Raw genomic sequence first — 132,251 nt, forward strand, 5'->3', positions numbered from 1 at the left:
TGACTGAGCAGACATTTCAGCCCTAGCCCATGGCTTTCTTCACTGCTCTTCTTACAAACAGCACTCATCCCTTTTATAGACACGATTACAAATCACCAGCTGAGCTTAATCAAGAGGGAACCATAGGAAGTACAGTCCAATTTCAGAGAACATAGTGTGAAATATTACAGAAAAACATAATACAAAAAAAACAATAAAAATTACAAAACACAACTGAGATAAATGTTGACTAAATTTGAGTGACTGACTGACCAAATTTTATATACAAAAGTGATTTCAGAGTAATGTGAACAGTGAACATTAAGGTGTCTTTTTCGATGACTATTCAAAGTGTATTTATAAAACAACTTTAAGAGGATATTGAAATCAAGATGACTCAAGATGCAAATCAGTTACATCTGTCGTGTTTTATGATTACTGAATAAAGTTAAAGGCTCATCATTCAGTAATAAGCAGTGTTGTCTTTGAAATGGAATAACTTTAGTTTATTCATGTGACGATCTAGTGATGTATTTATGGCCATTTTGATATGCATAAAATGTTGAATGGAAACATAAAGACACCAATAACATTTCTAAAAAATGTGTATTAAAAATGTAGCTCAGCATGGATACATTTTATTATTCAATAACAATAAACGCACACGATAAAACTATGATAGAAGAATATTACCAAATAAATTCCGTAAAAAGAAAAGACAAAAAATATTATAATTTAGAACAAAAAAAACGACAACTAATTTTATTTTGGTCTCATGCAACAAATTTTTCATGAACAAACATTATTATAATGACCAAAAAAGGGTGTACGCTGAAGCCTTTGCTCATTTTGCCTATTCTAATACATTAGTTCTTGCCCTATTTAAGCATGTACATTCTCTGTAGTTTATGCTGATTTTCTTTTCATTCAAACAGCTGTTGCTTGCAAACATCAAGTTTGTCAGCACTCTACACCTAAGTTTAGTAATGTATTATATTTAGTAAAAGATTATTAATATTTAGCCCTACTATTTTATGTCAATTTCCTTGACGTTCCTTGAACTTATCAAAAAATTCTGACATGCATGTAGAGGACATCAAGCGTCAAGCATTAAATATTTACCCCACAGAAAAAAAAAAAAAAAAAAAAAGCATCTCTTCAATAGTTATCTTCATACTTGCAAATGTGAAAAAACATTTTTTTTTTTTGTATGACTTTCCACACTAGTTTTGCAATTAAGAGTAAAAATAGTATCCATGCTTAAATCGTTGGCTTAACATGTGTACACTGGCTGCTAGGCAACCATTCATTCGCACAACTAAAGAAGACCAAGTTATTACTTTAGGTAATTAATACCGATGGGTCAGGTACATTCAGTGATAATGTTATCATTACGCCCTCTGCAGCAACTGAACAAAACAGCCAAAAAAGCCCATTCAAGGTGCTAAATGTGGCAGCTTACATCAAACACTTATGAAAACATCAAAGTAGCTTTTATAGTCAAAGCAACTAGTTGTTGCTTCAAACATACACAGAGGGCCTATAAATTAGAGAGTCATTTATGTCATCCGTATCCACCAAACACAATTACTTACGCTCGCTGTAAGTTGGGTCCTCTTGTAACACAGAAATTAAAGAAGAGCATAAAGACCTGCTCCAGTGCCCGTCAGAGACCCAGGTGGAATATAACCGGCTGCGGTGTGATTATTAAAATGAGAATCTAATGATTTGCCTCTGCCAAGGTCAGACGAGGCTTAATTAGGAAAAATGCAATCAGCGACACCGTGCCTTGTTCTAAAGGCAGTTTGGGCCAGTGCCCGCTTCAGCTCTGAGACACAGTCTTTAATAAAGGGTACAGTTGGCCATCTTGTGTTTCTGGTTGAAATCAAGCCATGATGGGACGATTCCTGGGTTGAAATGAGCAGAAGGTCAAGCACGATACAAATAAAGAGGGAAAAATCACAAAAAAATTACACTAAGACTAACCTCTTTGTCATTTTAAACCACTATGACTTTCTTCCATGGAACACAAAAGATGTACCTAGTATGGAGGAATGTTCACTCTGCTTTCTCCCATGAAAGCATATATTACACATTGCCTATAAAAACTGCATATATAAAGCTACAGTCACAGTCTCCTGAAGCCAGTATCTTGTTACACAAAGCTAGTTTCAGAGTAGCCAAACAAATCCAACCTTAAAAAATATATATATATCATAATAAAAGTACAAAACAAATGTGTGGCATCTGCAGTCAATCACACGAAACAGCGTCAGTTCAGTTCACTTCTCACAAGAGAGTTGGCACAATTCACTTCTCTGCTGAAAAATATCATGATTTGAAACACAAGGCAAGAAAAAACAGCGGCTGCCACCAAAGTTTGAGAAGACTGAATGAAAAAAGTTTGAGAAGCTGAACTAAAATATCTATAATACAGCAAATAAATCAACTATATTTATTTTATTTAAATAGGCTCACAGAAAGGCTTAAGGGACAATGCGCAAGTTTAAGCGTGTGCAATGCATAATGCATAGTGTAATGCATTCAGGATTAAAAGATGGGCACAGTTTCGTCACTAAAATGTTTTCACAGTGAAGGTTTTTACTTTGGGAGGCAAAGAGAGAGATACAGGGGGAGGGACTTTGTGTCACGATAGTTATGTCATATTTTTCTGTTTTTTTTGTTCTTTTTTGCAGTTGTGTGGTGGCATTCAATTTTTAGCGTCTGTGGTTTTTGTTTATCCTGTGACCAAATGTTTACTGAATCACCACGGACCATATTTCAGAGCTACTGCGAGGAGGGTAATATTTTGGACGAATTCATTCTGTTCCTTGCAAAAAAGCCATCAAAAGGAACTCAAAAGACTTGAATTACAGTCGGACCATTTGTACTAAAATTAAATACTATTGCACTTATATGTGTGTTTTTTGTCGTGTGTAGATTTAGACTAGATGGTGTAAAGCTCCCTCACGTGGGGTAATAACCACGAAAAATATGACATTTTAAAGGGAATCTAGGGAATCAAGACAGGTTGTTTTGGAAGCAGCTTTACAGTTAATAAACAAGAAAATTACACTATTACTATTATTTTTACAAGTGTGAACTGAAAAGAAGTTTAGCTGAGGAAGCAGACTCTAAAAAAGATATTAGTGTCATTATTCAGCGCAGTCCGTTCAGCCCATACACAAAATGTTATATATGTACCTGTATTTCGTTGCCATTTATGAACCATATTGTCATTTTAAGTAAAAAATTACATAGAAAGCTACTAGAAACTGGAACAATCTGTATACTAGCAAATATAAATCCTAACCCATACAAATATTTATGTTTCGGTATGTGTAATAAATTTTTGAAAATGTCATGTACGTGTTGAGACATATAAACCCATATTAAATCATCATTATAGATATTATAAATATTATATACCTATACAAATCTTACTATAGGGATAAGGATAGTTTTAACTTATGTAGCCAAAACTTGAATAATATAACTGAAAATTTAAGTCTTTTGAATCCCTCCGCCCATGTTCTATTGAAGCTGGCCGTGGCAAGATTCTCATTGGGGGGGTGTTTTTGTTTTTTTTGGTTTTTTTCCCCCCATTGGGTGTCGGTTTGCATACCTTAAGACCACAATTTTGATCACATAAAGCAAGCGTTAAAAACTAATAGTCAAAGGCATGGCTGTCTCATTGTGCTTGGCCTTGAAAGCGTAAGATTTTCTGCTCAGCCACGCCCCATTTTCTACCTTAGGTTATCAGAAGGTGCGGTGGTCTGCTTTTCTCTTGTCGCGAAAAAATGCTCGCAGCTGTCAGCGCATCACTCTTGAGCTAGCCTGACTTGCCTGAGTGGCTGTCGGGCGCTTTGTCGAGGGCTGTCACTTTTTCGTTTCGTGCGTGTAGCACCGCCCTGTCGCTCTCTTTGTTCTTCGCGAGCTGTCTGCCACTGCGGGCTGGGGAGACGGGGCCGTTCACTTCCTGCTCATGCTGGACAGGCAGAGCATCCCCAGAGCAGTCCTAGCTCTCCCCACCATATCACATATCACCCCATTAGGTGTTCTTTTAGAGATCTAGCTCGTATCCACCAGTGGAACAATTCTATACTAGCATATATCTACATAAAACCCAATTTTTTATAATTGTTATTGTAATACATTTTGAAAATGTCATGTACGTGTTGCTACATATAAAACCATATTAAATCATCGTATAGATTATTATAAATATTATAAGACCCTATACAAATCTTAACTAGAGGGGAATAAGGAATATTTTTAAACTTATTGTAGCCAACAGTCGCATAAGATAACTGAATTTAATCTTTTAAACTACTCCCCCTCTCCCTCTCTCCCATTGTTCTATTTTTAAGCTGGCGAGCCCGTGGCTAAGATTGTTCTGCAACGTCTTGTTTTTTCATGTCCTGTTTTTGCATACCATATCCACATTTTTAATCACAAAGAGCCAATAGTAAAACTAATACTCCCAGGCCATGGCTGTCCTCTTTGGCTTGGCCTTGAAAGCGTACGATTTCTGTACATTATTCTACCTTGGGTATCATAAAGGTTTTGCTGGGTTTTTTTCTTATTGGGTGGTGGGGAAAACTGCTTTGCAGTGGTCCACCAGAATCACTCTTGAGCTACGCCTGACCTGACTGAGTGTTGAGGTTTTTTTTGTTTTGTCCCTGTACCCAAACCGTTTGCTGGGATTGAGCGGCCTTGCCACTGCTGCATGGGGGGAGGTCCTAATTCACTTTCCCTGCTCATGCGGGCTGGAAACAGTCCGAGCCCATCCCCCATAGCAGCCTAGCTATTCCCCCATACACATATCCCCTCCCATAGAAGTTGGTTCTTTTTGAGCGATACAGCAGTTTTTAAGCAATATTCAAACAATTTTGTTGCTTTTGAGAGAGAAGCCTCCGGTATGTTATTGTCGATGGTGGATGTCCAAAATCTGCACGTAACAGAAATTTGGTTCACGGCATGAGAAATTTTGATAGCTGGTGGGCCCATTAAAAATGCAATAAAAAAGTCATTTAACAACTTCTTAATATAGGTAATACACGACAATATCATTATATATAATATTATATATATATAGCTATTATAATACTTTTTTTTGTAGCTCCTGTGTGTGGTGATGTGTGTGTGTGGGTGGTGTGTGTGTGTTGGGTTTGGTTGGTATGTGTGTGTTAAATTTTTCTTAGAGCCATGACATGATATAGCCTTGGGATTCGAGTCCATAATCTGGTGGTGATGTTTGTTTTGGGCGCTTGCCAAGAGAAATGGAATTGAGGGACCCACTGATAAAAATCTGGCCAGGAGATTGCCTTATCTTTAGAAGAGTATGGTAGCCGATTGGTTGTGATTACTGGTGGTAAGAAATCTGAAAAATGATAACCTTTTCTGAGTGGTAGACATATTAGAAGGGTCAGTCCATATTTGTGTTTACATAGTTTCTACTAAGATGTGGGGGCTTTAGAATAAATGTATCCTGAATGTAACCCTATAATATCCTTTCCTGTGCATATGGCGATCAGCAAATTGGGACAGAGATAGTAGTTAGATGGTGTAGATCATCAAAAATGAAAGCAATTAAATGTCCCATTTTTTTAGGCATACACTCATTTTTTTGAGTATTTTACTTAAGTATTTGTCATTTAGTTTGCGGGGTGTTCCTTGAATCCTCTGAAACTTGCTTGTAATTTTGTTTCGAGATCATAAGCCAAGAATGACAGGCTCTCTAACATATAGTGTTTTCCTAATAGCTCAGACTTGGCGGCTGGCAACCCCAAAGTTAATGATTTCAATTCCTAGGCAGTCGCTACAACCAACAATGTTGTTCTGTGCGCTTTACAACATTGCCATTCTTATAATCGCACAACATCTCATAAAAAAACGGTACAAAAGCTTGTCCGCAATGGGACATGTACTTTTTCAAAAGGTGCAAAAAGATGTATCCTTTTAGGTACTAATAATTCAAAACTTTAAGTGACAGCCACACCCCTTAAAGATTTTAAATAAGGTAGAAAGGCATTAGGGCTACCTGTTTAGAACAGGTATATACCCACAAGTGAAACATTTGGCACCTTTTTTTGTGCATAACGTTTTAAAATTGTCCCCATAATTTCATATTTGCATTCATAATGTTCAGTAATACATAGTTTACAACATTAATTCCTTGGACATTATTTTTCTGTATTTGTTAATGCATTTGGACGCCCTCTCTACAGCATTAAAACTAAATGCACCTTTTGTGTAACGAACGTACAGTCTCACTAGCTATAGTTTAACCATAAAAACTGTCAAAATGAGATGAAATTAAAAGTGTGTAAATACAGAAATTCCGGAATTCCGAAAACATCGGTCCCGGCTTTCCCCCTTTCCGCAGACTCGGGCGCAGAGCAGTGGAAGAGCTGGAGGAGAGGCTTGATAAATGCCATGCTGGAGCAAAAGGGGCTCGGGTAGGGGTCTTATGCATCATTTATACACGGTTCACACTTGCTTCAGTGGGGAATTTGGAAGTTTGGTATTAAAATCAAAACTTCTGAAAATGTGAGAACCATATTATCGCCTCTGCTCCCCTCGAACCAGCACCAACCAGTTAAATGCAGTATTTTAGCTTTTTTCTCTCTCTCTCTCTCCGTTTTCACGCCTCAGTAAATTGTTTGACAGGCTCGTGCCCAATGCAAGCACACAGCATCCCCTGACAGAACACCCAGCGGTTTTGGCCAAGGCTCCATCCAAAATCTAATGGTGAAGGTATGAGGGAGGAACTGTGTGTGTGAATGCGGGGCTGTGCATGGGTACAGCACCTGCCTCGAATGATATAATGTAGATGGGGCAGTCAGCAATGCCGTCTATAGTCTCTGCGAGAACGCGGACGTACTGAGAATCGCACGCACCCACACAGACCCTTTTCTGCTCATTTAACCGCGACTTCGAGTATGGAAAACCGGGTCTGGGTCGCGAAATCATCTCACGTGAAAAATGTTAGGAAAGCCGGAGATCCCCCTCCGATTCGGCCTCATCATCCGCACCACCTCCACAGCAAAACAGTCGCAGGCATCACTCACTCATCAGCGCCACAAGCACCAGCAGCGAGCAGTTCCCCACCACCACCACAAAAACATCAACCCCGACACCCGTGCGCGGAGATTCGGGGAATCGACAGCATGGAGGGAAAAACGCAAAACTCTCTCTGGAGACGCAAGGTCGATCGCCCATCAGCGTTTGCTGAAACGACAAGCGACGAGGAGGATCGCGTCGTCTAAAACAGGGTGGGGAGGATTTCGGATGGGCAGCAGTACGAACGCGCACTCACAACTTTGGACCAACGAGCAACAATAACAACAGCAAACAGCGGCGGCGGCGGCGGCGGCAGCAGCGGTCCCAAAGCGGGAACAGCTCCGTTTTCTGAGTTTAATCATTATTACGGGAATGGGAATGGAGGGCCTTGCTTTGATCAACATGGCGGACAACAAAAGCCCTAGGACGGCTTTAAATGCATCAAGCACTGGGTAACATGGATCAAGTGCAAAACCTCCACACGAAGGGTACCATAATAATCCGTACAACCACTACCCGCCCCAACTACCTGGCGGGGTACGTTGGCGCTGGGTAACGGGTATGATGAGCCCGTCCCCGCGGCAGGGGAAACATGAGCAGGCCCAGGCAACCAACTCGCTACTGCTGCGCTGGCTAGTCATGCCAAGGCTGCTATGGCCGTCTAACTACCCAGCTCCCGGTTGCCAGTGTTGGGGGCTTCAGAGGTTTCCCTGGACAAAACCAACAGCACCCTTCTGGAGCTACACCCCACCTAAACCCAGCTCCTGTGACATCTCGAGTCCGATGATGCGCGGGATATGGCAGCGGTTATCAAGACTACAGCAACCCGCCGCGCAGCAGCAGCAGCAGTCCGGGAGGGGTTTTGGGCAAAGACTTGAGCTCCCCGTACAGCCCCGCCGCCAGCCACGGCTGGGGAGCACAGCAAAGAAGCCACCGGCCATGAGTCCTGGGAATAACGGGAACAGCAGAGCTCAGGTGAACGGGTACGCGCGCGGGGTGTGTGTGTCAAGTTTCGCATGCAGGTTTAGCCGTGGCCTGATGCTAACTCGTAACAACTAGCTTACAGCGTCCAGCTTTTATTAATATTGAATGCAAAATGATCTATATGAATGGGCAGATAGCGTGCAGAGTTTGTTTTCTTCTATCGTAGTTGAGGTTATTCCGGGGTTGGGCTTGTGTGTGGACTGACAGGCCAGCAGAACATGTCAAGTTCTGTCCAAGGTGACTGTGCTAACGGTGTTAGCACGAGATAGCATGCGCTGAGACTTCATTCCTGCTTTAAAAAAAGGCGCCGATACGGCGAGCTGATATGTTGGGCTTCATATATCTGTATACCCCGTATAATAATACAGCATTATAACCAAGAAGCCATTGTCATGTTACTGAATAAATCATCGGCCGTTGTTTGGATAAAGCGCTCGTTCGGTGCCAATCAAAAACTTATGGAACGTTCGAGCATTGCGCTGTTTGCTGAATAAAATTCGCTGCTTGTGCGTTTCGTCCCAGAGATCAAATGAAACAAAACGATTATGTGCTTTGATTCTAATTCCCAAATAAAATTTCGTTTTTTCGTTTTCAATGACTGGTCACCACTGTCCGTCCGAAACGAAGGGCTAGAGCTAGACGCTGTTTTCAGTAACGCTAACTGATTAGCATTGTTAGCAGTGTTAGCGCCATTGCGCCCGTCTGGGTTCATCCATGCAGTAATTAAAAAGGTTTTCACATTCACTGGTTTTATCTTAAAAAAATTATCCGTTATGGTTGTATTAAACACAAAATATTAAAAGAAATTATAGGATGAGATGGTGACGAAAGCTGGATCCCAAAACCTAGGAAGCTCACTTTTTTTATTGTGAGATTGTAAGGACCAAAATATCTGACTAGGTAGGTGACACCCGAAATGCTGTCTAGGTAGGCTGTGCTTTGGGTTTTTGAGACTGTCAAATACACAAAATTGCTTTCTAGGCTGGAAGCCCACTGGGTTTTTAAGAATATAATACCAGAAATAAATCCCGTCTTGGCTTGGCAATTCTTGGTTGGTCCGTTTTGAGACTATAATGTTGAAAAATACTGTCTAGGTAGGCAGCACACTTGGTTTTAAGACACAACCTTGGATTTCACAGTCCTGCTGGCCAAAGTTACAGTTTTTTTTAAGTTGATCTTAGTGATAAATTTGACTTTGCTGCTAATGTTTTTTATGCAGGTCCAGGGGGGAAGCTGATGAATCTATTGGAATAGTTTAGTATATATTAATATTTCAAGCCATCTAAATGCTGTAGGGTTTGTCTTTGTTAAACAATAAACGCTGATAATTTAACAATTTGGTGTGTAACATAATTTGACAGTTTTTTTAGTTAGTTTTTTGTTTTTATAACCAGTATGTGCTCAATTACGTGTATGGTCTATTTTGAGTTCTAAATCTGCATTTGTAGACAAAAACCAGTGGTAAAATACAACTGCTTTTCTTTTTCCCTCATATAGCTTATAATAAGTACGACGCAAAAGCTGCCTGCTTTCAGTCAGTTCTCCATTTCTGCATCTATGCAATTCAGATGCTTTTTTTGGCTCTGGCCCTTCTCGGTACAGATGAGCAGTTCTGACCTTCACACATGCAGATTAGCCATGCTTTCATAGTGGCACATGAAGAACATTAGTGCTGGATTGCCCAGGGGCGATCCCGAGGCCTGCCCACAGGCGACATGACTGGAAGAGATGCCAAGACACCCTGATAGCCCCTCACATCTTCCATTCAATCTTGACAAATTTTTTTGTACGATGCTTTGAAGAGCATCTTGGATCTGCCTTAGTTTATTAATGATTTATGAAGTCTGTTAATAATGTTTAAAATACATTTGGCTGTTTTGCCTTCAAATTATTCAGAGAATAAAAGCTCAGTGTGTCCTCTCATCACTCTTGTGATGTCCTAATCGCATAAACTCAAGCAATGCAGCCACATTCCTCCATGCCTACCCCTGCACGCTTGATAGATTTTTTATTTATTAATTTTTTTTTGCTACTGATTGGAATTTGTTCGATTATTTTAAAGGAATTTGAATTAAATTGTTATAACCCCCTTCTGTTTGTTGTAAATTATACAATATTATAACATTATAATAATAATTTATAAATATGTTGCACCAGAAATTTTAAAAAATGGAGCCGCACATATAGGCCGAATAAACATTTAGAGATGCCTTCGCTGAAGAATAATTATTGGAATAAAATTGCAACCTGGTTGAATTACGTCAATGAGTTTGTGTTATGTGTGACAGGATTTTAATTCTTTAGACATACATGAAGATGATGTTGACATTTATTGCTCATTTGCATTTTTAGAGAAAGGGCATTATGAGAATAACTTGAGTAGTTAATGGCTTATCGTCAGCATGAAGCCCATTTAAAAAGCACACTTTCCCCAGGCCTCCAAGTGTGCGTTTCCTGTTCTGCCACTCTGGCTCCACGCAAAATGTAATTAGTGACAAATTCAACAAACTCACCTTTGTGTCATTTTATTTAAACTATTGGTGTGTACTTATTTCCAAAACTGAATTTTGTCTATTTACTGCCTCTGATTCATTTTACGCATGGTTCCTTAACTATTTTATAATTTAAACTACCTTGTAAAGGTTTAAGGATGGTAGGGTTTCGGAAAGAAGTATTTTTCTGCATTTATTACAGTAACAACAGTAATACTGTGAAACTCTATTTTGTGAATATAGTCACTCTGCTGCACATTATGCTAGCAAAGTCATTTAGCTGTTACTATTTTCACAGCATAGCATGACCTCACGTACCTAATTGGTGATTTAATGATGGAATTGATCAGGGTTCATCAACGAGGAGTGTTAGGAATAAATTAGAGGTGGAAATGGTGTATGCATGATTATAAAAAAACCGTAGACTCGTCATTGATGGCTTCAACTTCTCTTGCATCTTGAGTAAAAAATGACCCTGGAAGCTTCCAACAGTGTTCCGCTACAGATTCTTCAGGCATACCTTAATGGTACACAAAATTCTAAACTACAGCAACTCAATTTTGACAATATAGTTGTCTAGGTCAGAGAAAATGTGTGTCTGTGTGTGTGACAGCAGAGCACTCTGGCATGACTGCTGACGCTTAAAATGTTCATTTATAGTGGCCTCCCAGGCTTTCTCAAATTGGTCACATTTTCTGTAAGTGCTGCTTCAATTGGCCTGAATTTGGCATTGACATGAGAAGATTAGCTTGGATGGTTCTCAGTCTTTCTGGCAAAGATGATACACTTGAGAGAGAAAACCTGACCCCCACCCACCCCCTCCTCCCATATCAGTCGATGGCACGTTGCCCTCAATCTCTCCGTTTACCGAACCGCTCAACCTTATGATTGCGATTTGTATTCCAGTCTGCTCGGGCATAATAGTCATATAAATGTGTTCACGCAGACTACGGTACGTTGGAAATCAATGCTATCGCTGTTCTTTATTTTAACGAGCTGATACTCCTCTCTACAGGTGGCACCTATGGACCCTATGGCCATGAAGCGTTCTCAGATGTATGGGATGGGCAACAGTCCCTACTCTCAGGCAGGTGGAACTTATCCAGGACAGCCACCTATGGATCACCCGCTCCTCACCGATACCCAATAGGAATGCAGGGGCGTGGCCAAGTGGGCATGGGAGGGATGCAGTACCCTCAGCAACAGGTAGAACTAATGATTTTCGGTGTCTGTGTCACATGCAGCTTTGATTTCCATGTGAAAATCTTTGCAGATAGCATCATGAAAGGTGAGTTTACAAGGTTGATAGCTATCAGGAAAGTGGCATATTTTTGGTTTTTGGCCAGGCAACACCCTCGTAATGTCATGTGATTGATGAATTTCAGTCCGTAGAGCTCCATGCATTGGGAAATGTTGACACAAATTATGTGAAAAGAGTCTTTGTTATCATTTTAATGCACAGTAAATCACTTACAACCAGGCTTTGCCAAAGATTTCACAGAATTCAAAAACATCTACACTTCTGATGTGCCCCTTGGATGTTCGGTTATAAAAGACCCCATGAAATTGCTTGATGGGCGCAGTTTTTGTCTTGTGTTGACAGATTTTTCTATTGAAAACAGGAAGTTGGGGGGTGACTTTAGTTTACATCACATTTGACTTCAGTTTATGTCACATTCTTGAACCTATGATTTACTATTTCTACTCAGAGGCATTTAGTATTAGTGGGAGGGATATTCTTATAGATAGCAACAGCCAGGTTCTGGGAGTAGAAATTCCATAAATTTTCTACATAAGGGAATTGATTTTACTTATAAACCTTTAAAGACAGACCTATGAGCTACAGGTGTTTAATTAATTGAAAATGCTTTTGTTGAAGCCATCAATTTGCGTCACTGCAACCTATTTTTTAGTAAACATGTTTAATACTGGAATTCCTGGTGAAAAAGCCATCATTTTCAAAGAAATCTTCACCAATCAGAGACTCAGAGAATCAAAAACAAAAGAACTGTTTAGAGCCTGCTTACTGTGAATGACGTGATAGTCTGTTTCCCTTTGCTCTCAAACCATTAAAAAAATACAAAATACTCTCAAAAATACTTACATTTGTATGCATATTTTGCAAAAAAACCCCATAAAAAAACAAATGTAAAATATGTTGCTTCTTAATTCAATAGACATCTTTTAAAAGTTTTATATTATATGTCCTTTTTAAATTCAGTTGTCATTTGCAGTGCTTCATGGGATTGTATTGTATTGTTAAGTACACACAGCCTTGCACCTTATACTGAATTTCAAAGATTTTGCGTCAAATCAAAGTTGCTAATGTTGTGATGTAATGTTGTTTGGGTCATGACTTATAACTCTTTAACAAAAAAATCCCAATTAAAAAAATGTATAAGAAAATACTTCTGGATCAAGGGCTGCTGAAAAAGTGGACTCTATTCTACACAGACTGAACAAAAAATGTATATTCATGAGTACAAAATTAGTTTTCAGCTTTCATATTATGTTTTGATATCATGGGAGCTTTAAAAAAAAATCTGAATTTGCTATCTGATACCTAAAAGTGTTATACTCCCAGCTTCATTTAACACATCTCAACACTAGGGATGTAACGATTCACTCAACTCACGATTCGATTCACTATTTTGATTTCATGATTTGATTCGATTCACAATTTCTCAAACTATAAATTAAATTTTTTACAAAATGAGATTTAAGACAAACTATAAATTAAATGTGTCCTTTTATTATTGCTTGGACATAATGCTGCACGTTGCTTTGTGAAACTGAAATATAACTATAATAATATACTAATATAGCACTTGCATGTTATTGCTCTTTTGTTGGTTTTGATTGCTTCTTTTGTCCTCATTTGTAAGTCGCTTTGGATAAAAGCGTCTGCTAAATAGCAAAATTAAAATATAATGTAAATAACAAAACTAAAACTGAAAACAATTTAAAACAAAAATAAGGCTTTGTCTGTGCTCTTTCTATTTAAAATGAGAGGCAACCACTGCATGAAACCGAAACAGCAGACGAGCTGAATGAGATGCAAATTCACTCTCGGCCAGCAGGTGGCGCCTAAAGTGTTTCCTTGGTTTCTGCTGTAAACAAAGCAGCGCTGTACTTATGAACTTTAATATGCATTATAAAGAGGCAAGATGAAAATAAAAAATACCATCTAAACTTTTCTAAAGTTCCACTCAGACATACATTCATATAAACTCCTACTCCTAATTGAATCGCGATTTGTTTAACATCTCAATCGATTTGAATCGTCACATATTGGAATCGATTTTCAACCAGCTCGCGGTTAATCGTTACATCCCAACTCCACACATTTAAATCCATTTTTGCAGAATTCCACACATTTTCCTCACAATTGGCATGGAAAATGCTTGCGTGGACCTAATTATGTTGCTTGTCTGATGGAAGTACTTTACTTCTTACCATGCCCAGAATGTTTTTACCCATCCCAGCTGGCTGCCACATGGGGGACTATCCTGCCACGATATCTATTTTTTTAAGCACAGCTACCTTAGACTATCAGAATTAGCAACACTGACTCATAGCTCTCAAACAGAGATAGCAGCGGTGCTCTTCATGCTGTTGAGTCCACAGGAAACTGAAGTGTCCCAAAGGCCGGCGGTCTGAACAGTGACAGCCCGAGGGGGAAGAAGGAATGACTCCTTTGTTGCCTGTCAGCATGGAGCGACACTACTCCCAGTGTACCAGAGATGTTGACAGTCTAATGTGCCGCGTGTCTGTCAGAACAGCTTGGGCAGGCAGTCTGCTTGGGCTGGTCCGTCCTATTCGGGGTACAGCCTGCCCGCCCTACTAAAATGAGACTCGAAAGCTGGACTGAGTTAAGTTCAGTGCCACTACCTCTGAAATGACTTTTCTGCTGCTGCTGGGTGGGACAAAAGAAAATCAAACCAGTAGTACTGTAAACCAAACATGTTTCACTTTCTAAACACATTACCTTAGTTAAATTCACCGCGAATGCTGTTTAATGCTGTCTTTAATATAACCTACACTGTTATTGTATAATGTCCTTAAATTACCAGTACATTTTCCTTCAACCATGAAACGCAATACGTGATTCAAAAGAAAAGTGTTACACTACTGAAAAATCAATATGGAGAATTCCTTTATATTTAACACGGTATATTGGGCTGAGTGTAGCTTCTTTTGATGAATTGTGAAGGCTTAGGCTAGAAATGTACTTAACGTAATTGCAGATGTGAACGTTTGGCCATCCGCTGGATCTGTAGAGAGATGCCAAAAGAATTCATTTTTAAGATTGCAGTCTGATACAAATGTACTGAGATAAAAGGACTAGGAACCTCAAAGTAAATCAAAGACAACACATATTTATTGCGTTGTCTACACTGGCTTCATTCATAAATATATAGCACAACCAACGTTGTCCGCTTCATGAACAAAAGGCTCTTTAGAAGTGATTATTTTAATAATTTGGTTGGAATGACTTGCAAACAATTTTAATCAGTTTACTGTTGTTTGTGTGTGTGTGTTTGTGCAGTCATTTCAATAGAATCCACACAATCTGGAATTTTTGTAAGGGCAGGAGATTTTTCTGAGCAAATTTCACAAGAAGTTGGTCACACATATTCTTGTTAATATAATTTAATTGGATAAAAAAAGTGCTATGATTTACATAGCTAGTTGTTAAAATGTCAGCAGTTTAAGTACTGCGCTATCTGAGCAACTGCCATTGAGTTAAATGGGAACGCTAACAGATAGACTTCTCCAGCTATTGTAGACCCTCCTGTTCTGACACATTTTAGAAAACAGCGACGCGTGAAATCGAGTCTGCGTGGCTGGAAGTGTTGGGTTCACAAACTCAAGTGTGTTTTGGAGCTTAGAAACACAAACACAAACTGCTATTTCAGCTATCAGCCACTTTCTTTTCATTACCTCCAGATCCATTACACTGATCTTTGGTCAGCTATACTGACACAAGTTCAGCAGGATGGCAGTCGTGTGCAGTTTCCTCCTGTGATTGCCCCTGGGAAGGGACGTGACCTTTTTAGAACGAAAGATCAGAATCAGCAATCTCATCCTGGCACGGTGGAATGTAGGAGAGGCACTAATCAAGAAAGGGTGACATCACCGAATGCGGCCAGCACATAATGAGATCATTACAGGAGAGAGTTTTGGGGTAATCTCTAACCCGAAGGGGTGTGCGGTACATTTGTGCAGCTGTTAGTTGTCGCCGTTCTTGACCGAGAGGGACTCTGTAATGACCTTAGACGACCAGAGGATTTTTTTTTTTTACAAGCCTACCTGAAATTGGATGTTTCATTTGGTCTGATACCAAGGGAATCCTGCTGTGTTATTTCTATTGATCTTCTGGCTACTTCTGTCTTGGTCACATAACATTTTTATACAAAAATAGAAAAAAGACAAAAGCTTAAAACCCAGAGGAAGATGAAGACACAATGTTAAATATAAATAATTATTTTAGCGATTTCCAGCAAAATTCAAAACTGTTATGAGTACCATATTTATCTCATGTGAGTGTACACCAAAAGCACTATTTATTTCTTACAGTAAAGCTTTTTTAAATGAGCACTACTGAAGGCACTTTTAAATGTGAATTTCTTCTCCACTAGCGGCATTAAACAAATTTGTCCCTGTATTTTACCTCAGTACTTGTTCTTTGATGGCATTAGGTGTGTTTAATGAGCGTGTGCGAGCTCAGGTGGATGTGGAACAGGTGTGTAGCTGGGGGCTGCAGGTCCTGACAGGTGTTTTGAAGGTTCTGTAAGAGGACAGGTCCTTTCACAACACATTCAGCAGAAGACATCAAACCCCTCGAGGCATTGCCGCTGACCATCTGACCGCCACTCACCTGCCCTGCTGTCTACGTTTCTGACAAGCACAGTACATGGCAGAGAAATGGATTAAATGTGCTGTTTGGGATTGGACACAATCTGTTTGTGGGACTTTGGAGCCATTGTTTGTCCTGTTAAATCGCTTTTTGTTATTTCAGTGATGGAAAGAAATGCACGGCAGTTACCCTTTTACGTTCCCCTCAAATGCTCTATCTATCTATCTATCTATCTATCTATCTATCTATCTATCTATCTATCTATCTATCTATCTATCTATCTATCTATCCATTATGTAAATCTATAAAATATGTGTGTGTGTGTGTGTGTATGTATATATATATATATATATATATATATATATATATATATATATATATATGTTATATGTGATGGCAGTAGAATTTTCAGCAGCTCCTGTCTTTATGGCACACTGATCAGAAATCATACTAATATGCTGATATTCTGATTTGGTGAGAACATTTGTTATTATCCTATTTAAAAAAATAGTAATAATTTGAAATATTATTATGATAAAAAAAAATACAAAAAATTATTGTTTTATATGTTGGGAATGGTTGTGTTGCTTTTTTTTAGTGTAAACCGTAATAATTTTTTTTCAGGATTCTTTGAATAAAATAAAGAGCCTTTATCTGAAATAAAAATCTTTCATAACATAAATGTTGTAGGGTCTAGGGGTCGATCAATATGTGTTTTTTAAGGCCGATGCTGATATAGATTATTACAGATCAAGTAGACCGATAACCGATATTTTGAACTGACATATGAATGGTTTAAAAATTAAAATTAATGTCAAAATTAAGAATTACAAGGGCTCTGACAAAGACTTCTTTTAAATGCTTTTAAATTATTTTATCGGCAAATCGGTTTTGAAAATGACAGACACTGAGAACCATAAAAAAAAAGCTTTTTTTATAATTTATATAAAAAAAAAAAAAAAAATCTTACCAAAAACCTTTGAATGACAGAGCATCTCGGTTTCCACCAAAATATTATGCACAACTGTTTTCAACGTGTATTTCAATTAGATATATTAAAATAGAAAACACTTCCTTTAAATTTTAATAATATTGATTATGATTCATTATTACGATATTACGATACAGTACAATATTACTGTTTTTACTGTATTTTTTATCAAATAAATGCAGCCTTGGTGAGCATAAGAAACTTCTGACCAGTAGGGAGTAAATGTGTGTGTGTGTATGTGTATATCTTATATATGCATATCCTATATATATATATATTATAGGATATATATATATATATATATATATGTATATATATAGTTTTTTGATATAGTTTTCTGTTTATTGGCCACTGACAGTGGAGAGAGAGAGATGAAGCAACAGGAAAGAGAAAGGGGAATAGGATCGGGAAAGGACCTCAAGCCGGGACTCAAACTCGGGTCACCCGAGGCATTGCTGCCCACGAGGTTATGGTTTCGACTCACTTTCTAATGGAAAACTGATTGAGGAAATTATTTTTTGCGGTGTAGATTAAGGTTTGTCCTTGCTTGACTTACGTTTCCTCATTAAAGAAGCTCAGAGAACACAGCTCTCAATACAAATTCCCATCTGAGCCTCGTGAGTGTATGTGCACGTACCGTCGCTGACATACTTCTGCATGTATTAGAGAGATGAGCGGAAAAACACACCATCATGGCTCGTGGATTTGTTTTCTGTTTGGTATGAATGACAAATGAGAATTACAGCGGATGAAGGGAGCGGGTGACGGGGGGCTCAGATGGGAGGACAGCGTGCCAATGGCAGCTGTTGCCTTGAAAAGCTCTTACATAAGAGCGTCACAATAACAGCTTGTCGTGAATCAAAGGAGGGGCAACAGTTGTGGATTACTAAAGCACGAACACACCCACGGGGACCCTCGGTGTACAGATGTCTCCCATCAGAAATACAGTTGTCAGTCCAGTTTGGAGTGCTAAATATTACTGTGTTCAAGAGACTGACAAGAAGTGACTCTCAGCTAGGTCTGTTGGTTATTTCTTTGACTAGTTGATTAATTAGAAAAATCCAAAAATGTATTGTTTAAAACATTCAACCCCCCACCCCCCGTTTTGAATGGTGATATTAATATTAATCAGCACAACTGTTTCCAACATTGAAAATTCACATTATTATTGTTTTTCTATTTTTGATCAAATAAATGCAGCCTTGACGAGCATAAGAGACTTCTTTAAAAAAAAAAAATAATAATAATTTGTACTGATCCCAAACTTTTGAACAGTAGTGTACACATTCACTCATCTGAACATAGCAGACACAGACTACCAAATTTGTTGTCGATTATTTTAATGATCATTTATTATCAATTAGTAGTTGCAGTCCTTTGCTCAACCTGGATGCACAACTAAATTTTGAGAACATGTTTGCAATGCTGTGGACAGATAGTTGTCTGTTGCCTGATGTAAACACTTAACGGGATATTTTTTGTTGTTGTTGTCAATCACTCTCAAGGTGAAAAATGAGAGAAAACAGCAGTATAGTGTGGTCGGAAAAGCATGACATTGTGATTTTTTTTATTTGAAGATGTATTGTGACATATATAGTGACTTGATTAACTATATTTGGAAATAATTAGGTATACTCTTTATAAGAACAAGATTTAAACATCTTTAAGTAACCAAAAGGTGTTAGATATTTTTCTTCTCCAGTTAAAAAAATAAAATAAAACTTTCCACTTGAGTTTTTTTTTATAGGCCACATTTCCACTGTTTTTGACCAGTTCAGACAGACTATAAAATAATGGATTTTTTAATGTCATCATTATTAAATAAAATGCAATAATACTATTATTGTAAAATTAAAAAGAGTAGCCTATTTTATTTAATGCTTAAATTTGTATTTATAGTATGACTGTTAAATTAGAATACTAGTATTTACATTTTAATTTCTTAATTTTCAAACATTAAACTATCCAGCTTCAATGTTGGGATTTATAAACAAATAAATATGTATGAACTGCGGGTCTTAAAGGGGTGGTTGATTAGGATTTTACTTTTTGAACTTTAGTTAGTGTGAAATGTTGCTGTTAGAGCTTAAACAACGTCTCCAAAGTTACAGCACTCAGAGTTCAATGCAAAGGGAGAGATTTTCTTTTAAAAAAATCGCTGTTTAAGGACTACAAAAAACTGCTGGTGTGGACTACAACAAGCTTCTTCCTGGGTTTGTGACATCACTAATCCCGGTGTTCACATAAATCCCACCCCCGGGAACACGTACTACCCGTAATGGTAAGGGGGCGTGATGGTTTCTGGACAACTTGCACTAGGCAGTTAGCAAATCACAAACACACTGAGCCAGCTAACCAATCAGAGCCCATTACATATTTCTGAGGGAGGGGCTTCATAGAACCAGGAACTCTAGAGAATGGAAACAGCGGTGTAGAATAAAGGTAAAATATGTGAAAATAATGTGCTTTTTTTTAAAAACGAAGCATGAACATTTTACACTGCACCCCATAAACACAATCAAGCTTTCGAAAAAAAAGGTGATCAAGCACCCCTTCAAAGTGAAACGCGTCACTGCCTTAGTCTTTTACATGTGTGCAGATGATATGGTTTTTCAGTGTCTCAAATAATGAGTGTTTAGAAACGTCTGTGTTGATTGATTTCTGTGAATCAGTTCAAACTGTTATTGGTCACTGAATTGACTGAAAAAAATTCTGATTCATCCCAGGTGGTGTTCATGGAATTCCTTGAGATGCTTTGATTTATTTTTAAACTAGAATTATACTCTATTTGATTTTTTTTAAGTATTAAACACTTCAATTCAAATTGGCTTCCAATGGCTTTCTTGTCAAAATGATGGTTCCTCAGGGGAAAAATAACATTTTAGACATTCAGCACTATATTGAATATCATCAAAAGGCACAAAAGTATTGTGTTTTTTAAGCTACATTGTCCAGCCCTACTGTCCACACGGGTGTAATGCGATCCGCTCCTGTCCTGTATGTAGTACAGGGACATTTGGGAGTCACACCTGCTGATAAATATGGTTGTCAGTCCCAAACACCGCCTGTTCCAGCACTGGGAGAAGCTTTTATTCCTGACTTGAGACGTCCCGCCCAGGACAGAGGAGTTTCAGATGGGATTAGCATTGTAAAGTAGTCAGTTAATGTTCCAGGGCAGATCACCATTTAAAATACTTCACAGATTCATAATAATCTTCCTCCCTGCCATGACATGCCACATGAAAGCTTTTGAGAATGTTTTGTCTGTGAGTGTGGTGCTAAGTCTCATGTCTTTGTCCTTGTCTTGTCCAGCAGATGCCGGCTCAGTACGGGCCACAGGGAATGGGCAGCTACTGTCAGCAGGGTCAGCCCCCATATTTCAGTCCTCCACAGCAGCAGTCTGCGGCCCCCTCTCAAAAACCCCCCTACATGCAGCAGCGCGCTCCACCCACAACAGGTAAACATGTAGCTGCTAAATGAATACTAAAGGCTACTAAAGAGTCCTTATCTTCATCTGAAGACCCTCAAAAGGATTTCCGTTAATATGTTTTGAAATTACGTTCACATTGTGATGAAAAAACTTGCAAAAATACTCTCTGACCAATGAGATATCAGCTTTTGAGACATGTGTGGTGCAACATATTCCTGACATATGCTGAGCTTTGGATATTATTAGTAGAATGTTCGGAACATTTTTTACAAAAAAATATAAAAAATAATAATACACACACAAACACACACATATATATATATATATGTATATTTCTATCTATCTATCTATCTATCTATCTATCTATCTATCTATCTATCTATCTATCTATCTATCTATCTACAGACATTTTTGCATAAAAGAAAGTTAAACTTATCTTTTTAGGACCATTAAGTTGTTTTTGCATTTTGGCATTATTTTCATGACAATTCATTTTCAGAGCCCCAAATACTTATTACTGTAATGAAAAAAAAAAAAAAAACTTCCACTTTTTTTTTTTTTATGAATACTAACATAGGGGCAGTACAACCCTTACTACTATATATAAATAAAAATTTAAATATGTTTTTGTAATGCATAATGAGGATGCATTTTTTCAGCATTGCAACAAAAATGAGATTTTTCTGCGTTAAAGTAATAAAAAATTAAGTGCAATTTATATTTCCTCAAGAATACAGCAATTAGCTCCACCCCTTTTACTCTCTCACATGGATGAGTATCTTGAGAAACACAGCTTTTCTCAGGTCTTTTTTCTATTGTATACGGCTTGTTCTTAACAGGCTGCTGCACACACACTCAGATAGTTTGGAGAAAGCAGTAATAAGAAACTGGCCTTGAGTGGATGTCTCAGGGGTGTGTGTGTAATATCAGTGAGGACGGCACTGCCATGCGCCTCATATTGCTATCATACTCTCTGTTTATTCCCTGGACCTTAAAGGCATTATTTTCATTTTGTCCTTTATATGACACTGAGGCTGATTGAGAAAAACGGTTTCATTTTCTTCCTCTGTGCCGTTGCTTCCAGTGTCTCTGACAGAAGAGATAGTGGGGAGGAGAAACACTGCAGCAACTGGGAGATACAGTGGGCTCTGAATGTCTGAGAGAACACTGAGAAAGTTTTAGAATTTTCATTTTAAAGAAAAAAAAGTTACTTAACTTGAAGACGAAATAAATAGTATTCTGTGCTCATCAAATAAGAAGATTTGTGACACTGATCATGTGAACTGAGGATGTTCATGCTGCTGTCATTGAAGCAAAAAAGGGAAAAACCCAAATACTAAGACATTCATGTTTGGAGTTTAACATTTTACTCAAATTGTTACACTGAAAACATAATTTGTATTCAATTGGAAAAGCATGCAAGACAGATGCTTTTTCACTAGCCGTCTCAGACTTTTGGAGTCGCTGTATTTTCAGGGCTTTTTCTTCAGGCAGAACTTTGAACTCCAAAGTGTTAAGAACTTGGCCGTGTCCCAATTTGCATACTGATAGTACAAGCTGTTATCCACTGATGATGGGGAAAGCACATTCTTTTTAAAGCTGTGGTCACATTTACCATTGCTCATCGAAATTTTGCAGGCGAAAGAAAGCAGAACTGGGCTTGACAAAATACGATGACTGGAATACGAGAGTAGAGACCATATATGAATTATAAACATCCCAAGCTATTCTGCCAGCTAGCAAATGAACCAACTCCATACCTGCTTTCCAAACAGATATTTTATTGATCATTTTACAATATCAGAGGGTAAATGTTATTTAAAAACTGGCAGGATAGATGCCACCAGAATATACAAATTCTGTCTTCCATCATAAAATTGTGTCTACATTTAACTGACACAGACCCAGATACGTTTTAAATTAATTTTGATTTAATTCATTTTTTAATTGACTTTTAGTTTCATTTATTTAAAAACAGTGGGGAGACATGTCACTTGGTATTTGGGGGCAGTATTAGGATGCTTCCATCCTGGAGTTTATGCCAGGGAATTCTGCCAGTCCATTGATTTTAATGGGGTGTTGCAAGGGCATGCAGGAAAAAACGCAAAGGTTTGCAAAAGTAACGCTCCATCATGCGGCCAGAAGTTGAGCAAACTTTTTGCTGCAGTGCACTTGTAGACATCTGGGGCCGGTTTGCACCAGCTGTGCATACAACTTAGTTTTTATTTGACATAAAGGCGCAGTAAGTTGCAACTTACACAGACGTTACACATTTTTGTGTCGTACCATTGAAGTGTACATATAAACTAAATATTTACAGAAGCCTCTGACCAGGAGTAATGGTTGGAATAAAATGGCAGACAGAGTTGCATCAAAAAGCACCTGATAAACTTCAGTTATTTAGACATATATGACAATGCTGATATTTACACTTGTTTTACATTTTAAGAGAGAGAATGATCAATATTGTATTTTATTATGTGAATAATACTTTGTTGCCGACTTAAACTCGACACCTCTGTGTGCATTGGTCGAGTTGTGCATGTCAAATAAAATTCATTTATTATGTTGTATATATCAGCATATTTTTCTTGATCTTATTTACATTTAAAAATATCTGTTATGTTTTCATGATTAAGTAACAGCGTTTCAATAGAAACATATTTTTACATTTAGTTAAAGGTGCTGTATGTAAGATTTTGACTCTACTAAAGCATAAAAATACCATAATATGTTTGCAGATATTTAAGAAACATGCCAAGTTAACATATTTGTTTATCTGAAAAACAATGCTACAGTCAGTTATTCTCCTTTGAAAATGTGCGTTCTGGCCCGGAATGTCATTCTCTGTTTTGGTTTGTGAAACTCGCCCACTGCCAGTTTACCCAATTGTAATTCGGCACCCCGGGTTGCCAGATGGTGGAAAACACAGTGTATATAATTTCATTCATCGTCAAGTGCGCTTGTTACTGTTTGTGTAGTCAATCTGGCAACCTGCGTGTGCCTCAAGTCTGAGGAGAAGGGTAAAAAAAAACCTTCTCCAATATTTTGATTTGGACTGCAATACCTAGTTCAACCACTCGGTGTCAATCCTACATACAGCACCCTTAAAGGTGCCATGTGTCATGTCTGGCAAAAAAAATCAAGTCATACTCCACATTCCATCCTAGATGGGGGCAGTATGCCTCAATAAAGTGAATTGGTCTACTCTAGAGTAACAAACGAGAAACGGCATAGTCTCTATGCTCCGCCCCTACCTTCACAACAACCCTAGAGCCATAGCCAAAGCCTAAGAGGACGTTTTGCCTCCAGAGCGATGGAAAGCAGTGCTGATGTTTACTCTGTTTCGGCTCCTTTTCTTATCGGATTTGATTTGTGATTCCGAGTGCGGTTGTTTCCCTGTGGCGGGTGGTGGTGGTAGGTGTCTCTTGCCAAGGGCTTCAGCCATCCTTCCCCTCTCTTCCCTGAACTGAAATGAAGTAGTGGGCTGTACTTTCCACACGATTGACATCAGGTTCAAGTACGCCCACAAGCCGTGCGAGTTATTCGTGTATTGCAGGTTGGCTGGTGGTTATGTTGCCCGCATACCGCCTCCCATGGCCGAAACTGGTATTACGACACCTGTCGGGCCGTGGCTAGTAATGCTAATGCTAATTAAGGTTGATATCTCTGCAGCACTATAACTTGACATTTTTTTAATGACATCATCGCCCTTATTCCTTCTCATTCTTTTGATGCGTGTAGGTCATTTTTTGGATATTTTTACCTCAATTTTTACACATGACACCTTTAAGTGAGGCAAAAGAAGTTAGAATTAAGGATAAACACAACTTTTTGCTCACAAACTCTGTATTTGAAAGCTGCTATTGGATCATTCAGGGTTAACATCATATTATGCGACTACACACTTTATAGAGACCTACTATCTGCTTTAAGAACAAATGGTGCATGAAAGTTACCAAACAGCTACTAGCCAATTCAAGAACAAACTTATGAATGGCTATAACTGTACCCTGTTGACCAATGAGGATTTCATACAGACGAGTCCAGTCATGGTTTTAGAAATGTAATTCAGCATATTCCCACTTGATTTCAGACTGGCCCAGCTTTTTCTAATGGTTAAACACTTTCCTCTTCTCTGTAAATGTCTTTAACTCAAAAGGCATGCACAAATGTAGAATTCAGAAATCCAGAGGAAACCTTCTGGGCAAGTTTGCACACATTTTTCAACATAATGTTATGTGTGACACATATTTTTTCATCTCACGTACTACTTAGGATGTAGTATGTGAATTAGGACGTGGCGTTCTATTCTGCAAATGATGGTTCATTGCTGAAACGCCTGAAGGCTGTTTAATGTTAGCTGATAAACAAGGTCTCTTCATCATCCCCAGTGTCACCATCCTCAGTCTGGTTGAAATCAGCCGTTAAATCAAAGTGCTGGCTTTCATTAGAGCTTCACACAGTGGTCTCTTAGTGACCCCAGCCTGACGTTCTCCTCCGCTTGGCTTATATCGTCAATTAGCACCATGTGCTGGCCATGAAAGGTACATCTAGCTGACCCAGTCTCACAGCATCTGCTGACCATACCATTTATGAAGTCAGGTTTCAAAGCGAGTTCTTGTTTCGCATGTGAGGAAAAGACAACATGAAAACAGCGTTCACAATTACTGGTAGACCAGATTGGGATTTGAATTGATAACTGTTAGCTGACTATGATATTACGGGGTAATTTTATTGTTCTCTTCCCACATGACCTTGGTGGCAATCAGCATTAAAAAAAGTCATTTCTGGGAGAGAGAAAGCCATTACGTTTTAATGAAAGATAATGAAAATTACCCTTTTTTCTTTACAGTAACATACACTGATGAATCAGGCACAATAAGACCAGGGAGCAGGCACGTTTCTTAACAAAGTAAATACTGTCAATTTTGGTTTCATGTTGTCTTTAAAGAGACGATATGTCCCTCATGCGACGGCTAAGCATCGAAACTGCGCAGAGATGATGCAATTTCAGACAAGCCATTACAATAGAGCATTAATCACACTGAAGGGATGTTTTTTCATTTTATCTTTAGCTTTTATCCGTAGCTCAAAGAAGGATCCGTTAATCATTGTGCTGAAACTGTGGAGCCACAAGGGACTCCAAAAACCATAAAGAGATGGATTTGATGTTTTCATGGACATGTTGAGTTTTATGAGTCTCAGGTGCATTTGTCTTTGTAAAGCGACGTTTTCATCTAGACACACCCTGTGTAAACACGTCTCGTTCAACACAGACCCTCGGGTTAAAGAAAACTAAGTGGGGAGTCCTCCATCTCCCACAAAAGAAAAAAACACTAATAAACATTATACTTTACTCTTCTTCTTTTTTTTTTTTTTTAGTTAATTATGAATATTGGCATAACTGAAAGGATATTGTTAGGAAAAGCACACAACAGAGTGATTATTTTCATAATTGCTAGAGTTAAAATGTTATTTTGTTAATATGTTATTTTATTATATGCAAATGCACCCTTCCTGTACAAAAATAGTAAGCATGAAATAAAGTAAGCATGATAATACTCTATATTTTGTAAACGTGTGTTATAGGTCTTACTGTGAGCAATTTACCCATATGTGTTTAATTTAGTAATATAATTTATTTGTGTTTAATCAAAATGTTGTAACTCGATCTTCCAGTGAAAATCACAGATTTCTCTCTGGTGACGTAGGCTGGGTTTCTCCAGTCATTTGGTCTGCTTAAAGGGATACTCCATCCCAAAATTAAAATTATGTCATTATTCACTTACCCCCATGTTGTTCCAAACCTGTAAAAGCTTAGTTCGTCTTCGGAACACAATTTAAGATATTTTGGATGAAAACCGGGAAGCTTTTGACTGTCCCATAGACTGCCAAATAAATAACAGTGTCAAGGTCCAGGAAAGTATGAAAAGCATCATCAGAATAGTCCATCTGACATCAGTGATTCAACCGTAACGTTATAAAGTGACGAGAATACTTTTTGTACATGAAGAAAACAAAAATAATGAATTTACAGAAGAGCGTACGCCATCTGCATACAGCTCAGAATTACCAAAATGGCGCTACGCTGATTTGGTGAGACAGGAGAGGAATTGTTGAATAAATTCATTATTTTTGTTTTTCTCGTCGTATTCTCATCGCTTAATAACGTTATGTCGAATCACTGATGGCAGATGGAGTATTCTGATGATGCTTTTCAAACTTTCCAACCGATAAACAATAGGGATCGACCGATATGCGTTTTTCAGGGCCGATGCCGATACCGATTATTACAGATCAAGGAGACCGATAACCGATATTTTGAACCGATATGTGTCTTGTGTAAAAATGAAATTAATGTCAAAATTAAGAATAAAAGGCCTCTGACAAAGACTCTCTTTAAATTATTTTAACACATCTTTAATTCTGAGAACTGTTCATAATAACAACATTAATATTAATAATAACAACAAACATAAAAAAGTGCTGGGAGCATCCATCAGCAGCATTCTGTAAACTAAGTAAAACTTGCATCCATTAGCAGCATCCTATAAACAAAGTAAAACTTAAAGCAAATTTTAAACAGCAACAAAATGAACAATAATTGGAAAATAAATGTATCTCTCTCTCTCTCTCTCTATATCTATATATATATATATATTATATATATATATGTGTGGGTGTGTGTGTGTTATATTTAGCATTTTATTTGCAACCCAGAATTGCATTAAAATCACACACAACCCATACTGTAATAGCGTTTTTTTTTTTATTTTGATGTGTAAAATGTTTGTTTGACTGTTTATCACGGCGATACAAAACTAGGAAGTATACAGGACAGCGTCATCCAGAAACGTGCAATGTGAGATTATTGACAATTTACGGTTATTAGCATAGGGTTATAAGCAGGGTGCCATTTGTGAAATAAACAAAGGGGGGGATGCTTTTGAAAAATTTTATGAAATGTTTTTTAATACGGACGGAAATTGTATTTAGTGTGATCTCAGTTTAATAAAACATTGTAAGCCTACGTTAGGCCTATTAATTGTAATGATTTATGTCCACGGTTTATTCAAAACAACAAATTAAATCGAGAAAGTGAGCAAAGAACACAACGGAGCTTTTTGAAACTCCGAATCAGTTAAACCATTGCGTCGCAAAATGATTCACTGTTTCGATGCGCCTCAATCGGATCGCGTATCGCGAATCATTTGATTCAGATCTGGACGTCAGAGCGGGTTTGCAAGATGTTTTTTATCCCCACCGGGGATAAAAGTTATTCAGCAGAGGCAGGGATGCATAGACCAGAAGGGGGGAAATCCCCCCATCCCTCCCGGCAAATCGCACCCTGGTTATTAGTCAAATGAGAGAGAGCCCGGCCGCGGAGATAACTAAATCAGGAATAGGGAGCTCGCGTCGCGTCAGGGCGTCAGAGCTCGCGCTTGTTGCCCTTTCTGCTCTTCAAAATTGCATAATGGTAATTCTGAATCTGTATGATAAATTATTTTGCAATCATGTTAGAATAAAGCAACATTTCTCCAAATATGCGCAATTTATTTGACTAAGAGCCCTAACGGAACGGACGCTGTTCAGTGAAGCTATGTGAACAACACAAAAAAAACCGCAGCAGACGTGAGTGAATTCATTCGTGTTGATAATCTATTCACAATACAACGTTAAGTTGGCCGAATGGTGAGAGAAGTAGGTTTTAGTTTCACTATCTCAGCACTGATGTGATGATCCGTTAAAGCATATCACTGCAATGACGGACATTGACAGGGAATTCACAGTATAATAACTGAACAGGGCTTGTCATCATAAATCGATTATATTTAGGTGTTTTGCAACTTCAGTGTAGTGATTTATTGAAACTTTTACTGCATTCTTACCTTCGAGAGATAACTTATTGATGTGTGATGATGATCACTGAAGCAGCTCCTGTGCTTTGTGAGAGCGGAAAATTTTCCAGCCGCGCCAGCCGTATTGATTGGCCAGGCTCGTGACTCCCAACAAATCAGACGGACGATGGGCTGGACTTAGTCTAGGCCACAGAGCGGTGCGCTCTGACTGAGGTGGCTGGATCAGTGCCAGATCGCGCATTCAAAATAAAATGGTTTTATCGGCAAATCGGTTTTGAAAATGGCCGATGCCGATAACAATAAAAATGCTTAATATCGGCGCCGATAATCGGCCACGCCGATAATCGGTCGACCCCTAATTGACACTGTTATTTATTTGGCAGTCTATGGGACAGTCACAAGCCTCCCGGTTTTCATCCAAAATATCTTAAGTTGTGTTCTGAAGACGAACAAAGCTTTTACGGGTTTGGAATGACATGGGGGTAAGTGATTAATGACAAAATTTTAATGTTTGGGTGGAGTAACCCTTTAGAAAGCAAAACAAACTTGCTTTCACCATGCAGAACACAGTGTCTTCTCGACCTGATGTAACACACTAACTAGCGGAAGTGTTTGTGGACAGGTCAGAGTGTTTGTATTTCGTGGGCAGGCTGGGATTATGCACATGTGTTACCTTGTGATGTATATAGGTAACAGGCAGAAGATTCGAAAATATGACGACTCGTTAAGGCAGTTCAGAGTTGACTCTTTCTTTTGAGAGACAATATCTTTATTTATCATGCACTTTTTGATGAACAACTTTTCAGACTGTTTACATTGAAGGATAACTACAGTACAAACTACAAAAAATATATTTGTCGAAAACCCATATCATCTGCTCATGCTCTTTAAATCCCGCCCCTCCACCATTAAAATCCAATCAAGAAACAATCATCAAGCAACCAACAATTTTCTTTTTTTTTTATGTTGTATGCTGAAAGGATTCGTGTATTACTTAAATTATATTATTAAAATTTTGTAATAAGTGTTTGATACAAAAATGTGAATATGAGTGCTTTTTATGTGAATAAATGCTCTTATTAAATGTTTGAAGTCATGCAAAACCGACAAAGTTTAAAAACCTTATTTTAGTGCAGTGGATCACTGACCGGTGAGTAGGATGATTTTTGCTGCAATGCATGATGCATCACATGTGTCTGCTCACTTGTATTTTAGATATGTTGGTAAAGTGGGCAAATTTCATAACGGTTCGGACCCCTTTTTTTTTTTTTACCTTTATTTAGCATTTCTAGGAGTTTAACATGCTCATTTTTGCAGTGATATTGAAATCTATATATCAAGGATAGTAAATTCCCCAGCATTGGTATCGACTACTGGAATTTTGTTGTTGTGACAGCACTATAAATGGCCTAGTGAAAGTGAATTTTGAATATTTTTGAGGAAAAGCATGTGTCACACGGGATGTATCACATAGTTTTCCCTGTGATGCTGTGAATCTCGGAGGTCTCGCTGTCCGTTATCGCAGTGGAGCAGCTGTTACGGTTCTGAATCAGCACATGCCTGAGCGGTGATGTAATGGCCCGACTGTAAACAGCCGTCTGTGTGTGTGGCCTGGCTATGACCCAGAGTCAACACACACACACACACACACACACACACACATACAGCTCCGTCTGGCTCGGGAATGCCCTCCCTCCCTCTTTTTTTTGCCCAGTTTTTTTTCTTTTCCCCACTGTTGAATGAAGTGAGCAGGGAGTGAATTGGGGGCAGGGCGACCTTAGTTTGGCACACTTTCAACTCCTTTTTTTTTCTAGCCCATTTTCTTTTCTGAAGTGTATTTGCTGAGGGAAGTCAAAGTATCCACTTTTACAGAAAGGATGCTGTAATTAATTTTCTTTTGGCTTGATACCCACAGTGTAAATGGGATATTGGGCCCAGATTGCTGTAGACTTTAAAAGGGTCATGAACTGCCTTTGTTTTTTATTTTGTACTGTTCTCAGAGGTCCACTTATAATGCTATCAAGATTTTTACATCAAAATACATCATAAATTAGAAGCAATGGTCCTGTCTTGACCCCCTTTATCAGAATGCTAACTAACCCCTAACACTATCCAATTAGAAAGACCTTTATCCACACCCACTACCTTTCGGCACGCCAACTAGCTCCAAGCCTACAGTTATCCGTACTTGTAGATAGATGCTCATGTGATTTAGGTTAAAAACGCATAAATATTCATTGCATATCAAATGATCAGAAATAACAGACAAAGCAGCAGTGACCACATAATAAATGCTCACACTTGTGTGGCGCAACATTACTGTCAGATCCAAAATATTCTGCACAGCATCGCCTTTTAGTTTCAATCTTTCTGAAAATCCTGTTGAATTGTGTCTTGCTTGTAAATGAATCTGCGGTAAATGTAGTGAATAAAGGACCAAGTTCTTACTGATGCTGGAACTTCATTAAAAATTAAGTTCATCCGCTCTCTCCTAATGTTGGGATCAGAAGGAAGGCAATGCAAAGACTGTGTTTTTTTCCCACAGCTTGGCTCTGCACAGCATCTTTCTGTTTTCTCTGAGCATCTTTATAGTTTTGTTTTCTGTTTAAAACTGCTTTTGCCTCTCCTTATTTACACTACATGCTCGAATCAGTGGGCGGAGCTAAACAGGCAGTGATGTAGAAGCAGGCGTTGATCATCTTCTGCGGAGGCGGGGTTTAGCCACACTATTACGTCATGAAGTGGCACATTCCACAAGCTGTCGTTTTGGCAGGTTGTCTAACGAGAATGTTTTGAGTTCTGAAACTTACAGGATGTTTTTAAAGTACGATGACCTCTTATCTGTCGAAAGATCAAGGGAATTTTGATTTCTCAGTTTCAGGTTTTATTAAATCTGAGCACAGATCTTAGATGTGGCTGAAAGTTACCAACCTGTCAGTAATGTCTGCCATATAGGACATAATTTTACAGTAAAAGTGTTTTGAATTTATGGCTGTTATGGTTTTAATACCTCTACCACTGACCAAAAGTTTGGAATAAATAATAAGTTTTAATGTTTTTAAAGAAGTCTCTTATGGCCCACTAAGAAAGTGAAAAGAGAGAAAGTGAAAAAGGGAAGTGACATGTGGCCAAGTATGGTGACCCATACACAGAAATAGTGCTCTGCATTTAACCCATCCAAGTGCACACACACACCGTGAACACACACTCGGAGCAGTGGGCAACCATATTGCTGCGGCACCCAGGGAGCAATTGGGGGTTCGGTGCCTTGCTCAAGGGTCTTACCTCAGTCGTGGTTATTGAGGGTGGAAGAGAGTGCTGGTTATTCATTTATTTCATCCAATATACAGTAAAATGTAATATTGTAAAATACCATCAGAAATCATTCTAATATTCAGATCCACATCACAATAAACATTTCAAACCTACATTTCCAGCATCATCACTCAAGTCTTCAGTGTCACATGATCCTTCAGAAATCATTCTAATATGCTGATCTGCTGCTCAAGAAACAGTTCTTATTATTTATCAATATTAACAACAGCTCCTTAATATTTTTGTAGAAACATGATACACTACCATTCAATAAAAAGAATACTTTTATTTCAACAAGAATGCAATAAATTGATCAAAATTTACAGTGAAACACAGTAAAGTACTACACAGATCGGTGGAAGAAAAGTACAAAGAAACAGAGATGTCCATGTAGCCTGAACTCCACAAATGAAATGAAAAACATCTAGTGAAAAACCCTCAGAAAGACATTTATAATGTAACAAAAAATGTCAGTTTAAAATAAATGCCATTCCTTGAACTTTATATTAATCAAGGAAATAAAATGTAGAATTGTTTCCACAAATGCAGCATATTAAGCAGTACATTGTTTTTCAACATTGATAATGTTTCTTGAGCACCAAGTCCAGTTTTACTAGAATGATTTCTGAGCGATCATGTGACACTGACGACTAGAGTAATGACTGCCTGAAGTTTTAAAATGTATTAAAATAGAAATAGTTGTTTTAAATTGTAATATATATATATATATAGATATATATATATATATATATATATATAATATGTGTATGTGTGTGTGTGTAGAAATATATAGGTTGATAGATAATAATATTAAAATAATTAAAAAATAAAAAACATTAAAAAACCTTGAATGGTAGTCTATAAAGATAATAAATATTTTGCTTAGAAATATATAGGTTGATAGATAATAATATTAGAATAAGTGTGAAATAATTAAATCAATTTAAAAATAAAATGACATTTAAAAATACAAATGTTAATAAATTATTATAAATGTAAATGTATAAAAATTATGTCAGACAGAGAGTTTCAATATATTTCTTACAGATCGGTAGTATCACATCTCATAAAACTGTTATCCAGTTCTCATACCTGTTTGGATTGACATGAGGGCCAATAAATAATTTTCCAGGTAAACTATTGCTTTAATGCATTTTTTTGATTTCCTCAGTGCACAGTCTGCGTTTCAGCCATGAGACATGCCTCAGCATTTTCTGCGTGAACAGCCGTTCTGCTTGTATGAATCACAGTTTGTGGATGAAACTAAATTATGGGCTGGTGTCATCATGCTGTCTGCAACTGTCTAATTACCTTATTCTGTGTGGATCAAGGACTGCTAATGTACAGTACCATGACACAACCCTTCAGTGGCTGCATGACTTAATTTTTATTTATTTTTTTTCATCAGTTTTTCCTCTCTTTTTCTCCAAAGGAGACTCTGCAGGAGGGATATGTTAGCAGGGGCCAGTCTGGGAAATCAAACCACGATGACATGGTCTTACTCAGCAGGAACGCCCGTCCAGCCTTCCGGTGAGACATTACAGTCCAAAATTTGTCTGAGATTTTAGAGACTGTATGGTAATGGATATGACAGTGCATTGGTCTTGGCGGAAAAGATCTGCTATGCTGCTGCTGCAGAATTGCTGCTGTTGTTGGTTATAGAGGTTGTTGTTGATTATTGCTGCTGGAAAGAAAGCACAGGAACTTGCTAGTACTGCCACTACATACACCAATACGGTGCTGTGAATATTTAAGCCAATACTGCTGCTGCACAAGTAACATATATAATAATAACCCATACCAGTTCTATACAGGTGGCACTGGGGAAGATGGAGGGTTTTACAGGAGCTCTGAAAGCGCGCTGCATTGCTCAAGCGAATGCTAATCAGTCATTTAAATGTAAAGCAGCAAGCTCATTGGCGGCGAATGCAACATGAACCAATCAGCTTGTGCCAAGTCGTTTAATGCTAAGAATATCATCAGTAAGGACCCATCAGCCTGCACCATCTAGAGTTTCATGACAGAACTTGGCATTTATTAAATGTAAACATTTTTGTTTTATTTTTGATTACATTATTCGTTGATTAATTTTTCTTCATAAGATGACAATTTAAAAAAAAAATTTAGCAACCTTATACCTTTAATCAGATAGTTCACCCAAAAAGAAGGTTATGACATAATTTACTCCCCCTCATGTCATTCTAAACCTTGACTTTCCAAAACCAAGGTTTTTTATCTCTTTGGAACATGAAAAGAGATGTTAAGCAGTATGTTCATGTTGCACTTTTTTGTACAATGAACACATTAGGTGCCCAACAGCTGTTCCAAAATGAACAAAAAAGCACCATGAAATACAATAAAAGTCAGTTTTGTGCCCATACAACCTGCTGCACTTTGATTACCTTACAAAATACACTGGAAACAGAGGATTGCCACTGATGTTAGGTGATATGGAACTTCTCTTAAGAAGTAGGAACCACTTGAGTTTTACGGTTTTGGAACAACATGAGGGTACTCATGTTGTTCACATTACAATGACTGTAAAAAGCATGATATACAGTTCAGTCACAGGTTTTCACAAAAAAAAAAGAAAAAAAAGTTTTTGTTTATTTTTTAGTTTTTTTAAAAGTATTTTTAAGAAAATGGAGTCAAAAGTATCAATTATTATATTCATTTAAACATTTATTAACAATTAATTATTATATTAATGAAATAACATATAAATATATTTTACTGTCGTCTTAATTGTTTCGATTTTTATAATGCATTATCTTCTTGTTGATCCACCAGATCACATTTACAGCTCTGTGTGTTTGCTGCATAAAAACATGGGTTGATTTTCACATTGGTCTTAACAAAAACAGCAGATGGGCTTATTGAAAATGTAAATTCATTCTCTGTCAGCAGGTGGCGCTGTCAGGCCGTCAGAAATATAGCGGTTTCCCCGGTAACGGCAGTACACAAAGCAGCACAGCATCTGACTGTAGCACTCATATTTAATCAATAAAATCATCGCCTTTTGAAGTTTAATCGTCACATTAAGCCATATCACAATTCTTTTCTTTCCGTCTGACCTCCTGAAATCATAATGCTGCGTTCACACCAAACGCAAATAGAGCGCCTGGCGCGAATGATTTCAATGTTAAGTCAATGTAAAGACGCGTTTACGCGCGTCTGGAGGTCTCGCGGCGCGAATGAGGCGTTTAGCGCGGCGCGGTAGACGCAAATTCGCCTCATTGACGCGAATTGAGCGTCTGGTAATATAAGCGCGAATGGTGCTTTTGTGCATTTATGTGTTTGACGCGAATTCGCGTCTGCCGCCCGAGTTGGAAAATTTGAACTTTGGCGTCAATTCGCGCCGCGTTAACCAATCAGGAGCCTGCTCAGGAGTCACTCATTTAACATGAAGGAACGACTGATATTGTCAGTGAGCAGGCAACCGGAGCTATATGACAAAAGTTTCATATTTCTATAGAGAGACAGGAATAAAAATGACATATATATAAAAAGCATATTAATAGATTAATTGAAGGCCAAAGAAAGATTTACCCCAAACAAATTATATTTTATCTTGAACCACTGAAGAGACATCAGAGCCAGCGGCAAATATCAGAAGGTCTAGCCGAGGTGAGGCTGCTCTCGGCGGATACATGATCACTGAGTTCCCACTGATCACATGGAGCTTGTGTCCGAAAATCGGCGAAACACATTTTTAAATACACGCTGTCTTTATAAATAAACCGCATATTTGAGTTTAAAACAACTACATTCTCGCCTGAAATACTTTTTTAAATACATTTTCATGACACGATAACAGTAATATTTTGAAAATTATCCGAATAAAAAATGGTGGTTGAAAATGCTGCGTGAAGCCCCCCCATGACGCGAATTCGCGTCTGTTGTGAAGTTAATTTCACGCGCGAATGAAGCGAATGATCTCAAAATGTTCAAGCGGCAAACTAGACGCGGTAGACGCGAATTAGACGCTCTATTCGCGTTTGGTGTGAACACAGCATAAGACTTTCTTGTACCATTTAAGACTTTTTATGGCCTTAAATTTGATGCAGCTAAATAGAATTTAAGACTTTTCAAAGACCAGTCAGCTTTCCTTATTTTTAAGAATGCCATTGTGCTTTCTGCTCTCTTCACTGCATGCACGACTGTACGTCTAAATGTATCAACAGTTAACTGTAGTAGCAACCCGTGGCGCTGTAGGACCCAAGCGGCTCTACTGAGCTGACTTTGATGTGCGCTTAATATAAATTTGATTTTATTAGAAAATAGTGTTTGTCATTTAATTATTTCATTATGTCAAAAGGCTTCACAGTCCAGATTCGGACCATAGTCCGCCAGTTGGCGACCCCTGCCTTACAGTGTGATGTTGTCTTTCTTCACTGATCCATCAAGATATTCTCAAGGATCAAATGATTTATGAGGATTTCCAGATTGCTAAAGGAATTCAGTTTACCATCCATTTCCTAAAACTAGTCATCCAGCCCTGCTGCCCTCATAAAGCTCTTATGTTTCCATTGAGCAGAGAGTCAGAAGATGCTGCATGGGTATTTAAACGAGTGGAACTGCAGTCTCTGGTGTTGTCATGGTGGGTTTCCCGCAGGGGTTTGACGACTGAGGTAATGTTGTTTAAAAGCTCCAGGCGGCTGCTAGTATCATGCCGGCAGACCTATTTTTAGACGTGTCTGACACAATGGCCCAGTGAACTCTCAGCCAAGGATAAAGAGAATAACAGCAGAATGAACGGCCAGTCTGCACTGTGGGTGCGTTTGGATAATTATCTCAAAGTGTCTCTCACACAGTAAAGTACTACACCAGATCAGTGGAAGAAAAGGACAAAGAAACACAGATGTTCATGTAGCCTGAACTACACAAATGAAATAATAAAAAAATCTAGTGGAAAAAGCTTTAGAAAACATGGGTTGGAAATTAGGTGTGACCCAAGACCACAGAGAACATATTTTTCAGCCTAGGCTGTACTTGTATCCTTCACAACCTCAATTTACAAAAAAAGTCCACTTCTGCTTTGTTTGACCTAACAATGGAAGATGGCAAACTGCTAAACTCATTTTTTTTTTTTTCTATGGAATCCTGGGTCTGGTGATGGTGTTGCTGTGGCAGTATAATGACTAACAGCCAGCCCGTAAATATGAACTGATGTTTCACTGAATTATTCCTACAATGAAATTGAAAATAGAAGCAGGATTAGTGTGATGGCAATAAGAAAAAAATTACATGCAAGCGTTTTGGAGCTCCATGTGTCAGATGCTGGTGGAACTTTGCCCTCTGGTCTTCTACACCTGGTCGTGCTCCTAATTGTGGAATCCCCATGAAATCTGACTAGTTTTTTTAAAAACACATTTGACTCATTGTCTCTTTATTTATGTAAGCATAAAGTAATCCACCTTGCTGGCACCGAAAACAGTGTGAGCTTTGCACGGCATAATCCGTTGCCATGCTTCCTGACTGCAGAAAGTCTCTGAATTTTTTTTGTTAAGTAAACATTTTAAAGGGTATGAAATTGTAAGTTGATGTGGCCTTCAATGTGGCTACATTTGCCCTTGGAGATCTGGAGCTTTTAACATCTCATATAAAGTACCCTTTGAAATGGGGAAACAGCCTTGAAAATGTGTGCTACATCCAGAAACGTAAAAACATCTCACATGTCATTGTACAGTGTAGTTTGTGCAGCATGTATGTCCCATCGAATCAACCATCACGTTTTTACGCTTGTTTTTTTTTTGTGCTATTGTTTTTACAGTATCAGTGAACAGGAAGATAATACTAAGTAAACCACATTTTAGGCACAAATTACTTTATCCATTCTTTTATCCGCAAATAAAAATAGTTCCAAACAGAATCAACCGCAGGCGTGTGGTTCTGAATGAATCAGTGTTTTTGAATGAACTGGTTGAGCGAATAATTCAGTGACTCAACCATAAAGGCAGTCACTTATTTTGTTCTTAAATCAGTTTGATCAAACTGGTTGAGTGAATGATTCAGTGACTCACTTGAATATCAATATTGCTTGCACTAACAACTAACTCTTCTTGCAGAAGTTTTCTGTCAATCTTAACCTTTTCACTCATTGTGCAATAGACATGGGCCGGTATGAGATTTTGATGGTATGATAACTTTAAGCAAAATATCACGGTTTCAGCTGTTGTTACAGCTCTGAAATGTGTTATTTTTAAATGACTGGGTAAAAAAAAAATTTTCCTGATGGGCACAATATATTTTGCTTTTAAGCAACATACAGAATATTAGAAACAGTAGAATTTCTATTATTTTGTTCTTTGATTTGTTTCCTAAAAAGAAAAAAAAAAGAAATACTGACATCTTTATTTAACCTAAATCTGTAATTACAGTTATTTAATTTTAGTTATGTAATTAATTTACATATCATTTATATCAATTCATATCATTTAGCTATATAATAATAATCATACACATAATTTGATTTAATAATAACACAATTAGAAGCAAAAACAGAATGTTCTGACAAGCTTTGTGAAATTATATCCGGAAACTTTTCAGAAGACAGTCAGCTCCCCTCAGAAATACATTCATATAAACCCCCAAATCAATATTGAGGATTTTCTTCCAATAGTTCGTGCATCATGAACAGTGAGTGATCTGCCTGCTACAGTATTTTTCTCTGTGCGTCCTTCTTGAGCGTCTCTGGCATGTGTTAATGGGCGTTAACAGACTTCATATTTTCACATAAATTACATTTTGGAAAATTATTGCATTGCAACGCAGTTTGTGCAAGTCCAGAAGAGAGAGTTGCAATAAGGCAAAAAAAAAAATTACGTTATTCTATCGCGTAAAGGCCAAAGTATATTTCGGTCGTCCACGCACCGTCGGCATTACGTTATTTTCGTCATCAAGAGGGCTCGCGGACAGACGCGCACCCCGTGGTACTGCGCATGTGTCGAGCTCATCCGTCCGTGCTCATCTACGGTTGAGTATACTTTTGAAAGCTGTGCGGACGCGGCTGTGTGCGAGATGGAAAGGAACGCTGAATGTGAAGTATACGCAGGCCTTAAGTTCGCCATCCTACACACACGTGACTGACCACTCCCTCACACCAACAGGAGGAGGAGGGGTCAGTGTTACTCTCTACACTGCACTCATTCTGAGGGATTCCTACTCTTTCAGTCATTGAGGAGACATGGAAAACAGCGCATACCGCAGGAACGGTATAATGGAAAATATTAGTGGTTTTGAAACCGTGAAATATTCAAATCGCGGTATACCTTGAAACCGGTAATCGGCCCATGCCTATTGTGCAACGTCACTCGAGTCGTGAGTGGCTGTGAGAGGTGTGTCTTTGATGATATTAATTGTGATGTCTGTATCGCATTGCGGCACTGCTGCTGGGGTGAACATGTCCAGATACTCCTGAATCATTTGTACATGATGTAGCTGCGGTTTCCTCCTTTGTTTTCTATTTTCATGCATTTGTGGTTTATGTATCAAACCTTGGGAGCAGAGGGGCTTTAGCACTGAACCCCCTTGTGGGCCTTATTTACTCTGTAACCTTATGATTTTCAAATATGGTTTACAAATCCAATATGTATCTGATATCTGCTAGGCAGTCTTTCATCTTAACAAATGTGTCAAAATATGCATTAAACCTTGAAGTGTAAATGCAGCAATTAAGTTCCTCCAGGAGAGATAATCCAGTCTTGCTGTCTGAATGTGTTTGTCCTTCAAAGTGTTAACTGCCCTCCAGTCTGTCGCTCTCTGAGAGCTTTATGAAGACCCTGCTCAAGATCCTGATGGTGAACTTCATCCGCTTTGTTGATTTTTATGGCAGCACAGACCCCTGCTGATGAGTTGACCTTGTTTGGGTGCTTCTGTGCCAGTAGAAGCTCTTGATGGTTCGACCTTTCAGATTTGTTTGTGAGCTGTCATTTTTCTTCTCAGTGGGGTTTTGTGTCTGGATTTATGGCAACTTCTCGGTCTTCTTCCCTCTTTCGGTCATCAAAGGTGGCTTTTTAACGGTTTACTTCCTATCCTGTCCTGTCTGATTGATTTACCATCCTTGACGTTATGTCTGATAATAAGTTGAGTGGAAGTCGAAATTTCCCATACCTTGAAAGCATAGCACAATTTTCTACTTTCAAAGTGTTTATTAAATAGCAAGAGAGAGAAAGATATCTATCTCACTTTGACATTTTTAGAGTTTAATGTAATTATTAGTAAATTGTCTTTTTTCAAGCATTGAATTAATAAAGAACAAAGAAAACAAAAAGACACAAATGAAGACTGCATTGCTTGAAGTTTAAAAAAAAAGAGCATCAGGAGTTCAAGTAAACATGCAAAAATAGATTAAAAATATTGCAGAAGGAATTAATGATAAAATCTTTTGTTTGTGGAACATAAAAGAAGATATTTTGAAAAATGTAGAGTTTTTTTGTCCATACAAAGTGAATGATTATAAAACCGGTTCGTTACTATCATTTTTCAAAATATGTTTTGTATTCTGCAGAAGTTTTGAATCAACAATTCTTTGCTGGTCTGAAAGTTAAAAATAGAAGCAGTTTTATGCTATTGTTTCCTGCTTTTAGACACAGTATCTAAAGTACCATTATACTTTAATTTGAATAATTTAATACATTTATATTTTTTTATAATATCATTTATAATAATAATTTATAATATCATTCTAAAATACAAAATTATTAGTAATTTTATTTATAATTTGCTAATGTTATTCTTGTCATTTATACCATTATACTAATGCAAGGTTTTTTCCGTCTTTGTTTTGGGTAATAGGACTAGATTTCGTAATGGATTTTACAGACAAATTTTATTTGAACTAACCATCTAAATGGTCATTTAAGATGTCATTGCAGAATTATTATAAACTCTGCCCATAGTGAAAAGAATATAAATGTAATTGATTAGACTGGAATGTTACTTAAAAACAACAAATTGCTTTTAATGTTCACAGCTTTGAATAAAACCATCTGCTAAATTAAAAAAAAAGTCAAGTAATTGTCCAAACAATGCATAAAATAAGTTACTTTCCCTGTTGTGAAGGTATTTCTTTGTGAATATTGGTAAAAAATTATTAGTCAAACTAATTACCAGTCTGTCTTTATTTGAAAGGATTGGAAACACATATACACACTTTTGAACACATGGCCTTCTACACATGAGCCCTCTTTGTTAGTATGATGAAGTGTGTCAGCTGCCGAGAAGGATTACACATCTGTAAGAGCTCATCACAGCTGGATTATCTTTTGTGTTGGAGAGAGAGGGAGGTTATAGAACAACCTCAGTGCTGTTTATCTGCGTATCAGAGCTTCTGTCACCTGCAGTCTGCTCAACGCTCACCTCTGTGAAGGGTAAAACGCTGTTTCTTTGGCAGCTCTTGTGTTGCCGTAATCATAAATGGCTTTGTCTCACACACTCACATATACATATTATTCATATCTCCCCCTGTGTCATCTTTCTGAACAAATATTGCTTTGGTGTTCTGCTTTATTTTTTAAACCTCTTCTACATGCCTTGGGTATTATGGGCTGGTGGGAATCTCTGTACAGTTTATCCCTTTTTACCTGACGCTTTCAGAGTTTCTCTCTGCTTGCGTTCAGATCTTCAGTGCACTGCAGTTGGGGAAAACATGAAGAGGTGAAATGCGTATATGAGCGAGATTGATGTCCTGCGTTTCTCTCGTGGTGGGTTTTGCGCGCTCTGCCTCGAGCCGTGGGCTTTTTCATCATCTTCCATTAAAGAGAATTTGAAATGCGCTTCCTGGCCTCTATTTATTTAATCAAGCACTTCCTTTAAAAGACAAATCAAATAAACATGTGCTGGACCTTGCAGACGTAATTAGACTCCTTTTGGTCTCTCCTAGTCAATTCTTCCTTCTTTTTTGCCTTTTCTATTGGAGGAGTTGGAAAAAGGATGATAGATGATGCGCTTCTCTAGCTTATAGAATCAAGGGATCACAGGTTTGCCCCCGTGTTCACTATGACAGCTGGTATACTGAAGGTCACGGACGAGTCGGGTGGCTTTTGAATCGAAAATTTGTAAGATTAAAGGCTAAGTTCAAAATAAGTGGCAAAATAATCGCCATTGGCTAGGAAATGTTTTAGTTTATTATTACTATTTTACACACCCTATTTTACCCTAACCCTTAAGACTGGTGTTGATGCTTAAGATGTTGTTGGTCATTCAGGGTTTCTGTAAAAAAAAAGAAAAAAAAAAATGGATAGTAATAGATGATAGTAATTATTATTAAAAGATAGTACTACTATTAATTCTACTACTATACTAACAATAAACAACGCACTGTGGATTGATGAGCTGCTGGGTTCATGAATATTAATCACGTTGTCAGCATTCGCTCTAAACTGATTTGCTGAAATGGATGATAATACTGTAGATGTGCGCCAGCCAATGAGATTGCCTTTTGCACATTAGTTCTGTTCAGTGAGTGAAAAAATATCTGTGCTAAACTTGCGGTTAGCCTCTCTCACACACACTGGTGAGTAAAATCTAAGAATTTATTAGCCAATGGCTAATAATAGACAATATTTAGTCACCCAGAGTGAAGATTTAGTCACATGTGTGCTTCGAATCGATTTGATTACCGATTCGATTATATATAGATTATTTTGGATGTATTCAATCCATTTTTTTTTTATATTAAAATGGTGGCTGTCATAAAAAAATGGATTTATTCAAACATAAATTAAACAAGTTCACGTGCGCCTCGCGTTGCAGTGTCTGTTGAACTGAGGCGCTACAGCGATCTGTCACTCCACATTAAAACCACGCCAAAACTCCATTTATTGTTTGAATACTGCAATGCAATGGACATAAATTGAAACCTGAGACTTTGTCTCATATTAAAAGCACCAAAGCACAATGCTTATTGCAATTTACTGGATGGGAAGTGTTCTTCAATGGTTCGGCCATTAACTGAAAAAAGGCTACACTAATCGATTCTTGGGATTTAAGAATTGATATCGTTCCATAAAAAATGAGAATCGATTAATTTTTACCCAGCCCTACTTGTTCAGCTGATGGCTTTCAGAATATGCTGCACTACCAGCTGTAAATGCCCAAGGATTGTAAAAAAAAAAAAAAAAAGGGAAAATACTTTTTTTTTTTTTGTCTCAAGGAATGGCTTCAGTGGACGTTTTACATAGTAAACTCACTTCCTTAACATGTAAGTATCCTTATTATAAATATCCTAGAAATTAACACCTTAGAAGGTGTGTCAGCCAATCAGAATCACAGATTATAGACAAGTCCCAGAAAGCAAAAAAGATTCCAGGTTGATATATGATGGAAGACCTAATTTCTTGGCCTCAATCCACCTTTTCTTTTCTCCTCATTCTTTTCAATCTAAGCACAATAAACAGAAACAGCATACACTCTGTCTTTTCCTTTATTCCTGAGCTTTTTTAAGACCAGAGATGTGTCTCCTTGAATTGCAACCAGTCTAGCCAACTAATGTTTATATGAGAGTCAGAGTGGAGACCTTAGAGCGGTTAATGAGAAAAAGCTGGGAAGACAGATGAGAGCTCAGCACGGCTTTCAGAAGCTGAATATTCAGAACCATAAATAAGAGGGAGCCAGAGCACGACTGAATCTGGGTTGGAAGAAAAACAAGGGAAAAGGTTTGTTCTAAAACCTAGCGAGCTGTCTTCTATGGCAGCATTCAAACTAAGCTCATAAGTCACCGTTTTGGAACGTTTTACATGGACAGGAACTTGCGTTTCTCACACGAATGGGACGGTATAAGCTGGGTTAAGTCTTCTAAACTCACCAGCTGACAAGTGTCCTTAAAATTACTCTAAAACCATCAAACTAGACCAGTGGAGACCAGCCTGCACCAGCAAATCAGCTGATTAAAGCTGAAATCTAAATTTACAACATTTATTTTTGTTAGCACACATTGCTAGTCTTAAAGTGAAAAATTAATCTGTGCAAATTAATCCACTGGGAAAAAAAATAGTTTGACTTGGTAATCTATAATCAAAGTCTGATCATTTGCTTCCACTCTGGAATGGCATTCCTTCTCTGATGATGTCAGTTTGAAGGCTTGGAATATGTTAAGAATATGCTTAACCACGCCCCTTCAACCGCTAGTTTTCTGTGAGTGAGGGATGAGAAGAGGAGCTTAAAAATAAAACCCCGCCCTCTATTCAATATTCCGTTTCAGTTGGTAATACGTCACCATAGGGGTGGGTGCATATATATATATGAAAGTGACTACTGGTATTATATCGTTCCATGATATGGAATTTGCTATACCGTGGATACCGTTATATATTCATGAATTCAAATTTTGCATTTATATAGTTTTGTTCAATTTGGTAGGCTTTGAACATTTTAACACAAATGACGATAAAGAGTTGAGGCTGAACGTTTTTGTCCTCTGTGTGCAACACCATACTACACAGGCATTAGTAATCAAACACATTGAGCATCATAACAGACCTAATGAATAGAGCACAAATCGCCCACTCCAGTGGTTCCCAAACTGAGGGATAGTGTACAGTCAGCAGATTATTTAGCAAAATAAACCTCTGTAGGGTGATAAAAGACTGCACTGGGTAATTTTCCCGCTTATCATGTGGCCACTTGCCTGATAAGTAAATAATTGAGTGCAAAATATTAATTTAACATTTTAATTACCTCAACGTGACTCGCAGTACCTGCTTGAGCGCGCCGAAGTTGTAGTTGTATCAGTAACAGACCACTAGATGGCTCGATTGAAGAATCAGAGTTATATTGCAGGGAGCCATGTAGAGATATAAATTGATACAAATCGCAATTTGACAAAAGCAAATAGAACCCAGTGATGTTCCCTGCTGTGGACGTGGACATACTCCAGCGCTCTGACACAAAGAACAATTTCAAATATTCATAACTAAGAGAATCGTGAAAAAAAAAGTTTCCTCAAAAATATTAAGCAGCACAAATGTTTACAACATTGATGATTTCAGGTCTATGTCCAATCCCTCACTTTTTCTAGTTATATGAGGTAAAAATATTTTGTCTGTAATTATATCTCAATATAATATCGATATAGCCTGGACAGTGTAAAATATCGTGATATGAATTTTAGCTCATATCGCCCACCACTACGTTACCATATTGAAATCGGCAGCTGTTTTTTCCACCAGGGTTTGATTTAGCATGTTGCCAAGCTAAAATCACAACACATTATGTGTAATAAACCTTTCTCTCGCTTTGTCTGCCCTCCTGAACAGATTGTTTTTTTGTCTTTTGTTTTTTAAACTGAGCTTGACGCAGTACATTCTTTGATTGCCTTCTTCACAAAGGATACATGTGAAGCTGTCTTTGATTTGTCCAAAAGAAAGTATCCACTTTTTGGAACAGACTTTGTATTGGGGGCATGACTGATGCCTTAAAATTCTGCCTACGTAGGCAGCTAGGATTTGGGGATTCACAAAGGCTTCTGCTGTATCACTGATCTCTGCTTGGTTTGATCATTTCCACTCAAAAAAGCAGCTCTCTTTCTATCCCCTCTTGCTTTACCCTCTCTCGTTTTATTCCTGCTGTCTACCCTTCATTCGTTTTTGCCTGTCCTCTTGTCACAGACTGCCTGTAAGGAGAGGATTGTGTCTTTCCCGCAATAACACAGCTGCAGTGAGACAGACACAGCCGACTCACTCTCACCGCCGTTCTGCAGCGCTCTAATTTACTGAGAGCTTGAAAGAATCGTTGTTTATCCCCGAGCCCTGCAGGCTGATCTGTATCCTGTCAATGCGGCCCTCTCCCCCACCATTCCGACGTTCCTCTCGTTCGCTCCACTCTGTCTTCCCGTGCTCCTTTGATTCCACTCCCTCTCTCCGTGCTCCACAACTTGTTCTCCATAATTAGAACGAGCACGTAGGGGATGGAAAATGAGGGAGGGGAGAGAGGCGCCAGGGCCGTGCTGATGAGGCAGACGAGAGAGCGCTCTGATTGGCAGAGCCGTTGGCAGGGGACGAAAGGGGGGATGGGAATCTGCAACGCCATTGGCTGAAGTTGCTCTTCGGGGAGGAAGTGAAGGATAGATCGAGGCCTAACTCGGCTGTGTGTGTGCGTCTCGTGCTCGTTTTCTCTCTGAAGCCTCTACAGGGATCCAGGCTGCTCTCATCCACAGCTCATCAAATCAAGCACAGCCTTGCCGTTGTCTACTGTGTCTCACTCGCTCCATAGACACATACGTTAGTCACTGCTTGCGAAACACCAAGCCCTTTTATGTTTTGTCGAAATCTTTTATCTGTCCTTTCATTTTCATTCATTAGAGACGTGCAAGACAAGGTAGTTACAAAATCAACTAGTCGGTGGATTTTTTTGAACGACTGGTCAACCCATTCATCTTAAGTAATTCTCACCCCATGATATAAGGCTGGGTTCAACCCCATTTGCACACGTTTATTAGCAAGCTTTGCGTTTAAGGCTAGCTAGGTGGAGAATAGTGAAATGGAACTGAATGCAGATTTTGAAACATGTCTAATGTCAATTAAACAACGTGAGATGTGACAATTGCTGAATATGAACATGTATGGCGGTAGCGCTCTCACACTATCGCTTAAATATCAAAATTGAAATGTAAGACAAAAACTAGTCAGCCTTACTAATAGACTATTCGTTGACCCATTCGTTTCTGCATAAATGACGAGCTGTCCCATTACAGCTTGTCAATAAGGAAAGATAATCTGAAAGCTGTTTTGTGCCTTCAGGCGCTCTCATTGCCCATATTACATTGCTAATTGGTTCAGTGGATCCAATTCTTTTTTTAATTTGGGTTTCAAACAGTCTTGTTTTGTTAATTGATGATAAGGGAATTGTGGTCCGCCGTTGATGGATGACTCTCTGTCAAAGAAACCGCCACTGAAGCTAAAATACCAGTGGAAACATGCTCCAGCTGTGACCTTCTGCAGACTGTCTGGGGAGATATAAAACCAACGGGCCATCGTTCCTTGTATGGTCGCTTGAACCCCAAACCCTAGCCGCTCTCTCAGGCCAAGACCTTGACAAGGAAGTCGTTCAGCCAGCGAGACGCTGGAGCTTTGTCTTGCTGTAGCTTTACTCTCTGGACCTCTTGACTTTTGACAGGAAATGAAAGATGAATGTCTGCTTTTAACAGAGATCGGATTTGAGGATCACAAGAGGGGAAGCTCTTGAATGTTAGTGTGCACACAGAAGCCCCCTTTCGTTGCAGTATTGAGTCTCAAAGCAGCCGAGCTGGAGTGCGCCATGCAGTTGAGGTGAAGTGTGCTTACCTCCATCTCTGTTTTCTTTCATCAGTTTATTTCTGTGTTGCTCTGGGGCAGAATAAAATGTAGCCTCGCGGGAATATGCATGGGCTTCAGATGACTATGATACAGTACTGTCGCTAAAATTCGCAAAGCCCAAAATTGGTTTGAGTTGGCCCCTTCTCCCCTGAGCGCGATGAGTAGGGTCTACCATAGAGCAGTGGTTCCCAAACCTGTTCCTGAAGCGCCCCCAACAGAGTACATTTTGTATGCCTTCCTAATCAAACACTCCTTATTCAGGTCATCAGCTCGTTAGTAGAGACTCCAAGACCTGACATGGGTGTGTCAGACAAAGGAGACACTGAAAATGTGCATTGTTTCAGGAACAGGGTTAGGAATCACTGCCCTCTTGCTCCTTAGTGGGCTCCTTTCAACACAATGCCCGGACGTAACCATGATACAAACATTTAAAACATATAGCCTACATATGATAAAAAATGAACCATGTCATAAAAATGTCAAATTATCTGATATTTTTATTTTTTACAGATTTATTTTTGGTGTTTTATGCTTTTATTTTGATAGGGCAGTAAGTGGACAGGAAATGAAGTGGGAGACGGAATGGGGGGCATGATCGGGAAAGGTCCGCAAGCTGGGACTCATGGTCTTCATGATCATTTCAATGTTAGTTTTTCATGCACAATTGTTGTAACGCGTTAATTTATTGGTTGCACTACATGATTTTTGATTTGGTGGACAATATATTTATTTATTTATTTTAAATATTTATTATATTTTAACAAATTGGGAAAATTAAAAAAAAAAGAGAGATTATGCCAGACTACACTTTTTTTTTTTCTCTCTCTAAGGAATGTCACCCTTTTAATATGACATCAGCATGGTAAACACCTTAAATGTATGCTGTGTCTAAAAATAAATAAATAAAAGAAAAAAATCTGATTAAATTTAATTCCAAAATTAAAAACATGTTCATCATAGAATAGGTGTATTCTAGTCACTGTATATATGAATCACATATTTTTTACTAAATTAATAGATCCAAACAAAAAAAATTACATCATTGAGCCATTTTGAACCCAAGTTCACATCAAAACCTGTAATATGTTTGCAGATTTGTACTTTACCTAAAGAAATTCAAGTTTATCTCTCAAATCCACATCAGAGACAAGCATTGCTTTATTTAAAAAAAAGCATAAAAGCATGACTCGATAAAAGCTAATGTTCATTCAACATATTTTTTTTTTTTTTAGATGTCAGATTGTTTTGTTTTTTTATCCTGTATTAAAGCTGAAATTATACTTTTCGTTCCACACAGGCTCACAGACATTCAGAATTTTGTAATATCTATTATCTATCCAATTGCAGATTGTGTTTTGTGTGTGCATTTGTGAATGATTTTAGCACTCAAAAACACCCAAAGGTCCATAATACTATCGTCCATATATGCTTATGATCTATACAGTATACTTTGAATGGCTTGGATACTCAACCATTCCCAAGGTAGAGTGGAACATGGAAAATGAAGTATACTCTGCCTGTTAGAGCTCTTGAGTCTTGGGGAACAAACCTAGAATGTGGTCGTTATGTGGCTTCAAGACAAAACATATTTGGAAGACAGATGGTACTTCCACCTTTGATTTGGGTGAAGAATGGAACATGTACACCCCAGGATGTAGTTCATCAGCAGTGTCTCCCATCAATACTCCCGGCAATTGTTACCAGACAGCAGACGACGCCCACAGCTGGCTTGATGCCTCCTCTGAATGTCGAGGGTGGGATTGATTAACAAATTTTTTTTTTTTTTTTTTTTTTTAATCTAACCGCAAATGCTGTTAGCCTTAAAAAAAAACTCAGCAATATAGATACCTTGTATGGTTGTCAGTAGCCCTTTCACACATTCTTTACTGATAACTTAGAATTTAGAAATCATGTGTGAACAAGGCCTTTTCAAAAGAACAGGTTAATCAGTTCTGCTTAATTCTTTCAGTAAGTGATGCTGCTTTTTATAAACAGAAAAACAATGCTAAAATTATTCTTCCTTGAAATGTGCGTTCCATGTCGGAATGTCTGTTTTTGTTTTGGTCTTTTCGATTCCGCCCACTGCCAATTTACCCAATAGTATTTTTTCTACAACCCAGGTTGCCAGTTAGTGGAAAACACAGCTTATTGCAGCAGTGGAAGCCAGCAAATGAACTAGGTCAAAGATCTCAGATTATACCCAACCTAAAAAGCTTCACCATCCATCTAAATAACTGTATGACCAGAAGCACATGAAAACATGCATACTTTAACTCATCAACTTACAGTGTAAGGCTCATCGGCTTTCATTGTCAGTTGCTTTAGTTACTGTTGTGTGTCCTCAATCTGGCAACCCGCATGAGTGTTGAGTCTGAGGAGGAGGTGGCGGCGGGAGAAACAACTCTCTCCAACATTTTAAATTTGCACAGCAGTATCCATTTCGTTTGCTAACTGTGAATATTAGACACTGCACCTCAAAAGTGCGAATGGGGCTAATGGAAGTCTTCATTAATTTTAAACCTATATGGCTGATTTTCATAAACATTGGTGTCTAAACAGCTAGTACAGATAGTCTTGACAGCCTGTTGTTATGCCCAGCCCAGTAGGGCTGCTCAAACAAGTGCAACTGCAATTCCATTTTGTGCCACTAGTAGAGGAAAAATAAAATTAAAATAAAATTGTGTTCCTATGGACCTCCTCTCATGGGGTGCAGTGTGTTTAAAGCCCATTTCCTTTAGCACAGAGCTCAGTGTGCAGGCCCTGCGTGTGAGAGTGGAGCTCTCAGACGTTCTGGGTGAGAAATGATGGCTGGGATGACTTTGACAGGCCACCTGCTGAGCGAGTCTGATCAGCCATAGACGTCTCCTATCACTGCTGTCAACTGAAGCACTGACATCAGCCACAACAGAAAGCCACTGTCACACTTCAGTGTTTAATGGGCTGTGAATGGGAGCTGCATACAGTGACGTGTGTGTATATGTGATGGTAGCAATTTTACATGCTCTATCAGACAGCTCTTTGATGCTACCACTGACAAGATGAGATATGATGAGGTGATGGGAGATCTGACATCCTCTCTCACACAACTCTCATACAGACACACAGAGCATTTCTCATTATCACGCAGTGCGGATAAAGTAATCTTTTGTTGTCCGTTCTTTTTTGTTGTTTCGTTTTATCTGTGTGTCTTAGAAGGGAGGTAGCTTCATTCATTTCTCCCTATAAACACACACACAGATGTACACACGCTTGCTGTAATGATCTGACTGTCTCTGTCTCTACTATTTTATGGATGTTTTTCATAGTTGTATAATAGGGATGTATTGCGATGACTAGTCATCCAACAACCAAATATAATAGCGAGTTCGACAAGTTTTTTTTCTTAAATCTTTTTTTTTTTTTTTTTTTTTTAGATTTTTTTAGTTTTGATGTTTTTAGCAGTTGTGCTTTAATTAGCGTGCCACCAGCATGCTGTGTTTTAGATGTGAGACGGTTTGCACAGTTAAACCCTCTTGGGAAAATTAGCATTTTTAAATTGCAAAGCCCCTTTCAAGCTTTCAGATATCTCTGGCAGTTGCATCCTGTCTTTTGTTAGTTGAGCATACCACCATGATTTGGCCAGTTTCAATTAAAAAGTAGTTAAACCTTATTTTTATTAAAAAAAAAGAGAGAGAGAGAGACTTGCATTGTAAGCACCCAATAAGAAATGTGTGTGATCTGGTCAGCTGAGCCCAAAACCAGCATAATTATTCAGGGCTTCTTAAGTCAATTAGGCAATTGGTCTATTTCTTTGCTGATAGAATATGTCGTATTGCACATCATTATTATGTCATAAAGTAGATCGGGTCCAGAATGTTAATGGAGTCATGCAGTGTTCAGCCAGTGCCTTTGTTATTGTGTCATTAAACATGTCAAATGTTTGATTATGCTGCAATGATTTGTTTAAAGAGGATTTTTAAAGTAAACAGCGAATGAAGTTCAGCAGTGACCGCACACTTTTCCGAGGCCTTGGTTCTGGGAGTATTTTTCTCATTCATTTTCTCCAGAAGGATTTCAAAACAATCAATAAAGCATTCTAAGACCTAACCAACCAGCTCCAATATTAATCAAAACATTACAAAATTGCATTTGAAACAAAGGAAGACACAGGCACTTACTGTATGAGAGAATGAATGAAGTACTTCTACCACAAAGCATTACTAAGTAATGATTTTCACTTTTTATGCTTTTTCGTTTCATCCAAAATCATGTCTTCCAATTTTGGTTACTTTATATCCATGACTGCAGACAATAAACATGTTTCATTGCTTGAAGATGACATATAAAGACAAAAAAAAGCAATGCTACCATTAGCTTTGATCAAAAGGGCCTTTATTTTATATTTATATTATTATTTTTTAGATTTACATTATTGTTTTGACCTTTATTTTTTTATCAAATAAATGCAGCCTTGGTGAGCAGGTTGTTCAAAAACATAAAAAACGTGAAAGGTTTTTGAAAGGTCTGTTTTGAAAGGTTTAAACTTTATCAGTAAAAATCAATTTCACTATGGAGATTTTGAATGACCTTTTTATTTCCTGAATCCCGCTGTTTTGCTCTGTTGGTGTGATCACACCCACAGTGGTTAAAGTCTTTGCCATTCACGCTTAGGCATGTGTCATTTAGTCGTTCTATTTTCCAAGCACAGAGTAACTACAGAGTTCATCTACCAGCTCACCAGTTGTGTGAAATATAGACCTTTTTCACATCAGAAGTATAGAGCCGATCTGTGCCACAGTGATTTTTGGTATGAAGACTTATTATTGTTGCCGTTCTCCTGTCAGAAAGATACATATTTTTTCCTCCATCTCTCTTGCGGTTGCTTAATCCACCCTCCACTCCCAGCTCCAGCACACTCTCTGTGTCTGGGGAACGCTCTCGTCAAACCCAATATGTCAGCCTCTTTTCAGATTGTCAAGCATCACAACAGGGGAAGAGAATTCCTCTGTCAGCGCATTATGTGTGTGTGTGTGTGCCTTGCAGCCCCTCTCCATCGCTGATGTGCAACTATCTATTGTCTGTTCTTATGACTGGCTGGAGCACAAAAGCCCTAAAGTGCTCTAGCATCCATTTTTTTGGATTTCTTCTTTTGGGGTTTCAGTATCATCAGAACACAAACATCATGGGTGAATTTTCTGTTTTTTTTTTTTTTTTTTTTTTTTTTTTTTTTTTATTACTACAAAATATAAAATCTTCCCATGCTTAATTGAGTCTACACTGTGCCCTGCCTAAAAGGTGTTACCAACCAATCATTTTCATGTTACAGTCCACCAAATGATCTGACAAGCTTTTTCTTATGTCTAGTTTATTCTGTAGAAGTCCTGTGTGTTTGGATAGTTTTAATCGGAAATTTCAGGTATTATCTTAATTATTTAAAAAATATGTAATATTTTTAAATGCTATTTAAAATTATTATAATTTATTTTTGGGACAGAGCCCTTAAATCCAGGTTTTGAATTCTCCAGGCTTCAGATGGCCAATTATCCTCTCATAATTCCTCCATGTTTTAATTGGCTCGTACGGGGGCTGTCATGTGAAATGATGAAGGATGAGCGTTGGGTGGGCTGCATTACTCAATCTCACCAATCAGAAGAGAGACGCTGCATTCATTTTTTTGTTCTCTGTCTTCTCTCCTCTGCTGAGATTTGGAGGGTGAGAGATGGAAAGAGAGGAACTTTGAATGGCCAATGAGCCTGAATAATTGCGTTCATCAATTAAAGAAGACAGAGACTTAACGAATATAACTAATTATGGACATAAATCAAGCAATCACCAACCTTTACAAGGTTGAAGTGGTTTGACTTCTACCACTAGGAGTTTTGCGAGAGAAGCTTGCGGATATGAATACATCATATCACCAAAATTAAAACAACATGATTAAAACAAACAGAAGTTACTTATCCTACAATTTTGAGATCATCCCAAAAATCTGGGCATCATTTACTTGTCTTTCCAAAACCAAATGACTCCCCTTTTATTCTTCTGTTGAAAACGTTTTTAAAGAATGTTGTTGCAGCTCTTTTCCACAAAAGCTCAATAAATAAAAAATGCATAAAATAAAAGAGGTCCATATGACTTCTGAAGCCATCTGTTAGCTTTTTGTAAGAGAAAGACTGTAGTTCATGTAATTTTTCACAAAAAAAAAAAAAAAAAAAAAAATCTAAAATCTCATTGACGTCAACTTATCAAATAATCAAATATGGCACATCAAAACCAGACCAGGTTTTACATCAGTGATGTCAGTGTCTTCTGCAGTGGTTTATAACCAGTCATGATGTTCATATTCAGATTTGAGATTGCTATAGATTGCATATTCCTAAATTGGCTGATTCCGATGCCAGTTGCTGATTTTTTTTTTCTTTAAGCAAATTTGTTTGTTGTTTATTTGCTCTATAACAGGCAAACTGGCCTTAAAGGGTTACTCCACCGCAAAATTAAAATTTTGTCATTAATCACTTACCCCCATTTCGTTCCAAACCCGTAAAAGCTTCATTCGTCTTTGGAAAACAATTTAAGATATTTTGGATGGAAAATAGGGGAGGCTTGTGACTGTCCCATAGACTGCCACGTAAGTAAACAGTGTCAAGGTCCAGGAAAGTATGAAAAGCATCGTCAGGCGATACTCCAGCTGCCATCAGTGATTCAAACCGTAACGTTAATGAAGCGATGAGAATACTTTTTATACACGAGTTAGGAAAACAAAAAATAACAACTTTATTCAAACATTCCTGTTCTCTTTCTCTCCAAATCAGCGTAGCGCCATTTTGTCAAATCTGAGCAGTACGCAGGCGGCGTACACTCTTCTGTATCAGCTGCGCCACAAGGATACGCTTTTTACGTGTATTTACACTTTGATTTGAAAGCAAACAGCACATCGGCACCGCACGTCTAACACAGAAGAGCGTACGCCGAGTTTCTTGAGTTTATTATAAACTAGCACTACGACCCAGAATCTGCCTAACCTAAATTAATAAGTCAGGACCCGCCACTGGTAGCCATTTAAAATTAGAGGCATCTACTTCATTTCAATCACAATCCAAACATACATATAGCATCAGCAGTTGTTTTTGATTTGGATTAGATTGTATAATTTCAAGATTTAAAGCAAAAACAGAATGGTCCGACTTTAGCTTTGTGAAATGACACATAAAACACCTGCACAAAATAAAAACAACAGACGGGCTGAAAGACAGAAGATGGCACTTATAGAACAGCAGCGATTCAGTGTTTTCTGCTTCCTGCTTCTTTAATAGGCTTTACATGGAGATAAGTGGCAAAAACGTAGTTTTGGCCTTTTTATTTTGATAGGACAGTAAGTTGACAGGAAGAAAACAGTATCAGGGAAGGTCCATGAGCTGGGACTCAAAGTCAGGATGCACAAAGCACAACGGCGCTATATGTCAGTGTGCTGACCACAAGGCTATTAGTACCAACAGATAAGAAGAAAAAAATGCCATTGAAAATTTTCTGAAGACATAACCCCCTACTCCCAATTCAGTATTTACATTTTCTATCCAAATTATTCCAGCAACAGTGAGCTGCACTGCTACTGAATTTTATCCTCTTTATGTCCGTCTTCAGCATCTCTGGCCTCTAAAAAATAAAAAATCTGTGACATTTACGGTAAAATACCTGCAGCTGTGGTTGCCAGAACTTAACCGTAAAAAATACGGTAGCAACATTTTAGGTTTTACAGACTTAACTTAAATTCACAATAATAATAATAAAAAAACTATTGAATTAATTGATGTAATGTTAATAAACCAACATATTGAAGCACTAATATCTGTTTTGAACCATTAGTAATGCACTGATAACCACCAAAACTGGTGATGATGAGAAAGTCACGATGAACCAAAGCTTTTTCATTTTCACTTCCAAAAAAACTTTACATTTTAACAGCATTCTACTGTAAAATAACATTAAATGTAATTACATTTATTCACCGACCGTATAAAAAATTAAAAAAAACTACTATCAAACAAACAACAATTTACTACAGCATCATTACAACATTATACTACTAAAAAAACAACATTTTTTACATTGCAAATAATAGTTTGGGAAATGATTGTAATGCAGTTTGTGTGCAATTCCAGAATATATATTGGCCAAAATAAAACTAAAAACCGGCCAGTCGCCAATCGTGTGAAATGTGAATTGTGACCATTCTCTTTTTTGAGTCATCTGGAAAAAGAATCCACGATAACATTAACAAGCTGTCTAGCGTAACTGGAAAAGCCGAGACTTCCCAGTGGAGAAAGTTACCGCTGGAAGTAGTAGACCCACAGTCTTCACGACACTCCTTCATCAAGACCGATATGGTGAATTGCATAAAGCTGAGCATATGTTCCTCTTCATCCTCAACTAGGTCATCACCATTAAGCCTGCAATGTGAAATTCGTCTCTTCTGAAGACCGTCGGAGTTTCCATCACAATCATTAATTGCGCTCGACCTGGAACCACTGGCTCATGTGTTGCGGAATTTAAGGCCTCATTGGAAAGTTTTTTCCATAGTCTTTCAGCACCACTTGGCTTGATGTACTAAACACAAAGGAAATCAGTTTTATTTTTTCCTTATTTGGCATGGTGCTTATTATTAGTTACAGAAAATTAGTGGTACTTCTGATGGCATGTATTCTCAGTGTTTTATTTGAGACCGTGAGGAAGCGATCATTGAGATTCGACACCCGGCAGCTCATTGAAAGCTCGTCAAACAACCACTCTACCACTCTAGTTCCTTTGCTGCAATCCAGGCCTGGAGTTGTTATCACCTCAGCAATTGGAAACTAATTTCAGTTGCACGGTTGATTACGATTATTTGCAGACATGAACTCAGAGCCCGTTGGCATAACTGTGTTTTTGGCTGCATTCAAGATCAATTGTGGGGTAAAAAAAAATTAGACCGGCCCCCTGAGTGGTTTATTTAGAGGGTTTAGATAGCATTGGTCGTAATTTTGGCAGCATACATTTAGTATTAGTGCACTATGTTCTAGGGCTGTCAAAATGGCTGAAAAACTAAATTCAAATTTTTAAATGAAATATAATTCAAATTTAAAATGCTAAATTTCAGTTAGGGTGAAGAAAAGCTTTTGGCTTCTCTCCTGAGGCACATCGAGCAAAATATTACTATGCGCATTTATTCAAAGCATAAGATGACATGACTATCTGTGAAAAAAAGTGCATACTGTTTAAAATGTTTATAAACCAATTATAATAAAGTTGCTTAAACAACTATAAACAAAACAGCATTTATGCATAGTTTAATACAAAGCCAATCACACAAGTACATTTTTAATTTAAAACACGAGTTGCAGTGGAATGGGGAAAAAACCCGCAATAAAGTTTCGAGATGTTTTTTCAAAGTTGAACTTGCATAAATTTTTACATGGCTTTTTAAACATGCAGCTTTTTTGTGGGAGACGTGAGTGCAACGGTGATAGATGTCCCTCTAGAAAATGCACGAAATATGCATTCTGTGTGAACAGCTTGGTTTCAGTTTTGACGTAAACGAGATCTTCTCCGCATTGATTTTCTCTTTTCATGCAATATTTGCATGATGCCAGTGTTAACAACGCTAAAATCTAGTGGCTTCTACTGGATAGTCTAAGAAAAACATTAAAATGCAATGACAACTTTTTTGCATTCGGATGTGGATTTTTATTTAAAATTCAACAAATATTCGAAATTAGATTTTTTTTTTTTTTATTTTTTTTTTTTTTTTTTAAAGACAGCCCTACTGGTCAGATTGAATTAAAAAAAAAAAATGTAATATATTTTTCTTTACAGGGTTTGCTGCTTCAGAGCTGCTGTTATTTTGTCCATTTGTTGCTTTTCCAAATTAGACATGGCATCAAGTCCATTAACAAGATACACTTTAAATGAACTATTTCCAAAATATCTTCTTATATACAGCCTGCTGTGGTTTTTGGCTCTTTTGGAATCTTGATAAATATGATAATGGTCTAATTATCAACTCCCATTTCTTGTGTTTTGTGAACATCAGGATCTATCTGGCTCTATAGATGACCTCCCCACAGGAACAGAGGCGGGTCTCAGTTCGGCCGTCAGCGCTTCGGGATCTACCAGTAGCCAGGGCGAGCAGAGCAACCCCGCCCAGTCACCCTTCTCACCCCACGCCTCGCCCCGAGTCCCCAGCATGCGCAGCGGGCCCTCGCCCTCGCCGGTTGGATCACCTGTGGGTTCCAGCCAATCACGTTCTGGGCCCATATCACCTGCCAGTGGGCCAGGTAAAAGATTCTCTGAGATATAATTTTTTGATTTATTTTTTCATAAATATTTCAGGGGGAAATAAAATATGTATCTGCTGTTTCAAGCTCTGTTTTAATTTATTTTAATCATTTGAAATACTATTTGTGTAATAATATTTGAATTGTATAAGATTTTTCAGTAACACTTTAGAATAGGCAACACATATTCACTATTAACAAAGAATTCTCCCTGAACAGACTCCTAATTATTTTATTAGTAATAATTAGTAAGGTAGTTGTTAAGTTTAAGTATGGGGTGGATTAAAGAATCTTAAATATGGTCATGCAGAATAAGGCATTAATATGTGCTTTATATATACAAATAAACAGTCAATATGCTAGAAATATGCATGCTAATAAGCAGCTAGTTAATAGTGAGAATTGGTCCTCAAAATGAAGTGTTACTGATTATTCTGTACTAGAAACCAGAATTTTCAGTAATATTAATAATCAATTTTCATTCAAATTTCTACATGTCCACATCGTAGCAACAGCTGCAACAATACTATATTGAACTGAATCTGAATATAGGCTTTCGGTATGGTACACACAATAACACAAATAAAAAAAATAAAAAAACATTTTGGAGCAACATAGAATGTCAAGATAAGTTTAATCGATTCAATTATTAGTGCCAATCATATTCTGAATAAATAAATTAACAAATTAATTTTACGTTAAGTGTAGTTGTAAGATTTTTTTTTTATTTGTATAACCAAATAATTTTACATTTATTATCAAAATAAATGATTAATTATTATTTGTAATTATTTTTTATTTCTGCATTCTCTGCCTATGCCCATTGTGCATGTTTGGGTTTGCTGACATTTCTTTGGTTAAATCTGCTGAAAATTAGCTGCTGAAACCGCTTTAAATACAGACTGAATTTCTCTCCAACTAGGCACATATTCTTGATCCTCTGATATTTTGGGAAAAAATATTATTGTTATGCTAACTTTGACGTACCCATTAGCTGCAGCCTTCACGTGTGTCATTTAATCCTGCCACCGTGGAGCAGTCGGAGGGCGAGGTGTTTGAGCTCCAGACAGCAGTGGGTCAGCTGCAGGATTCAAGCTGACTTTAAAACAAGTCACTCCGTCATTAAAATAGTTTTGAAAGTCTGTTAGCAGTTTGGAGTCACTTTGACACAATTACTGTCCTGCTGTGCGCTGCATTGTTAGCTTCTTTGAGCCGGGCTGCAAAGGGCTTTGTGCAGCTGAAGCTGCTGTTTTTCCTTTCCGTTTGGAATGTCACTAACAAGGTCCACAGGAGACCGTTTACCCTGCTGCACACAAAACTGCCTCATCCCTACTGGGAGCACCGATGGCCATTAGCCGCATACAGCGCTGGCCCTGACATGTGATCTGTGTGCCATTACTAGAGAATGAATAACAGCGCTTTTACAAATATACACGTTCTGTACATACAAGCACACAGAGTTGCTCCCGGGAGAGAAACAATGAGCCTTAAAGACCTCCCATGGGACGTGTGGTTAGATATTCTGCCCTCTAGGCTAATTCATCTGATATTTATCATGAAAAGTAGCTCTCATATGAGAATATTAACTGCGTTTGTGGTTTTGTGCATGTGCACTGTAAAAAATATTTTTTGTAAATCAGTATTTTTGTCTTGCTTCCCAGTAAAATATCTAAACATCCTTAAAACAAGATAAAGATGTTAAGATTTTTTTCAGAGAATGAGTTGTATTTTTTTTTTGTACTTTCAGTAAATCTTACAAAATGAAAATATAATTTACATTTATATCATGAAATAATTATATCTTCATAAAATTTAACTTTTCAATATTTAGATATTTTACTGGTAAAAAAAAAAAAAATACTGATTAAGGAAATAATGTTTGTGCCGAGAAAGACTGTGGGTTTATGCACACATGTTGGTTTTTTCTCCCACACACAGGTACACAGATGGCCCCTCAGACCCCAGGGAATGTCCCAGACGTGGGCTCCCATTCCACTCACAGTCAGTCGCCCATGTCTCAGGAGAGAGGTGAGTTGATTTCCTGCCTCTGTTTACAGCCATCAGGAAAAGGAGAGTTTTAGTGAACATCTGAAAGCTGTATTTCTCATCTGTCCTATGTAAAGTGCATCAGCTCGTGTTCATTTTCCAGCAGATGAATCATTTCAGATGGATGAACTCAATTATATGTGTATTAATGTGTGTTATGGGTTCTTTCTTCCTCCATGCATGACCACTTAACAGTGTGATGCTGCAAAACCGTTTTCCATGAGTAAACAAAAACTTTTGTAACATCTTGCAGTTGTCAGTTCTTTTCACCAGTGCAAGTGTGATCACAATTAGGTTTACCTACACCAAAAGGTCAACATGAATGTAAAGCTGACCTTATTTAGATTCTTATTGTGCACAATTTATCACTGTACCTAATCTTCTATCAAAATGTAAATGTAGGTTGATCCGCCTCTGGAACACACTGAATTTGTGCATTAAATGTTAACTAGAAGATTACAGCAATGATAACAAATAAATTTTAGCCTCCAGGTCCAAAAAGTTGTTGACAAAAAGTGCTGGCAGTGTTTCAGGTGGGCAGTAGTCCTTCACAGTCATTTGCAAACTTACATTCAGGTCTGGCTTCAGTTTTGTAAAGAATGCCCACTTGTAATTAAATCCAGGTCTCTTTCAACATTTCTACTTGCTCATTATTCTGTTTCACAAATTACAGAAAATAAAAAGGGTTATGAATACCCCCTTTAAATTTTTTTTTTTTTTTTGTTATGTAGCCAGTGTGATGACTTGTAAGGAAAATTGCAAAAGATATTTCTGTTGTCTGATTTTTAATCTTTGATATTTGATCCTCCATTTCTTTTCCCCACATTTTTCCTTTTCTGACTAAATTAAATAAAAAAATTTCTTTGAATTGATATATGAGTTAACCAGTTATTTTAACCATTACCTTCTGTTATTGGTAATGTCTTTATTTCTTTATTTCTTTTTTACTTTTTAGGATTTGCACCTAACATGCAGCGCAATGTACCTGGTCCCCAGTTTGCAGGGCAGCAGCCGGGACCTTCTATGTCTCCACACTCCTGTCCCACTGGCCCTATGCACCATAGTATGGGCTCCTATCAGCTGGGCCCCTCTTATGGACCCCAGAGTGGGCCAGTATGGTCCTTCAGGTAACATGGAAGGATTTTTCTTCTAGTTTTTCTTGTGTGAAATTGTTAACAAAACACTGCAGAACTATAGACCCCTCACTCACTCTTGAGTTGTTCAAAACCATTTTGACTTCAGGCCCATTCACACCGCGGATGATAACTATAACGATAGCAATACAGTTTTTTAAATCATTCTAATTCTATGAGATGTTGACACACAACTATAACAACACAGAGGAACGATATTGTTGTAATCAGTTTCAGAACAATTTTTATCCAGCTGATAAAAACAGCCAATGAGAATCCACCCAACTTTAAAAAGCTTGAGCGTTTAAAGCGACAGACAACTGAACTACACGCACACTTATAATAAACAAGTTATTGTCTGTTGGTTTGAATGCTAATATTATTGTTGTAATTTAACGATAATTATATAGTTATATGTTTTTAGTTATTGTGAATGGGCCTTTACGGCTGTGTAACACAAAAAGACCTTTTAAGAATGCTGCACTTTCTGCTCTTTAGTGACAAGGGGATGTCATACTCAAAAAAAGCACAAAAAGCACCATAAAAGTAGTGGTCCATATGTCTTGTGCAAGTCAAGTCACCTTTATTTCTATAGCGCTTTATACACTACAGATTCTGACAAACAAGCTTCACAGAGAAAAACAGGAAAAGAGCAGAATCAATTATGGAAACTCAACTATGGAAGCAAATCAAATTCTGCCTTAAAATAGCTCTAAAAGACTGTAGTGTTATTATTTAGCAAAATTCAGTTCAGTGCTGGTTTAGATCAATAACAGTGCTCAGTTCTCCTCTGGCCTAAGCGAACGAATGCGGTGTGATATTGATCGAGGTACATCACGGTGGCATTTGGTGGGAAAGAGTTGTAGTCTGTTCAGCAGGTTGGAAAAAATGAAGGTAGAGTTGTAGCCTTAAGCACTATGAACGTTCTTCTCGATAAAACTGCACATAGGTCCTGGCTGGTCCTGGCTTGACCCCATAGCTGGCTGTAAGGGTCTGTGCTGAGGGCTCATCAAGTCGCTGAGCTCTCGCAGAGCATCTGTCCTGAGGGCATGTCTCGTTGAAGTCTTCACCGACCATGAAAGGCTGTGAGGTGGTTGTTCACCATCCACCATCTGGTCTGGATATGGGCCGGATCAGGCTGACTACAGTAACCTTGGGAAAAGCGAGAAACAGACAAACTAACATAAGATGCCATTCTTCTTATGATATAACAAGTACATTGAGGTGTTCCTGGTTCTGGTTGTAGCCAAACAATCCCTTAAGAGATATGAATTATAGAAATGTGATAGTGTATAATGTGTATACTAGGTTAAAGGATGGGTCTTTAATCTAGATTGGAACTGACAGAGAGTGTCTGCCTCCTGAACAACGCTAGGAAGACTGTTACAAAGTTTGGGTGCTAAACAGGAAAAGAATCTACCACCTGCTTGATTTTGATACATTAGGAATCATCAACTGGCCAGAATTTTGAGAACACAATGGACATGAAGGAGTTAAACCATTCAGGACTTCATGTACACTATACTGCAAGTCTTCTGAAGTCATACGAAAGCTTTAGGTGAGGAACAGACAAAAAATTTGCCCTCTGCTATACCTCTCAAATCTCATTTTTGTCATCACTTTAACTCTTTCCCCGCCATTGACAAGTTATCTCGTCAGGTTTTTATCTCTTTCTTCACTTTCACACACACACACGCCATCATCCCTCTGAATGAGTACAAAATGGAAAAACTAGCGATCTCTTATGTAAACAGATGCATATGATAAATAATGCAATCAGTCAGCAATAGACAACATATAAATGAAACCTGCTTAATGTTATGGAGTAAAATGATGATTCAGGAAGTGGTATATGCCTGTGCAAACTTGGGAGGTGTTGACAGAAGCGATTTACTGGATTTATGCTTTGATAATCGTACTGTGATGTAGTTTTTGATAAAAATGTGATTTTCTCACCTTTTTGCTCAAAATTATACACTTCTATGAAACCTACCTATATTCAAGTGTTGATGATAAAAAAAGAATGCTTTAAGCTAAAATACTGTTTTTTTTTTTGTGTTTTTTTTTTTTTTTTTTTTTAAAGAGGCTTTGATGTTTATTTTGTTGTATTGCATATTCAAATATTCATACAGCAAAGTATACTGTAGGCCATCAAATTTTAGTGAAAATCATCTAAATCGCTGGCGGTGGCTGGCAACTTAAAAAAAAAAAATGCTGGCGGGGAAAGAGTTAATATTCATGCATGGTGTGTTGTGGACCGATTAAACATGCAAAAACCATTTCACGTCAGTTCAGCCTAGATAGTTCTAGTAAAGTACATTTTTACAGAGTTTATATTTTTGGTGAATTAATACTTCGTGTCTGTTGTTGTTTCAGCTGTGTGCATCTGTGAAAGAGACCCCATTAACAGGGCTCAGCAGCAATTCATCATGAATGTTATGGCGTGCTGGTGTAATAAATGAATAGCTGCAAAGCGTGCCTTTATAATGTCATGGCCTCCACTCTGCCTGATTGATAGTCCCTGTTGTCCTGTACTTTCATTCAAATGACTGACAGCTGGCTCAAGACAACAGGGCTGCAGCATGACACTGACTGAGCTACAGCGGCAGTCAACCACAGAATTCTTTACACAGATTGATAGGATCCATGAATAGATGCCACAGTCAATTCATAGTTTGGAACAACATACAATATAGATTTTTTTTGTTTCCTGAAGTCTACTTACAATACAAAAAAATCATAATTCATTTATATATATTTTTTTTGACAAAATTCCACACTCTCTCACTCATAAACCATACACACACACCATAAACTCATTTGTTTTACATGGACTCATTTTGGTGCCCATATTAACAGGTAACGGGGTTCACACTGCATTCATTAGTAGAGTGGTGCTGGATGACAGAAGTAGCACTGCAAGTAGAGTTTCGGCATTAGGACTAGTTTTGCTGCACATTAAGCCCAAAGTTAGTCTCAGCCTCAGAAGTCACGCCCTCGGACCGTTGGCTGAACTTCTGATGCATCCGACACACAAAATTGGAAACACTTCAGGAGTTTTAAAGTCGGAATCGGATTGGTTGAATTATACAGGATTTCCGGGAGAAATGTGTGTTGCGTTATTTAACATTCCACCTGGAAACAAAGATGCCGTGATGCCAAACCCCCTCACGAAAGAAGAAATCCATTGTGTTTACAACTGTGATGATGAATACTTATCATGATCAAATAAACATTTTCAAAACATTTTCATTTTGAATTTTCAAAAGTATGTGAAAAATGTGTAGTTCGCGCATAGACTATTTAAAATGCATCCCAAGAGTTTTACACACCAGTCTGTTATTGTGGGGACATTTCCACACCCCTAAACATGATGCGCACAAAATTAAACATGATTGGTTGCTTTATCTGTCAGTCATTTGGCCTCTTGGGCGTGCCTTGGCCATTCAAAGCGGCCAAGGTTCCCAGACCTTCTGCCGTCAGTCTGAAGGTCTGGCTACGCAAGACTAGCCCAAAGTATACTTCGGCCATTCGTGTTCCACAACGGTCCGCACTGTCTGCATGACGTGTTTTTTCGTAGACATGTAAAAATGTCTTACTAGCTAACCCAAAACAACTATTTTGATCAGAAAGAGAATTGTCTCAACTGCCGACTGTTTTCGATGAAATCTCGCCCTCTTCTGTTGGAGGTCTGTCACAAATGGCAGAGGTATGAAAGTCTTTAAGTTTTAAGCAGAACAATGGCTTGTTGCTTCTTCAGAAGCTCATTGGTCACTGCCATGGTCAAATAATCGTCCCACCAAATTAACGTTAATTTTGAATGAGACGGAAGTTGATTTCAAGTCAGTAAGGCCATTAACTCAGCAGGGAGTTGAGTCATTGCGGCTGTTAAGCCTCCCCTGCTGAGATCTGATTCTCCATCAACTATGTAAATGAGGAATATGATTGAAAATCTGATGAAAAATCAGCTGGCATAAACATTGACTGTCATGCAGTGCATTCAGAAAGTATTTATTTAAAAAAAAAATTCCACATCAATCTACAACTCCAAACCCCAGACAATGACAAAGAAATGTATTTTGTGATAACTTTGCAAAATTATTACAAAGAAAAAACTGAGAATATAACATTGCATAGACAGTTCTTATTTGAAGTACTTTTTGAAGCACTTACAACCTCAAGTCTTTTTGGTTATGAGGCGACAAGCTTTGCCCACCTGGATTTGGGGTTTTCTGTCATTCTTCACTGAAGAAACTCTCTAGTTCTCTCATGTTGGGTGGAGACCATCGATGAACAGCCTTTTTCAGGTTGCTTGAGAGATGTTCATTTTGGTTCAAGTCTGGCTCTTGCTGGGCCACTCAAGGGCATTCACACAGTCGTTCCTAAGACTTCTTGTCTCTTTTGTGGTTAGTGTCAGTGTCCTGTTAGAGCGTGAACCTTTGACCCATCTGTGGTCATACGGTCCACACAGGATCTCTGGAGCTTGGTCACCAAGACCCTTCTCCCCTGATTTTTTTTTGGCTGGATAGCCAGCTCTAGGAAGGGTTCCAAACTTCTTCCATTTATGAATTATGGGAGTCAGTGCCCGAGAATTCAAGCCAAGTCAAGCCGGCACAGACAGAAGGCTGTTCTAATAATACGTTTTCTTACACGAGGATTCTAATGCACAAATATTTTCATAACAACATGAGCCACTTAAAATGAAGAAAGTTATCAGCATAACTGATATTCGAAATGGTAAATAAACAATGCTTTGTTTACATTTCGTATATCTGCGTATATTTCATATATCTTTGTTTCGATTTCTCCTTTTGAATGGCAAATATAGACTATTGATATCTGCTAATATAGGCAGTTAATATTTTAAATGCAGGCTCAGAATGCACATGCTAGTTTGCAGTTGGCTGTAGTCTACGCGGTATGTTCAAGCGCAGATTTTTGGTTTAGACGCAGTTTATGTGAGCTGGCTTTTGTCGTCACTAGTTCTTTGAAGTCGGGTTGGTGTGTCCCAGCCTATAGAGATATATTATGTATATTGAATATTGCTTCACGTGGAACCCAAAAGTCCAAAAACATCTCAACTATAATCCAGAGATATAGGATGTACCTGACCTACATTTTCTTAGCAAATGATCTGAATACTTTAGTCAGTGTGATATTTCAGTTTGATCTTTTTTATGTTATTTGCAAAGTTACAACAAATCCATTTATTTTAGCATAAGACGAATTTAAGGTTTAAGATGCATTTAAAGTGTATTTGATCTGCAGAGTTTCAAACGAGCAAGGACAATTCCCTTCTCCATGATATATTCCCTTTAAACAGAGAATTGTCTTTGACTTGAAGCTTAGGCTAGGATGTTGATGTGAATTGAGACGAAGGCAAGGAAAGTGGGAAACCCTTTGAGTCCTGTTGTGTCAGAACAAGCTTTGGCATTTTGTGTAGCTGAATTACAGAAACATGGGGGTCATTGAAACAAGTTGAGATGCACATCTTTTTAACTCACAGTAGGCATCAAATTGTGTTCCATGTCCCAAACCCTCTGTCATCTATGCTCACAGCACTGTCAGAAGGGCAGCCGGCTGCATCCTTCACATTCATGGCACCTTTCCCTATTTTTCACCTGAGGGAATGTCGGGATTAACAGGGCTGGAGGAAAAGTCACCACAGAGTGTCTGACAGCAGTATGGCATTTCTGTGTAATTGGCATTGCTCCAGGTCCACGTCTACATCCTTGCAGGCTGGAGTGCCTGTCCTCCCCACCGTGAAGGAGCTTGTTAAGGGTCTCGATTCAGTGTAACTACAGAACGGGGGCAAAAAGCCAGCATCCCCCAACCTGCTTCACGTGATTTTGGAATACATTTTTAGTCCTTTTTTTTTACACTGGGAAAGAGGAAAACATGCCAAGACTCTCTGATTTCCACGGGGAACTCTTGAAACTCGAATGAGCCAGAGATCTTAACGTTTCGACAGCTTGAGGAGTGGAAATCCCAGTTCTAATTGTGACTGAAATGCTGCTTGGCAAACTCTTCTTGCCAAGCAGCGATCTGGGCACGATTAAATTTATGCCCATTATGCACATCAGCACATTAGACGGAACTTCACGTGGTGAACATGATGTCTCGTCCCCTGAGAAACTTGATGAGAGAAACTTGGCGTCCAGTGGGTGTCAGGCTGAATGTCCTCAGACTGTTGCTCTTGAAACATGTCATGAGGAGACATACTTCATTAACAGTGGACTCTCTGATGGCTTGCTGGGGCTTTGGTCCCACTAGTTTTGAAGAATGTCAATTTGGCTGAAATGTGTCCAGACTTCACTACCTTCCAGTGCTCTCCAACAAAGATCTGATAATTTGACTGCCTGAGAAGGAACAGAGAAAGAAAAGAATGATGTATGCAGAATTTAGACTTGCCTTCAGAAGTCAACATTAGATCGAAATGGACCCTATTTACTTTTATCCAGAAATGAACATTCTGCCATTATTTACACAGTCTTATGTTGTTTCAAACGTGTATTACGTTCTTCTGTGGAATACAAAATGAGATTATTTTATGAGTAGCCATTACATTGTGACTTACTGTATGAAGCTCCATAGAGTGTCGACATAAAACTACATATGGCTAACATACCAATAACAATTATTCCAATAATTTTTTAACATTTTTTTCAGATATTTAAGCAATTTTGACTGTAAAATTGTGACTGCCACCCATGTTCTCCTTTTGCACCATCCAGTGCATTAAAAAATACAATACAATCATGGCCATTCATTAAGGGATTCAAACTCTAAGGCCCCGTCCACACTGAGACACGTTTAGCTGTATACGCATACATTTTGTATCGTATAGGCGTTTCGTCCACACGGATCCGGTGTTTTGGGACAGGGAAACAGATATTTTTTGAAACCGCAAACCAGATAAAACAAAAAATAAAACCCCTCCATTTTCGTGTGGACAACGAATCCGTATATTTTCTGAAAACATCACGTCATCGACCCATGTCAATCCCCCACCCATAGCAACAGATCGCTACGTCACGTAACAGAAACAAAAACATGAACAAACACTGAACGATTGTCTTTTTATTAACTAACATTAACATAGATTAATAAATGTATCGTTTCATGTTCGTTTGTATACTGCGCGCAAGGTTTATGCGCATAGTCCAAGTCTTCTTCTCTGTTTTTAGTGTATCTCTGTGGCAGAATTACAGTGCCACATATTGGTCTGGCATGTATACTACATTGTCTTGTGTCGGTTTTGTGGTTTCGTGTGGACACAGACATTTCTTGAGACGAGGAAAAAAAAAAAAAGATCAGCAAGGGAAAGCACTGGCTTCGTGTGGATGTAACCTAAATTAGCCAAAATCAAGATTTGGAAATTGAGAAACATTGCAACATAGATGATATTGTAAATGCTATTTCTAGGTTGTTTAAGATTGTTTGGAAACACAAACAGGATGTTTTTGTTGTTTTTTTGTTTTTTCACCTAGAGAAAGCAAATGTGATGGGATGGAGCCGAGTGCAGGGGTCTTGAGACATGTTTTGGTTAGAAAGTTGAACTATTTGAACTCTTAAAGGAGTCATGCATTTTTGTATTTTGTAATGTTTCCTGAGTTTTTTCCTGGGCTTTTACATTAGTCTTCTTTATCTCTAGGTAACTACCCACGCCCTCCTAACTATGGCGGAGCACCAGGTGCCAACTACAGTGGCCCAGGCCCAGGCATGGGCAACAGTCTTGGCATGAATGCCAGCAGTCCAATGCACGGGCAGGGTCCAGGGCAACCCTGTGGCTCTTTGACCACGGCTCGAGGACCAGGGCATGCAGCTGGTGGCCGGCCATATCCAGCAGGCTCCAGCAGTGTGGCTCCAACGTCTCCCAACATGCCTCAGTCTGCTGGCCCAGGAATGGGTCCACCTCCTCCCAACGTCAGTCGCAAGCCCCACGAGAGTGGCCCTGCATCTGCCCAGCAGAACCCAGTCCCCTCTGGACAGCCCAGGTAAATCAGAGCCCTCCTGCTTAACTAGAACAAGATGTCATGTTTGGTCTTGGTTGCGTAAATAGTTAAAGGGATAGTTCAACCAAAAATGAAAATTCTGTCATTATTTATTCGCCCTCATGTTGTTCCATAGTACTATGGGTTTCTTTCTCCTGTGAAACATAAATGAAGGTGTTTTGAAGAGTGTTGGTAACCAAACAGATTTGGTTACCATTGACTACCATTGAAATCACAATCACTGAGACAGTTCTCAATATATCTTCTATGTCCCACAGAAGAAACAGTCATACAGGTTTATTTATTTGTGTGAACTATCATGAAAAATAAATAAATTTAAGAGTAAATTAAATCCATTTAAATAAATCCAGTAATTAAAAAAAAAAAAAAACAACAACTCTGTCTCTGTTTAAGTTTTTTACACCTGGACAAATACAATCAATATAATTTGGGGTTCTCCATTTAGATTGTTATAGCCAATACCGATTTCTTGTCACCTGATCCCGATTCTGTTTCTGTTTTAGTTTTTATCAGGAGCTTTATTATAACCAATTATGTAAGCTCACGGTCACTGTTAATTGAATTAAAATAATGCCAGCTGTTGCCTAGATTTTGTTGTTTGTTTTTTGACAAAAACACTGTAGCTTGGTTAAATTGATGAACGGATAAGCAAACAGAAATGATTCCTTATTTATTAAAAAACGTGTTGTTTTAATAAAAACAAGCAAGTAATATATATTAAATACAAACATGACACATTAAATACAAGAGTAATCAAACTTAATATGACAGTTTTGCGTATGTATTCATTATTTCATGTTTAATTATTACTATTCATTGCAATTTGTCATTTAAGAATGAATTAGCATGTCTAAATGCTGCATATTCAATTATTTATTGTGACATTCCCCACCTTTTCATTGGAGGTTGGTAATATTGATTCCTCTTTTATTTGTTTTCCTGGAGTTTCAATGAAGGGAACATGTTCTCATGTGAGGCAAGAGTGGAGAGAGAACAGCAAATGTGTATGGACTGATTTTGTACCACTATTAAAGGGATAGTTCACCCCAAAATGGAAATTATGTAATTATTTGAAGTTTTTCCAAACCCGTATGAGTTTCTTTCTTCTGTTGAACATAAAAGAAGATGTTTTGAAGAATGTGGGAAACCAAACAGTTGCTGGTTCCCACTTATTTATATAGGATGAAAAAAATTACACTATGGAGTAAATGGTGATTCATACAGGAAAGAATCACATACAGGTTTGGAACATTTTTGTTACACATTATTATTATTATTATTAAGTTGTCATATTCACCATACCTTCCTGAAGCATCATGATTCAGAATGGTCCCCCTTTGTAACTTCTATGCATGTTCAATATGTCATTTTGCCTATGCCTTACTGGTTGACTACTATTTAACAGTCTATTTGGCAATATGTCACCAAATAATGCTGAAGGCGGCATTTGGGACAGGGCCAAACATGGAATTACTCCGTACACCTTTGAGTTGTCATTTCTGTTGAAAGTGAACAGGCATCAAGGAGACTCTTATGCTCTTCCCCCTGCTTCAGGCATCTCTTTGGCAGGTCCCCTGTATACCCTGGCCTGTCTGGGCCTGGGGGACGGCCAGCCTCCTTCCCTATCCCTCACCCCCATCACCCTCACTACAGTTCTGGGCAAGGCCAGGGGCATCCTCACACTGAGTTGTATGGGTAGGTTCAAGCTGGTTCACCCCTGGCTGGATGGCTTTAGTCTGCTTGAGCCTGCTCGCATCTGCTAGAAACGACACAAGCCATGCGCTCTGCATTCGCCTCTCCTTTCTCCTCCACCATGGCTGTGTTATACTCTGAGCATTTAAGAAAATCAATGCTAGTTTTTACACAGACAGGAGAAGCATCCTCTGAAGAGAACATTCAGTAGGTTGGAGAACTGAAGAAGCAGCTTGTGTAGCTAAGAGTTAAAGTGACGTGAAAGAGGAAGACTGCAAGTTTAAAGGAATAGTTCATCAAAAAAATAGAAATTCACAGTTCATGGCTTTCCAAACCTGTATGCTGTTTTTTTCTTCTTCTATGGAACACAAAAAGAAAATATTTTTTGAAGAATGTGTACACAGCTCTTTTCCATTAAAAAAAACCTGTCCCGTTCCAAAATGGACAAAAAACACCATAAAGTACCATATGACTTTCCATGTCTTTAAAAGCATGCAGTAATCATGCATTTTAACTGAACGGCTGGCCTCTGTTGATCTGAAATCTAAAATTGGCACATTTACAAGCACTCATATATGTTGAGAAATGGAGAGTAGGATTCTAAATAGGATGTTTCAAAAATTTCCATGCGTTTTCCATGAAAAATATATCAGCATATGAGTTTGGAGCAACATGGACTGATTTTTATGTGTACTATATATATATATACTATATATATATATAACAGTGTGTGCAAAAATATATATATATATATATATATTTACAGTTCTAATCCAGTGAATTTTTCTCATCAAGACCACATAAATATTATCAATGTGAATTTTTTTTATTGAAACAGCAGCTCTCGTGTTCGACAGTGTGTGCAAAAATGATTATCTCCAAACTAAGTTTGTTCAGCACACATATCTCGTGTTTTCTGGATTTAAAAGTGGATCATATTTTGTTCTCAGATTGAAATTGAGTGTGCTTTGGGACTCATCGCATAATGCCATATACTCTAATTAAAATGAACAATTGTGCAACCCAAGTTCAGTTTTTAGTTAAAGTTCAAGTGTGATCCGCAGAGAACCGTCAGAGAAAATGTAGTCCTACGTGAAGACATGTGGATTGATTCTTATTTAACGCTTAACGTCTTATTTAAAGTGAAACATCTTGTATAAAGACAACACAGGAATCACTTCTTTTTCATTTGTGTATTAATCATTAATGTCTTAACCCTCTCTGCTGTCCCTGCATATTTATTGCTTGCCAGCTGGAAGAAAATAAAGAAGAAAAGAAAATAAGTGTACTAACAACTTACCGATGTACTCTTCACATATTAAACAGGCTCTTCAGCTTTGTTTGTGTCCTGATGATTGTGTGCTGTTGTCCATAGGCCAGTCGGGTATCAGGGTGGGTCCCACATGCTTGGGATGGGTCCTGGAGGCCCCTACAACCATCCACCGAGCAACAGCGCAGCCAGGATGACCCCTCAAGGACCGTCCTACAACACAGTGCCCACAGGTGCATATTTAGCATATTCATGCGACAAGAATGCAGTTTTTCATTAATGAAGAAATCGAAGAATGTTTAATAATTTTACACTACAGCTCAATAGATTGGTGTCAGTAAGAATTTTTTTTTCTCTTATGCTCACTAAGCATAAGAAATTTATTTGATTGAAAATATAGTAAAAACATTTATATTGTCTAAAATATTAAATAACTATTTTAATATATTTTAAAAAGTAATATAATACATTTATTTGAAATACAAATATGTTAAAGCATTATTAATGTCTTTGTCACTATTGAACAGTTTTATACATTCTTGCTGAGTATTAATTTCTTAAAAAAAAAAAAACCTTACTGACTCTAAAAGTTTGAGCTGTAGTGTACATCGAGAATTCTGTTTCACAAAGTATTTTATTTTAGACATTATTTGATGCAAGGAATTTGCAAGACGTGCTCTTATAGTATAGATGCACACATATCCATTGTTTGGAGGGCGTTGATCAGATGTTGTGCGGATCTCTGGATGTCTCAGTCTCAGTGTCTGAATCTCCTGTAGGGCCCATGGCAGGCTCAGGTGACAGCATGATGCCCACCGATCCCAAACTGAGAGCTGAGCACAAGGAGGAGGGCAGCACACCCACCACAGAGCCTCCTAAGCCAAAGGTACGAACAGATCCTTCTCCCTTTGGCTCGCTGAACATGTTCAGAAGATGCTAACAGAGAACTGACCTTTGCTTTAACAGTAACTTATAAAGGTGAATAACTCTTTATGAGTTAATAACAATAACTCAGTAAAGGTGAAAATATCTGCTTTGATCTGACACTGTGCCCTAACAAGGAGTGGTGTGATAAAATGTAAATGTAGTCTGGTTATACTCTAATAACTATAATAATACCCATTACCAAAAATCCACCAAATTTACATCACCAATTTGCAAGCACATACATGTTTGATGGAGCACTAGCAGAAACTGAAAACCGTTGACTTTTTTCTAAATTGACAGAATCAGACAGTGACCCAATTTCAGATTTCATGATAATTTCGTGAAGAATCTTAATCAGATTGTTGTTAGAGGAAATATTTACACCCTACTGCTTGTAGTTCTTCTGTTTGATCATTTTTTTTTATTTATACTCCCTAAATTGAGTGCTGAAAGCACTTGAATAGTGTTCCATTTCAATGTGTTATTCAGTAAACAAAGGAATATAATTCTCTCATGTGTCCCAATGAGAACTCTTGTAAGCTCTGGAAGACCTCATTTCACAATTTTCTTCTGTATAACTCGTTCTTTCCAAGTCATTGCCCTTACTTTCATCAGAACTTCATTGTGTCATTAAGTTCAGCTTTCGTTTGATTGGTTGAAATATGGCGCACCGGCAGAGCGTTCTCTCTGAACTCATCTTTCCATTTATCGCTTCTGGATGTCATTTTTTTCTGGGGTTTTGTTTCATCTGTAATCCATCGTGATGTTTTTGTTTTTGTCCCCTTACTGATTAGAGGGAAGTATTTCTGTCACCTTAAATAAATTCTCTCTGTTCTCATCCTGGTTCACAATAATCTCTATACTTTTTTTTTTTTTTTTTTACCTCATGGCATCATTCAGGAGCAGAGCACTGTTTTTTTTAATAAAACTGTAGAAAACATCACAACAAACAGAAGTGCCTTCAAACGTTGACCTTTACATCCTGTCAAGCAAGCTTAATATTTTTCCAATTTCTTCAGAATTTCTTGTGTGTGTGTGTGTGTGTGTGTGTGTGTGTGTGTGTGTGTGTGTGCTCTCCTGTAACAAGTATAACAAGTCCTGACATATAACACAGAGCTATTGAAAGGCAAGAATTGAGCTTTCTTTAGTACAACTCAGAATGGTGCCACCATCAGCAAGAGCCAGAGCACAGAAAGAATGTGACAGAAAAAGATTTGAAGTGTTATACATGAAGTTTTGCCAGTCTTTCACCAAACTTTCTCAGTGCTAAAAACAGTAGACTCGCATAGGAGGTTTTTAGGACAGTGAATTGCAGAAGAATGTTTTTTCAGCCTATTGGGATCAAGCTATTCTTTTTCAGTGACAGGGTGCCAGCACTCGTGCTGACGCACATTTCTACTATCCACTGAAAAAAAAAAAAAAAAAAAAAAAAGTGTTTCTGGGCTGGGAAAACTTGCTCTGTACTGGCCTCCTAAACCTGTTAGTACTGACCCAGAAGCTGGAGTAAAAAATCTTCAAAGTGCAGTTTTCAGAACAGCTGAGCTCTACTGATAATTGCAAAAAAGAGTGTGAATTATTACATTACTTGTTTGGAGATGCAACAGCAAAATAGACAATATTGTGAAAATGTATGCTTTACTCAGTGTTATTTATTTGAGCTGTTGTATTAAAGCAATCATGCTGTTGGTAAATTTCCTGTTATGAATTTGTATTCATTTTTTTTTATATAAAACAACCGGTCATTACATCAAAGGCAGCTTGTGATGGCATAAAGCTGAATAAAAGTGCTTTTAGTAAAAAACATGAGCTTGGTTCTGCAAGAGTTTTACGCATCGTTTCGGATGACAAGGAGTAAAAGTGATCTGAAATCTGTCCCTCCGTTAATTGTGTGTGTGGGTTTCCCTATGCTTTCTCCATCACAGGACAACTACGGCTCTCAGTGTGTGTCCCAGCCTCCCACCCCGTCCCCTCTGTCCCCCAGCCCAGCTAGTCTGTCCTCTTATCAGGGGGACGACAGTGATAGCATTAGCAGCCCTGCCTGGCCAAAAAACCCCAGCAGCCCTGTAAGTGCCTCATGCCATCTTCTCTTTATATTCCTGCTTTTTTTTCTTCTTCTGTGGTTTGATGGTGTGAGCTGTTTTGACCTCAGATATGATGAATGAGAAATGGCTACCAGAAGATTTGTTCTCCTCTCCCCAGTTTCTTTTCAGCAATATCCAGTGCCGGGGAAGCTATTTTAAAACTGCTCATAGTAAGAATTTCAACGACAGTGCAGCTAGTACTTTTAGTTAAAAAATAATAATACAAATAAAAAAGAAGTTAGCTACACTTCAAGCTGTCGCAAAGAGAAGTTGTGCTTTCAGATTATCCATCAGCGCTTTCTCACCCTAAATCAATGCAATCATCTGCTTGTTTACTAGCAGTCATAGACATGATACCATCGACCGATAGCATACATCATACATGCAGTGTTCAACAAACATCAATACTCATGCCTGATTAAAAAAGTGTATCAGTTTCAGTGCAATCTGCAGTGTAACTTTACTTGCTAGGAAGGTGTCAGAATGTGACATGTTGAGTAATGTGGATAACACAACACTCTTAGGACAAAGAATGATGGGCTCATTGTATGCGTGCGGGGTGTGTCGGTGGTGATTACTCTCTTCTGTACCCATCCACTCTAGAAGCACAGCTCGGGGAACATGACAAACGAGAAGATAACACGGCTGTATGACTTGGGCTGTGAGCCGGAGAGGAGGGCATGGGTGGATCGCTACATCGCCTTCATGGAGGAGAGGGGCACACCTGTCCTAAACCTGCCTTCAGTGGGGAAGAAGCCACTGGACCTGTGCCGCCTCTACCTCTGTGTTAGAGAAATCGGAGGCTTGGCTATGGTGAGTGAAGTCCGGAAAGCTCTTTTGGGTTTTGTGAGAGTACTACTGAGTGATCATGCTGGGGTTTTAAAGGAACAGAACTTTGAAATGCATGTTAAAGAATGGTGAAACCTCTCATATGCGTCATTATATCTGCTTCAACCATCAATCACAGACATCACAGAGAATGCATTGCACCTGCGGATGGTGTTATTTTTTTTTGCACATGCTCTCTGCATTGTTTTAGCACCCTTTTGTTTACCACCAGCATTGTGTGGGCGGTAATAGCACAATGGTAATTATGTCTGGCTAACATCGATGATGTTCGTGAATCCTCCGCATTCTATAATGGGCCACATTTACAAAGGAAAGAGCTATGTTTAAGCAAAAAAAACAATTACAATGAATTTATTTTAAGATGCAAATAGCACCTAGTTAAGTCAAACTGCTGGTGGCACATGAATCACTCACAGGGTTAGATGGCAGAACTGCTTATGAGTTGATTGCATCTTGAATGGTTTTGATTGAAAATCTCTCCTGGAACAGGTAAATAAGAACAAGAAATGGAGAGAGCTGTCCACCCACCTGAATGTGGGGACATCCAGCAGCTCTGCCAGTTCCCTCAAGAAGCAGTACATCCAATACCTGTTCGCCTATGAGTGCAAGGTGGAGCGCGGAGAGGAACCCCCACCTGATGTGTTCACTGTGGCAGAGAGCAAGAAGCAGCCGCAGCAGGCCAAGATCCAGCCGCCCTCACCTGGTGAAGAACTTTACAGTATTGCTATGGAGCGAAACAACTGTTAAGGCCTGTTCACAACAAGGACGGTAACAATAAAGAGAACAACAACGATATAGTTCCAAAAATCGTTCTCAATATTAAAGAAAAGAGTCCACACCACAGCTATAACGATAAACGCACAGAGAAACAATATCATTGGAATCACTTTCAGAATGATTTTTTCTGGCTGATGAACGATAAAAACATCGACACCCAATCAGAATCAATCCTGCTATAACAAGCTCGAGAATTTAAAGCGGCAGACGAGCGTGCATGTTGTATGTAGTATGATCATATGTATGTTAGCTGGTGTTGGATGCTAACATAGTTATCGTTCTTGGTGTGAACGGGCCTTTAGACTTTGGAAAGAAGGCGTATATCCATTAAATCACTGTTAACTAGGCTTCATGGGCTAATAAAGCCCAAGAATTCATGGTTTAGAGTGATTTTAAAGGAGCTAAGGGGTGTTTTTTAGGCTAGACACTGAGCAGAGCTAAAAGCCCCTTAGTTGCTCCAAAATCACTGTAAAAGGTTTAGCAGGTTAATTGCTTTAAGAAAAATCTTTATATCTGGCAAAGTTTCATAAAATAAACACACAGCACAAAAAAATATATTAATGAATAACATGGAATTAGGTCGCAGGTGTGTTTATGGAGTATTTCACAAAGGCTTTCACAAATGGATCATAATCAAGGACCAGAACTATGTGTTTTATAATGAAGTTTTTCTTGAAATCAACTTTATTTTAGCTTTATTATTGAACTTTGACAATCCTTTTTAACGTAATACATCAGATTGCATGGTTATTGAGGATAATTGTTCGATTCTTACTGTTACGGAGAACGAAACAAGGAAAACAATCCCATAGACTTGAGCTGTTTCCTAGAGAACAGAAGTTCCCCAGTCATTGAAAATGTGAACATATCAGGAAATTTGACATTTTCAATGCCTTGAAAGTTAGGCTAATAATTCCAAAGTCATGGACATTTCTGTTTCTTGGTATTTTCAGAGCTAAAATTATCATTTAGGTAATAATCATGATAATAATCTTGTAATAATCATGCAAGCTTATTATAAGCAACCACCCTAGCAGCAAGGTGGCAAAATTCGCATGGCCAGAAATTTTTTAAAATTCTTTCGGAATTCTGTTTTATTCTCAATGAAATGTAATAGTGATGTTCTGGAGTATAATTGTTTCATGCAATTCTTCGATTTCTATGTGGCTCTGGTCTGCCTGCCTTAGAAGCTATAAATATCTGATTGAGTCGATCGAGTCAAACTGAGACGGACGAGGGAAGGGGTGAGAAAGAGAGCTGTCAGGTTGCTGGCTTAAGGATTCCCGTCCTCCCTCTTCCTAAGGCTAATGACTGATGATGTCACGGGAAAAGGGAGAGAGAGCTGTCAAACAGCAGGGGAGGAATTCCCTCCGAGAAGATTAATGGGGGAGGAGTGTGGGATAAAAACAAAAGTGACCTCAGCCTGACCCCTCGCTCAGTGCAGACCAGTGAGCCAGCACTTTTTTCCCCCCCTCTCTCTCTCTCTCTCTCTCTCTCTCTCTCTCCTACCGCCCTCTCCGACTCTCAAAATATGCATAAGGTCATTGTCGGTCACACAGACTGGAAGTGTTACAGCACAGCACCATGTATTGTTTACTTTCAGTGCTGAAAGACGATTTCGTGGCTGGAAGCAGATCAAGGACATGTAAAGCAGACACTCTTTCATTCCCTCGTTCTTTAATTCTGCCCTGATTCTTTTTGTTCCCCGCGCTGAAATCTTTTGAAGTACCTTTTACTGCTCTGAGCTGTGGTGGAAAATGCTAATTGGTTTTATTACTTTGCATCAATTGAGCCGTAGAAATTTCTGACGTTATTAGGATGGTGTCCTTTTATGCCATTGCATTTCTATGGAAATTAATAACTTGTTATTGGATTATGGAAACGCAGTCTGGGGATTGTATGATTTTGGTTTCTTTCCCTTGAGCTTGGAAGAAGTGATTAGGACATTGTCATCTGCTTGTAAATTTATAAAATACCATTTAAGCAGAATCAGAATATTATTTTAAAAAAAGGGGGTATTTTAAAATATTACACAAGCTGTTTTATATTTTTTAATGAGGCTTTTATATTTTGATTCAGGAATTGCAAAGCAGTTAAAAAATATTTTCAGTGCATCTCAATTTATTATTCAATAAAAAAATTTAAAAAAAAAATGTTAAAAATTTATTGCATTGCAAATTTAACAAAGCATCGAAATGCTAAATATTTTTTTCCAAGCCTTACTTTTCACTCACATTTTTATGCATTTAATAATTCCTTCGTATAATGTACTTTGTTTCTGCTCTGTCCAACAGCAAACTCGGGCTCTCTTCAAGGGCCACAGACTCCTCAATCTACAGGCAGCAGCACTATGACAGAGATGCCAGGAGACCTAAAGCCACCAACACCAGCTACCACACCCCACGGACAAGTGACCCCTCAGCCAAGTGGCAGGTGGGCTGAATTGTTGCATTATGTTTTAATGTCTATTATTCATGTATATGTGTCTTTGTATTGATTTGTTGTCCTTGTTTTTATACCACATCTTTAGAAACAGTGGTGTTAGTGTGCAAGATCCGTTCTCTGAAAGCAGTGACCCAGCCTTTCAAAAGCGAGGCCCCATGCATGGAGGAGGCAGTGGAGATGCCAGCTCTAGAATGCAGTTTGACACCAGTAAGGATCCCTATGGAGCTGCTAGGAAAGGTGCGTTCCTATTACAATTACCACTTATGGGGCTGGTTTCACGTTTCATCTGTCTGCTCACTGCTGCCTCCATGTGTCTTCCTTTTTTAAGAGCCGCATATTCATTATTTTATTGGACACTGCTGCCATCTAGTGTCTGCAGGTTAAAGCCAGCATGAAATTAAAATTGGCCTAGTTTACTTTTTAATCTGTACTACTATAAAATACTGATACATTTTATGTATTAGTGAATTAATTTCATGCCTCCAGCCCTTTTTCTTTTACTATTTGTAATGAAGCCATGAAAATAGTAGTTTAGCTTCATTTTTCCATTTGTGTTAGAATCATTTTTATTTCAGTTTACAAAAAAGTTTTTTTTTATAACAATATTAACACATCTACAAACTGGGATAAAGGTCTAGCTCCATTCTGTTATGGAACAACCTCTTTTCACAATCTACAAAATACCCAGTGGATAAAACTTTTGTCCTACATTTTTATCTCATTGAATGTTCTGTTTCAAAGAATATTCAGACATTGGAAATATGTTGTTTTTAGTTTTCCACATTTTTTATGTATTTTTCTTGCAGTTTAAACTGTTAATTTGTTTTCAGGTGGCTCTGAGCCCTTTATGCCAGGGCAGATGCCAGGCAGTGGCATGCAGGAGATGTATCCACGTGGACCGCCCTCAGGCATGGGTATGGGCCCACGACCCCAGTACTCCTATAACACTGGTTTTGAGAGGAGGTAAGTCAGAACATCTTAAAGTCCGTTTATTACCTGGATAAAAGCAGTACAGAAATGAAAATCGGCATGTCAACCACTATTTAATGTTTATGTTCACAGGCCAGAGCATGTCATGGGTCCAGAGGGGGGAATTGGCCCCTCTGGAAATCAGAACAACATGGTGCTTTCCAACAGTGATCCCAGCATGTTCTCAGGCAGTAGATACGCCTCTCATCAGAGGTAAGAAATGACTGCTGTTGTCTAGTGTATGAGAATGTATTTGGTGTGTAGAGCTATAGTATAGTAGTATTTTCTGTTTTACTGTAGACATGGACATGACGGCTATGGGCAGCAGTACCCTCACAGTATGCCATATGGTGCACATGGGATGTATGCCCAACAGCAGGTCAGACATCAAATGTGATCAAATTTCATCCCTCTTTGTGTTTGTGATAACATTCTATTTCATTGTGGTAAATATTTGTGATTACTGCACTATTTTAACTTTATTTACTTTTGCAGGGTTATAAGCGGCCTGGGGAAGGGATGTATGGCCCTCCTGCTAAGCGCCATGAGAGTGAAGCCTATGGTATGCAGTACGGTGGCCAGCAGCCTGACATGTATAGCCAATATGGTTACCCAGAGCGTAGGCCCATGCAAGGCCCATTCCCCTATCAATATGGACGCGATCGCATGCAGCCAGGTGGGCAGGGACCTCCTCAGCACAGCATGATGAGTGGTGGACCACCCCCATCCTCCAATTCCAGCGGTGGTCCTCAGGGGAACATGTGGCACACCAGGCATGACATGAGTTACCCTTACCCTGGCCGGCAGGGTCATGGGGCCCCCTACCCCTCCATGAGCCGTGGAGATGATCCAGAAGTCAGGGCCAGTCAGGACAGTCAGTGGCCTGGTCAGCGTCAATCCCCCTACCCACCACACTCTTCGTCCTCCGCTAGCTCCATGCCCCCCATGGCAAGCCGGCAACCACCTTCTTCCTACCAGTCTCCTCCAGCAATGCCAAACCATATCTCTCGAGTCCCAAGCCCCGCACCATTCCCTCGGTCTGTGGGTGGCTCTATGTCACCCAATAAAGCTCATATGATGGCCTCTATGAAGCAGATGCAAAAGCCAGGTGGCCCAAGCTCTCAAAGTGGTGGTCTTCCTGGGCAAGGCTTCCCAGCAATCCATCGGGAGGTCACTTACCCATTAGACTCCGTGGAGGGAACGCAGCCTCAGCTTAAACCCCACCGAAGGTTAACATCCAAAGAAATCGGTAAAAAGTTATCTTCCGGTAATAAACAACTTCTAAATGGTATGGTTATGACAAGGTTCTAACTGTGCTCATGTATCTTAGGCACACCAGAGGCATGGCGTGTAATGATGTCCCTGAAGTCTGGTTTGCTTGCTGAGAGCACATGGGCCCTGGACACAATAAACATCTTGCTATATGATGACAACACAGTTTCTTCCTTTGGCCTATCTCAGGTAAATGTGTACCAGGCACAAATGGGTTGTAAGGCTTGGGTTTCAGAGGGCAGGAAATGATGGCAAAGTCTTACATGCTTTTGAAATTTTGTGGTCATATTTTAATAGCAGTTTCTGATAAATTATTGGTGTATATACTTTGATAATGAATGTATCGGGTTTTGTGTCTTTTTCTTGTCTAGTTGCCCGGTTTCTTGGAGCTCGTTGTTGAATATTTCAGAAGGTGCTTAATAGAGATCTTCGGGATCCTTGAGGAATATGAAATCGGAACAGTGGGTCAGAAAACTCTTCTTGGTCCATGTTCGGAACCCACAGAAAAAGAGCAACCTTCCAATCAAGACCTTAAAAGCCAATCCAATAAAGATCAGGTGGAGAGATTAGATGTGGAGCCTGAGAAACCTCAGCCAAGCAGCTCAGCAGCAGAACTTAATATGGAGAAAAGGGAAGACTCTGCAGAAGGTAAGGCCGACGAAAAGAACACTGGTAAAGAACCATGTCCTCCAGTGGAGCCTAGACCCAAGCAAGCCAGTAAGTATGACAAACTCCCAGTGAAAGTTGAGGAGAGAGAGGCTGTGGCTGATTGTGTGGAGGATCGATCAGAACTGCTAGGCCTGGCTGGGGAGTTCACCAGTGGGCTCCTGCATTGGAAAGCAGGTGGAGGGGACTCTACTGCCCACATCCAGACCCATCTCGAGAGACGTAGGGAAGAAGAACAGAAGCCTTCAGAGAATCAGGAAGGTGTACAGGCTCTTAGTAAAGAAACAGTTGAAGAAGAGCACGGGAGGGAAAAGGAACTGAAAAGAGAACTTCCAGGGCCCTCAGAGGAAAACTTGACAGCCACTGTGGATGACATGCTAAGTTCTCGTCCAGGGTCCCTATCAGAGGGTGAAACTCAGACATTCCCCTTCCGCAACAGAGAGAAACAGAGCACCATTACTTTGCTGGAAGATGAGCCCCGATGCTGGGATGAAGCACCTCTTTCGATCGCCGAGGGCTGGCAGGATGAGTTGGCCAAGCGCTGCATGTGTGTGTCCAATATCATTCGTGGACTCTCCTTTGTCCCGGGCAATGACAGCGAATTGGCTCGGCACCCAGGTTTAGTGCTCATTCTTGGAAAACTTGTGCTTCTGCACCATGAGCACCCTAAAAGAAAAAGGATGCCCCCTACCTACCAGCGAGAGGAAGAGCGAGGACTGGCTTGCAGCAAGGACGAATGGTGGTGGGACTGCCTTGGTGCCTTGCGTGAGAACACCTTGGTCACCCTTGCCAACATTTCAGGACAGCTAGACCTGTCTATCTATCCAGAAAGTATCTGCCTTCCAATTCTGGACGGGCTTCTCCACTGGATGGTGTGCCCTTCAGCAGAGGCCCAGGACCCCTTTTGCACGGCAAATGGCTTCTCCTCGCTCACACCACAGAGGCTGGTGCTGGAGTGTCTGTGCAAACTGAGCATTCAAGACTCTAATGTTGACCTTCTACTGGCCACGCCTCCTTTTAGCCGACAGGAGCGCCTCTTTGCCACATTAGTGCGGCACGTTGGTGAACGAAAGAGTCAGGTGTGCCGCGAGATGGCAGTAGCCATTCTCTCCAATCTTGCACAGGGTGACCCAACAGCTGCCCGATCCGTTGCCCTGCAGAAGGGCAGTGTGGGAGCCTTGATAAATTTCCTAGAGGACAGTGTTGCCATGGCACAGTATCAGCAGAGCCCTCACAGTCTCTTGCACATGGCACACCCCACCCAACCCGAGCCGCCCAGCATCAACATGATGTGCCGAGCCGCCAAAGCCCTGCTGGCCATGGCCCAAGTGGAGGAGAACAGGCCTGAGTTTGTGCTCTACGAGAGCAGGCTTCTTGATATCTCGCTGTCCTCCGTGCTGAACTCTGGTGTGGCAGCCATCCTGTGTGAGGTACTGTTTAAGCTCGGTCGCTCGTGACAGGCACAAAGGAGCGGGAGCCTAGAGTGCCATCATGGGAACGTATGGCAGAGCTGAGCCACAGAGATCACACAGAACTGTCGGTGTTATATTTTTATTTAAGGAACAGAACAAACAAAAATCGTTTTTACATACAAATGAATATATAGAGAATATATATAGCTCCTCTGCCCATTTCCCAGATTTCATTTTGGATTTTTAAATGATTTTAATACAGATATTTAATACTTGGTCTTTGTTTTTTGTTTTCTATTCTTTTTTTATTTGTTTCATGTGTATCTTCTTTCATTTGTTTTAACCAAAGTTGGCATCTGATACCGTTAGTTTTTAGAGTATTTTGCTCTCAGAATGTTCTTAATTGTTTTGATGCGTTTGTTTTCTTGTGGGACTTTGTTTATTTGGGGAATGCAGATTTATTTAAATTGTGAGACATGTTGTAGATAGAATTTCTCTTGCAATGTGTTGCGATAAAAGAACAAAAAACTAAAAAAAAAAAATGATTTTAAGACATACATGTATACAGCTCTGAAAAAAAGCATTGTGCAATAGATTTAGCTGGCTCAGAGGGGAGATGATGAAATGTGAATGACCACAGGCAATGTTCTGATCTGACCACCAGTATTGCACTGTTTCACCACACCAGTATCTGAGGGTCAAGCGAGTGTTGGTTCTAAACTGACTTGCTTCCATATTAGTGCAGCCACAGAGGGTCCCTCTCTCTGACGGCGAACTCAAAGTGCTTCGGTTACCCCTCTTCTCTATTCTATATCCACGGGTCGATTTGTATATAGGAACTGTACATTAAATGGGCCCCCTTTTTTTTTTCTCCAAGAGATGTGGTATTATACAAAGTGAGTAGTTTATGCTACATGCTATTGACATTTTGCAAATAAATATTAAGTCATTGTTCTTCAGGTGAGGAGAGTCTTGAAACATGTAAGGGGCCGTTCACACAGGATGGGTTCTTGCATTTGATCTGCGCTATATTATTTAATTGTTGGTCACATGTGCACATGCCCAACAGACAAATTTTGGTGGTTGTGATGCACCTTGCAGTTTCTGCTGTCTTTCAAGATGCTGTTGAAGTTGAAATGCATATTTTGAAACGCTGCACAGCAAAAAAAAAAATATATATATATATAAAAATGTCGGTTTTACAACAGTGGTCCATTCAGATGAATTTGGGTGCTAAAAAAGCATCTCCAGTGGATCGAGCATGTATATTAGCAACTGTATACAGGAACGCATAAACGCACCTTTTCCGTTGCATCCCGCTGTTTTTAATGCAATGCAATTTGTCCTGTGTGAATGCCCCCCAAAGACCTTCCTATAATGGAGTTCTGTGTGACAGAGATAGCAGTGGCTCCCTCTAATGGCCTTAGATTTTGGAATTACAGGCTAACTTAAAGACGTCTGATGGAATAAATGTAATTCAATGTGAAAGTTACCCCAAAATGACTTAACGATTTTAACAAAAAAAAAAATGTACAACTCTTTATGTAAGCTCTTTTTGCTCCATATGATTTGATGACCATTGTTTATTCAGTATAAAGTCTTTATACATGTTCAACATGTTAAAAGTAAATGTACATGAAATTTGGTCGAGCACTGTGAACGTTGTTTTTCAGTGTTGTGTTATTTTTTTCATGTCAGAGTGCCCCGAAAAAATTACCTAACCATGTATATCCTCAATATTGTAATATTTACAAAGCAAAAAACTGAGTTTCCTGGCAGTTAAGGTTTGATGGGTATGTTTTTTTTTTGTCTACCCCCAGTGCTCTGTGCTGCTTCTGTCACATCCACAGTTTAATCAGATTACTGTACATGACTCTAAATGCACAGAAAACACTCACAATGACGCACACTGAGGCAAGGCTGTCATTCTGTAGCTTTTCTTCAGTCACTGCAGGGCACATGTCTTCGTCTTCTGTCCTTTTTTTTTTTTTTTTTTTTCCTTTTTTTTTTTTTTTTTAAGTTAACTGCTTTTCAGGGACAGCTTTAAAACAACTTGCGCAGAGCATTACAAGATGCTTTTATTAGACCTTGTCATCACATGATGCCACTTTTGTGACACAGTGGCTGCTTTAGTTCGATATTTAATGTATAAACACCACCAGACAAAGGGCAGTAATATTATTTGCTAGGCCCACACAAATGTGCCAAAAGTATGGTTACCAAAAAAAAGCTAGTAAGATAGTACAGTATGTACAAACATAAAACTTCCACACTTGTGACTGCAAGAGCAGAGTCAAAGTCTTGTGGCTCAGGCTGTGAGAAATCCAGTGTGGCACCAGAAACTGAGACAAAGAACCACACTGAATTGTCCAGGCCTTCATCGAGGCATTTTCCAGTGCTGTGACCTCAAACTTGGTACTGGATTGAAAATTGGCTGATTGAATCAACTGGTTGCCTCACACTTGACCAGGCTGACCATCTGATAAACAATCTTTCCCGGCAGTCAGTTAAGGCGGTGCATTCTTGATAATAGACCGTAATTGTTTCTCATTTTGACTTGAAGATGGAATTCCAATCAAATGGAGCAGAATTCTCTTCATTTTTGGGCACGGAGGGGAAAATGGACTGCATTTTCTGGCGAAATTCCTTCAGCTGCAATAGAGAAATGATTTATATCAAACAGTAGTTGCAGATTATAGTGAGAAGTAGGTGAAAGTGGGCACATGGCATTTAAAAGCATCACTTTAAGCAGGTACGCACGCTGTGGACGCCTAGAGCCTTCCAAATGGTGAAGCTCAGGAGACCAACTCCACACCAGGCGTAAAGGGAACCCCATCCCAACGCCCGCAACGCTAATGACGCACCGCTTTCTGGCACCGCAGCGGTTCCTATTACACCCTGAGCACATCAAGAGAAAGAGAGGGTCATTTACTGCAGATATTGTGCTAAAGTATTCTGTTCAGTATGCTTAGACTTAAATAAGCTACAAATGTGTATTACTAAATACTACTTTGGGTCGAGTGAGACCCCGTTCAGAACCCATTTTACTTCTGTAGTCTGATGCATTACAAAGTGAAACAGGAAAACACAAGGAAGGAGCTTGATTTGATCTATCAGGCTTTAATTAGATCATGGAAATTGAGAATTAATTGATTCATATCAACATCCGAACAGGAAGTCATTTCAAAGGAAAAACACATTGCTTTGTTTTGGAAAAAGATTACAAAACATTTTTTTCTCTTTGCAGTAACAGACACTGATTACATTTTCACAACCAAAGCAGCATTAAAATGTGCATTTAAAAAGTAAATGGGGTCAATTTTGATTTCACAAAACCCCATTTGTTCTCAGATTTCAAGAGTAAAAAGCCTCAAACAACTACAACCATAATATTCCTCCTCCAAAAAAAATTATTGTTCAGAGAAAAAAAATAAAATACAGTTGCATTGGTGTACAAGTATAATATACAGGTATGTATTTAATTATTTTATTCAGAAATAATGTAAAATACAGGTAAACAAAACTTTTACAAATATTATAAACACTATAAATGTATATTAGCTCTACAACAAATAATTAAAATGCAACTGTATTCAGAACAGATATAAAAATATAGTTTAAGTATAAAACAAACATAATTCTGGGATTCATTATAAACAGTATTACTTATAAATGCCAGACACTGACAAATGTAAAGAGAATCAAACTACTAAACTACAAACTAATCAAACTACTAAACTACAAACTAATCAAACTACTAAAAGTAGCACCAGGTTTCAGAAGAAAAAAAAAAAAAAAAAATTTCCATTAACGTAATGTATTTATAAATTGCACAAAATAAGATCCAAAACATAGTTTATTATGGAAATAAAGAGGGTCCATTTCGATTCCATGTTGACTTTAGCAACTAAGTAGTTTGTGTACGCAAGTCTCAAACAGATGCAGCCATGCCGCTAATGACATTAACTGGTTTAATGTGATTTAGTGTTTTTAGTGCTCTACATATTAGATTTGCTGTTATTAGAGCTTACACTGTAGCAGCCATCGAGGAACATGCTCTAAAAACGGTAATAATACAAACTTGACAGCTAAAGATAATGATATAATCATTATAACCATTATAAACATTTAAATAAATTATTTATACATTTTGTACTGATTTATATATATGGTGTTTTTTATCATAAAAAAAAAAAATAATAAAAAAAAAAAATAATAATAAAAAAAAAAATAATAATAATAAAAAAAAATAATAATAATAATAAAAGAGTAGTACTTCCCAAGGCAAAACTGCCACCCCAATGATATGATGCTACTCTGCCCACCCTTAAATTTGTACATTTGTATGATATATATGTATGATATATATATGATAGTCCCTCCATCAGTGTAAGATTATGGGAGCTTTCTGTTTGCCTGGCAAAATCTGCAAGTCTAATAACAAGCCACACATTTTGAGGTCTCATCCATGTGCATTTCACAAACACTGGGATAAGCTGATACTGTGTTATACTGATACTGTGATTCTGCCCTGAGAGGACATAAGTCTAGTCAAGTGATTTGTCATTAAAGGAACTGGGCAAGACATATGACCCGCCGCGTCACTGACCTCATATTGGATTTAGCCACTTAAAAAGCATTTTTGGCAAGACACGTGTTTACTGATGTGGCCTAAAAATATCAGAACAAAAGAGGCCACTGTTCATCTCTGAGTTTATGTTCAAAATAAGTTCGATGTCAGCATTTAGGTGTCTAATTCTGTGACGTTAGCAGACATGAGCCAACCATGCTCTACTGATTAGATCAATACCAGAACAGAAAACAGCTTCCAAGAATGAAGAAAGAGATTTCTGTAAGAGGAGGAGCACTATGATGCCACATTTTCTCTCTATATATTATATATATACAGTAGTCAACATTTGAAGTGGATCAAAACCTTTCATCAAAGCTGTCCTAAAACCAAAATACGTTCTTGTCTTAGGACAACTTTGATTAACTTTTTTGTATACTACTGTATATTTTCAGAATATATATATATATATATATATATATATATATATATATATATATATATATATATATATATATATATATATATATATATATATATATATATATATATATATAATATTATTATTATAATTAATTTTTTTTGACAAATATTGCTATTGCATTTTGAACTGAGACAAGATAAACATCTAATATTTTGCTCACATTCTGAACTTAGATCACAGTTTTCTTTGCATTCTTATTATTGCAGATAATAATATAATAATAATAATTAAAATGTTTAACTGAAATGTTGCGTTGACCATTACTGTTAATAATAAGAATCATTTTTATTCTACTTAATTGTGACAGTCACAGTCGAGATATATTTAACTGTCGATTATAGTTGATAATAATAATATAATAAAATAATATAATAAAATAATAATAATGATAGGATTTTTTTTTACTCCACTTAACTGTGACAAGGTCACTTTTTTAGAACACTGTTAAGTTTAATATTTTTTGTTGATAATAACATGCTTAATAATTATAGGATTTTTTTCTTTATTGTTAATTAAAAAAAAATTACATTTTTTTTTGGTAACACTTTATAAGGTTCTTTATTTAACTACTTTAGTTAAAGTGACCTAAGCATGAATAATACAGCATTTATTAATCTTAGTTAATGTTAATTTCAGCATTTACTAATGCATTATTAAAAAAAAAAAAGTGCTTGATTACATTAGTAAAAGCACTGTGAATTAACACGAATGACTGTATTTGTGAATGAATGAATTTCATTAACTAACATTAACAAATACTGTAATAATTGAACTAATCATTGTTTCATCATGTTAGTTAATACATTAACTACATTAACTAAAGGAACTTTATTGTAAAGGTTACCCATTTTTCATTTACACTTTTTTGGAACACTATCAAGTTATTCTTGGGAAAAAATAAAATAAATAATAATAATAAAAGAAACTATTTTACAACAGAAATATATTTCTGTTACGATTTCTTCGCTTTTTTTAATGTCGAAAAGCTAAAGGAAGACCTGATTTCGAGTGTGTAGTTGATGCACAAAACCAAATGTTAGTACTGTACTGCAGAGAATCTTGATACCTTATTAAACCAGTCAGGACTCTTCTTCTTAGCCATGGCGAGGGTGGATCCGAACCCTGCGATCATACCCGCTGTGGCTACAGTAGGGAGGAAAAACACCCCCCTGAATAAAGAACAATAAACAGTTACACACCGAGGTGAACATTTCAAAGAAACATTCAAAGTGTGAACATGCTCTCGATAACAGGACAACACTGTCTGCTTCTACAGCAGTCTGGACAATAATATATCACTGACAAACGTGAAAAGCCACTGGATTAAACACAGAAGGAATTATGTACTACAATTGCAGTACAATATTTAGTGAAATACTCTGAGGCATTATTTACTAACATTTTGGGTTTGTTGGCAGAGAGTGCAAACACAGCAGGGGACCACTAATTCTTACTGATAATGTACTGTATAAAAAGGTTTGAGGATATTAATCGATGGTATGTGCTTCTGTGATTCATTATTCATTTTAAAACCAAAATGAATTGCTGAATGATGAACTACACTACAGTGATCCTGGCAAGACAGAGAGAAAAAAAAAAAAAAAAAAAATAGTTCGGCGGTGAGGCCCACTCCCGGGACTTATAATATCATATATAATATCAGCCTGGAGAGAAGATGAATGGGGAAAAAACAAGACATCTGAAAAATTGGGTGGTCAATGTATTTCATAATAGTAACATCAAAAAATTAACTAAACATTTGAGCAAAAAAAAGGCACTGATTTTTTTTTTTACCTAGAATTTATAGGTTAGAATTTGCCATAATATAAAGAATATAACATTCTAAGAATTTATTTATGAAATAAATGCTGATAATACAATTCCCTCATAAATGCAATGTAAAAATGCAAATAGTTTGAATATTTCTGTTATTAGCAACAACAACACTAACAATTATAATTTCAATTTCAGAAAAAAATTTATACAACTTTTTTTTTTACTTTATTTAGTTTTCTTATACAACATAAACTAGATCAAAAAGCGTGGTCCAAGAAAGAACAACACTAGTACAGTACAGACTGGTAAGTAAACAGAAAAGTATTAATTTTCGAGGATAAATATCTCTCGACACATTAGATGTAAAATGTAAAACCGATCAAAAGATCACAATGATTACATCTTGAAGGCATACAGAAAAATAACAAATAAATATATAAATAAAATAAAATAGAAATGTTGAATTCGTTACCAATTTCCAGAACATATGTAATTTGTGACTTTAGCACTGCTGTCCGGTGAGTTGTTGACTCACATGACATTTAACATTTAGATCGAAGATTCTGCTTTAATGTGCGATTAATCAGATCATTTAACCAAAGAAGAGATGTCATTCATATTCATAAAGCTTGTGCAGATTCATACCCATGGGCGCATATGCTATCGAAGTACATCAAACCTTTAATCAGGTGAGATTTGTCCTCGGTGTCACTCGCGCTCGCCTGCTCCACTGACATCTTGATCGGGTCCGACTCACACAGACGTCCGGCGGAAACACGACAGGCGGAACCTTTCAAATCGCTCAAAGAAATCGAGGATTTGATGGACAGCGGTTCACTGGACACAGCGCGCGTGCTGTGATATCCTTACTCTATAATTGAGACTCGATTACAAGAATAAAATCCCCATTAAATTCAAATAATGGCGGAGTAACAATAAGTTGTGCGGATGTTACCGTTCTGTTTCTATATGTACTGTGTTTTTCGTCATGATAAAACCTCTTTAAACTCATAATAACGCGAAATGATATGAAACTAGACATGTGTCGGAAAGTAAGAGGAGGACTGAGATTCCGCCGATCAGACCGGATGTGTTTTAAAGCGGACTGAGCCGCCTAGCTAGACAGCATTCACAGACTGCGAGAGAACGACGATTCTTAATATTCAGTATTGTCTTTTTGAATGTTCATGTTGTTATATTTTATTGTCATAATAATATGTATGACATTTTATTTTGTTAGCTAAGTTAGTCAGCTTGTGTTTTTATTGACGCTACAACGTCAAGCACAAAAACGTGCCTACGATTGCTGTCTATTTAGGCGACCTGTTCACTCTTGAGTGTCTTGAGACAAAAAGCGGTTTTGAAACGCATGCCTCCAAAAAGAGTGAGTCTTTTGGGACGTGCTTGTTTTGAATCACAGCTAGCGCAAAACGTCGCCTAGATGTGTAGCTCACTTGGATGTGAGACAGATCACTAGGGTTTAAGAGAGCTGTGCGGGCAGCTCAGTGTGTTCTGTTACACCTAGGTATACTGTCTACATAGATAGCTGGCTCTGATTTGAGACGGCGCCGCTGTTTTTAGGGTCATCGTGTGCTGTGAGCTCGTGCAGTTCACTCGGTGATCTACTCCACAGCGATCCTCTCCTTCATCATCATCATCTTCTTCATCGATACAGATGATCAGACACCCTCCTCTCTGTCTGTTCGCGCTGGTGATACTCTGTGTGCGGCGGCAGAGCTACATTTTCCGCGCGTGCTGTAAAGACCCTGTAGTGAAGGGGTTTACGAGGACAACGGAAGGACGTTTTTAGCGTTCTGTTCCACATGTTTGGAGTGGGTTTGGTTTCAACGCAGCGCTTCTGAAGCGCATTACCGGAGATGCACGCTTTAAGACGCCCAGCAGACAAAGCGAGATTTCTGGGCATGATGTGCACACGCCTCTGTGTCCTGGAGCGCGTGCTGTTGTGTAGAGGATACATCTGCAATCAAGGAGTTATCCAAACAAACATGTGAACCAAACAACGCGGATCTTATTCCTATTCCTTTCCATTCCCAAAGATTAGCCTTTTTCATGTAATGTGAAGATTTCAATGGAAAACATGGAGATAAGAAAATGGTTCCCTGGTTACAGTTCCACGCTTTTCTTTGACTGGGTTGTGTAATGCTTCACTCCATCAGATCAAGATATTTTTCTCTGCGAGATCCAGCCGTCTGCTTGGTTCCTTGAGGACATCTGAATTCTGATTCCCTTGGGTTGCTTTAAAGTTTAGTTTTCTTGCTGGCTGGTAAATGACAGTCAACATGCATCTCGGGGTCGAGGAGCCCGTCCGAGAGTGCCAGTACAATCAGATCTGCACACACAACTCCTCACCCATGGACACCCCACACACCAAGAAGAAGAAGATCAAAAGGAAATGGCAGGTTTTTCCTGGACGAAAAAGTTTTACCAGCAATGGACGGATCATGATGCGAAAGCAGACTGGGGTCTTCTTATTACCCATGGTTCTCATTTTGGTGACCAGTGGCCTCTTCTTTGCCTTTGAGTAAGTACATTGATCTATTGGAGAACTTAGCATCTCCTCCCCACTACCAGAAGGGTTTTTTTTTTTTTTTTAAGGTTTGTTTTCTAGTCCACTCGCAAAAATAAAAGGTTCATTGGCATCAGTGGTTCCATAAAGAACCTTAAACATCCACGGAGCATGGATTCCGTTGGACAAATGGTTCTTAAAAAGAATTCTATACACAAATAAAAACTTTTTTTTTTTTAATAAATTCTGATTTATGATCATTTAATTGCATTGCTGCGAGGAAAAAAAGGACTTATTAAGAGTGTTCCATAAGAAAATCCCTATTCTTTGAAGGACCTCAGAGTAGTTGGGAAATACCATGATATATGTACAGAAATAATTCAATACCAATATTACAAATTGATAGCATCACTGTAAACTACAGTTATGTTTTGTGTTTGAGTTTGAAGTGATTATCATGATTACTAAATAATAAAGTCCAAAAATGGGTTGTACCACATTCATTAAAGTATATGCAAATTTGATCTTAGAGACTAGCTTTGACAAGTCTGTGTTGGTCCCTCTTCTTGTGTTTTCCTTATCACTCTTGATAAAGACTTATCGTGTTCTGTGCTGTATTTAAGCAGCAGTTGAATGTGTTCTGGGATCCTGAAGTGCCAGTGCAGTAATTTAGACCCTCTCACTAACACTGAAGGACATTTACAAGTGTTAAATCTGCTGTAATAGAATTACTTCGGTCCACGTAACTTCACTGCAGCTGTAAGGAACTCCTTGTGTTTGTAGGTCAGGTGAAGTTTAACTAACCCAGTGTCGAAACTGTTGACGTATATCATTTGGATTCCTGGCATTTCCGAAGATCTCCAGACAAGAGTGCTTTTTTGGGGGGGTCACATTTAAAAACGCATCTCAGGTGGTACAACACTGCTCTGCATTACTCGAAGCATGTTTGCCTGTAAGCCGCGGCTGGTTGTTAAAGAATCTCTCCGCGTGATCCTGAGGATGTGTAAAGCAGAGATTTTCCAGTGTCCCATCCCCCATCACCAAGCCCCATACATTCCATACCACAACTTCCAAAACATAGACGTGGTGCGGTCCTGTTTCCATGGCGACGGTTTCCCTTTCCCGATCTTTGTGTGCTTTTGGAACGGCCTGTGTCTCCTAGGAAACAACACGACGACCCAGCCCACAGTTGTATTTTCTTTGCTTAGCTGACCCAGGGTTAGTCTTGTCATGCTTTTTGAAACGATTATAAAGTCATTACAGAGGTTTCGTGATCCATTAAACACAAATAGCTGAAACCACAGACAGAAACACATTAGCTGTGCTGGTGAAAGGCAGTTGGTTTGTTGCGTAGTTCAGCACAGAATGTTTACTTGTACATCATTCAAGCAAAACAGTAATGGCTAGAATTGAATGCAAAACATCCTTTTGAATGTATTCAGAGCTTGTGGATCATAGGCAGGAATTAAAAGCAGAATGTGGAGTTTAAACTGTACTTTGCAGATACTTGCTCATGTCTCTTTCGGGGCATCCCCGCACATAAAATGCATCATAAAATTATCATGTTTACCAGCTTAGCATGGTCATTAATTTGAAACTTTTTTATATAAAAATTGTGTAATTTTTCCACTGCTAGTAAGCAATTTTATCAATGTAATCTTACTATGAAACCAAGCATACACTACAGTTTTACTTTTACAATACTTTTATTCGGCCAGGATGCATTAAAATTAATCAAAAGTGACATTTTAGAAGACATTTATAATGTTAGAAAACTTTATTATTGAAATAAATGCTGTTCTTTTAACTTTGTATTCATCAAAGAATCCTAAAAAAAAAGTGTCATGGGTTATTAAGCAGCACAACTGCTTTTAAACCGTGGATAAAAATTGATAATAATCTTGGACATCAAATCAGTAGTTAGAATGATTTCTGAAGGATCATGTGACACTAAAGACTGGAGTAATGATGCTGAAAAATTAGCTTTGATCACAGAAAGACATTACATTTTCAAATATAAAATGGTTATTTTAAAATGCAATAATTATGTCACAGTATGCAGTTTTGACTGTATTTTTATCAAATACAATCGGTAAGCATAAAATACTTTTTTTCAGAAATATAAAAATCATAAACATCTTACCAACTCCAAACTTTTGAACAATAGTGCATAATATTTAAGTCTTATGGTTTTACTTCTGAAATAATGTGTAATTTTTTATTTTCTTTATCCCATGCAGTGAATGGTTTTGTTCCATTGTAAATAGTCATTGACAGCTGTAATCAATGTCCATTAACCCATATTGAACATGAATATTCCTTTAAAGATAAATCTTTATAAACAAGCAGATGAAAATACAAACACACACACACATATATATATATAGAGAGAGAGAGAGAGAGAGAGAGCAAACAATGTGGAATGACAAACAGTGGGTATAGAAAAGAACCACCTTCTTTAAAGTAATCAAATTCTGTTGTTTTGCAGCCTGAAGATGGACACAGATTTTGTTTTATCCAGCTGTACTTACTCAGTGCAACTTATAACATGATTTCTTTTCTATACCGATTTTGATAAATCAGTTTTTGAGTATCTTGACAACTCCACATTCAGAAGCACTGTTTCTGTAGTCTTTAGACTTTTGGTTCCTTGTCTGTCAGTAGTAGTGACCCTGTAACCTCTCAGTCCATCATAACAACCTCAAAACTGTTCCTTGGAGACCACTTCACAAGGAATCTTTAGAGCTGTAAAGCTGACAATGACCTTAGAAGCCAGGCAGTGGTAAGCATTCTTAAAAGGTCCCTTAGGGGATTGCTATTTTAAACATGCTGTAGTCGATAGCATCTGAACCATTTTGGCTAATTCAGTTGCTCTGCCTAGTTGTGCTTAGCCAATTTAGCAGCCATCAGATTGCAGTGCAGACCATTTTTAAATGTTTATGTCTTGGAGTCTGAATACCATTAGACATTATGGCAGGCAGATTTTGGGCCCTGTACCACAGAGCATTTGCTCATACTTCAAAACAGATGGTGATACATTTCATTTCATCAACTTCTAAGTGTACAAAAAAGCTAGCTAGTTTCTATGCAATAGATTTAGATTATTATTGAGTTCATTCGTTGGTGAGAGTCGCACTCTGCTATTTACATAAATTTTTTATGTAAATGTATTGTAGTGCTGCATGATTATGGCAAAAAAAAAAAAATAAATCATAACTATCGATTATTCCCTTGAAATTTTAATTGTGATTGTTAGTCAATTAATTATTAAAATAATTGTACAGAGAAAACATTTCTAGCTGAAGGATGCATTTGCTTAATAAGGTTTTAATTAGTGCTAAACTGATGTATTGGCCAGAGTAATAAATCAGCCCATATTTGTCCATTTTTAGATGATCAGTATTGGCTAATAATGGGTGTTTGCATCGGATTTCATTTGGATCGGATCCAGAATCGACCAACAGCCTTAAAAAATGAATAATTAATCATTTCTGCTTCAATTTTTTTGTGACTTTTTCAGAAAATATTCTGTAAGACAAGGTAATATTACATTTTAGCAAATATGAGTCCTCAGCTGTTTTAAGACTAGCCAACTGCAGGCAGAGGAAGTGTTTGCTGTGCTTTTTTGAACCAGTCGTTACTTTTGCAGTGCTGTTTTGGTGACGCTAACTCCCTGACAGCTATATCCGAAATATATCACTTTATTGCACAACAAATATTTATTACATTGTAAAAACACAGTTATAATCTTATTACATAGCAGAATGACCATAAATGCGTTTGCTTTTTACTATAGCCAGAAGACAGGACCATTAATAAGCAGTCTTGACAGTTTTGCATGGTCATGAGCATCATGTTTGTTGTGGTTCCTGCTGGTGGTTTTTACTAGCAGCACCACATGACCTTCACAGACAGTTTTTCCATTCCCTGTTTTTTCCAGCTGCCCATTCCTGGCATCAAACCTGACCCCTGCCATTCCGGCCATCGGAGGAGTGCTGTTCGTCTTTGTGATGGGAATGCTGCTCCGGGCGAGCTTCAGCGACCCGGGCGTCCTGCCCAGGGCCACACCGGAGGAAGCAGCGGACATCGAGAGGCAGATAGGTGGGAGGAAATTCCAAGATGATCGCTCTTCCTGTCTGTTTTTCCACTTTCCACGTCTCTGTGCAGGTCACTACAGAGAGTAAAAGGAGACGGAGAACATTTGGTGTTATTCTCTCTTCTCATGTGATATGAATAATGCATGCACTCTCTCAGGTTTGCTGTCAGACCAGAGTAATATAAAATCTGCTGAAAAATTCATCCCTAGCAAAGATTCACGGTCTCTCAGAGTATTTGTTCATGTTCTTCAGTCTGATAGTTTTAATCAGTCACGAGATATGGATGTTCATAGGATATTTGGGTATTATTAAAGGACCAGCAAGGACCGCACTGGAAGATTTAACAGCAATTTCTTACTACACATTCAGAAATTTAACGGTGAAATCACAGCAGGCCAAGCCATTTTATGCCATAACACAACAAATTAGTGTACATTTTCCACAGTGTGCAGGTTGATTTAATTTGCTTGCGTATGAATTTGCTGGTTATAATTGAATGGAGTCACTGCTATAATGAGTTGCTGGTCTGTCATTGAGACAGAATTTAGTGGACTCCAGTGGTGAGAAATTGAAATGAGCCATGGAAGTACACTTTAGCTCAGGTATGTCAGCTGGGGATTTGGAGTTATGTGTCCCTGCTGTTCGTAATGAATAATACAGTAGCAAGTAAAACACTGCTGTGAGGCCCAGCGGCGCTGTGTGCTGCTTAGAAGATGCAATAGCGTGTTGAGGGTCACATAAGATGTGAGTTCATTAAAGCATATAGTCTACTCAAAAATGAAAATTCTGTCATAATTTACCCTCACATTTAAAACCCGTGTGACTTTTTTTCTGTGAAACGCAAAAGGGAAGTTTTGAAGAATGTCTGTCAAGCTCCAGTATGATAATATTAATCCTAAAAAGCACATGGCGCCATAGTTTCATCACTTCACGGTCATCATCATCACATACCCTCCCTAAAGCTTCCAAACGGTGCAGAGTTTGTTGGATTTTGTCCATGAAATGATAAGAGCACATATTATTTAAACACATTACTTTATTATTTTACACACACTATTTTAACTTTTAACAAACTATGCTTGTTTTCTCTTGCAATAGCCAGTGTTTGGCATAGTATTGCAAGGCATACACTGCCGGACTGCTGGTGCGCAAAATAAGTACTTAACAGGACAGGACCGCTTATTGCTGTTACTGTGGCAGCCAAAAACAGTACCGCTTAACCATGCGCATATTTTTATGTTTAGTAGCACTGAAAAAGTTTCAGGTTAATTAATTCAGTCGACTTAATACACAGTTTTTACTTGGATTTCTATGGAGACCTATTCTAATATGCTTAATATGTTAATTCATTTTTTCATAATATGGCTTGGAATAAGGCTTTTTGAAAGGATAATATATATATAAGGAATTTTCCAGGTTCATTACCTTTGACAAAATTATCTACACAAAATGTGATCTGTCCTTCATTTAGTAAAAACAGTAATATACAGTAATGTGTGTGGAATGAATGTCTATAGGCCAAGACAAAATGACCAATAGATAAACTTTAAAATACTTTTGTTTTGAACATTATGTACACAAGTTCTCATAAGAAGGACACATATTTACATGAAATAATGTGAGTTAGACAACTCATCTAACAATATTAATGGAAGCCCAATATTCTTTCATTGTAAAAATCCAATTTTTGTTTTTACAAACTGAAGGATTTTCTGTAGTACACAACATCATACTGACATTCAATAGAAGAGATTTTCATTTTCTGCAATCGGTCTGTTCTGGTTTCACAGATATAACTAATGGCCCGAGCGGCCCAGGCTACAGACCACCACCCCCCGAACCAGAGAGGTGGTCATTAACGGTCAAAACAGTCAAGCTGAAAATACTGTTTTCACCTGCAAGATCTTCCGACCGCCGCGGGCCTCACACTGCAGCCTGTGTGACAACTGCGTGGGTAAGCATCTGTGTATACTGTATGTGTCTGCAATATTTGTTTATATAATATCCAGCATCACATATAGAAGAGCTAACACATGATTTTCCTGACTGTGTGTTTTGTCCTCAGAGAGATTTGATCATCACTGCCCGTGGGTGGGCAACGCGTGGGGAGGAGGAAAACTATCGCGCTTCTTCTACCTGTTCATCCTCTCACTCTCCCTCCTCCTCACCATCTTCATCTTCGCCTTCGTCATCACGCACGTAATACTGAGTAAGAGTGCCGACCGGCCACCTACTTTCTTAACATAACTTCACCCTTCAGTCCCAAAACACATGACAGATCTTATCGCACCTTGTCTTATTTAACAGTGTTCAGCAAAACAACTCTTTTTCCCTAAACCAGGATTTGGCAGTTTGGGGTTTTCAAGATTGTATTAGAAATAGAATTGTATAGTTATCGTTCTCTTGATGCATTTTCTGAAGTCAAGTCAAATTTATTCATATAGGGCTTTTCATACACATTGTTTCAAAGCAGCTTTAAAGAAAATCCAGATTTTAGTGTTATAATATCTAAATATCTTCATGCATTATAGTCGCATTTAGAAGATTTGGTAACACTTTAGAATAGGGAACACTTATTCACTTTTAACTTTGACTTTTCCCTCAATAAATTCCTAATTTGCTGCTTATTAATAGTTAGTAAGCTAGTTGTTAAGATTGATATAGTACAGATATAGTATTCCTAAAAATGAATAAAAAACAGTGAAATGCAACTTAAAATATGACGCAAAGCTGCAATAATAAAATATGTTAAATGACACAAATATCCTTTAAAAGTATTTTAATCCCGTTTTTATTAACCAATGTCTTTACTGCTGAGCTTTGATGATCCAATTGAACCATATTAACAAGTAAAAATGACTTTAGATAAACATAACTTGTTTTTTTTTTATTGCTGAAGAGTGTACATGTTCTATTCTTCATGCAATCCAAAATATGAGCTGCCTGTCTCTACTGTACAGACATGAATTTAAATTTTCCATCCACCCTAATCCAATTCACTTTCACTTTTGAAAGTGAAATCTACTCTACCCAACAAAACAAAATTATAATTATAAAAAAAAAAAAAAGGAAAAAGAAAGCCCTGCCCAGATGAGAAAAAGTAACACACAAGTAATATATCGGATTACTTTCCATAAAAAGTAACGCAAATAACTTTCCCTCACACTGTTTCTTACCTCAACTGGTTTTTGTTACGAAACATTTCAGACAAATATGTCTGGTGAGTATTTGCTCCGAAATGCCCCTTCAAGACCTACAGTAGTACTGGTTCTTCATCACTGTAATGTATGGGTTAGATCCCGCATCGATCGGGCTCCTCCTCTCGGCTGTTGACTGGCAGGAGGGAAACCACGAGGCCGCTGACAAAGCAGTTTCCTCCCTGGGCAAAGTGATAGAGAGGCTGTAATCCTGAGCTCAGCGCTGTACTGCACTGAACTGATCAATCAGGCCATGAGGCCAGGGGCACTCTGGGGTCGCTGTAGTGACAAATGGCTCCTGTAAGATGTTTATTGGACAGGGCACACTCAGTGCAGCTGTATTTACCCACGAATCTCTCCTCAGATGCCCTCTGGAAACCATTAGCATTAAACACAGTAGCTGACTTTGAAGCAGTCCAGAAGGTGAATGTATTGAGAGTGTCAAGGACAGTCGCTTAGGGGTGGTGCATCATGGGACAGTGATGGTGTCAAAATGTAATATCACGGTGCATACTGAAAAATTTTCATGTAAATATTAATATATAAATATTAATTAATTCATCTCCATATAGTGCGGTACTCAAAGGTAGTTGTCATGGTATTGTCATGTATACTGTGTATTATATGTGTTTATTTTTTTATGCTTGAAAGTACACTTATTTAGACTGTTGGCTAACATACTAAAGCCACATGTAAAGCTATAATTGACTATAATTTTAGTATTTAATATTAAATATTAATTTAATATTGCATTTAAAGTTTAAATATGACATTTTTAACTACACTAAACTGCAACTTTATCATCACAAATATGTGTAATTACAAAACACATTTAAATACTTGACGTACAAAGTTTAAACAGAAATGACATTAAAGTTTAATTTGCAATAAATGCTTGTAAGTACATTTAACATTATACTTTAAGTCCAATTTAATTCAGTCAAAAAAGTACTTCATCCATTATATTGTATATATGGTATGATATATAATATGATATATGATATGAAAAGTATGTTTTAATTATAGAACTTAATTTTAAATAACATGCAATTCATCCAAAATCATTACATTCAGTTCACACTTAAGTGTATTATTTTTTTCACAATATTATTTGCATAATAAGTACACTTTTTAAACAAGGAGACAAGGTATGCTTGCACGTTTCCTTAATTAATGATAGCTGCTAATGTGGCATCTTGGTATTCCGTAAAACTCTAGGATTTTCTAGGAACTCTAGGATCTGCAAGACAGCAGCTGGTTAATTTCTTATTCCAGTGATTTTTTGCTCAATATGCTGCCTGTGTTTCATGTTCCTGTGACAGCTTTCCTTTGTTACATAACCCAGTGCTTTTCCTGCAGGATCCACAGGACTGGCTTTCTTAGTGCTCTCAAAGACAGCCCTGCTAGATATCCTTTCACTAAAATGTGTGTGGGAAGAGGCGGTGCAATAGGAGTCTATTTCTGGTTTTCACACCTCAGGAACACAAATGCAGAAAAGGCAGCCCACACTGGACTTTCTCTACATCTTCATTGCTATGCATCTGTACCCCTCTCTTTTCAATGGAAAGAAATATGTTATTAAATACGGTCTGTGGGAAGTCTTTGCATTCCTGAGTTTGGCATGAGAAGGAAAACAGTGAGAAAAGATCTTCTGTCTGACCTGCACAAATATGCAGAAGAGTGATTTGTATTAGAAAAGGACGTCTCGTTGTCTTGTTCATTAGTGAGACCTGCTTCCTGCTCACAGTCAATTATTAGCTTGTCATGCATCATTTATTGCTTCATGATAGACTTACTCACATAAGCAAGCAAGTCAGCACATGCTAGTGCCAGCAAAAAAAAACCTGTTCTGCAGGGTACAAACTGCTAATTGTTTTTAGTAATTTTGAATATATCTTAATACAATTTAAAACAAGATAACTTCAGTTGTGAGGCAGAATTACATAAACATATTAACATATTCAAATATAATTCAGAAAATATATTTATAGAAATATAATTTCTTTCTCTTTCTTGTTTTAAGCATAAACCTTAAATTTTATTCTTTAAGCATATACCTTTTGCTAATCAATTCAAGATTTATTTATTTTTAAAAACAAGTGCTGCTGTGTCATATATAAAGGAATACTGTTCAAAAGTTTGTGGTCAATAAGTTATTGTTGTTGTTATTATAAAATATTAAAATTTAAATGATCAAAAGTCACAGTAAAAAAAAAATATATATATATATATATATATTCCTCTTCTGCTAAAAATATTTCTGTTTTACATTAATGCAGGACCTTTGAACTTTCTATTCATCAAAAAAAATCAGTCCTGAAAAAAAAAAAAAAAAACATTTTATCACAGTTTGCCACAAAAAATCAACCAACAATGTTTTTAGGGTTGGACTGTTTTTGTTGTGTTTTGCTCCCCATGTGCTCCCTCTGACCCATTTTCTCCCCAATGTGCCCTTATTTGGTCGTTCCTGTTCCTGTCTTCATTGTCTCCTAATTAGTCATTTTGATCACCTGTGTTCTTCCCAGTTGCCTCGTTAAGTCATGTTTTTAGTTCCAGTCTGTGCGTTCCTCCTTTGTCGGGTCTACCGGTTGTGTATGTGTGTCCAACTTCCCATCCAACCTTTGATTTACACTTAATAAATGACATAATAAATTACATCCATTTGTTTTTTTTTATCCACTGTGCCCTCGTTCCTTCCGGCAGCATAACGTGACAGAATACCTGACCAAAACTGTTAATTCTGCGTGTCTTCCCCTCTGTTTTTTTTTTCTTTCTTCATTTTCCATTCAGTGTTTGAATGGATTCCCTCGCCACAAAGTTCACCTCCCTTGCTCACAAAGACCTTACCCTATTGGAGCATGCGGTTGAGTTCAGCCAGCTCACCATTTTAACGGCATTCGACAGCGCTGCGCTGAACTTACTGTTGTGGATCGGGGCAAATTACTATTGTCCTGCCAACCTCCCAGACACTTCTGGACTGAGCTGGAGGGATGCCATTATCCGGTGTCTGGAGAGCATCTATCCCAGATCCAGAGCACAGCTAGACCCTGAGCCCAGCCCACCATCTCCCCCGCTGCGCGGAGCGCAAGCCCAAGCCCACCGCTGATGGAGAACTGAGCCCGTTGTGACAGACAAGCCATCGCTAAGGAGTGTGACAGAGCTGAGGACCGCCACGGAGCCAGAGCCTCTCAGATCATCAGACCAGAGAAGGCTCCTGTTCCCACGTCCAGCCCTGAGAGGGTTCCTGGTCCTAAGTTAAGCCCGGAGTCTCACAAATGAACGCCCAACCACTCTCTCCTGCCTCCTCCACCACTATCGTCTGGCAGCCCCTCTGCTCGCTCTCAGCCCACCATCAGTATGGTGCGAGCTGCGTGGGTCTGCCTTCCTCCATCGTCACAGTAGCTGCAGAATCCCTGGTCTCCGCCTCGAGCATCTGAGACCCAGACTCTGCCTCGGCCCGTCGACCCAGTGGCTCCACCATGGCTCCTAGCTCCCTCCTCTCTGCCGTGGCCCATCAGTCCACTGGCTCCACTCCACTTCTGAGACCCAGACTCTGCCTTCGTCCCTCCGTCCCACCAGCTCTGTCAGGCTCCTCTTCAGTCCTCTGTCGCTCCGGCTCCACCGCGGCCTCCCCTCCCCACAACAAGCCCCTCCTTCCTTCTCCATGGTTCCTCCCTCTGTAGGCTCCACAGTGGATCAGTATCATGGCTGTGGCTCACCTTCTGCCTCCCGGCTCCTCCGCCACCTGCTCCACCACAGTCGGTTGGCCCCCTGCCTCCTCCATGGCTCCTCCCACCGTTGGCTCCACCGTGGGTCGTCATTATGGCTGTGGCCTAGGTCTCACTTGGTGCCGCATGCTCCAAGTCCCTCCTGTCATCTCCTTGGCTCTTCCCTCCGTCTGATCCGCCCTAGACTCTATCTGCCACCTCCTTTCCGGGTGTCCGTCCTCCACCTGAGTGGCGCAAAGATGCGCCTTCCAAGATGGGGGAGATATATCAACGCCTTACGGGAGGGGACGAAATGTCAGGATTGGATTGTCTTTGTCTTTGGTTGTGTCTTGCTCCCCATGTGCTCCACGTAACCCAGTTTCTCCCTCATGTGCCCTTATTTTGGTCGTTCCTGTTCCTGTCCTGTCTCTTAATTAGTCATTCTGTTCACCTGTGTTCCTCGTAATTGCCTCGTTACATCATGTATTTAGTTCCAGTCTGTGCGTTCCTCCTTTGTCGGGTCTACCAGCTGTGTACGTGTGTATTCTTTCCCTTCCGGGTGTTGATTTACCCTGTGTATTGGATTTAAATAAATTACAGTTTTGTTTATCCACGACTCTTTCGTTAAGAAATGTTTCTTAAGCACCAAATGACTATTGAAATTATTTTTGAAGACTGGAGTAATGATGATGCTGAAAATTCAGTTTTGCCCATCACAGAAATAATTTGTAATATTTCACGATATAACTGATCAAATAAATCCAGCATTGGTGAGCATAAGATACTTCTTTAAAATAAATAAATAAATGTAAAGTTTTACTGTATTATTGATTAAATAAATGCAGTCTTGGTGAGCATAAGAGATTTCTTTCAAAAACATTAATCGTATTGACCCCAAACTTTTCAACGGCGGTGTAAATTAAGCTCTTCACAGATGCGCCTTATTGGAAAACAATCAGTGCTGGGTTTTTTTGCTTGTAGAAAACGGGTACTTAATGGAATTTTGTCTATAAAACATTAATGTGCATCTTCTATTGAACATGGCAGCAGTGATTCATCAAATGACAAAGAAAAGAGCTCCGCTGGGCACATATTCAGAAGTGTGGTGTAGTCAAGCACACTTTCATCATTTTAAAAGATGAGATTCAGGTTTCTGGATTGCAGTGGTGGAATGACGCTGTACAGACTCAGTATTTCTAGAGTGCTTGATCCATTTGCTGAAGCTGCCAGTCAGCTTTTATAATAAGTGGATGAAGTAATACATGTATAGATTTCTATTTGCCTTGACGGTTGTACTGTTCTGGAAGTGGTGGTGTGCTTTTTCTCCATCTGGTCCATCGTGGGACTGTCAGGCTTCCATACCTACCTGATCAGCTCCAATCAGACCACCAATGAAGATGTGAGTACCTCTCTTTCACTTTTAATGCTTTATCTCAATATTCATGAACTAATCAGGATGCTGCTGTGATAATAGTCAGTGTTTTATAATAACACACTGTATGTAACATTGATCATCATGACCTGACAGAAGACAAAATCATACAAACAGGGTCCAGAATTAACACCCTTCAAGCTGCAAATGCAAGTCAGATTACCTTTGGCACAGTGTAAGTGACGTGAGCAATTCACATCACATGCTTTCAGAGAACGTGTGAAGAACATGTTTCTCTTTAGGTATGCAGTTGTGTAGTATGGATGGTTTTAGATCACACTTTATTTAAAGGACCAATTCTCACTATTAACTGTGTCTTTTGCTTCAATAAACTCCTAATTTGCTGCTCATTAATAGTTTGTAAGGTAGTTGTTAAGTTTAGGTATATGGGATAGGATTAAGGGATCTAGAATAAGGCATTAATATGTGCTTTGTTAGTACTAATAAACAGCCAGTATACTAGTATACTGCAACTAGTTAACAGTGACAGTTGGTCCCTAAACTAAAGTGTTATTTATTTTTTCTCCAGAACTACATCTTACACACTACCGTTCAAAAGTTTGGGGTTGCCAAGATTATTTTTTTTGTTTTTATGTTTTTAAACCATTTTTTTTAATGCTTAACAAACCTGCATTTATTTGATTAAAAATACAGTAATATTGTGAAATATTGTTGTGAAATATGGTGAAATAACCATTGTGTATATTAATATATATATATATATATATATATATATATATATATATATATATATATATATATATATATATTCCTGTGATGGCAAAGTTAAATTATGAGCAGCCATTACTGTATGATTCTTCAGAAATATTTATGAAATGCTGATTTTATGCTCAAGAAACATTTCTTATTGTTCACACAGTTTAAAACAGTCTTTCTATTGAAAATATTCAGGATCATTTGATTTGGATTATTATAAATTCACAAGAAGAGCATTTATTTGAAATACAATTTAGTCACTTTTGATCAATAAAGTGAATTTTTGCTGAATAAAAGTTTTATTTAATTTTTTTTTAATCACAATAAATAAATTGATCGTCTTACCGACCCCTAAACTTTTGAATTAATTTGAAACATTTTTTAGAAAGATGTTTTTAGAATGATGGAGACTAGATATCACTTCAATATATAAAATATTGTTTTCTGTTTATCATAAATAAGCAAGAAATAAACAGATTTGTGATTCCATTTTCGAAGGAACAAAAATAATATGTTCACTGCCCTTAAGAAATATTTATGACCATAACCCGACTGCAGGTTAATTTTGGACCCTGCATACAAAGTTTATTTAAATTTTTACATTTGTGAACCAAGATCAAAAGAGACACTTGGAAAGTCTGACAAGCGTTACAGGAAGACAATTCATGAGCACTTCAGGTATTTCTCACCATAACGCCTAGCAAGAAGCAAAATATAATCAAGCTAAAACGCTTTTCATCTTCACCCTGGTTCACCGCTGGGTTTATTAAGGTAGCCTGTCGTCTCTGAGCGTCTCGTTGATGTTGGCAGCTTGTCCCTCTCAGCTACTGTAGTTCTCAATGGTCACATCACTGTTTCAGATCAAAGGTTCATGGTCATCCAAACGAGGCAAAGGCAACTACAACCCCTACAGCTACGGAAACTTCATCACCAACTGCTGCGCTGCACTGTGTGGACCGCTACCACCGAGGTGAGTGCAGCAACTCCTGCTAGTTTTGCTTTTGTAATGTCTTTATGTTCAGTGTCTGGAATACAGCATACTGCACAGTATATACTGTATACTGCTTACGACCTTTAAAAAAAAAGGAATAGACTTTCAAAGGAGAGAAATCTCTCAGGTTTCATTAAAAATATTTTAATTTGTGGTTTGAAGATAAAATCTTCCGGGATTAGGAACGACATGAGGGTGAGTAAATACTGAAAGAATTTTCTTTTTTTGGTGAACTATTCCTTTCATGTCTCTAGCAGAAATATATAATATGTTAAACTTTATTACTTAATTTAAGCAAATCCTCTCGGCTGTTGTTGGTTGACAAATCTAGTAAGTTATTATATGCATAGAGAAAAGTATTCTGCAGCAGAAATTCTTATAACAATGCTTTGTCCTTTACATCATTCATATCTCTGTATCAGAGAATGTAATTGCAGTCCACAGAAAAAAGTCCATTTCAAATAAGATATTAATCAGCTTTCTCAGAAAATCATTATCCAGCCACGTTATCGGTCAAGAGATCCATGCTGATCTTGTGAAAAGATTGGTGACCTCAGCAGGTTTCTCACTCATTCATTTAAATATGAGAGGAAAGAACCAATCAGCATTCACACTCCGGGAATATCTTAGATAACCGAGGAATGTTCCTGAATCGCTTCAGATGGTGCGTGAGGAGGCTTGCTGACGACAAAACCTGCTTACACACCCACACAAGAGTTCTGCACACCATTAATGAGTTTCTCATGGAGCCTGGAACACAAAGCAGAAGTGGGCACAGCATCACTGGCTGCCATCTGCTCTTTGTGTGGGCATGTTGAGTTGGAGGAGGACTCCGTACTCACACACACACACACACATGCACAGATCCTCTTCTCTCCGCCTCCCTCACCCACGTTCCCTGACTCACAGTCAGAATATATCATCTACTTCCTTTCTCTTTGCAGCTTGATTGACAGAAGAGGTTTTGTCCAACCGGACACCCCGCAGCCTGCGGCACAGACAAACGGCACCGGTGCCTGCCCCTCCAATCAAGTCCAGAGTCACATGGTAAGACGGCTGACCTCTGACCTCTGTGTGTATGCGTGTCCAGTCTGTTGCGCTGGAGCCATTATAATGAAGCCATTCATGTTCAAACCACTTCAAGGTTTCAGCAAAGCTGTGAACAGTGATTTGAAATATATAGTGGAGTGTACAAGTCTGAGACCACAGTGAAAAATCTGGAATTCAAAGTTTTGCACAAAATACCCAGACTGAGTGCGGTTGTTGATAAAGGGTACATATTCATTTTTCAACTAATGAAAAAAAGTACACATTCAAATGTTTGGGGTTGGTAAGATTTTTGGTAGCACTTTGCAATAAGGTTCCGTTAGTTAATGTATTAACTAAAATTAACAAACAAAGACAATTCTTGTTAGTTCATGTTAGTTCACAGTGCATAGTAACAACTTTTGATTTTAATAATGCATTAGTAAATGTTGAAATTAACGTTAACTAAAATTAATTAATGCATAGAAGTATTGTTCATTCTTAGTTGATGTTAACTAATGAACCTTATTGGAAAGTGATTTACCGATTGTTTTTATTTTTTTATTTTTTTTTTTTTTTGTTGTTTGTTTTATTTTTGAAAATCTCTTATTCTCCCAAATAGGGAAGCCTATTACTTTTTATCTCGCAATTCTGACTTTATAACTCACAATTGCATATTATAAAGTCAGAATTGCAAGAATAGCAATTCTTAGTTTTTTTCTCGCAATTCCGATTTTACATCTCACAATTCTGACTTTTTTTCTCACAATTGTGAGTTTATACTTTGCAATTCTGACTTTATAACTCGCAATTTTGACTTTATAACTCGCTATTTTGACTTTGTAACTCACTATGGCATGTTTGAGTGTCACACAATTCTGAGAAAAAAAAGTCAAACTTGTGAGATAATAAGTCGCAACTACCTTGTTTTATTTTTTATTTAGTTTATTTATTTATTTTGATGGAAATGGGCTTCCATACCCCAAGGCTGCATTTATTTGATCAAAAATATATTAAAACTGTAATATTGTGAAATATCATTGCAATTTAAAATAATTTTCTATTTTAATATATTTTTAAATCTAATTTAAAACTGAATTTTCAGCAGCCATTACTCCAGAAACCTATTCCAGTTTCACATTATCCTTCAGAAATTATTCTGTTATGCTGGCCTAATGCTTAAGAACCATTGCTTAATATTTCTTCTTTTTTTGTTTGTATTTTGTTTATATAGTGTTTATATTATTTTATTTTTATATTTCTTTGTTTATTTATTTTTGTGCAAAACTGTGAACCCAGGATTCTTGGGCATAGAAAGTTCAAATGATCAGCATTTATTTGCATTGTATAAATTTTTTTCTTTATTGCCACTTTTGATCAATTTAATGCATTCTTGCTGAATAAAAATATTGTTGAAAAAAAAAAAATTACTGCCCCCCCCCCCCCAAATTTTGAATGGTTGTACAATAATAATAAAAACATCAATTTCTAATGGTTTTCGAACACTTTTTCTAATTTCTAACATTTTCAACGCAAAAATTTTCACTCAAATTGTCATGATTTGTTGAATCTACTCAACAAAACGCACTGATTGATGTAGACCACCTGTGTTGTTAGCACAGAAGTGCTCAGTGATGTAATTCTCTCATCCGTCAGACATACATGGACTCAGCAGCATTTCTGTGATTGGGAGACGATGTGGGCTGTGTGAACAGATCAGCTCTCATGAGTCTGGATTCAGTTTCATCAGCTAACGCCAAACACATCAGCCCCTGTTTTGATGCCAATTATTCAATCCCTTGAGGGATCCAGATGCTTTTAAGAGATGATTGCATATGTAAGGTTTCAGTTAGGTTTTAAAATGAATTTTTATAGTGTAAATCTTTGTGACAGTTCCTAAAGAAATATTTCTATGAATCAGATTAGATGGGTGAATCTAACACAAAAGTGTCCAGGTCACATTTCACCTTAAACAAATGAACAAATGCATACATACAGTACATCAAGAATGAAAATAAAGCCTATTTTATGGACCATTGTGTGTGTTTCAGTTTCATTATTGTTTTTCACGAGAATTCACTAATTTATATAATTCTATTAATTTTTAATTTTATATTAATAAAAGTCATACATTTACTCATCATGGATTTTATATTGTTCAAAAATTACATGTATTTTTTCCTCTTCAACTGAATGGTCCAAAAATAGTCTTTTTTCCATTAAGAAAATTATTATTTTGTATTTCTTTCTTGATTTTGAAGTGAAATATGTCCTCAACATGTTCTTTACAGGGTTTGGTGATATTCGCCCAGATATTATTAACTTCTAACTTCTTTCTCTGTTTTTCCTTACACTTTTCGGTCAGCACACTCTCTTAACTTTTTAATCTTCTAATAATAATCATTTTGTCCTTCTAACCACCAGAGACTGGTCTTATCTGACCCAGGGCTCCAAAACAACAAATAACCCCTACAAATTTGTGACAAAATTTCAAAATCTAGTTGCCATTTGTATATAGATGTCCATTCAAAGAGTATGATATTTCTGCATAAATCCATCCGTCACTTGGTATTTAAATAACTCAGACGCCAACATGGACGGATTGCTTGACATGACCATGAACAAAACCACGCCAGCATCTAAAAACAATATATGGTGACCAACAGGGAAGAGTCTCTATGATACTGCACAGTTCATTTATATCCGTGGCACAACAGTCATAAGCAGTTTGGAGCCCTGTGACGTGTTTTCTGTAACATTTTATTATTTGTTGGGTCTGACTTCCTCTCGGCTTTCCCTTTTCTCTCTGTCCTTCATCCTTCCTCCCAGTGTGCTCAAGACCAGTGCATTCAGAGCACCAAATTCGTTTTGCAGGCCGCCACCAACCCGCTGCTCCCACAGTCAGCCCATCATTCTGGGCGGAGGTGCGCCCCTTCAGGCCAAGACCTCTCTGGGTGGCCCGTGCTCCACTCTGGGCCCCTCTCAGCCCTCGCTACCCTCCTCTATCCCAGGCCTCAGCTGTGGAGGAGAGCTGATGGCCCTGCGAGACTCTGAGATCCACTGTCACCATCACCTACACCATCAACATTTCATCAGTCCGGAAGAGACGCCCTCCCCACCCGCAGCTCTGCCCTGCGCCACCCACCTGGGTCACCATGTTCACCCGGCACAGCTCTTTGACCCTGCCAGCCAGGACTCGCTCCATGAAGACTCTGTGCGGGGTTTGGTGAAGCTTAGTTCAGTGTGAGCTGTTTTCAAATGCCGTCCTGCTGAACTGGACCACAAGCCATACGGTACTTTACACACATATAACAGCCTCTGCTGGACGTTTCTAATATGTTATGGAGGCAGCCGTCCCGAACATTTTCCTGAGTACAAAGTGAGGACCAAAGCTAGTCTTCCAGCTCTATTATAACTCAACCAAGCTATTTTTTTATGGAAGCTTATTTCCACCACTGAATAAAAATACAAAAGTGGTAATGGCAACCATTTCTCTCACAATTCTGACTTTTTTCTTGGAACTGTGACTTTATATATCACAAATTGGACTCAATTTTTTTTTTTTTTTTTTTAAGTTTATATTTTGCAATTGATTGATTAGATTGATTAGATCTCACAATTCTTACTTTTTTTTTTTTCTTCTCAGAATTCTGCATGTGCATGTGGTCAGGTCAGGTGTCTAAAATATCAGGGGAAAAAAAGAAATACAAGATGTAAACTCAGAATTTTGAGGGAAAAAAATCTGAATTGTGAGATACAAGCTTATAATTCACTATTCTAGAAAAAAGTCATAACTGTGAGATGTAAACACGCAATTATAAGAGAAGTCAGAATTCTGAGATATAAACTCACAATTCTAAAAAAAGAAAAATGTTGAGATTAAATTCATAACTCACAGTTCTAAAAAAAAAAGACAGAATTGTGGGATATAATCTCGCAATTAAAAAAAAAAAAAAAGTCTGAATTGAGAAAAAATATGCAATTCTGGGAAAAAAGTCAGAAATGTGAGATGTAAACTGGCAATTCTAAAAAAGTCAGAATCATGAGATATAAACTGGCAATTCTAAAAAAGTCAGAATCGTGAGATGTAAACTGGCAATTCTAAAACAAAAAGAAGAATTTTGAGATTGTAAAGTTTATAACTCACAATTCTAAGAAAAAAGACAGAATTGTGGGATATAATCTCACAATTCAAAAAAAAGTCTGAATTGAGAAAAAATATGCAATTCTGAGAAAAAAGTCAGAATTGTGATATAAACTTACAATTCTAAAAAGTCAGAATTGTGAGATGTAAACTTACAATTCTAAAAAAGTCAGAATCATGAGATGTAAACTCAATTCTAAAAAAGTCAGAATCATAAGATATAAACTGGCAGTTCTAAAAGTCAAGAATAGTGAGATATAAACTCAATTCTAAAAAAGTCAGAATCGTGAGATATAAACTGGCAATTCTAAAAAAGTAAGAATCGTGAGATATAAACTCGCAATTCTAAAAAAAAGAGTCAGAATCGTGAGATATAAACTCTCAATTCTAAAAAAAAGTCAAGAATCGTGAGATATAAAAGTCAGAATCGTGAGATATAAACTGGCAATTCTAAAAAAGTCAGAATCGTGAGATATAAACTCGCAATTCTAAAAAGAGTCAGAATCGTGAGATATAAACTCTCAATTCTAAAAAAAAGTCAAGAATCGTGAGATATAAACTGGCAATTCTAAAAAAGTCAGAATCATGAGATGTAAACTCAATTCTAAAAAAGTCAGAATCATAAGATATAAACTGGCAATTCTAAAAGTCAGAATCGTGAGATATAAACTCAATTCTAAAAAAGTCAGAATCGTGAGATATAAACTGGCAATTCTAAAAAAGTCAGAATCGTGAGATATAAACTCGCAATTCTAAAAACAAGACTCAGAAATCGTGAGATATAAATTCTCAATTCTAAAAAAAAGTCAAGAATCGTGAGATATAAACTGGCAATTTAAAAAAAAGTCAGAATCGTGAGATATAAAACTGGCAATTCTAAAAAAAAGTCAGAATCGTGAGATATAAACTCAATTCTAAAAAAGTCAGAATCGTGAGATATAAACTCGCAATTCTAAAAAAAAGACTCAGAATCGTGAGATATAAATTCTCAATTCTAAAAAAAAGTCAAGAATCGTGAGATATAAACTGGCAATTCTTAAAAAGTCAGAATCGTGAGATATAAACTCGCAATTCTAAAAAAAATCTGAATCATGACATAAACTGGCAATTCTAAAAAAAAGAGTCAGAATCTTGAGATATAAACTCTCAATTCTAAAAAAAAGTCAAGAATCGTGAGATGTAAACTGGCGAGTCTAAAAATGTCAGAATCGTGAGATGTAAACTCTCAATTCTAAAAAAAAAAGTCAGAATCGTGATATAAAAACGCATGTGTGAAAAAAGTTGTCAGAAGTGTGAGATAAAAAGTCACAATTACCTAATATTTATTTGTATTCTGTTGCAGAGATAAGCTTCCAGAGTTTTTCAATAGCAGTCTCTCTAAAAGCAGCTCTACAGAGCGCAACAGTGCCCACACTGCTTTTTCATTCAAGTACTTTTCCCATTCATTTCTCCATAAAGATTTCATAAAGTTCTCAGATAAAGAAATCAAAGCAACCAGCTGTGATATGAATCATTACAAACTCAGATTTGAAGAAAACAAATGTGAAATCTGGAAAGTTACAAAAGTTTTCTGAGGGCATGAAATGCTCATCCCACGAAGCATTGTGAATAACGTAATCAAATAAGAAACTAAGGTTCAATATAAAACAATATATTTGAACTATATTACAAAATCTTGTGCCTGTCGTTCACAGTGCTGCATTGCAGTGGTCCATCGTTGCTGAGCTCTTTTGCAGTGATTTTTGTTTCCATAGTAACAGTCCTCTGACTGGATTCTTTCTAGTTAAGATTATGGTGTAGCGGAATTCGGCTATTAAAAATATCTTAATAAAAAGACCTTGAAATCATAGACGTATGGCTTTTAAAGCAGCACATACCACCTCTTCAAGTTCAAAAGCCTCTTAAAAGGTTTATGTGCTGTTGGGGTTAGAATTCAATGAATCTATGGAGAATATAAATGGGATTTTTGCTTCTGGAAGCTGACTGTTGTGCTCTAGAAGTGGGCTTTGCCTTTTTTTGAGCCGTCAGAAACGGGATCCTTTCGTTTGGACAGTGTTCCTGTGTGGTCCTCAAGTATTACCTGATCTGGTGAGATGACAGAGAATCACTTCAGTGTTCGTCTGTTTGTACAGCCTGTGATTCACAAACTCATCTGTCCCCGAGTCTGACATGTTTGGTCTTACAGTGATAGAGACAGACAACTTTAATGCGACGTCACTGCCTTTATCTCTCTCTGGGGTTATGTCGACAATATTAGTGGTATTATCTATGATAATTATGCCTTGGTTATATATTTGGTTACATATTGCATCAAATTTAAACCAGGTGCCAACACATTATGGTCATGTGATTATGTGCCAAAAAGCAGTTAACTGGTTTTCAGCTACAAAAGTGGAATATTGTGGATGTTAATAAATTCACAACTTTTTTTTTTTTTAAAAAGCTCTTTGTGATTGCCTTTATTTATATGCCTCATTAAAATTCATAAATGTTTTAGTTATTCTAATTTAGGCAACTGATAGAAATTGCTTAAGGGTCAAAGTAATGTATGAATGGTAATAACTCACAAAACACAATCGTAACTACTAAACATTGTAATATATTTATTTATTATCGTTTTTATAATATTGATTATCGTTAATGCATTGATCAACAGATATCAGAGGAACAAAACAAAAATAATATATATATATATATCACAAATTAACAGATGATTCTTAAAACTAGTAATAACAAAAAGCAATTGTTGGCTGTTGGAATGTTGCATAGTTCTGCTATAAACTAAAAATAAAAAAAGTGCTTATCTTTAGTTCTGGAACCTAATGGTGAACATGATTATTGGTTTGATATTCAGGGTCATCACGCCAAGTCAAATTCATTAGTGAAGGCCTTGCATTAGCAAATTATCTGCTTGTCTGATGTAAAAAAATTAACACCTCCTGCAGAAAGGAAACTGAAATGTTTTAAGACACACCTTCAATTATTATACTTATAAGTAATAAGGTTTATGGATAGGTATGTTTATCAGCCCTGTTTCTGGTCTAAGAGTGTGAAATTTAAATGTCTGGAATTAGCTTGGAATGATTCTGAAAGCAAATTGCATCCTGCCAGACGGTATCTTTTTTCCATTCATCTGTTATGTCCGGGGTCCTCAACCTTTTTTGACCCATGTTCAGTTTTCGTGGAATCGTCTCCACCTCATTCAGGCTCAAGTTGAGATCATCTCCAGATCTCCTCAACTAATATTCAGCAGATGGGGTTTATCTTAGTCATGGGGCAGTTAACTTCTTCTCCTGCCTATGCAGTGGAACTTGTCATTCAAATCACACACCTTATCAAGATTATAATTAGAGCTGAAATTCAACACTTAAACAAGCAAACAAAACAAAGAATAAAAGTTCAAATGTGCTAATTGTTCGACAATGTGGTTGAGGAGTATAATGTTCAGCCGGATTGGACCTGCCAGTGATAATGGCATAAAAACACAAACACACCAGGCCTAGCATTTTAGTCCAAATTCAAATTATAACTTGAATAAGTTAGTTAAAATACTTTAGATTTGCTTCAGTCACAGGAGTCTCAGGTTGATTAAATATACTTGGTTGGAGAAAAACGCAGGAAAGGTCTTCAGGCTGGAGCTGCTCACCAAATCTTGACATCCTTGAGCTCTACATCTCCCACAATCTCGATCACATCCACACAACTTAGATCCTGCACACGATGCTTGTAACTCAGCTGGTGGAGCCCGTTTACTGCCACTTTAAAATCCTGAGCTTCACACAGGATGATCATCTGCCACGGAAAAGCGTAAGGTCAGAGGTCACAGAGCAGATACCACTCAAAAAACACAGCCAAAAATAATAAGATGCACAAGCAGGAACTGATTGAATATTTAACCTAATCATGACCTCCATCCTGTGTTTTCAGAAATAATCAAGTCATCATTCTTTAAAGTCAACATGAATTGGCATTTGAAAGCTATTTAACTTGACAAATTTCCAAGTTAGGCAAAATGCTCAGTGGTGATTTTGGCCTCCATACAGGTATTACTGTACACATACTGTACTGAATTAAAATAATTAACTTATTAATCAAAATTAGTTTTGATTTAGTAAATAATTAGAATCAGTAAAAATGCAACTCCTTAAATGATAACACCCATAAAATACAATTTTGACTTTTTACAGCATGACGGGAACATTGTTGTAACACGCCGTTAATGTAACTAATTAACATTAAATTACTGCAGCATTTTACAATACTGATAATATTAGTCTTAAAGGTAGGGTAGGTGATTTCAGAGAGGCTAGATCTCACCCTCCCTGTATAATCACTCTCCAAAGCCACGCCTCCTCCAAAACACATGAACGCACACACAGGCAGACCGGAGGCTAACCAGCGACACGATGAGAGACGGCGTTAGTGGAGGGTTGAATGCAACACTGTCAGATTACCTCACAAGTGAGAAAACATTACAGTACAAGGCGCATAATATTACAACAATAACACCTTTCATTCTCACTCTGTTTGCAATAGTGTAATGATGACGTTTCATGTCTACGTGAATATGGTGTGTGGAGGTATGCAAATACATACATTGACAGGCCGGTAGGACAGCCTATCGTAGCCCTCGGGCCGAGGAATTTGATTGGACGAAGATTTTATGGTCCTACACCTTCCACAGACAATATAAATACGTAACACTAAGCCTTTCAACCAGCATAACAAAAAACTTTTTGAACCAAATCACCTTTAAACAGAGCCTAAAAATATATTAAATAGACAGTTCACCTAAAAATGAAAAAATTGTCATCATTTACTCACCCTCAAGTTTCTTTCTTCTTTTGAACACAAAGGGAAGATAGTTTAAAGAATGTGGGTAACCGAACAGTTGCTGGTCCCTAGTGACTTTCATAGTATGGAAAAATAAAAATACTATGGAAATCAATGGGGACCAGAAACTGCTTGGTTACCTACATTCTGCTCCTTTTGTGTTCAACAGAAAGAAAGCAATTCTTAAGACATGGAACAACTTGAGGGTACATTTTCATTTTTTTTAGATAACTGTAGCTGAGATAAGCTAACAAGAAAAGTCATGTCAGATGTGAAGAAAGTTGTTACATTATAATGAAAGGTTACAAAGACAAGCAATTTTTTTTCTCTCTGTGTTTGGAATAATATGAATTTAATGAGCCGGGAATGGCCATTAAGAAAGTAAATACTGTTCATTTATATTTCATGTTGACTTTAAATTTCAGCAAATGCTCTCAATTAGTGACAAACAAAGACTGATACCTCAAAGTATTGACCGGGTGAGAAGGGAAAGCTGGGGAGGGAAGTCTCCTCAGCTCCCCAACAACCAGACAGGAAAGAGTTTCGAATGAAGGAACCAGTTTTGAAACGAGGGTTTAAGTGTAAAGCAATGTCCTGTGAGTTACTGATGCGCAGGTTTACAGCGAAAACTGTGGGGATCAACTGAAGAAATTGAAGACATCAGTACATAATTGAATGAGAAATGGGTTAACAATGACAAAAAGCATGTATTGCTTATCTAGAATATTCCAGTGGCATTCCTAATGGTTGTTTTCTTCTCATACCTCTCCGGGGAACCAGTGATCTGCCCCTTCACCATAATGGAGTCTCCTGGACTCAATCCTTTCACAAGTTTGCTCTTAAATGGAAGACTCTAGAGCGAAAAAAAGAAACACAACTGACAATGGTTTCAAATTCAGCACGACCACCACAATAATTCCCAGCTATTACTCCCACGCTATTGCTATGCAGTTACTTAAGGCTCGAATACACTACACATTTTATAACATCGGAACAGATCATAAACCATTAGGAATCAGACACTTGCCGACTTTGTAAATGGTTACAGAGAAAACCAGGGCACAAGTTTTGTTAAAGGGATAGTTCATTTCCTCACCTTATACTGTTCCGAAAAACCTTATGAATAACTTTATTCTGTGGAACACAAAAGAAGATATTTCCAAGAATATTTTGGTTACCAATGACTTCCAATGTATGGACAAAAATCCTGAGGAAATCTTCTTTTATGTTGCACAGAAGAAAGGAACTACATTAGGACGAGTAAATTGTTGATGCTGATTTAATTTGACTGATTGTATCTTAAATATAATTTGACACAAAAGATGACATACTGTCTATACCTACACATTTCTAATCAGTAAGGTGCTTGCTATAAAGGCCTGATTTAAGGGTCAGAGTGGCCAAGTAATGCCAATGTCCTGGTTTCTGTCCAGACTGTGAGGCACCCACTTCAATATGATTTCATTTATTGTGAAATTGAGTTTAAAGTATTATCTGCAGTTAAAAATAATGCTGCCACATTAAAACTGGTGTCGCATGTGAAAACAATTTCCCCCGTGTTTGCCCTTTATGGAAAACTTCAGCCTTACTCACCGTGTCACCTGACTCCGACATGACTGACTATTGGATGAAAGAGGAGGGAATGTTTTAATTAAACAGCTTCAGCTAAACTATCTATTTTACTGTAATACAAAGATACACATCAGTTAAATAACTAATATATATATTGAACGGTACTGTATTTTTCATACATTTACAGAGACAGAGAGTATACCATATATAGAGAAATACACTACTGCTCAAAAGTTTGAGGTCAATAAGATTTTTTCTTATTGAAAAAAAAAAAGAATACTGTTGTTCATTTGAATATTCTATTAATCAAAGAATCCTGAAACCACAAATAAACAAAACAAAAAAAAAAATGTATCACGGTTTCCACAATAATATTAAGCAGTACAACTGTTTTAAAAATTGATAACAATAAAAAAATGTGCCTTGATTACCGAATCAGCATATTAGAATTATATTTGAAGGATCATGTGACACTGAAGACTGGAGAAATGATGCTGAAAATTCAGCTGCGCATCACAGCAATAAAGTTAAAATATATTAAAATACAAAAAGGTTATTTTAAACTAGAATTATATTTCACAATATTACATCACAAAACTCTTACTGTCCCCAAACCTTTGAACAATAGTGTGCATATACTGTATATAGAAAACAGCAACATCAGCATAGTCACTTACATAAGCCTGTGTTCTTTTGCTTGCAACTGCATTTGAAGGTGTTACGGAGCTCTAAAAAATATTAAATCATCATGCTTATATCACAAAATGCAATCCCAATCAGATCATAACAAACAGTAAACATACTGATCAAATAAACTGCGTGTACAATACATCTCCAACCTACAGTGCAATTTATCTACCACTACTCTCTCATATACTGTACCTGTCCTATATTGACAGTGTTTGTGCATACATCTGTCAGTCCCATTAAGGTTTCATTTTTAGGCTACTTTTCACATTTAAATCCAAATCAAAAATTGTTATTAAAATGTTTTAAACACTTAAAAGTTTTAATAGAAAAGCATGTTACCTTGCTTATTGAACTGGGAATAAACCCGATGGCTTGAATCTGAACCTTCCCTGATATGGCCAGCGTGTCCACCTTCTTGAGCTCTAACCTGTGCCTGTACTCTAGCAGGTGAGAGCCGTTTACTGCCACCTGGAGGGAGTAACACAAAGCGTATCCTTATTTAAACTATAAGTATTTGTAAAGTCCCTGCCATTTGAAGAGGAGTGTGTACTTTTTGCTCCATCTGCATCACAAAACAGATCTGTAGTAGTAATAATTACTATTTCCAAACACTTTTTCCTGAACATGTACTCTTCTGCCCATTTGATGGATAAACAAACTCAACCCAACTCATGCTCCAGAGTGACTAAAAGCATGTGAAATGGCTTACTGACATCACAGCTCTCACTGGCTCAGAACAACTGTGACATTTTGTTCTTACAACTCTAATATCATAAAGCATTAATGTTTAAGCACAACATCTTTATAGAATAATACGGAGCACCTAAAGGGACAAGGTGATGGACAAAAAATAAAATTAGAGGAAAATTGATATTTCAAACCTTGCAACGCGTTTGTGAGCTCTCTCATAAAAGTAGTGCATTCTTCGGAAAAACTTTGCCAAGTATAAGTAGAAATATTTAGGGCCTGTTTGGAATTATGTAATCTTAATCATATTTCTGAAATAAAATTCTGGTTGAGACTTTGACAAGAGCTGAACTCCTATACCCCACTGGAATTAAATATTTGTTGCACTGTTACATTAAGTACACAAGCAGCAGTATTTCAAATGCATTAATTTCATCTGCAAAAAAATAAAATAAAAAAAAAGAACAAATGCAATATCTGCTTTTGCTTGCATGGATTTCTACATCAGTATGACTGCAGCAGGGGGTCTACAGATATAAACAAGTTCAATTTGAGACTTTTTAAAGACATTTGAGGCAAGGCATGTGGCGTCTCAAACAAGTCTATTGTTTTGATCTATAAAGTTTACACTTTGAAAGCAGCTTGCTTGCTGCATCTTAAGGAGAAAGTATTTTAACATCCAAAAATGACACAAATCTTCACCTTTAACATTATAAAACCAGTTAAAATAAAGTCACTAATGTTGAATAAGAGAATGAGATTAAAGTTGACTTCATATGACACCAGAGATGCCAGTAAACGAGAGCCAGACTGACAGAACTCAAGCTGTTTATAACCTTGAACAAATCTCTCTGCACAAGTATGATGATCTCGAAGGCAGCGCCGTGTCTGAAGGGCATCAGGTTGTGGATTTCCTCTTTTCCCCAGCTCTCCTTCTGCAGTGTGTTACAGACGATGTAGGGAGAGCGCTTGAAGCGAGGATTAAAGTGAAAGGCCACGTCTGCCCGAGGCTTCGTGCTGCTCCCGCAGGTCAGGTCAACCTGAAATCTACAAGACATCTGACTGTTTATCACTGTCTGGACTGGCTGACAACTATTTTTGTTATATGGTTTCTAACCATCTTGGACATTTTTACCATGCCTTCATTATTTATTTGAATGCATAGATTGTATTGTTTTGTTTTGTTTTTTTTGGTTCCTTGTGCATGAATGATCTAAATGAATGGAATACACAATCCATTTTTTTGTGTGTGAAAAACAAAATCAGCTCAGTATGAAAAGAGTGATTCTTTTCTATACCCACTGTAGATATTAATTGTCTATATTTAAGATACATACAATTTTAGCCATGAATTATGCAAAGGAGACATTTTGTTGAAATATCACCGGAATGATTCCTCCTACCTCCCTTGATCATGACCATGATGCTCCCTTCTTTAAACCAGCACTGAGCTGACTTGAGCTAAATAATGACACTTTTGTATTTTAAAGCAACTGTCTGAACTGTCTCCATAACTGATTCTTCTGCGTCTCTGTTTATCTCAGTAAAGCTGCTTTGACACAACCAGCAGTGAATAAAGCGCTATGACTTGACCTCAAATGTTACTGTACTACTTCCTGTTCTGTCTAGGCACTGTCTAGGGACCGCAGTGACATTTAACATGAATCCCATACGAGGCCGCTCACCTGTCCGCGTCGCTGGGTACACTGCCCTGTATGAGCACCATCTCTCCGGGCTCAAGTCCGCCCAGGATGGTACCAGCATAAGGTATCGTCTAGAGGCAGAAATGAAAACAATGAGACACACTAACTCAGTTTGCACTGACTTATAACAGTTATAGGTCTACAAGATAAATCCGTTTACGCTTTCATCAATGCAAAACAGGCGAAGCATTAACAGACTAGAAGCAAAAAAGTATAAGTAGGGTAAATCTTACTGGATTCGTTATTGTTTGTTTCGGGTTTGCGACAGACATATTGGCGATGCTGTTCCGAAAGCCTCTTTATATGCTGTTATTGCGAGTTAATCACCATCTGAGGAAGAAAATAATAACGCTTTCTGCACTTTCACTTCCGCTTGTGAGAATGACGCATTTAGTAACCAATTAATGCGCTATATGAGCGCGACGCGTTCAGTGGCCAATCAGTTTTAATATGAGCGCGACACGTTCGACAGCGACGCGTTTAGTGACCAATCAGCACGTTCAGTGGACAACGCTTCACTTCTCTATGGGCGGGCTCAAGGTGAGACTAGGGCCAATCAGAGTGCGATATTTTTAACGTTACTGACCAATCACGGCGCTATTTGTATAGTGACGTTTTGTGCTGTTTTTCAATCGAAGAGGGAAGAGTTCTAATCCAGGAATGAGAGAGACAATGTGCATAATACTAATACAAATTAAATAATTCTTTGTTCTTAAAATAAATGGTCTTATTTTTTACCCCCTGCATGAATGTTTAAAGAACAATGATAAGAGAGGACACATTTCACTTGACGTTAAATAAAGCAAATCTGCAGGACCGGACAGTTTTAGCAATGTGGTCTGATTAAGTCAGCTGATCATCAATCATAACTCCAAGGTTTCTGGCTGTTTTTGAAGGAGTTATGGTTGATGTGCCTAACTTGATGGTGAAATTGTGATGAAACGATGGGTTTGCAGGAACCACAAGCACTTCTGCCTTGGCAACGTTGAGTTGAAGGTGATGGTCCTTCACCCAGCAAGAAATGTCTGTTAGACAAGCTGAGATGCGAACAGCTACTGTCAGATCATCAGGATGGAATGAGAGGTAGAGTTGAGTGTCATCAGCATAGCAGTGGTATGAAAAGCTATGTTTCTGAATGACAAAATCTAATGATGCCATGTAGACAGAGAAGAGAAGTGGTCCAAGAACTGAGCCCTGAGGCACCCCAGTAGTTAGATGTTGCGACTTGGACACCTCACCTCTTCAAGATACTTTGAAGGACCTATCTAAGACACCGAAGTATCTGCAAATCCGAAACATCCTCATTACTTTTTTTATTTATTTATTTTTTAATGCCAAGGTACCAAAAATAAAAAGTACAGAGAATATCAACATTGCGTACAAAGAAATGACATTACATGCAAAGCACCATTTATAGACGTATGTAACAATAAATAAATAATACAAAACGAAAGCTTTAACAAAACAAGATTAAATAGATTAAAATAGTTTGGATATACTGTTGAACCTCTTTTTCAAAAACAATATATAAAGGCTTTTGATGAGTGAATTTACTGTGGTGAATATGAAATTTTGCAAGAAGTAATAATAGGTTAATAATAAAATATTCATTAGTTTTGTCTTTTTGTATATTAAAGAAGCCAAACAGTACATCATTAAAAAAAGCAGAGAGAACCCCTGGAGCACACTGCGATTGATAACATTAGAGAATTCAATCCAAAATTGCTGTGTGTGAGGACAATCCCAAAAGATTTGCATATCAGTTTCATTAGGGTCACCACAAAAAAAGCAGCTTGTATCTATGTCTGATTTAAACCTTTTCAAAAAGACTTTAGCGGGGTAAAATCTGTGTAACAATTTGAATGAGATTTCTCTAACCTTGTTAGTTATTATGTATTTCGGAGTCCATACTTTTTTCCAATCAATATGATCAACCACATTCTTCCAATAAGACATCATATATGGAGTTGTTACAAGCTCCTTTTGAAAAAGTGATCTAATCTTATAGTTACGTGATGAAGGATGTGACAAAAAGCATAGTTTTCTTCTTGGGATTTCAAACGGGTCTGAAGAAATAGATAAAGTGCTGGATGATCTAACAGAGTCCCTTTAAAGCATAATAGCTCCTTTAGGAATAGCATCCATGACAATTGAGAATTCATTGGGAGTTACTGGAAAATTTAATTTACATAAAAATTATTCGTAACTTAAAGTAAGACTTTCTGAGTTAAATAAGTGGAAAACAATCAAAATGTTTTTCTCAAACCAATTACTAAAACACAAAGATTTTCTTTTATATAAAATGTCTTGATTGTTCCAAATGAAGTACCGGCGAGGGGAGAAATTGTGCTTTAAGATAAATGACCATGCAAGTAATGCCTGTTTATGAAATTTAGATAAATTGTAAGGGATTCTAGCAATATTATAATTACAGATCAAAAGTAAAGGGAGACCATCCTAATTTGGAAAAGAAGTAATTGGGGATAAAATTCCAGATTGAGTTTGGATTACACAAAAACTGTCTAATCCAATTAATTTTGAAAGTGTTGCTCAAAGAAGAGAAATTAAGGTTATTCAACCCACCATACTCATACGTGTTCATTAATACAGACTTCTTAACATAATGGATTTTGTTTTTCCAAACATAAACATGATTTTATCAACTGATTTACAAATTTTGTTGTCCACATATAGAGAGAGTGCAGAGTATGTAAGCCTGGAGATCCCCTCCACCTTAGCAAGCAGTATTCTGCCTCTCTAAGTCAAGTCTTTCTGCAACCATGCATTGAATCTTCTTTGGGCTTTTATTTTAACCGGGTCAAAATTCAAGGTACATCTTTTATCTTGATTTTTAGTTATCACAATGCCTAAATATGTAATTTCAGATTTAACTGGAATATTATAAATGATGGATGCTGTACAGTCCTTAATTCACATTTGTTTATGTTTAGATTAAGACCCGAAGCTTCAGAGAACAGTTTTATATAATTAATTGCTATAGGGATTTGGGAAGCATCTCTTAAAAATAAGGTGGTGTCATCTGCCAATTCACTAATAAATATAAACTTTCGATTCTTTAGAGCACCAATTTACAATTAATTCATTAGATAAATTTGGTTTTGGGGATATGTTTTGCAGAGTAATTAAAACCCTTTACAATAATGGAAGTGCTTCGATTAAATAAAAGAATGGCACTTCACCAAGGTTTAGTTTATCCAGAGGAGTGAGACAAGGTTGTCCCATTTATCCCTATTTATTTCTTCTTTGTGTGCAGCTACTGTCAACATCTGTATGTTTCTCTTCTGTCTGCTAGTGGTACATCATACAGAGTGGTCTCCAGAGTGTTTGACATATGCCTTGTTCCACTGTCACCGCATTATCCTCCGTGTCGAGAAGAGATTCACCTCCTGAAGACCCCAGAACACATGGAGGCAGGGCTGGGCTCAAAACTGGGCTTCTCTCCTCTGTCTCTTTCTGGATTTTGCTGTCCTCCCTGAGCAGCTCCACCAGCTTCCACTCACTTCCTCACCTGTCACAGGACACGTGCAATCCTAAAGCAGAGCAAATAAACCATGCCTGTTAACAACAACACCACATTGAATTTCAGCAAAAATGTGTCTATTACCTTTTTTTATTTTTTAAGTATTTCCCCTGCAGGCTCATTTTCTCCTGAATAATACTAAAACAAGAGAAAATGAAAACACTTATGAAAAATATAAAGACAAGTTTAGAAAATACTACACAGTATATGCATACATAATACTGAAGTGCTAAATTTTGGTTAAAACATTTGGAGACATATCTTGAATGACAGCACCACAAAAACACACCAAAGAGAAAGACTATTGCCTTTTATAGTGATTGTCTTATTGTTTGTGGGCTTTGTGTTAAAAACCCCCCTGGCTTTTAACACTTTCGCTAGGTATTTGAGTAAATGAAAACACAATACTTACATTTCAATGTGAATTCCCCCACAGAACTCTCACCTGCCCTGCTCTTTGAATAGAAACACTGTAGTCATCTGCGCGCAAGTGATTCTGGGATATGCAATTCACCTAAATGTCCATCAGATGTACACATGGGCCCTGTCCCAAATGGCGCACTTCATGTGGACTTTTGGTCTCATGGACTTAAATTGTGCATGTTTGCCGAGTCTACGAGTCCGTAGACCATCCCATTCAGCATTTTAACACTCTGAAGTGTGCTCAGCAGCACCCCCTTTGTACCCTTGAAGCGGTCTTCCGCAAAGCCCGCATACATGCAGGCTTCGCACACTTTAACTACCCAGGAATCCTTGCGAAATGCCAATCAGACAACGGATGGAAGGAGATTTCGCTCAAGAGCAACTGATGACATGGCTGAGGCAAATTTAGGATCACAATAATAAGGAACCACAGTTTCCACAAATCGCCTTCACTGGATTGGGATGTTCTCTTTTATTCTGGATGGCAGTGACTGTAACATCGAGCGTATTTTGCAGTATTAAACACGTATTTATACCTATTTAATCAGGCTCCGAAAATTCTTCAAAAAGAACACAAAGAATGGCCTTGTCAGCTGCCATAGTTGCAACTCTTGTGCATCAGAACAGGGTGTTCAACCAAAGACAATAGAGTGGTGGAACTATGATGTCACTTTGTAGGCAAAAACCCGGAAGCGAGTTAGCTTTTTAGCACTTCCAGTTCCATCATCCCAGAGTCGATGGGTTTTTTGAATGGGATTTTTGTTAAATCCCTAAAATAAGGTCTGTGGTTCACACAGGCTCAAGATACTTTCACGTTTTATTCTACGACATAAAACAAATGGGACTACAGGCGCTGGCGGAGACATTAAACGTCATCACGCCGAACAGTTTATCAATTTACAGTGTTTTCCAGTCCTAGTATAATTTGTAATACAATTAATTGTAGAATAACCAATTAATAGTTTCCCTCATTTTATATTGTTGGTCGACAACAATCGACAATGTGTTTTTGTTTTGCCCCGAAATGCAACACAAGTCTTCAGATGGAAGATGCTCGTTTTATCGCTTTCCTACTGATGCTGAGACTGGGTTCGTAAGGTGAACTCATATTAAGATTATTCCATGTAAACACCACATTTAATGGCATTTAGTGAAACTTTAACAATGCATAATACTTAAAGCCACGTTAAATTTAAATGTTTACTGCCAAATGAAGCTGTTACAGAGCATATCGAATGAGGATTTTCTAGAAGCAAGGAAAAAATAACATTTTGTGTAACTTACCCACCCTAACAAAGCTGAAATGTGGTACTTTATTCACTAAAATAAGTTTAATCTTACCATATCCAAAAACTCGCTCACTCTGCTGTTACTAAATAGATTACTTAGATTAGATTAGATGCACTGGAATTTTATTGAATAGTTCGTGAAGACACGTTTTAATTAAAATATTCATATTAATCAAGGATTTATTGACTTCTAATGCACCTTATTTCGAAATGTAAAGAAATACATGCTTTAGTATGTTCTTTAGTTATGATTATTTAATTTATTCACTATACTATTTATTATTAATATCTCATTTCAGTTTTAGTTTGGCTCTAGTTTTGTATTTATTCCAGTTTATATGAAAAGGTTCATGTAGCATGGATTAAAATTCATATAGAGTAAATCCTTTTCACTGAACACGTTAAAAATAAGTTTGAAAAAGTTGTGGGGAGCATAATAGTGGTGACGCTGAAGGCGAGCGAACGTTATGCTGTAGTTCGTTTATAGCCTAAGTTTAGCTTTTAAGTTCTGGCACTTTTATTTAGGCTTCAAAATTCATCGAAGTTATATTATCTTATGAAGATTATCTTAATGGACAAAACGTGTAAGTTTCATGATCTATGGTTGAACACAGAGCTTATTTTTTGCGATAATCCAAAAAAAAAAAAAAAAAAATTTTACGACAAGAAAAAGGTGGATAGAATACTCAAGACATGTCGCTCGTATAGGTTTGAATGGGGAAAAATGCAACGCTCAATATGGCAGCTCAATCGCAGGAAGCTTTTAATAATGCTATTTGAGCAAAAGTAACAACATTATATGACTCAGTTGTTGTCAGATTTCTTTGGTGATTTCAAATATGAAATTTAATCGTAAGATTAGTGAACAGTTTTGGAGAATTTGATGTTTCCCCATTCAAAGAGGTAGGAGTTGCACTTGCATGCCCGAGAGGCATTTCAAAGATGGCCGCCGAGTGACATGACTTGTCTTAAAAGGACTTTGGTTCAACACACCATCGTTTCCGTTTAAAAAATGTTTTTCACCATTTTTGTCGGGGCTGAATGCAACCCAGGCCTGCGACTTCGCATCACGTGACACCGTGTGACCAACGGCAGATCGATATACATCACAGCATGACCTCCAATCTGAATTAAAAGAATATAAGTCTAAAACTGCAGCACTGCAGGAAAGTGGAGTAGATTGTACGTTTTTACATTTTAGGTGTATTATTATTGTTTATGTGATGAATTGAATTTTTAAAGAGACTCTGCAGAGCATGACGTCATGTTGTGGCTGTTGCAGCGTCCGAACGAAATACGCATGCTCAAAGTGTAGTGTGACCGCGGCTTTGATTCAAACAGTCTATTTACATTGACAATAAGATCATCAATATTTCAGTCAGTCCAAATATACCTGTCTATCATTTACCTAGGTGCTTAGAGATGTTTTGGACTGTGTTGGTTATACAAATGTTAGCATCATTGCTGCAGACGGAGACTGGTCCATTGCAGCTGCCATGCTGGAGAATCCATGTCTGAATGATGCTGTTGAGGTGATAGGGTAAGCAGTTTGCTACCTTTGGCCTTATACACCCATATAACTGACCAACTAGCTGAGCTATTAAATGAAAACTTTAGTTAAGATTTTAAAGCCTTTATAGTGTCCACTACCCAGGCACCCAAACAGTGAAGGAAGCTCTGTTAACAGAGAAGAAGCTCTGGTCCTCTGAAGATTACAGCACCTTCAATGATGACATTGGTGCCGGATGCTGGGCTTGTATATTAAACCAGAACTACGTGAACGGCAGAATGACCTCGTGAGTGGTTTGCAGACTCCGTTCACTTTCTCTGCAAAACACATCCCAATGCTAATATGCTCAGAGTAAGACTGCTTTGTTTTAGGACTATATCCTGGAATTTGATAGCAAGTTACTATGATAATCTGCCTTTTGGTAGAGATGGGCTGATGACTGCCGAGGAACCCTGGAGTGGACATTATGTAGTGGAATCTCCAATATGGATGACTGGTAACATGTTACTAATAGTCTGGCCGGTTTTGGGGTCAACCTCTTGAGTTTCTATTCCTATTTTTAGATTTCCTTCCTTCCTTCTTTCCTTCCTTCCTTCCTTCCTTACTTACTTCACTAACTCACTCACTCACTCACTGAATTGCTCTACTGTTTTCAGATCATGTTAAGATAATGCCTGGCAAAAAGTACTATTTAAATTTTTTAAAAACTTTAAACATTATATATATATATATATATATATATATATATATATATATATATATATATATATATATATATATATACAGTCGTGGCCAAAAAGTTTTGAGAATTACATAAATATTGGAAATTGGAAATGTTGCTGCTTAAGTTTTTATAATAGCAAATTTGCATATACTCCAGAATGTTATGAAGAGTGATCAGATGAACTTCTATAGTCCTTCTTTGCCATGAAAATTAACTTAATCCCAAAAAAACCTTTCCACTGCATTTCATTGTTGTCATTAAAGGACCTGCTGAGATCATTTCAGTAATCATCTTGTTAACCTCAGGTGAGAATGTTGACAAGCACAAGGCTGGAGATCATTATGTCAGGCTGATTGGGTTAGAATGGCAGACTTGACATGTTAAAAGGAGAGTGATGCTTGAAATCATTGTTCTTCCATTTTTAACCATGGTGACCTGCAAAAGAAACGCGTGCAGCCATCATTGCGTTGCATAAAAATGGCTTCACAGGCAAGGATATTGTGGCTACTAAGATTGCACCTAAAATCAACAATTTATAGGTTCATCAAGAACTTCAAGGAAAGAGGTTCAATTCTTGTAAAGAAGGCTTAAGGGCGTCCAAGAAAGTCCAGCAAGCGCCAGGATCATCTCCTAAAGAGGATTCAGCTGCGGGATCAGAGTGCCACCAGTGCAGAGCTTGCTCAGGAATGGCAGCAGGCAGGTGTGAGCGCATCTGCACGCACAGCGAGGCGAAGACTTTTGGAAGATGGCCTGATGTCAAGAGGGGCAGCAAAGAAGCCACTTCTCTCCAAAAAAAACATCAGGGACAGATTGATCTTCTGCAGTCTGCCAGAGTTTGGGAAGTATAGTGAATGGACTGCTGAGGACTGGGGCAAAGTCATATTCTCCGATGAAGCCCCTTTCCGATTGTTTGGGGCATCTGGAAAAAGGCTTGTCTGGAGAAGAAAATGTGAGCGCTACCATCAGTCCTGTGTCATGCCAACAGTAAAGCATCCTGACACCATTCATGTGTGGGGTTGCTTCTCATCCAAGGGAGTGGGCTCACTCACAATTCTGCCCAAAAACACTGCCATGAATAAAGAATGGTACCAAAACACCCTACCAACAGCAACTACTTCCAACAACCCAACAACAGTTTTGGTGAAGAACAATGCATTTTCCAGCACAATGGAGCACCGTGCCATAAGGCAAAAGTGATAACTAAGTGGCTCGGGGACCAGAATGTTGAAATTTTGGGTCCATGGCCTGGAAACTCCCCAGATCTTAATCCCATTGAGAACTTGTGGTCAATCCTCAAGAGGCGGGGTGGACAAACAAAAAACCCCACTAATTCTGACAAACTCCAAGAAGTTATTATGAAAGAATGGGTTGCTATCAGTCAGGATTTGGCCCAGAAGTTGATTGAGAGCATGCCCAGTCGAATTGCAGAGGTCCTGAAAAAGAAGGGCCAACACTACAATACTGACTCTTTGCATAAATGTCATGTAATTGTCGATAAAAGCCTTTGAAACGTATGAAGTGCTTGTAATTATATTTCAGTACATCACAAAAACAACTGAAACAAAGATCTAAAAGCAGTTTAGCAGCAAACTTTTTGAAAACTAATATTTATGTAATTCTCAAAACTTTTGGCCACGACTGTATATATATATATATATATATATATTCAGTTGAATTAAATAGTCTTTTATTAATTTCCTTAAAAGGATAGTTCACCCAAAAATTAAAATAACCACATGATTTACTCACCCTCAAGTCACCCTAGGTGTATATGACTGTCCACTGGATGATGGAGGTGTAGCGTAAGCTCCGGTGAGAATATGCTAGTCTTGCGAGAACCAAGTTTTGTTCACAGCAAAGGAAAATCAGTCTCCTCTTGGCTTATATTGAAATCCTCAGACATTTTTCTTTATGAATCCTTGTTTTGTACTTCTAATTTGTGACTGGTGTTTTGTTTTGCTCTCTCCTGAGCTTACACTACACCTATGTCCTACGTCATATGGATATTTTTCTTACACAAATGCATCGCTTCGCTTCAGTAGGGCTTTATTAACCCCCCAGAGCCATGTGGAGCACTTTTTATGATGGATGGATGCACTTTTTTGGGCTTTAAAATCTCGAACCCTATTCACTCCCATTGTAAAACTTAGAAGAGACAGGACATTTATATACAGGTGCTGGTCATATAATTAGAATATCATCAAAAAGTTGATTTATTTCACTAATTCCATTCAAAAAGTGAAACTTGTATATTATATTCATTCATTACACACAGATTGATATATTTCAAATGTTTATTTCTTTTAATTTTGATGATTATAACTGACAACTAAGGAAAATCCCAAATTCAGTTTCTCAGAAAATTAGAATATTGTGAAAAGGTTCAATATTGAAGACACCTGGTGCCACACTCTAATCAGCTAATTAAACTCAAAACACCTGCAAAAGCCTTTAAATGGTCTCTCAGTCTAGTTCTGTAGGCCACACCAATCATGAGGAAGACTGCTGACTTGACAGTTGTCCAGTGAACGACCATTGACACCTTGCACAAGGAGGGCAAGACACAAAAGGTCATTGCAAAAGAGGCTGGCTGTTCACAGAGCTCTGTGTCCAAGCACATTAATAGAGAGGCGAAGGGAAGGAAAAGATGTGGTAGAAAAAAGTGTACAAGCAATAGGGATAACCACAGCCTGGAGAGGATTGTGAAACAAAACCCATTCAAAAATGTGGCGGAGATTCACAAAGAGTGGACTGAGTCAGTGCTTCAAGAACCACTACGCACAGACGTATGCAAGACATGGGTTCAGCTGTCGCATTCCTTGTGTCAAGCCACTCTTGAACAACAGAGAGCGTCAGAAGCGTCTCGCTTCAAAAAGGACTGGACTGCTGCTGAGTGGCCCAAAGTTATGTTCTCTGATGAAAGTAAATTTTGCATTTCCTTTGGAAATCAGGGTACCAGAGTCTGGAGGAAGAGAGGAGAGGCACACAATCCACGTTGCTTGAGGTCTAGTGTAAAGTTTCCACAGTCAGTGATGGTTATGGGTGATGTCATCTGCTGGTGTTGGTCCACTGTGTTGTCTGAGGTCCAAGGTCAACGCAGCCATATACCAGGAAGTTTTAGAGCACTTCATGCTTCCTGCTACTGACCAACTTTATGGAGATGCAGATTTCATTTTCCAACAGGACTTGGCACCTGCACACAGTGCCAAAGCTACCAGTACCTGGTTTAAGGACCATGGTATCCCTGTTCTAAATTGGCCAGCAAACTCGCCTGACCTTAACCCCATAGAAAATCTATGGGGTATGGTGAAGAGGAAGATGCGATATGCCAGACCCAAGAATGCAGAAGAGCTGAAGGCCATCAGAGAAACCTGGGCTCTCATAACACCTGAGCAGTGCCACAGACTGATCTTGCCACGCTGCATTGCTGCAGTAATTCAGGCAAAAGGAGCCCCGACTAAGTATGAGTGCTGTACATGCTCATACTTTTCATGTTC

At 37.9% G+C, this 132,251-nt stretch overlaps 3 protein-coding genes, 1 long non-coding RNA gene and 2 pseudogenes across 4 annotated transcripts; 3 read left to right on the forward strand and 3 right to left on the reverse strand.

Annotated features, from left to right (window-relative positions):
- Positions 1 to 6,966: 6,966 nt before the first annotated feature.
- On the forward strand, positions 6,967 to 25,959 carry LOC122144694 (annotated as a pseudogene).
- Positions 25,960 to 33,422: 7,463 nt separating this feature from the next.
- On the forward strand, positions 33,423 to 84,068 carry LOC122144691 (AT-rich interactive domain-containing protein 1B-like). Its single transcript, XM_042755825.1, is given in 20 exon segments — positions 33,423 to 33,508; positions 57,317 to 57,560; positions 59,499 to 59,588; positions 60,562 to 60,710; positions 60,712 to 60,733; positions 68,394 to 68,736; positions 70,309 to 70,449; positions 71,822 to 71,949; positions 72,496 to 72,602; positions 74,566 to 74,706; positions 75,328 to 75,537; positions 76,063 to 76,276; positions 78,645 to 78,783; positions 78,881 to 79,032; positions 79,626 to 79,758; positions 79,858 to 79,977; positions 80,065 to 80,143; positions 80,260 to 81,013; positions 81,095 to 81,225; positions 81,408 to 84,068. Coding segments are annotated over 19 exon segments (4,896 nt in total). The 5' UTR covers positions 33,423 to 33,508; positions 57,317 to 57,469; the 3' UTR covers positions 83,160 to 84,068.
- On the reverse strand, positions 61,303 to 71,878 carry LOC122144692. Its single transcript, XR_006159820.1, has 2 exons — positions 71,747 to 71,878; positions 61,303 to 61,891 (listed from the first exon to the last, which is right to left on the reverse strand). It is a non-coding gene; the product is annotated as an uncharacterized LOC122144692 (long non-coding RNA).
- A 1,104-nt stretch (positions 84,069 to 85,172) lies between the features above and the next one.
- Positions 85,173 to 91,112, reverse strand: LOC109112682 (transmembrane protein 242). Its single transcript, XM_042755826.1, has 4 exons — positions 90,617 to 91,112; positions 89,235 to 89,337; positions 85,875 to 86,012; positions 85,173 to 85,766 (listed from the first exon to the last, which is right to left on the reverse strand). The coding sequence occupies exons 1-4, from the start codon at positions 90,679 to 90,681 to the stop codon at positions 85,662 to 85,664; spliced, it is 411 nt and encodes a 136-aa protein (XP_042611760.1). The 5' UTR covers positions 90,682 to 91,112; the 3' UTR covers positions 85,173 to 85,661.
- Positions 91,113 to 91,187: 75 nt separating this feature from the next.
- Positions 91,188 to 111,492, forward strand: LOC109046969 (annotated as a pseudogene).
- A 2,734-nt stretch (positions 111,493 to 114,226) lies between these two features.
- On the reverse strand, positions 114,227 to 121,662 carry LOC109046654 (galectin-8-like). The gene is made up of 9 exons (XM_042755823.1): positions 121,501 to 121,662; positions 121,250 to 121,338; positions 120,401 to 120,611; positions 119,217 to 119,345; positions 118,865 to 118,915; positions 118,209 to 118,235; positions 117,380 to 117,468; positions 117,078 to 117,243; positions 114,227 to 115,574 (listed from the first exon to the last, which is right to left on the reverse strand). The coding sequence occupies exons 1-9, from the start codon at positions 121,537 to 121,539 to the stop codon at positions 115,425 to 115,427; spliced, it is 951 nt and encodes a 316-aa protein (XP_042611757.1). The 5' UTR covers positions 121,540 to 121,662; the 3' UTR covers positions 114,227 to 115,424.
- Positions 121,663 to 132,251: the final 10,589 nt, after the last annotated feature.

The sequence above is a fragment of the Cyprinus carpio genome, unplaced genomic scaffold (genome assembly GCF_018340385.1).
Source record: "Cyprinus carpio isolate SPL01 unplaced genomic scaffold, ASM1834038v1 S000006751, whole genome shotgun sequence".
NCBI lineage: Eukaryota > Metazoa > Chordata > Actinopteri > Cypriniformes > Cyprinidae > Cyprinus > Cyprinus carpio.

Bases quoted from the DNA above. Each gene is read 5' to 3' on its own strand.
- LOC109112682 (XM_042755826.1), bottom strand. From the start codon at position 90,681: ATGTCAGTGGAGCAGGCGAGCGCGAGTGACACCGAGGACAAATCTCAC. The intron at 89,338-90,616 runs GTACTTCGATAG...TTCTTTATTCAG, and splicing joins CACCTGATTAAAGGTTTGAT to GGGGGTGTTTTTCCTCCCTA. The intron at 85,767-85,874 runs GTGCGTACCTGC...TCTCTATTGCAG, and splicing joins AGGCTCTAGGCGTCCACAGC to CTGAAGGAATTTCGCCAGAA.
- LOC109046654 (XM_042755823.1), bottom strand. From the start codon at position 121,539: ATGTCTGTCGCAAACCCGAAACAAACAATAACGAATCCA. The intron at 121,339-121,500 runs GTAAGATTTACC...TTCTGCCTCTAG, and splicing joins AACAAACAATAACGAATCCA to ACGATACCTTATGCTGGTAC. The intron at 119,346-120,400 runs GTTATAAACAGC...TACTCCCTCCAG, and splicing joins TGCAGAGAGATTTGTTCAAG to GTGGCAGTAAACGGCTCTCA.